Source organism: Sceloporus occidentalis, unplaced genomic scaffold (genome assembly GCF_023333645.1).
Source record: "Sceloporus occidentalis isolate IW3139 unplaced genomic scaffold, rSceOcc1.0.p SCAF_4, whole genome shotgun sequence".
Lineage (NCBI taxonomy): Eukaryota > Metazoa > Chordata > Lepidosauria > Squamata > Phrynosomatidae > Sceloporus > Sceloporus occidentalis.
In genome coordinates, this window is record NW_028316984.1 from 82,159,039 (window position 1) to 82,303,217 (window position 144,179).

The 144,179-nt window shown below is 42.7% G+C and overlaps 3 protein-coding genes across 3 annotated transcripts; 1 reads left to right on the forward strand and 2 right to left on the reverse strand.

Annotated features, from left to right (window-relative positions):
- Window positions 1-42,675: 42,675 nt before the first annotated feature.
- On the reverse strand, window positions 42,676-69,410 carry TBC1D10C (TBC1 domain family member 10C). The gene is made up of 9 exons (XM_089523375.1): window positions 69,187-69,410; window positions 62,336-62,435; window positions 60,935-61,042; window positions 60,053-60,159; window positions 52,093-52,207; window positions 51,554-51,619; window positions 51,210-51,399; window positions 48,301-48,455; window positions 42,676-44,045 (listed from the first exon to the last, which is right to left on the reverse strand). Exons 1-9 carry the CDS (start codon window positions 69,381-69,383, stop codon window positions 43,626-43,628), a joined length of 1,458 nt encoding a protein of 485 aa, XP_089379501.1. The 5' UTR covers window positions 69,384-69,410; the 3' UTR covers window positions 42,676-43,625.
- Window positions 69,411-73,170: 3,760 nt separating this feature from the next.
- On the forward strand, window positions 73,171-84,173 carry PPP1CA (protein phosphatase 1 catalytic subunit alpha). The gene is made up of 7 exons (XM_089520578.1): window positions 73,171-73,401; window positions 78,662-78,793; window positions 79,123-79,353; window positions 80,124-80,228; window positions 81,162-81,385; window positions 81,798-81,932; window positions 83,772-84,173. The coding sequence occupies exons 1-7, from the start codon at window positions 73,347-73,349 to the stop codon at window positions 83,880-83,882; spliced, it is 993 nt and encodes a 330-aa protein (XP_089376704.1). The 5' UTR covers window positions 73,171-73,346; the 3' UTR covers window positions 83,883-84,173.
- A 3,105-nt stretch (window positions 84,174-87,278) lies between these two features.
- RAD9A (RAD9 checkpoint clamp component A) lies at window positions 87,279-100,572 on the reverse strand. Its single transcript, XM_089520579.1, has 12 exons — window positions 100,498-100,572; window positions 97,783-97,942; window positions 97,054-97,124; window positions 96,067-96,207; window positions 94,426-94,540; window positions 92,211-92,310; window positions 91,659-91,768; window positions 91,326-91,432; window positions 91,155-91,219; window positions 90,663-90,761; window positions 89,984-90,191; window positions 87,279-88,114 (listed from the first exon to the last, which is right to left on the reverse strand). Exons 2-12 carry the CDS (start codon window positions 97,814-97,816, stop codon window positions 88,010-88,012), a joined length of 1,155 nt encoding a protein of 384 aa, XP_089376705.1. The 5' UTR covers window positions 97,817-97,942; window positions 100,498-100,572; the 3' UTR covers window positions 87,279-88,009.
- Window positions 100,573-144,179: the final 43,607 nt, after the last annotated feature.

The window sequence follows — 144,179 nt, forward strand, 5'->3', positions numbered from 1 at the left end:
ATTCTGCAGTGTAGATGTAGCTTATGGGACAGAGAAACTAGTTCAAGTGAATTTTATGGCTCATTGGGGATGTGTAATCTCCCAAGTTCAGTTTAAACACTCAAAACTCCCTACAATATCAAGCTAGGGATGTTCGTTAACTTTGGACTATCAGAATGAGGGAATTAATGACGAAGGCAAAAATGATCATGGTCCCTTCATCTAATAGCTACTGTTCCTAACGGGATGGACAATTAATTTGAACACATATGAATGTATATTACATTCTGGATCAAGTTCCTTACTGGAACATATTGAGTCAACTTACTAAGGGTTCCTCTCTGCTGGGAATTTGCCTTGATATGTTCCATAGCTTTGCAAGTTGTTTTCTTGTGGGTTTACTTTTTCAGGCTATGTGACTATGTTCTAGAAGAGTTTCTTCCTGATGTTTTGCCAGCATCTGTGGCTGGCATCTTAGATGCCAGCCACAGATGCTGGCGAAATGTCAGAAAGAAACTCTTCTAGAACATGGCCACATAGCCTGAAAACCCCCCCAAAAATAAGGATGCTGGCCATGAAAGCCTTCGACTTCACTTTGCAAGTTGCTTCTTGACACTTCCTCATTCTCTTTCAGCGTTGCCAATTTCCAGGAATTCCCCAGAATCTGGGGGATTTCATTAATTTCTTTCCAGGGATTTTGACTGAATATTCCAGTAAATATTGGGGAATTCTGGGGATTTTGGATTTTGGTAAAACATTTCGGGGAATATTTTTGAGGCTTATTGGCAACACTGTTCCCTTTTCTTCTTTTTTGCAAGAATTAAAGGGGTAATGGTGGGGCAGGGGGTGGATGGAGAGAAATAAACAAATACCATCCCCATTCCAACCACTCCACCTCACCCCATTCTTCCCTACTCTCACCACCCTATTTCTCCTTTTTAATGTTTTTGCCAGTGTGGCATAATGGTATGAGCATTGGACTACAACTCTGGAGATCAGGGTTTGACTCCCAGCTCCATCATGAAATTGAGGAATTGAGCAAACACACACACACACACACACACACACACACACACTTGTCCATATTTACTAGGGTTAGGGGCACAAGACTGCCATGAATATGGGAAATCTGCAAATAACAAAAACACCATGATTTTATCTGAGAGGACACCTCTCTAGGAATCTCTAGGTCCTCCAGTGCAACTCTGTGGTCAACGTCCGACAGACACTGACCATAAAACTGCCCTGGAGGAGATACAAATGTCTAGCAGAGTATTGTCTCTAGGAATCTCTAGGTCTTTCAGTGCAACTTTTAGTTAAAGTTGGCCATAGAGTTGCACTGGAGGACCTAGAAATTCCTAGAAAGAACATATTAATCAAATCCGGAAATATGGAGGGATGAGTGTGTGTGTGTGTGTGTGTGTGTGTGTGTGTGTGTATCAAGGGGGAGGAGGAAAGGAGGACGAGAGGACAGGGACACCACATGACTGCCAATAGTGCAAGAGCCCCAGGAATGACTTTTTGCACCCATTTCACACATTTATATCCTGCCTTGCTAATAATAATAATAATAATAATAATAATAATAATAATAATATATAATAATAATAAAGATTTATTTATAGCCCGCCCAATCATGAAGAATCTGGGTGGGTTACAACAATAAAATACATCACATTACAATGAAGTTAAAAAATAAAATAAAATCAAACCCTAGACCTACCGTCCTCCCCCCCCATTCCCAGTACTAAAACAGAATTAAACAGTAATAGTATAAAAACATTAAAAACATTAAAGACATTAAAAAAGAGGCAGAAACATAGGCGGGGAAGAATAGACAGATGAGGGGATAAATATCTCTATATCTGGGGAGGGTAACTAAGTTGGAAAGGCCTGCCGGAAGAGATCTGCCTTCAGTGCTTTCTTAAAAGCTGTCAGAGTGGGAATGTGACAGATCTCCTCCGGCAGGTCGTTCCATAGTTTTGGAGCAGTAGTACAAAAGGCCCTCCGGGAGACTGATGTTAGCCTAGATCTTTTTGGCTGTAGTAGATTTCTTCCCAAGGACCTTAACGTGCGGGACGGACAATAGGGAAGAAGGCGTTCCCTCAAGTACTCTGGGCCCAAGCCATGTAGGGCTTTAAAGCTAATCACCAACATCTTGTACTTTGCCCGGAAACTAATAGGCAGCCAGTGCAGGGACTTCAAGACCGGTGTTATATGGTAATTCCTAGAAGTTCCCGTGATCAATCTGGCTGCCATATTTTGTACCAACTGAAGTTTCCAAACTTGGCACAAGGGTAGCCCCAAGTAGAGCACATTACAGAAGTCCAATCGAGAGGTTACCAGTGCATGTACTACTGTTTCCAGGTCCCTCGGCTCCAAGAAGGGACGCAGTTGGCGTATCAGACGAAGCTGATAGCAGGCACTCTTGACTGTCACATCCACCTGAGCTGTCAGTTGGAGCGATGAGTCAAGGAGGACCCCCCAAGCTGCGAACAGAATCCTTCAGGGGAAGTGTGACCCCATCCAGAACTGGCTGACATAACTCCATTCTTGGATTCGGGGTTCCTATAGCAAGTACCTCCGTCTTACCTGGATTCAGCTTGAGTCGGTTTTCCCTCATCCAGTCCATTACCGCCCCAAGATAGGCATTCAGAGGAGATATGCCATCCTTAGTCACTGCTTCAGTCCGAGACATAGAGAAGTATATTTGGGTGTCATCAGCATACTGATAACACCCCGCCCCGTGTCTCCAGATGATCTCATCCAGTGGCTTCATGTAAATGTTAAACAGCATTGGGGACAGAATCGCACCTTGAGGGACACCCGATTTGAGCTCTCTCTTAGCCGAACAACTGTCCCCAAGCAACACCATCTGGAACCTGCCTGAGAGGTAGGACCGGAACCACTGCAATGCAGTGCTTCCAATAACCAACTCTCTCAGGCATTCCAGAAGGATACCATGGTCGATGGTATCGAAGGCCACTGAGAGGTCCAAGAACACCAGCAGGGTCACACTTCCCCTGTTGATGCCCAGACGGAGATCATCGACTAAGGCGACCATGGCAGTCTCAACTCCATATCCCATCCTGAATCCGTTTTGAAATGGATCCAGAAAATCCGTTTCCTCCAAGACTGCTTGTAGTTGATTGGCGACCACTCTCTTGATCACCTTGCTCAGAAATGGTAATAACGAGACTGGTCTATACAGTAGTTATTTCTATCCAGGGGGTCCAGGAAAGGCTTTTTTAAGTGTGGTCTAACTACTGCCTCTTTGAGACAGGGAGGCAGGGAGCCTTCTCTGAGGGATCCATTAATTATGTTTTTCAGCATCACCAGGACTTTTTCTCCCCCCTGGATAGCCAGCCAGGTTAGGCAAGGGTCGAGAGGGCAAGTCGTCTTTTTCAAACTACCAAGAAGCTTGTCCACATCCTCAGTACTTACCAACTCAAATTGATCCAGTCTGATAGTAATGGCGGAGGCACTGGATGCCTCTCTAGTTGTCTCTGTCCTCAAATTGGCATCCAAATCAGCTCTTATCCGAGATATTTTATCTGCAAAATAATCATTAAAAGCATCACAGCAGGCTTCAGAAGAATCTAAGAAAGGGTTCTGGGTAGGAGGTAGTTGGGTTAAGTTATGAATTATGAAGGAGGGGGATAAAGTAGGTGTACTTTCTTAAATACTGTAGTTGAATTATGGAATTCACTACCACATTTTTGTACAATATCTTTATTCCACAATTATTGATCAAAAACAAGCATACATTACTACACTGAAACAAACACCTACATGTACATCCTGTTATCCTAAATCTTATGCTATCTTAATTATACTTTAAAATAGTTCTTACCTACTATATGTTTCTATTCAATTTTTACTCTATGTTTATGTCAGTCTATGTACCTTTCCTTACTCACCTTCTCCTCTCTCCCTTCCATTCTTTATTTCGGAGTATATCACACGGAGCTTTTGTGTGGTTTTCTGGCCCAGTTCTGGCTCATTTCCGACATGACTGCACTTCCAACGATGCGGTTTCATGTTGGAAAGTGAATGTGTTATCAGACGCCATTGATTTCTATGAGAGCGCCATGTGAGGCGCTTCAGCAGTGTTTCCGAAGTGACCCCTCATTTTGGTAAAACCGGTAAAAAAGTGACTTCACAGAATTCGCATTGAAGCTCACTTCGATTGCACTGCAAATTGGTCTGATGTGGAAAAGCACTCTGATGCCACCCCCCTTGGCCCCTATGTCCTGCTCCGTCATTCCCCTCCTCCTCCTTCATGCCATCTCGCCCCCTCTGCCACCCTGCAACCCATCCCATCATTCCCATCATCCCCTACTTTCCCCTGCCTCTCGATCCTGGCCCCAGTGACCTATCCCATCATCCTCTGACTGCCTCTGCCTCCCGATCCTGGCCCCATAGACCTATCCCATCATCCTCTGACTGCCCCTGCCTCCCGATCCTGGCCCCAGCGACCTATCCCATCTTCCCCTGACTGGTTCTTCACCCCATGAAGGATGACAGCTAAGGAGGTGGCAGGGAAGGAGGGCAGCGTCCAGAGCCCCACTGAGCATGTGCAAAGGTGCCGATTCGAATAGTTGAACCCTCAAAGTATGCTCTGGTGTGGTAATACAATGTGCACTCATTCCCCTTTGCTTGAATCCGCATCACGTGATTGGCTTGGAATCGAACTGACTTCTCTTCCCCCTCACTTCAGAAGGATAACAGAAAGGCAACCAGGTGTGGTAAAACATCACGTTTTAACCTTAATTCGCATTGCTAGACAAGAGTGACTCTGGATCTGGTGTGAAAAAACATCACGCTTTGCATTGCTAGAACAGGAGTGACTGCGGATCTGAGCTGCAAAAACCCCCACGTGTGATAAGGTCCTTCTTCTTCCCTCTCCTTTCCCTTCTATTTCTCTTTTAACTTCTCTTACTCTTCTACATAACATCTCCCTTAATCCTTCACTTTCCTTCTTCTTTCTCTCTCTCTGTGCCATCCTTACTGCCTCTCGCCTTCTCACTTACTCCATACATTCTTACACATTCTTCCCCCTTCATCTTAACTTCCATTCTCATCTATATCTTTTCTTCTCTCACACACACCTCTATAAATACCTAATCTTAACTTGAGTGATCCTGATCTTTTTCGTTAAGGGTGTGTTTCATATATCTGTTCCCCCTTTTCTGATATCTAATTGTATTACCTGCCCTTTTTTCTTACACAATTTCTTATTTATTTATTATATTACTGTGTATCATTTCTTTTTATTTATTTATGTATTTTTATCATTTATTTAATATTTATTACTCTTTAAAAATTATTGTTGCTGTTTTCCTTCATTTATTTTTCCCATAACAGAGTTATATATGTATATCCTATCATTCTTCAATTGACTTTTTGTTTTGTTATCTAATGAAAGTGTTAATTTGGCCATATTGGCCATTTCAAATAATTTCAGTAACCAATCATCTTCTGAGGGGACTTCTGTCCTTTTCCTTTTCCTTTTTTTTTTTATATACTGTATATTTGTTAGGTCATTCCCACTATGAAAACTCTGAATCCTGATTTGAGCTATATGCCCCTAGTTCCCACTGGAAATCAATCCCGATCCTCATTGGATTGATTCCAGTGGGCATAATGCGGAGCAAACACAAAAAGCCTGGGCTATTTTGACAGCTCTTTTTTAGAACTTCTTTTGGGAAGAATCGGTTCTGATGTGATTCCTAACAGTGGGAATGCCAGATCAGAATAAATTCGTTCAGAGGGGAGGGACAAATGGCAGAGGGGTGTGTGCCATTCATCCCCAGAGATGTCACATACGCACACAATGCCGCCTTTTTGGGTCCTTCTTAAAAACTAATAATAATTGCAAAATTGATAGATTGGCAAAGCAACTACTTGCAAAGGTAAGTAGCTGCTAAGCCATTCTACCAATTTTGCGATTAATTTTGATTTAAATCTCCCCCTTCCTCCTCCTCCTCCCCCCCAGCTCCCTCCCCCAGCCTCAGAGCTCCATTCCCCAACCTGACTTTGGCCCCTTCCCCGATCTCCGCATTTCGTTCCCCCTGGCCTTGCCTTTGTCCTCCTCCTCCTCCTCTCTGCTCGGCATTCCCCTCAGCTCTCCTCTCTACTCAGCATTGAATTTATTTATTTTATTTACTTATACCCCACTCTTCAGCCAAAAGGCTATCATTGTGGGCCCAGGCACCTGCACGGGGGGAGGGATGGACGGAGAGATGGAGAGAGTCAATTCCGGGTGCCATCTCGGCCCTCTGGGGTGCCTTCTCCTTCTTTGACCTACCGGGCCACCTACCTCCAGCCTGACACCCACGGAGCAACACACCCATTGGCATGCCACTGGAGCACATCCAGGGCTGAGAGGTCCTCCCAGAATAGCTGGCACCATACGCTCCGGAGCGGTGAGAGGGGCCTGGCCTGGCAGAGATGGAGGAATGGCTCCCCACCTGCTCCCCGCCCAAGCCAGGTCCCCCACCGCCTCCGCGTGCAGCAGTGTTTTCAGTGCTGCCTGCTAGGGCCACTGCCAGCCTCCCTCCCCCAGCTTGAGTAGCTGATCTATGCTGGGTGACAGGTTGGGGGGAGGGAGCATAGAGGCCAGGGGAGGGGCCAAGGCATGGTCGGGGAGCAGGAGCCAACAAATGGGGATGAGAATCATGCCAAAGAACAGTGATACCAAAAAGTTCCAATCCATAGTGTGGATGAGGGACTTTTTGGAATCCATTAGCATTGCAGAGCAGAGCTGGATCGGGACTCGGATTTTTCAGTAAGTGGGAATGACCCCAATGTAATTTTTTTTTTTTACTTTTTACATTGCCATCATGCATGATAGAAGGTACATCTTTGTCTATTGCATTTCCAACATGCCTCTTTCATATTGGTTTGCATTTTTTCTAATTTAACTGGGGCTGAGCACCACCTGTGAAATATCTTTCTCCTAAGTTTTGACTTTTTGTGAATGCTGGGTTCTTGCCCCATGTCTTTTCCCAGTATTGTAAATGAGTTGTATGCCCTATATTTTGCACCCAGACAGTCATATTATCTTTGATCCTTTCTTGTTCTAAATTTGTAAAATGTTGTAATAATTTTTATTGGTCCAGACTTGATTATTACATCTAATTCTGTCTTTTCAATCTCAATATTTTCTAATTTTATATCTTTCTTAAATCTCACAGAGTTGTTGATCCAGGAACCAATGGCATTCAGTATTTTCCTTCTTTTAACCCCTCTCTTGTTTTAAATTGGTAAACACTTTCCTGTTTTCTCAGTATATCTTCATATTTTAACCATTTTCCAATATGTAAACTCTCTCTTCTATGGAATGCTTTGTGGGTTGACACCCATAATGGAATTTTAGGACGTAACTTGCCTTTATATTTTAAACAAACTGTTAGTAGTGATCTTCTCACAAAATGATTCTTACATTCCTTATTCATGAATGTTTTCCCATACCCTAGGTATGCATGCCAACCAAAAAGTAAGTCAAAGCCTTCCAGTTGCAATGTCCTTTTGCTTTTTAATGTTAATCAGTCATTAGTCAATGCAAACAGTTTGCCTTAAATTGGTAAAGCCAGACCACCCTCATCTCCATTCCACCCACTTTCCCTCCTTGTCCTCTAAGTAAAGTTTTATATCAACATGGCACTGGGAATATGGTGAAGGAGGGCTGCAAACATCATCATCATCATCAGCAGCAGCAACAACAACAACAACAAAAAAGGGGAGGTAGATTAGCCCGCCTCCCCAACTACCCCTAGGATATTTAAAAAAGCATATATCTGGACACCAAAATAGAAATTATAAGAAAAGTGGTGGCTAGTGAAAGAAAAAATATATTATTGGATGTATTTTTGGAAAAAGTTTTCAAGTCGTCTCTAGATGGTTTAGAATATTTTTGTTTTCTTGGTTGATTCATTTCTCATGTGCTCTTTGCAAGTTTTGAATAAAAAGTTGGCTAAAACATGTTGAATGGTCTTCTTTCTTCTGTGCAGATAGTCTCTATTATTTCCATGTTATTTCTGGCAAAGCTCAGGAACACATCTACTCCATTAATTGAGGTATATCTGTATATCTCTGAATACTGGCTGTTGGCTCATGAACAGGCAAGTGTTATCACATTTTTGTCTTACTTGTGGCTTTTCCTCACTGGCCACTGGGCAAACAAAATGCTGGATGAGATGGGCCTCTGGTATGATCCAGCATGGCTCTTATATAACAGATGTTCTTATATAATAGAACTTAATAGAAGTGGCAGACAGTATAAATGGTTGTTTTAACTACTGGTATGTATGTGAATCCATGACTTCTTTTGTTTAGTATATGCAGTTGCCAACAAGAAGAACAGGTAATGAGCAGAGAACTTTGTTGTGTGTTCTTTTAATACAGTGTTTATATGACCTCAGATGATTCCGCTTTTTGTTTTAAGAAAGTAAAAGTCTATCTCTTTATATATTTTTGCAAAATATTATAAAAATATTTTGAACTTCCTTAACCATTACATCCTTTAAAAATGAGGCATTGTCATTGCCCATCTACACAGTGGACTGCATAGGTGCCTTCAAGGAACCTGTTGACTTATGGTGGTCCCATGAATTTCATAGGTTTTTCTTGAGCAAGGAATACACAGAGGTGGTTTGCCATTGTCTTCCACCAAGAGCAGACAGAATGTGTTGCGTTCTGGATATTTAGGCTTTACAATTACACCAGAACAGATTCTTAACTCATTGGTGCTTACTACCTTTCTATCCTTATTTATTTATTTGGATCTTGTGAAATATTTTTAGATGGAAGACTGTTAACCACTGCTGCAAACAACTAAACCCCTTTGCTGAGTTCAGCATCTTCCCCTCAAACTGCAGAACATCTAAAATTCCTATATTTCTCCACTTTTGCCAGAAAATAAGCAAGAAATGCATATGTTACAGAGCTACCTTGTCTTCTTACTCAGTTGAGTATACCAGAGTACCAAAGGTTTATCATGTGATTTTAGCTTGCCAGATTGGTCTGAGAGGTTCTCAGGCAGAAAACTGATGGAAGAAGCTGTCCTCTGTGATTTCTCCTCCAAACCAGGTAGCTGATAGTATCCTTAATCTGAAAGCAGGATCTCAGGGAGACAGACTGACACCAAAGGATTTTGAAACTCAAGTTAGTATTAATCTGACCCATTTTTGCCTCTCTCTGCAGGTAGTTTTTCATCCCTGAGGCCAGGAATTTACTAGTTAGTACAATGTAAAATTATCTGTGTAGCCAAAGGAACAGGAGACTTTCCTAACCACAGTGAGAAGGCAGCCCAGTCACTCTTAAATTTGAGCAGACTGCCTTTATAATGTGTACAGATTTGCAGTTTTATTTGACACTGACAGAATCCAGCTCTGGTTATAGCAGCAGAAAAATCCTAGCATAGCTTTCCTCTTCTTATTTGATTCCCAATGTTACCAGTCTGACCTCCTCTTTGTTTTTTACACAACTAGGTTGTGGGTCAATACTAAAGTTGAAGACATTTGTCCAGAGATTTTGGTATGTGTGCCTTGAGTGGGATTATATCCTGCTTTGGGAAGACTTTGGCCTCAAAATTTTCCATTTCCTCACAAGGAGTTTCTTGTGATCATTGTGTATTAGTGTGTGTTCAGACTCTTTTGTTGTAAATGAGTCGCAAAGCAAGTGCGGACAAATGGGCTGGCTGAACTGGAGAAAGTTCAGCTATGCACAGAAGCAGAATGCCGTTTGCAAATCCCTAAACCTTATTCCCATGGTCAAAGTGCCCAGGAGGTTACATAATGGTCATTTCTGGCAATCTTCAGTCAACATTTTAAAATTCAGAGAGCTGCCTTACTGGTCTATGTAAGTCAGTATCCTGTTTCTGACTAGGCCAGTATCACTAATTCAGCAGACGTGACATGTGCAAAATCACAATAAAAACTTTTGATATCTTTTGAAATCTATTTCTGTTACAGTTTCTATATAGATAGTTAAAGTAAAGGTCTCCAATAGTGCCCATACATAACTCCTCCCATGTGTGTGTGTGTGTGCCTGACTGTTAAGTGCCCCTCTGGCTGCTATTTTTAATTTGAGCTACATCTGCACTGCAGAAATAAACTAGGTTGACACCACTTTAACCGCCATGGTTCAATGCTATGGAATTTTGGGAACTGCAGTCTTGAGAGACATTTAAGAACTCTGGTGCCAAACAAACTACAGTTCCCAAGCAAGGAGAAGCTGCAGCAGTTTGCTTTTGCCTGAGCCTACTGGGAAAGAAAAGATCCTACCTTCTCCTCCCCTTTTCCTCCCACCAAGTTAATTGAGCCTGAATTGGTTTTGGAGTCTGAACTCCAAAGTTTGCAGCAAGTAAGCTGAAGAAAAGAGCAGGAAGAGTGAAGAAGAGGGACCTTTAAAAAAAACCTGAACAAGTTGGATGGCAGAGGGTCACCCCTGCCAAAGCAGGACAGTTGGAAGGTATGTGAATGTGGGAGGAGTTTGGTGTGTGAGTGTAGGTGATGGTGATGGGAGGTGTTTGGCAGTAGTTTTGTTGGAGAGCCCACTCCAGCTCTGCTTTGAACTCTGAGGTTCAAGCAATTTACTTGTCTTTTAGACACAGCACTTTGCCTTCTGTGAAAAAGGAGTTTTATAATTGGCCATGCCCACTATAGCAGCAATTCTGTGAACATCCAGGTCCCCTGCAGCAGCCATTTTGTGACTGCAGCAACAATATGTTTTCAGTATTCCAAATGTGCTCACAGGCTCATAAAGGTTGGGGACGCCTGAGACAGAGTATCCTTAGAACTGTGTACACAGTCTGTCCTCAGTCTGGTATGTACATTGTCAATCATTTTGGCTTAGCATATAACCAAGTACTTTGGGGACTGGTGGTTCACATTTGGATTTATTTTTTCGCTAGTTCATTTTTTGAGCACATCCACATGTTTTTGTACTGAAGAGATCTGAATCTCCATAGCAGTGCAATACCAAACCGAAGTTCCCACTACATCTCTCCGTGGCATTTTAACCCTATTGCTGTTCACACTCCTTTCATATCAATTTAAAATTGAGTCTCCATTTCGAATACATTTGATCATTCTTGATTTTTTTAAAAATGTCAATCATGTGATGGGCATCTTCATCATTCCATTTCTGCTTTCACTGTTAGTGACATATCTCTTCTCTCGTTGTCATGGGTGGTTCAAATTAGAACACAAATAGTTTATAAATGTATAAATAAGCCTTCCAATGCAAAGCCGAGGGAAATGGAGGCAGTTGTGGAAATACTGGCTGAATTTATAGAGTCTGTGTCTTCATTGGCAAGACCAGGTGGGATGTGTATGTTAAACCTCCTCTGGACGTAACTCCTCCTTTCCTCTTTTGGAAGAATTAGTTCAGAATGCCTTGAATCAAATCAACAGCACATTCTCATTTGTGGCAATCCACATTTTTTCAAAAGACGTGAAAAAAAACTGGTATCAAATATAACGGGGTAAGTGGGTTTTGACGCAGCCCCCCTCCCCCCTCGAGTGCACTTGGTGCAAGTATGAACTCCAAGGAAATAACCTGGCTTCCACACCAGGTTATTTCGTAGTATGAATGAGCTCTTTGAAAGGCACATGTTCTGAGTTACAGAAAAAGATGGCATGACCAGCTTTGCAAGAAAATACTACTTCCTTATGGGAGGATTCCAGCCTTAAATGTTCTTTCACACATACAGTACAGATGTAGTAACACCAGCCACCACTCAACCTATTCCACTTTATGTTGTGGGCCTCTCATAGAATCATAGAATAACAGAGTTGGAAGAGACCACAAGGGCCATCCAGTCCAACCCCCTGCCATGCAGGAAATCCAAATCAAAGCATCCCCAACAGATGACCATCCAGCCTCTGTTTAAAGACCTCCAAGGAAGGAGATTCCACTACACTCCAAGGGAGTGTGTTCCACTGTAGGACAGCCCTTACTGTCAGGAAGTTCTTTTTGTGATTTTGAGTTCAAGAGAGAAGTATGGACTGGGGTTGTCAGGCACTGTGTGCCTTCAAGTCATTTCTGATTTGTGGCAACCGTATGACAAGCCTATCACATTTTTTTTTTGCAAGATTCTTCAGAGGGGATTTACCGTTACCATTCTCTGAGTTTGGGAGAGTATGACTTGCCTAAGGTCATCCAATGGATTTCCATGGCCAAGCCAGGATTCAAACCCTGGTCTCCAGAGTCATAGTCCAATGCTCAAACCACTATACCAGGCTGGCTCCACAAGAACTGGGAAGGTCATGTGATTTTTAAACCAAGAGCACTATCAAGAGCACATGTCTTTAAATGTCTGCAAATTAGTTTTATAGCTCTCAAGTGCTTCATTTTATAAACATCCTAATTAATTAGCTATGAAGTTCTCATAGGAACCCTTGAGCCATTTACCATGACCTTATGGCAGGATACTTATGCGAATAAAATGGGATAAACCTCCATATAAGCCAGAGGAAGGCTGAGTTTAAAATTTTAATGAATAATTTGGAACTAAGGAACACTTGTCCCTCCAAATGTTTTAGACTACAGTTCCCATCATTCATTACTACTGGCCATGCTGGCTGGGCTTCTGGGAGTTAAAGTCAAAAAGGAGAGATGAGTTCCCAACTCTAAATTGGAAAGCAATCATATTTAGCTCAAATAAGAAAAGCTTCAGCTGATTTTTTTTAAAATAAAACTTCTATTTAAAACATAGAAGGTCCACATAATTTTTCTTTTCTGGTCAGCTGATAAACCTAAATCACCCTCAGTGTCCCAGTAGGTCCAGACCCAGGTTCTATTCACAATACATAGAGCGCAATATTGCACCTTAACTGGCATGGCAACAGGTTTTTAAAAAGGATTTTTTATATGTATTATATAATTTAATAAAATTTCTAAAAAGGAATTTTAGAAGAGTGCTGTACTGTTTTTATTGTTTTAACTGCTTTGTTCTTTTAAACTGCTTTTTATCAATTTAAATTGTATGTTTTAATTTTCTAAAAAGTTGTTGGCATTTTAATTCCATCTTAACATGGTCTTTTGTATGTTTTAACTGTATCGTAAGCCACCTTGAGTCCCAGTTCTGGGGAAGAGACGGGATATAAATAAATTCGTTGTTGTTGTATGGTCACAACTCTTTGCAGTGGCTGGAATACAAGGAACTGGTAATATCATTCTTTGATATGGCAGCGTTAGCAAAGATGGTTGATAAAGGGGTGGAAATTTCTCTCTCCAGCCCTAAAATAAATGGTAAGTACAAAAGGTTAACCCCCCCACCCCCCGAGCTGCAGTGAATGCTTTCACATCTCAGACTATATGCTCATCTGCCTCCCAAGTGCACACAACTGTCTAGCATTGTGCCCAACAGCTGCCCTTGTTTCCATCCCTATTCCAGCAGGTACTAGTCATTCTTGTCAGGTCACAGAGGAGCAGGGGATTGGAATTCTGGAGGAGTGTAGTAGCCAAAGCCATGCAAAGAACAAAAATCCCCAAATATACTGCAAAACTGGCCTTCCTTCCTCAGCTCCATGTGCAGCAGCACATTTTGCATAAACAATGAATCATTTGATTGCCACAAATTGATTGCACAATTGCTTCTTGAGAAAATTTCCAGTATCCACATAGGTCAATCTGGACTGGGAGGGCAGAGAGGAAGGGCACAGAGTGCTGCTTGCAGGTTCATAGCATCAGAGGAATTACAAACTAAGCCTCCTTAACTCTATTCTGGGTGTAGTGGAGGTTGGCCCAAGTAGTCAGCAATGGTCTGAAAGGAATTCAGATCTCAGTTTCATTATCTGGCTCAGGAGACCAGACTCTTTCTTGGTCTCCATGGGCAGCAACCTTGAACAAGTCCTTGCTCAGTTTCTGAACAGAAAATATATTTGCATACCACATTTTACAACACTGTATGCCAGCTGAATCATTATGACCCAGTGAATATATGATTGAGCTGAAAATCTAAGTCACAACACAGTATTCGACCCTGTAAAACTAAAATGATGAACTACATCATAGGATTGTTGTTGCAAAATAAGGCAAGGATTAGGTGGCAAGTTAATGGGCTATGATCCTTCATATCAAAAGGGCCAGACAGGCACATTCTATTGCTGTTCACTGGGTATAATCAAATAAGTCATTTGTCAAACCAGAACCATAAAAGACTTAAAGGGCATCTGAAAACTGTCCCCCCGCCCCAGCATTTCAGCTGGCCCTAACATGCAGAGGAAAGCAGATTCCTTTTACCATTTCCCAGAGGTATAAGGGATGGGGCTGAGCAAGGATATGACTGTGATAACTCCAGGTTTCCATCTTCCCTTCCCTTCAAGTTTCCTGTGGTTTTAATAGATGCATAGTAGGCAGAAACAGCACGTGTAGATTATCTTCCACTTGGAGAGCTATTTATTTATTTACAGTATTTGAGCTGCTGCACTGTACACTAGCTACAACATCTGAACCATCTTCAAAGGCAGCTCCTCATAAAGTACCTTGCAATCGTTTAACTGGGAAATTACCAGTGCATGTACTGGACAGTTTTTTCCTGTCCAGGAAAGGCCAAAGCTGGTGAACTGGTGAAAGCACATCCTAAAGACTCAGAAGATATACTGTCGGTCCTTCCCTTATGCAGAGATCTGTTCTGGACCACCACCACCCCAGCATAATGGAAATACCATGTATGCTCAAGCCCCATTGAAAATAATGGTGCTCGTGTATGTGCCATTGCTGCTTCAGTTACGCGGCTTCAGCATAAAATAAATAAAAAATAAAATTTTTATTTCTATCCCGCTTTTTGCCAGGCAATCAAAGCGGCGTACAACAGGTTAAAATACATCCATATATACACAATACCCCCCCCCTTAAAACAAGATTTAACAATGTAAGATTAAAAACTGCATATTAAAACCGACTAAGCTAAATAAAAATCATCATGGGCAGAGTTCACTGGATGGGAAGTCTTATTTGTGGCCGAGCATTTTATTCCGGGAAGGCCTGCCGGAAGAGATCTGTCTTAATGGCCTTTTTAAAGCTCTCTAGATTGGTAATTTGACGGATCTCGTCCGGCAGGCCATTCCATAAGTTGGGAGTGGCTGCAGAGAATGTCCTCTGGGAGGTCGCAATCAACCTGGTCTTTAAGGGCTGTAATAAATTCCTCCCAGAGGACCTGAGTGTACGGGGCGGATTATATGGAAGCAGGCGATCCCTTAGACAGGTTGGGCCCAAGCCATGTAGGGCTTTAAAGGTGATAACCAACACCTTGTATTGTGCCCGGAAACTGATAGGCAGCCAGTGGAGTGACTTCAGTATTGGTGTTATGTGGTCACTCCTTGCTGTTCCTGTGACCAACCTGGCTGCCATCCTGGCGTGCCCGCATATGGCATGGGTGCACTGTATGACATATGATGTTCTGGTCAGCAGTTTAATTGCTGCATTTAGCATTACCTGGAGTTTCTATTTGTCTTCAAGGGCAACTCCACATAAAGTGCATTGAAGTAGTCTAACTGGGAGGTAACGTATGCATGAACAGGACAGATTATTCCTATTCAGAAAAGGCCAAAGTCAGTGAACCAGTCAAAACAATCCCCAAAGACTCTGAGACATGTAGTCCATTTAGGCCTTGAGTGTTAGATAGATCTTGGAATACTCCCAAGTTATGCATCTGCTCTTTTGGGGAGTGCAACCCCATCCAGGGCAGGTTGGCTACCAATTCCTAGACCTGTGCATCACTAGTCCACAGAGTCTCCATTCAACTTTGGTCTGTTGGCCTTCATCCAACTCATAACAGCATCCAGCACATGCAAAGTTGACTCTGGAAACACAGCTGAGTGTCGTTAGCACCTAGCCCCAAATCCCCTAAAGTTTCTCACCCAATGGATTCATATACATATTGAAGAACATGGGGGATAGATTGGAACCCTGTGGCACCCCAAAGAGCCAGGAATTCCCCAGTGCTACACTCTAACCACCCTCTTGATAAGAACAAAACCATTATAACAGTGCCTTTTATTTCCAGCCTGCAGAAACAGTACAGTAAGAAACCATGATCAATTATATCAAAAGCCATTAAGAGATTCAGAGGAATCAATAGATGGCATCCTCCCCCTCCCATCTTTCTCCTGGAGTAGTATTGTTTGGATGGGTTTGTGGAGTAGGAAGTCAATTACGGCAATTAAGGTTGTTTCTGTTCTGTACCACACCCTTAAATGAATATAAAATGGGCCTGGACAATAATTTTTTCAGTTATTTGTAGAATGGGATAGAGGCATTCAGGAACCATTATTGCAATACACTTTCCTGTTTTTGTTGCTGCTTAACTCACTGTCACAACAAAGCAAAAAAGAAAATTTTAACATGGCTGTATCAAAACTACAGTGTCGTGGTGCCATCTCTCTCTAATTGGGGAGACATGATTATTAAGCACAATTAGCACAGCACAACTTTCTGAACTGTGCACAAACATCATGCTAATGAGTCATCACACCAGTCCACAGGGCATCAAAGTTTTCATTCTTGTTTTCTGAAAGGGTTTGCATATATGGTGAAATAATTTACAGTAACTCAATCGAGACCAACCTTTACCTAGGCTCTTGCAATCCAAAGTAGGTCTGCTCTTGTCATAAGCATCAGCTATTTGCCTGTGTGTACTTGTTGTTGTTATGTACCTTCAGACCATTTCCAACTTATGGAAATCCTAAAGCAAATGTATCATGGGGTTTTCTTGACAAGATTTGTTCAGAGGGGGTTTACCATTGCCTTCCTCTGAGAGGATGTGACTTGTCCAAGGTCACTCAGTGGATTTCCATGGCCAAGCAGAGATTCAAACCTTGGTCTTAAAAGTTATTCCAACACTCAGACCACTACACCACACTGTCTCTCCTTTGTACACACTTATCTGGAGGTAAATATGACTGAATATTTTATGTGCACTGGATTGGGCTTTCAAGGATTTCATTTGTAGGGTTGCCCCGTTTTTCTGCCTAGGCCCCTCAGCCTTTAAGGAGGTAGCCTGCAGGGACACAAATAAATGCATAAATAAATCATGCTAGAAGCTCCATGCATCTCTTCCATGTATACAACTCTCTTAAACTGCTGTCTGTCTTAAAACTGTTAAAAAACAGCCTTCCAGAAAAATGGCAACTCCAGAAATGTTGCAGCCTTAGAAACAGTGTCATGGCAAGCAACGACAGCAGCTAGCAACCTCATCACCACTGCTTGCCAACAAGTGTAATGAGATCCCATAGGCACTGAGGAAAAATATTTGTCAGAAGGAAAGTGAGAGCTGTATGTACACTCAGGCTTTTCTCATCCCCAGAAAATTTTAGACTAATCAGTCCAGGAAGGACTAAGTGCCTGGGAAAGAACTACCGATAGGTGATTGACCTAAAGTTGGGAAGTCTTAACTCTCAGCAGTTGAAAAGATAAGATAGCAGTGTTGGCTCATAAGGAAAGACTGAAACATCAGAGCACTGTATAATCTTTATGAGGACCAGCCTCATGAGCAAATGTTTTACTTCTTCAGAAGCTTTTGTCTAGAAAGATACTGTACTTAAGGGGAAAAAGAGGAGATGGCGACAGAAATTATAGAGGATACTGTTTCCACTCTCAAGATGGAGTGTAAGAATAATAATATAAATATAAATGTTTTAACTCTACTGGGTACAAAATAGATTTAATGATGTATCTAGGGCTACTAAAACAAACCCACAAATGATTGTTTCTCCAGTATAATAAGAGACTGTTGTTGGACTGCAGCTCTGATCAGTTGTAATCAACATAACCAGTAATGCAGAATGCAATCCAATAACATCTGGGGTGTGGTGGTTTGCCCTCCTAGTGCAAATTTAATTGCTAATTCCAACTAGAGTAGACCCATTGACTCAATGAGATTTACATATAAATTAGCAATTAAATGAGTCTACTTTAGTTGGAGTAGGAATCACATGGCCCTACAGATGTTGGGCCACAGCTCCTAGTATTGGCAATGGGGATAGAGTGTCTGGAAATTACAGGTCAACTTCATCTGAAGGGCCACATGATCCTCATCACTGCTTTAGACCCTTGTCTTCTGAATTTAAATCCACTAATTAATCTTCTGTGGCCCGATGCAGGTAGATGGCAGAATTTCAGGCATAAAGATTTGTTGTTGTTCTGTGCCTTGAAGTTAACTCCAAATTGTGGAAATCCTATCCTAGGTTTTTCATGGCAAGGTTTACTCACAGGTTTTCTATTATTTTCCTGTAAGGCTAAGAGAGTGAGGTTTCCAGCCATGGAAACTAGGGGGGTTTCATGGCCGAGCAGGGATTCTAACCCTGGTCCTCTGAGTTCCTACTCTAGCATTCAGACCAATACTACATACTGGTTTATTAACAAATTATAACAGATACCTTGATTCAAGCTTAGAATCCGGTTATGAGAATTAAAGGGAGAAATCCTGGGTATGTTGCTCCAACATTAAAGGAATTATCATAAATAAAGTAAGATCATGAACATGAACTCACTGCTGAGCCATGGCATGTCCATCTGTCCCTGGTTCTTACCCCTCTTGGAGTCCAGTACTAGAATGAATTGTTAATATGAGTCTCACAGTTAGGTCTATAAATCTGGAACCTACAGGTCTCAGGTGGTAAATCTAAGGATGCATTTGTTATCAACTGTGACCTGGCATCCTTACTCTTCTATAAACAGTCAGATGAGGCCTTCATTCTTCACTGAAGTAAACTCATCCATCTAAAGTTGTCCCCTGCCTTTTGTTAACAGTACTGGGCTTAAGTAGTGTGATTTATCAATTCAATATAAGTGGTCCTGGTGAGATCTCCTTGGGTCAAGTGATTGTGTTCCTAATGAATAATAATCTACCATCTGGGGATGGATGGGGTTACTTCAGTGCAGAATAGGGACCTCATGTGACTGTTCTAGAAGAGTAAACATGAAGTCAATCCCATCTCCCTGTATTAAATTGTCTCACAAAATCACTGGCCAGAAGTGAATGGCCTTGCTCCCAGGTTGTTGCTGAGAAGGTGAAAGGATCATTCTGGTCTGACTGTCTCCTGCATAGAATTTCCATGTGTGTAAAGCTGGATGAGGGAAAACAAACTCAGTGTGAATCCAGGGAAAACAGAAGTACTGGTGATAGGTTCCCTGGATCTGGGTGGTGAGATTTGCCATCCTGTCCTGAACGGGGTCACGCTCCCCTTGAAGGACTCGGTCCGCAGCTTGGGAGTGCTCTTGGACTCTTCGCTCCAGTTGTCATCTCAGGTGGATGTGGTCGTCAGGAGCGCTTGTTATCAGCTTCAGCTGATAGGCCAGCTGCGTCCCTACCTGGACCGGGGGGACCTTGAAACTGTAGTACATGCTCTGTTAACCTCTCGATTGGATTTCTGTAATGCACTCTACATGGGGCAACCCTTGTACCAAACTCGGAAGCTACAGTTGGTGCAGAACATGGCAGCGAGATTGGTCGCTGGTTGTTCCAGATCTGACCATATAACTCCCATCTTGAAAGATCTTCATTGGCTGCCTATTCGCTTCCGAACTCAATACAAGGTGTTGGTAATGACCTATAAAGCCTTAAATGGCTTGGGCCCAGGGTACTTGGAGGACCGCCTCTTCCCATATAATCCGCCCTGCACACTCCGGTCAACAGGGATGAAATTGTTAGAGGTCCCAGCGACACGTTACGTGAGGACCTGACAGAGGGCATTTTCTGTCATGGCCCCAAAATTCTGGAATAGTCTCCCAGACGAGCTCCGCTCCACCACATTTTTAGGTCTTTTTAAAAAGAACTTGAAGACATATTTCTTTTCCCAAGCCTTCCCACCATGAAAAATCATTCTTTCCCTTACCCCTTTTCATTGACGACCCTGGACTGTATATATTGACTTCCCCCTTTTCTCTGGCCCTTTGCTGTTAGTGTTGTTGTATTGTTTTTAATACTGTTTTTAACTGATTTTATTGGAATGTTTTTATATGCTGTTGTTCGCCGCTTTGATCAGGTTTTGGAAAAGCGGGATACAAATAAACTATATTATTATTATTATTATTATTATTATTATTATTATTATTGGGATTATTTCTCCTTCCAGATGTTATGGATTTCCTCTCAGTCAGAGGGACCAACAGCCATGAATGATGGGAGCTGGAGTCCAAACATGTTTGAAAAACTTTGATTTCATCATTATGATGTAAAGAATGTCAGGCCATTTCACCTGAAGCAGTTCTGAACATCGAAGATTATCACATTGGGATAAGAAACAGGAGAAAAGTGCTATGCTCTCGTCATGTTTGAGCAATCACATGAAGATTTTCACATGACGTCGTGCACATACTATACTTGTCCCATCATTGAAGTGTCATGCTAGTGCAACTTCTAATTAATGACAAAAAAGCATTAATGGCTTGCCAATAACGCTTCATTTGTGCTATCACGAACATGTGAAAGGCAATCATGTTTCAATAGCGCCACTGAGAATCTGTCATTAAACCTTCTGGAAATAAATTGAATCCCCCAGTCCCCCAGTGTGCTGTTCAGCAGAATCACTTTCTGTGTCACCCTTGTGAATCACAGAGTTCCTTAGTGGTGAGAGATTGCTCAGTTTTTTGCTCTCCCATCACAACCCCTTCTTTCAATGTGCGGAATGTAAAAGCGCTATTTTACCTATCGTGAATTGTTAATGCTGTTGTTGTGACACTGTGTGAAAGCAAGTGTTGCAATTTTGCCATTGTATCGTTCTTGCTAAATGTGTTAGTAAAGTGTAAATAGCCCTTGTGTGATAATCTTCAAAAGGACTTTCACAGTTATCCCTGCCCTTGTCAGAGGCTTCAATAACTTCCACAGTTAACCATGATCCCAATTGCTACACTCAGAACAGTGTAGAGGATTGCTACACTCAGAGCAACTGTGGAGAGGCAAAGCACAGTACATGGGTCCTCCATATTTGTTGGGGTTAGGTATGCAGAACCCCCGTGAAAATGGGGAAAAGGCAAATAACAAATACTGTTTTTTTTACTTGGGATAACATTGCTCTAGGAATCTCTAGGTCCTCCAGCACAAGTCTGTGGTCAACATCTGCCAGAAGTTTATCACAGAATTGCACTGGAGGACTTACAAATGCTTAGAAAAGTGTTCTCTTTAGGAATCTCTAGGTCCTTCAACACGACTTCAGGAGGACATTGAGCACAGAGTTGCGCTGGAAGACCTAGAGATTTCTAGAGATAACACATTAATCAAATCCATGAATAATCAAAGCCGCAAAAGTCAAAGCCGCAAATATGGAGGGCCAATTGTACAGGATCTTTAAGCCAGGGAAATGTTCTACATATGACCTGTTCATTCTTTTTACTTCATGCCAGTTTCCCTAAGACGCTGGCCACATGTCATCCAACATTTCACAGTTGAAACCCAAGTCACACATGTGGCCAAGGAACATCAGAATGTAGTCAAGATGGCAAAAGTTAGTAAAAACAGGAAGAACACATAAGCTAGGAGAGGTTGCAGCTGTTTGTTTTTGCCTGACCATACAGGGAAGGGCAAAACTCTGTCCCCATCTCTTTTCTACCTGTGGCAGAGTTAACTGAGGGCAAACTACTTTTGCCCTTTTGACTAGATTAGAGTAATTGAAGTAAGCTGAGTATAAAGGAGGAAAGTGGGAAGAGGAGAGAAACACCCAGACATTTTTAAAGCAGCTGGAAAAAGTGGGATGGCAGAGAATTAATCAGGATTTTTCTGCAAAGTGGGATGGTTAGAGCATCAGGGGGACCATGGGCCAAAGAGGAGGCAGCAGAAAGGCATCAGAGAACTTGCTCCCCATGGCACCTTACCATCAGAAAGAACTCGACTGAAATGTTTGCTCTTCTCTTCTTTTCTTTCATATTTTTATCCCTTAGACTGTGAGCCTGGCACCAGGAACTGTCGTAGCTACATTTGTACAGAGCTTAGGAAAAGTTAAGTGCTTTAGAATTGATAAACCCCACTGTTGTGTTTATAATACAGTATCACAGGCTTTTATATACTAGTCTATTGTAGAAAGTGTTTTCTGATAAATTTGTGGCTCATACATTTGTAAAACACAAGTAATCATTTCCATTAAGTGTCACATAATTCAACCTGATTCAATCACAGTTGTTGTCCCTGCAGCGTCTTCACTGTGTCGAATGGCTTACCCAAAGATTCCCCAGCCTGGGGCCTAATCCGAGCTCTTTCTGGGCCACCCCTCCTGCCTCTAGACCTCGGGAAGCATGTGCTGCCCCCACTTGTTGCAGCCGGCTGTGTGTGGTGCGGGGGCACCTGAGGCCCAGTGTACAAAGGCAGCTCTGTGGGCCCCATTGGCTGGGAACTGCCTTTATCCTTTGTTTGGAAGAACACTTGTCATTTGTTTCTTTACACACCAGGCCCCTGCTCTGACAGCCTGTGATCCTTTCTTGCTTTTGTATGCTCTCGCCCTGTCTCACTTTGTAAACAAGCAAATGGATTAAAGGAAACCCTTACTAGGGATGGCCCCATCGTCTTGCCTAGACATGTATCCAATGAAAACAGAACCACACCACCACTCCACCCTGTACACATGACAACAGGCACAAGTAGGGTTTCCAGGTTTTCAAAATAGTAATAAAGGACAGTCATAACTGGCCAGGACATAGTCTATCTGAGGTTGGCCTCAGGTCTTGTGAGAGTTCAGGGTTTTGTGATAAATTACCTGAGATTTTCACAAACAACTGGAAATATCATCATTGCAGGCCAACACCCATCACAATGGGAGGCATTTTACCATCACCAGGCAAAGCATATTACCAAGCCTGCAAAGGAAGTATCAGGCATGGGCTGCACTCACAACATACACCCCTCCCATGTTTATTGTGTTATTTGGGGACATTGCTTTTCATCACTAGCCAAAATAGGAGATTTCTGGCATTCCATTTAATGCTCATGCAGGACAAGCTTTGCAGCCCTCAAATAATGGACATCCTATACAATATATGACACCTGGAAACCCTAGGCACAATCCCAACTCCTCAAATAACAACATGACTGCATAGCATTTACACAGAGCATTCGCATGTATAACATGTTTTAAAATATGTGCTCTGGAGCGGAAATCTTGGCAACAGCTATATAAAGGTCAATCATAATAATTATGTCCAGGGGGGTCACGGACAGGGTTGTGGGAAGGAGGCACTGGGTCACAGAGAATGGTGCCGGCAGGAGGATTATGCTATTATGTTGTTAGGCATGTCTCAGCCTGATCACATGTTGCAGCAGGCAAAACTGTATATGGCAAGGTCATTGGCTAGTTATTACCGGTAGACAATTAGGGATAGCAGATGTACATTAACATTCCTCCATTAATTTGTCTGCCAGGCATCTAAAATGATCTTAAGTCTTCTATACAGAACAACTAGCGATAGGCTTGGTCTCTTGTTTGTTTATCCCTCATTGATTTGGATTAAACGCCCCAGCCTTTTGAAAGCAAATAAAAGCCTAAAGAAAGTAGCATTGTCTATAAGCCACAATCTGATTCTTCTGATCCGATTTCAATGGGGTTAAAGAAAACCAAACTGGTTGTGTAACTTGCAATCCACCCCCATTTCTGCCTCAGCAAATACAGTATAAAAGGTTTAACAACACAGGACTTGATTAAGGGAAGCCTTAAATTACAGTGTGGCTGTATCCACTGTAACAGAAGGGGGAGAAAAGAAAGCCAGCAACACACATCCCAGGCCATGTGTTGATTAACCACGTTTCAAGTGGATTTGGTTTGTGAGGGAAAGGACTATGATCTCAGCCTACCCATCCTGACTGCTGTACAAACTTGGGAGGAAGGTCAGGTGTAGCTTGATGCAGGTGGGTCCCCATGCCATTGACTAACCCTCTAGGAATGCAAGTGAACCCTAATCCAACTGCCAGACTGTTTTAAGAAGCTCCAAGTCCCTGGGATGTTTCGGGAGTCCTCTACAGTAGTTTATTTGATCCCTGTGGCCTAGACATTGCCAGAACCAAGACTAGTCTTGTTGAACAAGCCAACTGGTATAGAGGAGGTCTTGGCCCTTGACTGTAGAGCGCTGCTGCCAACCAGAATATACAATATGGGACACAAAAGTCAAACTGTCTGACCAGTTTCACACGTTACTCACTCATACTCTACAACTATTTCACATTTTCTACAGTGAATGAATACAGAGATCTAGGCACAAGATCTCTGCAACCAACCATAGCTACCAATTCATAGTCAAAACTAACTAGCTTCTGGAAGGAATAGCCCCCTTCTTTTTTAAAAAGAAGACCTAGAGGAAGAGAAGGCATAACAATAGAGCTGCTTCACTCTACAGAGACAGAATCTATTCTAGTTCTAACTAAAATCTGTCAACAAATATGGAAAACAAAACAATGGTCCACAGACTGGAAATGCTCAATATACAGTGGTCCCTTCTCTTACGCGGGGGATCCATTCTAGACCCCCCTGGCATAAAAGAAATTCTGCGTATGTGCTCGTGGCAGCATGGTGGTACGGTGGTGCGCACGCGCCATGAGCATGCGCGCCATTATTCTTTCCAGCGTGTGGTGGCGCTTCTTCTGTTGCAGCTTTCAGTGTATGCTGAAAGCCACATATAATGTGCCCACGTATGACGCGGGCACACTGTACAATACATATCAATTCCCAAGAATGGAACACCAGAGATTGCAGTAACCACAGGACCATTGTATTAATTTCCCATGCAAGCAAAATGAAGCTCAAAATTCTACAACAAATATTTTTACCATATAAGGAGTGAGAAATGCAAGTTATCTAAGCTGGGTTAAGGAAGGGAAGAAGAAGCAGGGATCATAATGAAAACATATGTCGGAAAATGGAGCACACCAAAGAATTTAAAAAGAAAATCAACCTGTGCAGTATAGATTATATTAAAACCTTTGATTGTATATAGATAGTAAAAAGACAACTATTAAAGAAATTTGATTGTACTAATATGTAACTTGTACTGAAGACAAGCATCACGACAGAATACAGAGAAATGAAATGGTTTCCAATTAGCAAAGGTGTTAGCTAGTCTGCATTCTATCACTATGTTTAACTTGTGTGCAGTGGTGTCCTTAGGCTTGGTGTCACCTGGTGCGGTAACTCATGGTGTCACCCAACGCATTGACCTCCTCCCATACCATACAGAATCGTTAGTATTTTATTTTTTTTTGCACTAATTTACTTATAAATCTTAATTCCCATATATCACTGAATGTAATGGTAATAGCTGTGACATAAACAACTAGCAAAATTAAATATATACCTTTAAATTACAATATTATAAACACAGAATAAATATGTGTACATATACAGTGGAACCTTGCCTTATGCGGGGGATCTGTTCCGCCCCCCCACCCACCCACGTAAGGCAAATGCGAATCCCATTGAATATAATGGGGCTCGGGTGTTGCGGCGTGGCGGCAAGTATGTGCCACAGGCATGCACCCCCATTCATTGTATTGCAGCACGACTTCAGCATAAGCTGAAAGCCGCGTATAGTGCACCTGTGTATCGTGCGGGCGCACTGTACATATATTTTCATGTGGTTAAAGTGAAAATTTGGTAAAATGTGATGCTTTTAAATAATTAAAAATATTTTTTTACAAAATTTAAAACTTAAAATTTTAATTTTTAATTAAAAACAACAACCCTGGGGTCTCTCTTTTCTCCTCCCACCGAGCTTCACCCCACCCAAACCATCTCTTCGGCATTTTAAAGAGATGCAGGCAAATGCCACAGCCCATTTCTGCCAAACTGCAGATATCTGAGGAGCAATGGTATCACCCCCACTTAGGGTGTCACCTGGTGTGGTCTGCACCCCACACATCCCTAGTGATGCCACCATCAAGGAAGCCAGGGCTCTGAATCTGCACGACCTGAGCAGGACTGGTTATGACAAGGGTGACTTGGAAGTCTCTCATTCATGGGGTCATCATAAGCCAAAGTGCATTTGACAGCAATTAACAACAATAAATGTGGTTTCAAGCTGTCTGTTGGCTTTTGGTGACTGCATTAACTCTGTAGTGTTTTCTTGGGCAAAGTATCCTCAGAAGTGCTTTGCCATTGCCCACAACACTTGTTATTCCTTGGCAGTCTCCCATCCAAGTATTATCCAGACCTGACACTGCTAAGCTTCCAAGATCAGATGGGATCTGGTGCCTTCAGGGTATTATGTTCACATGGAAATAAATGCCACTGGATTGAATGTGATTTACTACCAAATGCATGAGAGTACAGTTTTTATGGAAGGCTGTGCTTAGATATTGCTCTAGCAAGAGCAGTTGATCACTTATATGTTGGAAAAGGTCAGGCAGAGGTGAAATTCTAATTTTGCTTCTCTTGTTTTTCATGGGATTCATTTTGCATGATATTTGTTTTAAAATCCTGCCGGGCTTGCCTTTTGAAGTCGTATGCTTCCCATCTCTTTCCCTTTTCTACTATTTAAGGGCAATTATTGAGTACCAAATAGTAAAATACTTTTTTGAACTCAGTGAAGCAAGGAATTATTTTGCCCTGGAGTCATGCAAGTATTTTAAAACTTTTTAAAAGAATGGTTCAGATGTGGTCTTGCCTTGTTTTCAAGTATGAGAGTCAATGTAGCTTTCATATATTATACTGTATACAGATGCATCTAGTATCACAGATAATATGGAAGTAGTCCCACCTCAACAAACAATTAAATCAAGAGGTACTTGTTGCACGAATTTTGAGTAAGGCCTCCAATTATAAATATAGCTTTAAATCCACATCCCTTGCCTGTTTGCAGGCTGCAAATGGAGGGGGACAAAATGGGGTGTGCACCCGTGGCGTGTACCTGTGGGTGCCTGTAGGCACGCACCACCATTCAAGCCAATGGGGCTTGAATACCGTTGATTTTCTGTTTTTTATTTTTTTGAGGGGGTCCAGAACTGATCCCCCATGAAAACGGAGGGGCTACTGTATATGCTTCCTGTTTCCAAATGAAGATATTGGGCTGTGACTAATGGAGGATAAATTGATAGAACTTCCTGTCACAAGAATACCCACACACATACACATACATTTATACACACACTCTCTCTGTGTTTGTGCACATTCACTTATAATTCCATACTGTATAAATACACTGTACATCTCTCTCTCTCTCTCTCTCTCTCTCTCTCTCTCTGTGTATGTATGTATGTATATGCATATTAGAATGTTATATTCTGCTGTTCAGTCAAATTCCCAAGATGATTCACAAAGCTTCAGAGCACATTAGAGCTAATTAAAACAATCCAAACTTACACTAAAACCATCAAAATCAATACAAGCAGGAGCAGCATAAAATGAACCTACTCAGCCAAGACAAAGAGATCAAAATAGAACTGAAAGAACCTATGAAAATAAAAACAGATCCTTACCTGATGCCAATGTCAGGTGCCCTTGCCTGATGAGTGTTAGGTGATTTTCCTGTGGGGTAGCTCCAACATCTGAAGCACTACCACAGAGAAGGCCTTCCCACATAGCGTCAGTTGAAGCCAGATGGTGAAGCAAACATGGTCAAATGTATAGTGTAGTGGTTCCCAAATGTTGGTCTTCCAGATGTGGTGAACTTCAGCTCCCAGAATTCCTGAATGTTGGCCAAACTGGTTGGGGCATCTGGGAGCTGAAGTCCAAAATACCTTGAGGACTAAAAGTTGAGAATTGAGTCTATAGGCAATACACATGGAGGCAATAGGCAATACGTATGGAGAAGTGATATTCCATGTGTCTGACTCCTGTGAAGGGCTTTAAGAGTCATTTTCAGCCCTTAGATTGGTTGAAAAGTCTAACAGGGTTATCTCTTTGAAAACTGTTTTAACTTTGGTAAGCCACGCCTTGAGTTCCAGGGCTGGGGGAAAACAGAGGAGGATTTAAATGAATATAACACCACCACTATCACAGAGAGGTCCTGTGGCTGGATGCTCTTTTGGAATTCCTGGTGGGCATGTACCTATAGACTCCTGTGGTATGCTACTTATAAAATTTCTGAGCAGACAGGTGATATTTATTCAGCTTTTCCAGATGATTTTGTTTCATCTGGCTGTTGCTGGAAGTTGGTGTTAATATTGTAAATGCTAGACTGACCCATCACCATATTTTTCACATGCCTAGTTTTCTTGTCTGCTCAGAAATGTTACAAGCAGCATGCCTCTAGGTCCTCTAGGTATGAAGCTAGAGTGAAATTCTGAGACACAGGTGATGTGGAGTGATAAGATTATTATTATTATTATTATTATTATTATTACATTTATTTATATAGCGCCATAGGCTTTACATAGCGCTTTACAAAGGAGAAAAACAATCCAAAATAAAAACAAAAGCCTGCCAATGGCGCACAATCTAAAACCACATACAAGATTATAAAATTAATAAAATATTACTATAACAAGGTTAAAACAATACTATAAAATTACAAATTAATACAAATAATATGGACAAAAATCAAAATGAAAGTTGGAACGCTTCTCTGAATAGCATAGTCTTTAATTTAGACTTAAAGTAGTTTAGAGAGGTGGAGGGGGCAGTGTGGGAGAATGGGCATGTCCGAGAAGGGGCAGAGGAAATCCTTGGCTGAATCAGCAGCCCCAAATCACTAGAGCACAGAGAGTGAACGGGAAGATAGGGGGAACCAAGTGCTGACAAGTAGGTGGGGGCCAAACCGTGAAGGGCTTTGAAAGTTAGTAATAACAACTTATAACGGATTCTGAACGGGATCGGGAGCCAGTGAAGGGACGACAATAATGGAGTGACATGATCATAACGGTGGGCGAAAAAAATTATCCTAGCTGCAGTATGTTGTACTGAAATCAAGGCAGCAAGATGGGAAAGAGGAAGCCCTGTTATCAAAGAATTACAGTAATCCGGGCGAGAAATGGCCAGTGCAGTGCAGTCTTAGCAGTAAAAAATGAAAGAAAAGGCCTGATTCTCGCAATGGGATGAAATCCCATCCTCCTCTGTGGTTTGGCGGTAGAGGAAGGGAATTCTAATAGTCTTTTAACTTATACCACTTGTTTTCAAGTGTAGCATGTACAGTATTGTCAGCAGGAGAAAAGCAGCAAGAATGATTCTGCAAATAACCATTCCAGTGCTGGATGTCCTTTCCCCTATCACATCTTCAACTTCACCTGGGTCCCTCCCTTGTGCTGGTAGAAACCCAGAGTTGGAAACCTATTGGCATGAGGAGTTTGCCTTTTGCAGGTTCTTTTACACCAGTGGCTTACTGGTGCAAGTGTATTTAGGAGTAATGATATCCTGTACAGGGGATATAATCAAAGCATACAATTTCTCTGTACGTTAAACACACAAACTTCAATTAGTTGTCAAAGAATTTCAAAAATAATATCAAGTCTCCCCCTAGCCCCACCATTTCATTCCTATATCTATTTTTGTTAGAACCCTACACTTCACTGAAGTGGAGTCCAGTTTGCTGGATGCATAAGGAGGTTAAGCATGGCAGCCAAGTGATGTAAAAGGACCTCCTGGAACTGCACAGGGCTGTCCTGTTCCTCTGCAGTTGCCATGTTCTTTCCACAGAGTCAAAATGGTTTCCTCCAAGTTCTTTTCTTCTTTAGTGAAATGATTTATCTTGGGGAAGTACAAAAGAGAGCAGCGCAGATAAAAAAATAGACTCCATGCATGCAACACAGTGCTGTACTTTTAAAAGAAATAAATCCACACAGACAGAAGCTGTGCTTTATGCTGTGCTCTTATCAGCTTCCCTAGCATTTTTCTCAGGTTATAACCTCACCAGTAGGACAGATAAAGTGACATTTTAATGACTTTGCCTCCCATCCAGTGGCCTTCCCTTGACTTCTTCCCTTTTCAAAATCTGGCTCGGTTTAGCCTCCCTGGAATTAGAACAGCCCTCCTCACACCCTGACATCCTTCACCATGCAGTTGTCTTTACCTATCACAACTGACTCCAAAAGCACTCCCAAGTTTGGACTAGTAAATGTCATTTCTAAATATCAATTGAGAAGATTTCCAAAGGGGATGCTAGTTTGGGGTGGGTGGTGGTGGTAGAAAGATCCTCATGGCTGCTACCTCAACCTCTTTTTAACACTTGCAAGGACATTTGGGCCTGTGCAGACTGGCCTTTAAGGCTGGCCTGGGGGCGGAGTCGAGGCATTGCATCCACATGACGCATGCCCTGACTCTGCCTCACGGTGCAACGATGCTGCGTGCCGCTCCACATGGCGCGTGGCGTCACAGCACTCCTTTGCCACTGCGTCCTCCTCTGGTGCTGCTCTTCTGGCGCTGCGGCTATCACACCATTTCTAGGGCCCAAAAAGAAGCTGCTTTTTGTGGCTCCTTTTTGTGCCTTGGAAAGACCAGATTAGGGCCATGGTGTGCTGTTGCCATGGCCTCGATCCAGTGTACCTGAAGACAGTGGCAGGCAATCCCTTAGGGGCAGTCTGCACAGCACCTCGATGTCATATGAAAACTCCCTTGAGTTGCTACCCTATCTTCATATGGCAATGTGGGCTCTGCATTCATCATAGATGGCAATTTTAAAATTATTTTCACACTGAATTCAATGGGAGGGAATTCTCTTGTGCTCATTCCATGTTAGGCTTAAAACTGTGACATCAGAAGGGGAGTGGTTTTGATATGGCACAGTTATGCATCTTCCCTACACTACTGCCCCATCTCACCTCTGACTACTGCATTTTAGCTGTTCCACTGATATAGCCAAGGAGATTTTCAGGTGTACTTGGAAAGACACCCGCATAGTGATTTTAAAAAATCTATAATCTAGGAGCCAGCATATTGTAATGATTTGAGTGTTGGACAAGAACACTGGGAGACCAGGATTTAAATTCCCACTCAGCCATGGAAATTTACTGGGTAACTTGGACAAATCACACTCTCTCAGCCTCAGAGGAAGGCAAAGGCAAACTCCCTCTGAACAAATTCTGCCAAGAACCCTCCCATTATAAGTTTGCCTTAGGATCACCATAAGTCAGAAATAACTTGGAGGCACACAACAACATTTCTATAACCACACACTCCCCAGGAGCTTATCCTCAGCACAGGTTTGCACCGTATGACATTTCCATTCAAATAATTTCCAATAAAAATTTGCTTTTGCTTTTATATAACATCTTAATCACATGAAGTATAGTTTGTTGATTCTGCCATCAAATATTTCATTTTTTAAAATTCTGCCTGTTAGAAACATAGCTGAAATATATGTATAGCATATACAACTGACATGGTGTATTAAAAATATTGTTGAGGATGATTCAAATAAATAACCTAAATCAGATCCTAACTGATTTAAAGCACTGGAAGATGTCCTATTTTTCCCCAGTTCACAGTTGCCCAGAATACTTGCTTCATTGCTGAGGCGTATCATTTCTGATTAGAACTACACTTTGCCTGTCAAGTTGTTTGCACAAGAGATTATCCCCACCCAGCAGATGAAGATCTAACCTGAAGCCCATTGACATGAATGTGACCTTTCCAAGGTTGCACAGAGAATTCGTGACTAGTCAGAAAGGCTTGCTGAGTTACCAGAGTTGCAGCCCTCTCTGAGGCCATCTCTCTTTGACACTTGCAAGCTAGAAACATACAAAAGGAACATCTAACATGTTTCAAAAGTTCCCACACCCATCCAGCTGTCCCAGTTTGGCGAGGACAGTCCCAATTAATCCTCTGTTGCTCCTCTTTTTCATCTGCCTTTAAAATGTCCCAGTTTGTCTCTCCTCCCTATTTCACCTTTTGTCCTCAGTTTACTTCAGTTGCAGAAATCTGAGTTCAAAGTGCCTGAGTTTCCATCCCTTCCTCTCCTTCCCACCCTGCTAACTACTTTTGCACTTTTAACGCCATTTGCACCAACTGAAGTAAGCTGAGGGAAAAAAGGAAGAGGAGAGAAAACTGGGACATTTTTCAACAGTCAAAAAAGTGGTATGTCAGATAATCAATTGGGGCTGTCCCCTGACAAATCAGGACAGTTGGAGGGTATGGCAATAGACTGCTTGTTTCTAGATGATTTAGTGGAGGAGAACTCCAGAATCCTGTCTGGTGTGAGATGATGGTACCTGCTATTATTACAGGTCTTGTAAACAGGCAGTTCACTGCATACACACAGAGTGTGTGTAATTCCTGGGTGAAATGAGTTTGCAGTATATCAGAATGTGAGTAGGTAGCTGGGATTTTAATTATTCAATTTTCTGTTTTGGCAGCACAGTATCTACACAATAGAGCATGGAGAAAACAAGGTGAGAGATATAGAAAGTTGAAATCCTTATAAGGGAAAAAGCTACAGACTAGACAAGAACAAATGTCCCCACCTAAATCAAAACCACAACATGGTTCATTTCTGTGCAGTACAGACACCTTGTGGTTGATTTGTGTATGTACTGAAATATCAACAAATCTGTGCCTGGGTGGCAGTCGGTTTTGTTACATTGCTGTGCCTCTTGCTTTGCTGTTACAGACCAACAAGACCACTACTCTGGAATTTGCCACCTTTGGGTTGGGATGTTGTCTAGACATCTCTTCCCCACACCTCTTGAGCCTACCCACCGCACAGTGGCTACTTTCTCCTACTCCCGACCCCATCATATTTTATTTATTTATTTAATTTTTATCCCACCTTTCTCCCAAGTTGGGACTTAGGGCGGCTCACAACATATACAAAGTTGTACCTAGACGAATTTAACAAAATTGCAATGGTTGTGAGAAGGGTTTGTTAGTACAGTCTGGGGATAGTAGTTAAAGGAGGGGTGGGCAACTTCTTGGGGTCCAGGGGACATTTTCCCCCTTTGCTGAACCTTTACACACTACAGTGGCCCTCCAATCCCCCAAGCAGCGAATTTGCCCTCTCCTTTGCTCTAGAATTTGCCCTCTCCTTGGGCCTTCTTTGGCCTAATTCTGTGCCAGTGTATTCAGTCAGGACTGGGAAGATGTGGCTCACTGAGTACCCTTAATCTATTCATATTCTCTTAGTCTGATCTATATCACAGGTTGGTTGTGAGGACAAAACTTAAGTATGTTTGTAAAACTTAAATATGTTATGTTGAAGATAGCAGTAAATAAATAGACAATTATATATCTGTTTCTGACAAGCTTATACTGTGGTTGTGGGGTTATTACGCAGCTTTCTTCATGGGCATGGACAGGGGTAGTGTGTCCCTGTTAGTGCTCTTGGACATGTCGGCGGCCTTCGATACCATTGACCATGGTATCCTTCTGGAACGCCTGGGAGAGTTGGGTATCGGGGGCACTGCGCTCCAGTGGTTCCATTCCTACCTCTCGGGTAGATTCCAGATGGTGCAGCTGGGGGACTGTCACTCCGATAAGAGGGCCCTTACATCTGGTGTCCCTCAGGGAGCGATTCTGTCCCCCATGCTATTTAACATTTACATGAAGCCGCTGGGAGAGATCATCTGGAGACACGGGGCGTGGTGTTATCAGTACGCTGATGACACCCAAATATGTTTCTCTGTGTCTCCGACTGATGCAGTGTCCAGGGATGGCATCTCTCCTCTTAATTCCTGTCTGGAGTCGGTAATGGGCTGGATGAGGGAAAACAGACTCAGCTTGAATCCAGAGAAAACGGAAGTACTCGTGATAGGTTCCCTGGGCCCGGGGAAGTATATTTGTCCACCTGTCCTGAATGGGGTCACGCTCCCCTTGAAGGACTCTGTTCGCAGTCTGGGGGCGCTCCTGGACTCGTCGCTCCACCTTACATCTCAGGTGGATGCGACGGTCAGGAGCACCTGTTATCAGCTTCGGCCGATACGCCAGCTGCGACCCTACCTGGGCCGGGGGGACCTGGAAACGGTGGTACATGCTCTGGTAACCTCTCAGTTGGATTTCTGTAATGCGCTCTACATGGGGCAACCCTTGTACCAAACTCGGAAGCTACAATTGGTTCAGAATATGGCAGCAAGGCTGGTCACTGGATGTTCCAGGACCAGCCATATAACACCTATACTGCGAGATCTTCACTGGCTGCCTATTCGCTTCCGGGCGCAATACAAGGTGTTGGCAATGACCTATAAAGCCCTAAATGGCTTGGGCCCAGGGTACTTGGAGGACCGCCTCTCCCCATACAGTCCTCCCCGCACTCTCAGATCGGGCAGAAAACATCTATTAAGAGTTCCCAAGGCAAGATTTGTGTCTTCTTCACAAAGGGCATTCTCCATCGTGGCCCCGCAGACCTGGAACTCTTTGCCCGACGAGCTCCGCTCAGCAACCTCTCTAGATCTGTTTAGGAAGAATTTGAAGACCTTTTTCTTCCGTCAAGCCTTCCCCCATGAGCCTTGATGTTATCCCTTTCTCTCTATGCATTTTATTCGATCCAGCTAATTTGTTATATGTGTTTTAATGGGTTTTAATTGGTTTTTATATTGAATGATTTTTTAGAATGTTTTTAGAATTGTTGTACAGTGGTACCCCGGGTTACGAAATTAATTCGTTCCGCCGCCGCTTTCGTAACCCGGAAACTTTCGCTAGCCGAAAAGCCCATAGGCGCTAATAGCGAAAGCCGCGATTCCGTGTGAAATCGCGCCGAAAAGCACCAAATTTTTCTTCGTAACCCGAAATAACCTTCGTAACCCGGAAATGTTTTTTTCAATGGATTTTTTTCGTAACCCGGAAATTTCGTAAGGCGGCGCATTCGTATCCCGGGGTACCACTGTATTGTTTTTAAGCGGTACGTGTGGGGTTTTTATTGTCGGGTTATGGGCTTTCACTTTGTATTGTCTTTTGATGTTAAATTTTGTAAACCGCTATGATCTCTAAGGAATAGCGGTCTAGAAATAAACATTCATTCATTCATTCATTCATTCATTGTGACACCTTGAGTTATTGGCATGAAAGTGTTGATACCTAAACTAAACTATTAATCCCATCAAGAGTACACCCACTGAACCAATATAACATAAGCACTGTTATCCAAGTTCTCATTGATTGAGTTGGCCATTCTAGTGGGAGCTGAGAAATGAGTTTAGGTTAATATGACTGGGTAAGACTAGGCCTTAAATAAGTATATCTGTTGCTGGCATGAATAATTTGTGATTCAGGGAAAGAACTAGTCCTTTCTTCTGGCTAAACTTTAGATTACTATTTCAGACCTTCTGTCTTTTCTCTCTTTTAGCTACAATTCTCCCATTTTCAGAGGTCTTCCTCTTTAAAATTGTAGAAGAAGCATTCCAAACATTCCTCTTACTTAAGTCTATTTCCTTCTAATCTCTTCTTCTTTCCTTCTGTCCTTCAAATCATCTTCATATACCCTCTAATATTTCACAGATGAAAACTGGGACACATGTGGCCAAGACAGCAGACATAATTAATGAGGAAGAAATACAAACTAGGAAATGTTGCAACAGTTTGCTTTTGCCTGACCCTGCTGAGAAGGGTAAGATTCCACCCTCTTCTCTCCTTTTTGCCTGAATTAACTGACTGCAAACTACTTCTGCAATTTGAATTCAGTTTGCACCAACAACATTAATGGAGGATGAAGGCTCAAAGTGGAAGGAGAGAGAAACTGGGGCACTTTTAAAGGTTGACAGAGGAGTAACTAGGACTGTCATTGCTAAACTGGAACAGTTGGGGAGTATGTCCTCATTGCCATGGGACCTTACCACACAGGGCACAGAAGTAGGGTCAGTTCGCATTGGTTGATGCATATTCGTGTTATAACGCATCGTTCATTCACACCCGTGCTCTCTGAATACGCTTTGCCGATTCGTATTCGCGTCATATCGCATCGTTCATTCACACCTGAGCGGCCTTCCAAATCGAGGTTTTGCGAATCGGCCAATGCGTATTCAGACAAAGTGATGCAAGTTTAGATTGGATAAACACACTAGCCCAATACAATGTGTATTGGCCGATGCGCATCGGCAGCCTTGCACATGCTCTGTGGGGCTCTGAACGGGGCGCAACATTTTTAACTTCCGGGGTGATGAATGAGGTCACTGTTTAGCACGTAATATCGCGAGAATTGCTGCCTCTAGCCACTTACGAAAGGGGCATGCACCATCTGTATGTGTGTGTGTGTGTGTGTGTGTGTGTGTGTATGCACACACATAAATACATACATATATGTACATACATACTTATATATATATACACATAGTGGTACAGCCAAAAGTGAGATGCCTTTTTTTTGTGTACACACACATTTGTCTGTATGAGTGTTTATATATCTATATATATATAGATATATAGATATAGATATGTATACACACACACACACGCACAAACACACACATATATATACAAAAACACACTGTGCCACAGCCAAAAGTGTGAAGCTGTATTTATATGTGTATACATATACAGATATACACACATATACATACATACATACATACACACACACACACACACACACACACACACACACACACACAAACTGTGGAGCAGCCGAAAGTGTAATGCTGCTTGTATATGCTTACACACACATCTGTGTGTGTGTGTGTGTGTGTGTGTGTGTGTGTGTATATATATATATACACACATACATATACAGATATATACACACACACACACACACACAAACACACAAACTGTGGAGCAGCTGAAAGTGTAATGCTGCGTGTATATGCTTACACACAGATCTGTGTGTGTGTGTGTGTGTGTGTATGGAAAGCCTTAAAATTATCCATAACTCACAAGGCAGAGATTATTATTATTATTATTATTACTGCTGTTTTGAAGAATTTACTCTCAGCTGGGACAGGGAGCTTTAATGTCAATTTCCCCGCATTATGGAACGTTGCTGCCATCACTTCTTTTCCTTAAATTATGCCATAAGGAAAAAAGTGCCAATCTCATTCTATCATCAGCAAATGACTAAAGTGGCATAATAATTATTAGCAAATTTGAAACATACTACAGCCTTCACCTTTAACCAGATCAGTTGCTGTACTGAAGTCTAATTTTATCACTGAGTAGGGAGGTGACCGGGAGAACATGCAAAAGTTAAATAATGAAAGGACTAGGGTCAAGCCTCCACCTTGGGTGCAAGCCCCAGAACATGGAGGGCATAAAGAATCCCCATAAACAGGGAGCAAGAGAGTATATTAAAACACACACAGACACACCAATTTGCAGAAGTCCAGAAACACTTGTTTATAAGCTAAATTATTTACACTTTCTATATATACTGATATATAAGTCTAGAAATTTTAGTAAAGAAATTGTGCCAAAAAAACTGGGTTGACTTATCCATGGGTCAATGTAAATACTGCACTTTAACTCATATATATATATTTTGTCAGACATCATTCTTTTTGCTCACTCTAAAGGCTGAATAGATGAGGAGGAACTATGGTAAATAGAAGCTGTGTGTGGAGACGGTGATCCTGTGTAGGTGAAAACACACAAAAAGGATGAAGGATAAAAAGGCAAATCAAAGCAAATGGTGACTATGTGATTATTGCCTTTAACTTTAATGTGCTAACTTTGCCTGATTTTAACCTGGAGAAGCTAACAAACATACACAAATGTCTTATTTGAATCTTTCAAAGGCTGATTTTTCTTGGTGCTCATTTGAAGGGAAGCTCCTAAGAGCTATTATCTCCACCATTTGCCCACCTAGGCATTCAGAAAGGCTAGAAGCTGTGCTGTGGCAATGAAATGGCGGTGTGTGTGTGTGGGGGTAATCAGTGATTCTTTTAGGTGCTCCCAGGATGGACTGAGCTCTTACCTTTCTTCACTCTACTCAGAGGAGGGGGTGGCTCCTTTTATTTATACATAGGATGCAGTGGCTTAGTGGTCAAGATGTCATTTCTGACTATTGGAAGATCAAAAGGTTGGCAGTTCAAGGCCCGCGTCTGCATGATGGGATGATCTCCTGTCACTAGTCCCAGATTCTGACAGCCTAGCAGTTCAGAAGTGTACAAATGCAAGTAGATAAATAGGTACCACTTTGGTGGGAAGGTAACAGTGTTTGGGGAAGTCATGCTGGCCACATGACCACAGGAGTCTCTCTGAGGAAGCTAGAAGCTGGGAAATGGGCTCTGGGGGGCAGGAGCCACAGGTGTGTGCCTCTTCTCCTCCCCCCTGGTGTTTCCCAGCCTCAGACTGTCTCTCCGAGGTAGCTGGAGTCTGGGGAAAGGGGTGAGTGCAAGTCCCGCTCCCTGGAGGGCAGAAGTCCCACCCCCAGAGACCAGAAGTCCTGCCTCCTGGAGGGTGGAAACCCCTCCCCCAGAGGCCCTCAGCACCTGGTGCCAGAAATAAATTCATTTGGGACATGCAGCCCCAAAAAGGTTTGCCACACTGGACTAGATCAATGCTACTCAAAAGTGGTGATCCATGGATCACAGCCAATCCGTGAGCTGTCAGCTGCCAGTCCATGGAGAGTTTCCAAAAAAGAAAGAAACAAATGTAGCCAGTGTGTACAAATATAGTACTGTTCCCTTGCACATTGACAGAAAAATTGCTGGTCCCACTCATCAGATATCTTAAGATACACTGGATTAGATGATTTCTAGCATCCCTTCCAAGGCTATAATTCTATGTACTTTATCACATGGGGAAAACAGCAAAAATTGCATGAAAATCACGCAATTGCAATTAACATTTTCACATGACATTGCAATTAAAGTACCATTATCCTGGGAATAAACAGGTAATAAACAATAACAAATCATTCACAGGGAAATCCAGTGAATGATTTGTTGCTGTTTATTGCCTGTTTATTCCCAGAATAATGGCTTTTTAATCACAATGTGTATGAAAATGTTAAACAGAATTGCATGATTTCCATGCAATGTTCACTGTGTAAGCCCCCCCCCCCCATTTTCCCCAAGTGATAAAATCCTATGACTCAATCATTTGTATATTAGTTTAACCAGATTGAGATAGGCTATATTGTTCATTGTGTATACACATATTTCTTTTGACATGGTGCCACTTCATTAAAATAGATGGTCAAACCTCTGCAAAAAGTGACATATACACACACTGGCAACAGTGATTTCATATTCAAGTTGCCTGAACTCAGGATGGGGTGGGGAAAATCTAGGTTGTCTCTAGATCAGCTCTGCAGTGGAGATAGCTCTGCAGAGCCTTGTTCATTTTCTTGTTATCATCACAAATTGTTCTGCGATCAAGACAAGCCATTTTGTTGTTTCCTGGAGAGTAGAGGAAAGGCTGAGAGGAGCTTGCTTCCAAGGCAAGAGTAGCTGGGGCAGTCATGGGAACCAGATTGCTCAGTGTGACCATTTACTTGCACTGGTTTTGGGAAACAGGAACATCTGGGCTCTGTAAGCACAGGTTGTGTGGTTTCACTTCATACTGGAACAACATGAGGCCTAGTCTGCCATGTGTGCCTCTCGTTTATCCACGTAGTTCTATATGTACTACTACTCAAACTGTCTTGGGCCTTGACACTTCTGTCCAAACCTCATGCAATTTGCAGGCTGGATTTAATCCTGTTTGAACACTAATGCCATTGGGAAATTGAACAGGTGCAGGTGTCAGGCCAGGCTGAGGAGTGGATTAGCAGAGGGGACATCCTTGCAGGCGCTCTGTAGTCTCTCCCCTCCCCTCTATAATCTGATGAAGGGCTAAACCAGTTACTGCTGGCAAGGATATTAAGAGGTCTCCAGAGAGAGAGAGAGAGAGAGAGAGAGAGAGAGAGAGAGAGAGAGAGAGAGAACCGTGGTATCACAATAATCATCCTTCTAGTGTCATTATTGGGGAAGGAGGAAGAGATTATTACAGGTTGCAGGTGGAAATAAATAATCCTGTTTGCCATGCCTTTGCAGATTATGATTTATTTTTTAAAAAAGCTATTAGGAAATAGTTCCAACAAGGGGCGCTAGAAAAGTAATGTTTCAGATGTAGGACACTTAGATGAACTTTACACTGGCTTCCAGACCCTTTCCTCCCATAATTCTTATGTCTGATGGATAATTGTACATTATTCTAGCTGTAGCGCTCCCTTTTAATTTCCTTATGACAAAAAGGCCTATCTGGCCACATTGGCCACTCAGATGCAGAAATCCCTTCCTACCGAGAGGCAGACACTCAGCTGTCTCTCTTGGTGACCCAGGCTCCTCCTGGACCAGAAATTCTGGCAGTTCTGGGTTTGGTTTGTCATACCTGACTGAGAGCTCTGGATCCTCTTTTGAATGGACTTCTCAAGTTGGGGCATGAAAATTCTCTTTTTCTTTTTCTTTTGATTGTATCTTTAACAATTTAAACTCTGTTTACCAGAAGGGTGAGTATAAAAATAAATAAACAGACATATAAATGGCTTGCTTATCTTTCTAGCAGCTTAACTTTCATCCTCAGTCACCATTACCTATTTGGCTATCTCTGCCGTTATTTAAGCTTAATTTAAAAAGATACATTTCATATAAATGCTTTTTAATTTTGTTCTTCTTGTTGTTGTGTGGTTTCAAGTTGTTTCCAACTTAACATAAAGATATATGCACATTGAATCAGTTAACAGCCTGAGCAATCAGCTTAGACTCACAACAAATCAACCAAGCTGAGGTATACAGAAAGGCAGTTAACTTTCACTTAACAAAAAGAAAAGAATAGCAAGACTTGGATGTGAGATGGGCAATAAAACAACCTGTGCTTATTCTCAGTTCTGAATAATTGCATTTTGGGGGGACTGAAAGGATTTTTTTTTCCAGAGCAGAGTGTGTTAAGAGAGGGAAAGAGGTCTGTTTCCTCCTGGAAAATGTTGATAGCAACTTCTCTTGCAAGTTGCCTGGACTTCTTTCTTTTCTAAGCAGGGCTTCAAATTAACTAGCTACAAATAACTAGTTATAATTTGTTTTTCACCCTAATTACAAAGATATAAGCAAGTTACATTAGTATTTAAAGAAACTAAGTAAGCATTCTAGTTACTTTTGAGAAATGAAAAATAATGGCTGATTTTTAAAGTTCTACTTTGGGGGCCTGGAGATATATTACTGTTAATGATTACATTTCAAAGAGTGATTTCCCAAGCTTTACCTCTAAACCAGCATGTACCTTTCCACATATTCTCTGTGGGTTGGACACTATGATAATCTGGATTTTGCTGGAAAGGCTTGTTGTCTTGTACTGCAGCAATGTATTAGACAAGACAGCTATTTTGTACGTTCCAGCTGTACTAGAATCATAAAATGATAGAGATGGAAGAGACTATAAGGGCCATGCAGTCCAACCTCCTGCCTTCATACTATTATATGTAGGTGTGAAGATGCCACCTAGACTCAGGATTCTAAATTTCATGGTCAAAACTGAGTTAAGCAAGTACATTTGAGTCATCATTGCCTCTGGCTGCTGGTTTGGTAAGTAGATTGCTACATGAACATGACACTGATGTTACCCATACCCTCCAACTGTCCCAGTTTGGCAGGAAAAGTCCTGCATAATCCCCCTACTTTTTCAGATGCGTTTAAATAATAAGCATCTTTCTCCTCCTTCCACTTCCCCTGTTTGTCCTCAGCTTAATTCCATTGGTGCAAAATGAGTTCAGTGTGCAAAAATAGAGCCTTATCACACGTGAAACTGGAGCTCCAATCCGAAGCCCTTTCGTAGCAAGGGGGAAGCAGAGTCACTTCGAATCCAAGGCAATTCACGTGATGAATTATCACACGTGAAGAACGAAATTGTGCTCATTCCTCAGTCAAAGGGAAATGAGTGTACGTTAAATTATCACACCAGTACATACCATGCTGATGCAATGATTCGAATTGGCACCCTTGCGCATGCTCAGTGGGGCTCTGAACGCATCGTGAACCTATGCACTTCCGGGGTGAAGAAGGGGGCTACTTCCTGGTTCTTGTTTGCAACCCTAACGTGAATTGTTCCTGTCTTCTGTCCTTCCAGCCTCAAACCGCCCCCTCCGTTACTGTCACCTCTTCCTGTTTAATGTTTCACGTGAATGCAACCCTCATGTGAATTGTTCCTGTCATCTCTCCCTGCCCCCTCCATTCCTGTCACCTCTCCCCCCAGCCTCCGATCGCCCCCTCCGTTGCTCCCTCAATTCCCTGTCAGCTACATTCAAACTTGCCCTCCGTTCTTGAAGAAGCACCGGAAGCAAATGGAGCAAAATTGCAGCGCCTTGGAGGTGGTTTTTTTTTTTTTTTTGGGGGGGGGGAGGTACTAGGGCCGAAGCAAAGTTGCATTCCATACCAGAACAATTTGGATTGAAAGCAAAGTGAGCTTGGAAACAATTTTTGTGAATTCGCTTGTTTCTAAATTCACCAAAATCAGGAGTCACTTTGGATTGACTTTGGATCTGGCTCGGAATGACCCCCCCCCCCATAGAAAGCAATCAAGTGTGATAATACATCACGTTTTAACGTGAATTCTCATGGTTGGACCAGGAGTGACTTCGTATCTGAGCTGCAAAACCTGTTGTGTGATAAGGGCCGTCGTTTCATTCAATTAACCCAAGCAAACAAACAAAACAAATAGTTAATATTCAGGGAGCAGACCAAGCATAAGAGAAGCCCTGATTTTCAAGTTCAGTGATTTACAGAGGTCTCTCATTCCTTCTGTCCTGCCCACTTTCCCCACCTTGTTCAAATATTAAATAGATTGCCTTACCTTAAGCACACATCTGCTCTAGACACAAAACACTCCCAGACAAATGACTTTCAAAGTACTCAACCCAGAATATTTCTATTCCAGTTTCTGTTTCTTAAATTAAAAAACAAACAAACCACTAATGAAAAGTTGTTTTATTGTTTTAATTGGGTGCCTCAGCTCTCTTACCACTCAATACAGATTTTGGAGTTTGCTTATTCCTCATGTCCACCTATAAATAAGTGAAATAAAATTGTATGCATTTCTGTTTCACCTGGTCAGAACTCAAATAAACATTTGACAGTGGGTTTCATTTGGATAGACTCAGCCGCAAGGTTGTTAAGTATAGATGAAGATAGCCTGGAAGAAGCCCAGAGTGCATTTTCCCCATTACAGAGAATTCTCACATGTCAGTGACTGAATTACACTGTGAAATATGGACCGTCTGATAATAAAATCCACATATTCCACCCCTTGACCATCATCAATTGTATTCAAATCATATGCAGCCTAAAGCAGTAGGTAAAAGAACTACAACTGTAGAACTAGTCCTACAACTAAGCAGAGTGAGGTAGCAGACTCACACAGTAGATTTTGGATGCTGGGAAAAGACAGCAAATGGCTATTTGCTCTGTTATTGTTGGGTTGTTTTCCTGCCAGCAATCAAGAGAGGTGCTTTTGGAAAATTATGTCTCATAGTTTTGAGTTCTGTGCATCTTGAGCTGGGATGGAGGTTTGCTGGCTCTAGAAAATGCCCTTCACATTCCCTACAGAGTGTTTTGTGGGCATTTTATTTTTACTACTGGGACCTGGGGGAGGGGGTTACATGTGCTCCATGGGCTGCACTTTGCCCAACCTTTCCCTAGCATGGAGTCACAAAAGACACAGAGGATGGGATTCTCCTTCTCTACACTCCACCCTCCAATAGTTCGAGCACTGCCACACATGAGACATTAGGGAGAAGGAAGGCTTCCAAAGTGAAAAGTGTTGAACTTCACCATCTCTTTTTTGTGAAATGAATGCTAAGGTCAAGCAGTTCATTCTACCTATGATCAGGTTCTTCCACATGTTAAAAGGCCCAGTGCTTTTCTTCTCAGAGTCCCTGCTCTGCTGCTGTTCCCCTGTTCAGAACCAGGTCTCCAGGTAGAAGGAAGACTTTCCCTTTGGGTCCAGCCTTTCTGCTTTTCTGCCAGCAGGCTGCCCTGTTACATGGAAAGTCTTCCCATGTGTGTCTGGCTTCTTCCTAGTCTGCCATTTGTTCTGGCCCTGCAGTTCAGAGGCCTTCTCCAACTTCTTATGTTCCTTGGGGGATAAAGGAGGTGGGTCCACTTTGATCTGTGGGATGTGGAAAGCATGTGCCTGGCTTCTGTGATCCTCTGTATTCTTCCTTGCCTCCTCCAGCTGCTGGGCATCAAAAATGGCTTTTGCACCAAGGAGTCGACGTTCTGGGTTGTACTGACATTCAGGCCGTGTTTTACATAGCTTTGCCAGCTGGATTTTACATTCACGTTCCAAATCACGGTCTGAGACAGGCACATCATGGACCTGCCGGATAGGAGGAAAGCAGAAAAAGGGGTCAAAACTGTAACTCTGGAAAATTAGGAACTGGAGGGCTTGGTCGAAGATAAGAAGAGCTTCCAGTAGAACATTCTGGAAAGCTTCAATACTAATGAGAGGACTCAATTACCAGAATGGAGGTGGGATTGCAATGAAGGAAGAGGGGTCAGCAGTAAGGTGAAGGCTGGCTTTACAGACGGAGAAAGCAGAAGGTGTATCTCAATCTATTGGCAGATGTCCAGTTGATTTGCAGTAGATCAGTAAGACTTCTCAGATTCCCAGTGGCAATTAATTCAACTTACTTGCTGCAGTGTTTGAAAAATGACCCACTGCTATTACTCATTGCAGTGCAGTAAAAGTATCTTTGTTGTGTTACTGGTTGCATTGTTCATTACTTGTTACATCAAATGTGTGTGTGTGTGTGTGTGTTGCCTGTAAAATGTGACCCCTTTACACCTTCCTTACCTGAAACAGTAGCTACTTGCTGGTAACAGCATTGCTTATTATGGATAGGCAGGCCTAGTCAGATGATTTTTGAACTGTAAATATGAAAAATGAATTTTTAAATGTGGATTGTTTTATATGTATGGGTCTTATTTATTCTTTTAAACTGCTGTGTGTTTTTAACCAATGTTTGTGTTTTTCACTGATGTGGTGTATTGGTTGCTCTGTTGTTTCCCGCCTCAATCCATGGGGAGAGGCACATAAGAAATACTACTACTACTACTAATGATGATGATGATGCAAAGGGAACTTGCTGAACCTTTGAGACTAACTGCAAGATAGACATTGGTAGCATGAGCTTTTGTAGATTTGAGAGCATACTTCCTCAGATGCACTTGGAAGTAGGCTCAAGTCTACAAAAGCTCATGCTACCAACTTCTATCTTTCAGTTAGTCTCAAAGGTGCTGCAAGATCCCTTGGCATACTGGTTTTCCACACTAACATGGTATGTGAAGTTGAAGGCTTTCACAGCCAGCATCCATTGTATTTTTGTGAGTTTTTCAGACTACGTGGCCATGTTCTGGAAGAGTTTATTCCTGATGTTTCAGCAGTAGCATCATGACAACATAGCCCGAAAAACCCACAAAAAACTAACATGTTTATGTCTTTGAATTATGTTGTTGTTGTTGTTGTTATCTCCAAACTCTGTCAGTGGTCTAGCACAAATATTATTATTATTATTATTATTAGCCTTTATTTATAAAGCGCTGTAAATTTACACAGCGCTGTACAAACAGTCTTTTTAATTAGATGGTTCCCTGCCCTCAGGCTTACAATCTAAAAAGACACCACACAAAAGAAGGGAGTAGTGGTGGGGAAGGGGATGAGGTCCAGCAGTTCCTCTCTACCTCCAAGGCCTGGACCAAGGCAGGTAGACTGGAGGGAGGTCTTGGCTTCATAATGGATGGTTAATCTTCATCTAAGGAGGCAAGCGATAATTATGCAAGGCCTGGGAACGCTTCTCTGAACAGGATGGTCTTCAACTCCGTTTTGAAGCTGGTTAAAGAAGTGATGGCTCTTGTTTGCGGGGGAAGAAGGTTCCAGGAGTGAGGGGCAGCGAGTGAAAAGGGGCGAATCCGAGATGGGGCAGAGGAAATCCTGGGCTGGGACAGCAGACCTTGACTACCAGAACAGAGGGCCCTGGTGGGAAGGTGAGGAGAAATAAGGTGTGATAAGTAAGGAGGGGCCAGTCCATGGAGGGCTTTAAATGTCGACAGCAGGAGCTTATACAGTACTGAATGTGGAAAGGGAGAGGGAGCCAGTGAAGGGAAGCCAGCAAAGGAGAGATATGGTCAGAGCAGTGGGCGGATGTGATAATGCGTGCAGCTGAATGCTGGACAGAAATTAAAGGACGGAGGTGAGAAAGAGGAAGCCCTGCCAGAAGGATGTTACAGTAATCAAGTCATGAGATGACTAAGGCATGGACCAGGATCTTGGCAGTAGAGGAGGAGAGAAATGGTCGGATTTTGGCAATATTGTACAAAAGGAATCTACAAGCCTTGGCTGTGGTCTGGATCTGAGGGATACACGACAGAGAAGAATCAAAGATAAAACCAAGACTGTGGGCTTGCTGGACTGGTTGAATAGAAATGTTGTCCATGGAGACAGAAAAGGAGTGTTGAAGGGTGGACTTAGGAGGAAAGACAAGAAGTTCTGTCTTGGACATGTTGAGCTTCAAATGCCGATGGCACATCCACTGCGAGACAGCTGTGAGACAAGACAAAACTTGTTGTTCAAGCCTTAGAGAAAGGTCAGGGGTGGAAAGATACAACTGGGTGTCATCGGCATACAGATGGTAGGAAAAACCAAAAGAGCTAATAAGTTTACCTAAGGGCAGTGTGTAGAGAGAAAACAGAAGGGGACCCAGAACAGAGCCCTGGGGAACTCCAACAGATAAGGGAACAGGAGAAGAAGTCTGACCACCTGCAACTACTGCAAAAGATCTGCCAGACAAATAAGATCGAAACCAGTCAAGAACAGAGTCTGAGAACCCAAGGTCAGAGAGTATGTCAATTAGGAGACAGTGATCAACGGTGTCAAAGGCTGCAGACAGATCAAGAAGGATGAGAACAGAGTAAAGGCCATTAGCCTTGGCCCATAAAAGGTCATTCGAGATCTTAGTGAGAGCTGTCTCTGTGGAATGCCTTGGGCGGAAACCAGACTGAAAGGGATCAAGAATGGAGTTGGCTTCAAGAAACTCGAGAGAGCGAGAATAAACAACCCAAAACCTTAGAAAGAAAGGGAAGAAGAGAAATCGGACGATAGCTAGACAAAGAGGAGGGGTCAAGAGAAGGTTTTTTCAGAATTGGGGAAATGAGAGCATGTTTGAAGTCCAACGGGAAGGAGCCTGTAGAGAAAGAGAGACTGAAGATATGGAGAAGCGAGGGCAGAAAAGAAGGAGTGATAGAGATTAGAAGAGGAGTAGGAATTGGGTCCCGAGACCAAGTTGCAGGTTTGGAAGAGTTCAGAAGTGAAGAGAGTTCATCCAAAGAGGCGGGAGGAAACACAGAATTTTTTTTAGGTGAGGGCGATAGAAGATTATGAGCAGAAGAAGGATCAGGGGGGACTATCTCAGAGCGAATAGTGGTAATCTTAGAGATGAAATAATTAGCAAAGTCATTAGGAGAGAATGATGAAGAGACAGGAGGAGAGGGAGGTTTAAGCAAAGTGTTGAAGGTGGAGAACAAGCGCTGCAGGTGCCTCTCATTGGCAGAGATCAATTATTTGTAGTAATTTTGTTTTGCCATAGACAGGGCACGTGAGAAGGAGGAAAGAACAAATTTGTAGTGGATAAAGTCAGCCCACTGTTTGGACTTTCTCCAAAGATGTTCAGCCGCTCTAGAGCAGGACCGGAGAAACTTAATGATGGGGGTAAGCCAGGGCTGAGGCCTAGTCTTAGAGGAAGAAGTGCGTACAGAGACAGGGGCAAAATGGTCAAGAGTCAAGGAACGAGTGGAGTTAAATAAAGACTTTGCTGAATCAGCAGAATCCCCAAGATTTAGAGAAGAGAGAGATGAATCCAGGGTCTGACCAAGATGGTTAGAGTCAACAGATTGAATAAATAAAAAGCTCCCTCCACCACCTCAGAGCAGGCTGCTGAAATCAAGAAAGAAATTTTGTGCATAAAATGGTCTTGCCTGTGAACTCTAGTTCTGCCTGGAGACAAATTCCAGATACCTCTTGTTCTTCCATTCTATGTTGACCTTCCCGAGCCACTATTTTCAGCCAACTCACTGTTGTTTTTGTGGAAAATTAAGGAGGCCCAACAAGCCACAAACATTCCCAGGCCTGCTTTACACAGGCTGCCCTGTCCACAAATACTTTTGGAGGTGGCAAATGACTGGTGTGTGTACAAACTAATGGTTGCTGTCAGAATTGCTTGAGGTAATGCATTCAGCTGAGAAGGGGATCAAAATGTTTGGCTGGTGCAGGGTTGATCTTTGAAGGCTTCTTTACACAGAATATACCCTCCAACTGTCCAGATCTGGCAGGGACAGTTGTGATTAATCCTCTCTTATCCTGCTCTTTCATCTGCTTTTAACATGTTCTGATTCTCTCTTCCTCCCACTTTCCCTCTTTATCTTCAGCTTCCCTCAATTGCTGGAAAATGAGTTCAAAGTGTAAAAGTAGTTTGTACTCAAATAAGGTGCATTATAGGGAGGCAGAAGGGGGGAAGAGGAGCTGCTGCCAGTGCCAATGTGTGTAGTGATGGAAGCAGGTCTGCTTCAGTCGCTCCTACCTCAGCCATGAATGCATCTTCTTGCAAAAGGTGAGCTGGGATGCTGCGCAGCTTCTCCAGGGTCTCTACCACTCCTGCACATCCACGCAGTTTTTCTGATGACCCCAGCGCCAAGCGAATTAACAGCAGCCCCACACGAAATAGCACCTTGACCCCTGCAGAAGATACATGGGGTAGAGGTTAATGCACAAAAAGATCATAGGAAGCTGCCTTAAACCAGGCATCAGACTGTTTTTCCATCTAGCACAATGCTGTTGACCTCTGTCTAGTAAAAGCAGCTCTCCAGGGTTTCAGGCAAATAGTCATTACCAGTTTACAAAGTCTTTTAGATTGAGATGACAAGTAGTGAACCTGAGATCTACTGTACATAATCTGTGCTTTATTTCTTCCTGATCTTTTCCCATTGAACCCCTGTGGATCAAAGCTTGGAAATATTTACTTTTTAAAAGGAACCTGTTACCTTACTCTGACCACCCAACAGGTTGTCACTTGTTATTGTAGTCAGAAAGAAAACTTGAGGAATTACTCATCACTCTGAAGCAGTATGGCATTCCATCTGATTATTTCAAAAAGTACCTTGTTACCTATGTAAATGGTTAGAGCGTGTAGTAAGTTGGGCTTCTGTCACTAGGCAGATACCTTGTTGACCAAATGTGAATAGTTGTCCAGTACTATAAAAAGCAATAACTTATATCAGTGATTTTGTCAGGTATTTTTTGCATTAGGTTGTCACCTTCAGGTTAGGAAAAGATATGAAGGCTGAGAATGGACTGGGGGAGTGACTTTTCCTCTGTGACTAACCTGTTTCCACTATACTCATAGGTACTGTATGGGGCAGAAAGATGGGTCACACCTGTACATTTTTAGTTTTTTTGCTTGTTTCTGAACTATATGTACATTGGGAGTCCATTAGTTTTGTGCTAGAGGAGGTCCACCTCACTACAGGGCTGGCTTAAACACATGCATCTTAAATGTGTGCTTTAATGGTTCACTGCTGAGCTGCAAGAAGCTTAATGGAAGCCCCCGGAAAATGTTTTGTTCTGTTCTGTTCTCAACTGGTTTAGATCTTATTTGTCAAACAGATCTTTTGCAGTGGTTGCAGGTGGTCAGACTTCTTCTCCTGTTCCCTTATCTGTTGGAGTTCCCCAGGGCTCTGTTCTGGGTCCCCTTCTGTTTTCTCTCTACACACTATCCTTAGGTAAACTCATCAGCTCTTTTGGTTTTTCCTACCATCTGTATGCCGATGACACCCAGTTGTATCTTTCCGCCCCTGACCTTTCTCCAAGGCTTGAACAGCAAGTCTTGTCTTGCCTCACAGCTGTCTCGCAGTGCATGCGCCATCGGCGTTTGAAGCTCAACATGTCCAAGACGGAGCTTCTTGTCTTTCCTCCTAAGTCCGCCCTTCAACACTCCTTTTCTGTCTCTGTGGACAACATTTCTATTCAACCAGTCCAGCAAGCCCACAGTCTTGGTTTTATCTTTGATTCTTCTCTGTCGTGTATCCCTCAGATCCAGACCACAGCCAAGGCTTGTAGATTCTTTTTGTACAATATTGCTAAAATCTGACCTTATCTTTCCGCCTCTACTGCCAAGATCCTGGTCCATGCCCTAGTGATCTCACGACTTGATTACTGTAACATCCTTCTGGCAGGGCTTCCTCTTTCTCACCTCCATCCTTTAATTTCTGTCCTTCATTCAGCTGCACGCATTATCACTTCCGCCCACCGCTCTGACCACATCTCTCCTGTGTTGGCATCCCTTCACTGGCTCCCCCTCCCTTTCCGCATTCAGTATAAGCTCCTGCTGTCGACATTTAAAGCCCTCCATGGACTGGCCCCTCCTTACTTATCACACCTTATTTCTCCTCACCTTCCCACCAGGGCCCTCCGTTCTGGTAGTCAAGGTCTGCTGCCCCAGCCCAGGATTTCTGCCCCATCTCGAATTCGCCCCTTTTCACTCGCTGCCCCTCACTCCTGGAACCTTCTTCCCCCGCAAACAAGAGCCATCACTTCTTTAACCAACTTCAAAATGGAGTTGAAGACCATCCTGTTCAGAGAAGCCTTCCCAGGCATTGCATAATTGTCGCTTACTATTTGATGTTCTTTTGGTGCCTGTTTTATTGAATCATTTCCTATATTGCTATGTATTTTATATGTATTATCCTACTAGAAAGGCCCCTTCCCCACCACCACTCCCTTTGTGTTGGGTCTTTTTAGATTGTAAGCCTGAGGGCAGGGAACTGTCCAATTAAAAAGATTGTATGTACAGCGCTGTGTAAATTTACAGCGCTTTATAAATAACGGTTAATAATAATAATAATAATAATAATAATTATATATAACTAAAGTATCTCTTTATTTATTTCAAGTTGTATACCAGTCTAATCCATATACCTGTTATTGTTGTGTGTCTTCAAGTTGTTTCCAACTTATGGCAACCCTAAGGCAAACCTATCATGGATTTTCTTAGCAAACTTCAAAGGAAGTTTGTCACTGCTTTCCCCTGAGGCTAAGAGATATGACTTGCCCAAGGTCATATAAGTAGGTGTCAATAAAGAGGGGCTAAAGCAGAGATAGGGAACATGTGCCCTCTGGGTGCTGTTGGACTGAAACTCTCATCATCCCTCACCATTGGCTATGTTGGGTGGGGTATCTGCAGTCCAACAGCATCTGGCAGGCCACATGTTCCCCCCACCCTCAGTGTGATTATCTTTACATATAATTCAATCCCCATTCCAGTTCTTATTTCTTCCTAATCTTTTTTCCAATAGAGGAGTCAAATAATCCCATATCTCCAAAACCATTGTTGTGTTTTCAGTCCTCCACCAAATAATTTCTGCTGCAGTTGTTTACTCGCAATTATTTGTTTTTAGCTCTTGGTCTTCTGCCTTAATGCAGGCTATAACTCACCCTCACTGAGGAAGGCATCCCAGACCCTGAGTACAGTGGGGAAGGGCAGAGTGCGAGTGAAGAGGCAGAGAAACCATTCTGGTAGGTAGAGCAAAGGGCCCACTCCATGCTTCTGCAAGTGTTTAAGGGCCTTGGGGCAGACACGGCGAAGGAGGGCCACAAACACCTCACTGTCTAGCAGCAGAGCCTCCTGAAGAAGAAAAGAAGACAGCACACTAAATTACATGGTAGTTCATATATCTTCAGATATAGTCCATTATTTTTCCACAGCCTACAGGGGCCACCTGTAGTTCCTGGGTCCCTGTGCCCAAGGGAGAATTTCCTTTCTCCTCGGAATCTCTTACCATTTGGGGGCTGTAATAACCAGGCAGGTAGTGTTCGCAGATCTGCACCAGGCACCAGAAGGCTTGCTGGAAAGGATAAAGTAGACACTACCAGTTAAACTTGTAGGCAAAAAGAGAGGAACTCAAACTATAACAAGGGATGTGGAGTAATAATGGAGGCTACAGTACAACTAAAAGCAATGTTGGGCGAAGTGTTCCATGGACTGCACTTTTTCTAACAAAAAGAAGGTAATTCATCTTTTAAATAGGACACAGGTGCTCCTCTGTAGTGTTTAATGTAGAATAATACTTCCCCCCCCCAAAAAAAAAATAAAAGTGTACTTACAAACAAATTTGTTTTTTAAGTTAATTTTTTAGCAGTCTATGTGGCTGAAAATGAGTCTGAAGATCCACTGAAGTTGTTCTGCCCCTTGATTTAGAGTTAGAGTGAATTGACTTTGACTAATAAGAAAATGAAAGATGGGATACTATTTTTGAAGCAGAAGGAACAGCAATACCTGCAGAGTTGTAGAGTATTAGGAGCATTGCATGAAACTCACCTCTGGTGGCATGTGCATGAGTAGAAGGGCACCCAGTGGTCCTTGGGCCTGGCAGTAGCCTTCCTGGGGCCGATAGACAGTGTAGGCCTTCAGCACTTGCAGCAGCCCTTGTTGCCTATAAATAAATAAGGGAACAGAATAGGCACATCTTTACCTTAAGTTCCACCATATCAGAGCCAACTAACAAGAGCAGCCCTACTATGTTTTAAAACGTTGTTAGTCAAATTGAGTCCTATTATTGAGAGAAAAGCAGGATATAGCAACAACAACAATAACAACATAATAATAATAATAACAACAACAATGACAACAATCCTCTCTCCTTGTCATCTACTGGATCCAAACACAGTGCGGCCATTGCACCTGGCCTTATCAGCAGGCCTTACTAGCAGGCCTTACTAGCAGGCCTCAGCTTCTGCCTCAGTCTCCCAAAACATTCCAGTTGGTCTTCTCATTTTCTGCTTCCCCTCCTTATGTGCTTTTGTTTGTTTGTTTGTTTAACTAGAATGACACTCCTGGTTGTATGCATTTTGTATGTTTATGGTTCACTATACAAACTTGCAACCAGCTGCTTGGAAACTGGGCATACTAAAGATGTCATTTTGAAAACAGAAATCTCTCAAGTGTTAGCTCTTGAATGATGTTTCAAGATTTATTGTCTGTTTGGTGTTGTTCTTGTGTGCCTTCAAAGTCATTTCTAACTTATGGTGACCCTCAGGCAAACCTGTCATGGGGTTTTCTGGGGCTGAGAGTGTTTGACTTGTCCAAGGCCACCCAGTGGGTTTCCATGGCTGAGCGAGGAATTGAACTGTGGTCTGCAGAGTCATAGTCCAACACTCCAACCACTTCACCATACTGGCTCTGAACATTTAAAAACAAATACAGCTTTAAGCAGCTTTTCAAACTGAGGATGAAGGGTGTGTGATCCTCCTCATGCTTGTACTTACTTGCCATGGATACTGCTCTTTTGTTCCTGCTGTTTTCTCCTCCCTATTCCCATTCTTTAAAATATTTTTCAACCGAATCCTTGCTGGATCATTTCAAAACATTTTAAAAGATTGAAACAGAATTATTTGTACAAATGGACTAAGTATGTGTGTATGTGCTTGCAAGTCACCTCTCAACTTACGGTGACCCCATGAATTCCATAGGGTTATTTTTAGACAAAGGAATACTCAGAGGTAGTTTTGCCATTTTCTTCCTCTGAAATGTAGCCTACAGCAACTGGTAAACCCATATATAATTTACTTAAGGCATTCAGCAGGCAGAATTTGGAGAGTGATTTGTTTATTGTGCCAGGGTATCCATTGCACTATTCTGAATAGGACTCCATGAGTTGTGGTCCTCCATATCTTCCAAAGTTTTACAAATAAAATGTAGGCTAAGCAACTTCAGACTGTGGCCAAGCTGTCTAAAGTTATTAATGAGGAAGAACACACAAACTAGAAGAAATTGCAGCAGGTTGCTTTTGCACAATACAAGGCGAGACAGACAAACAGGCTGATCTTCTGGTCATTCTATGGTGTAAATCCAGTTGCTAACCACAACTAGGGGTTGACTTATTATTCAGCAATTAATTCAATAGACCTATTTTAGTTGGCACTAGCAACTGGATCTAGGTCACAGGAGGGAATTATGTGGTCCTCCAGATATTGTTGGACTGTAGCTCCCAGCAGCACTAGCCAGCATAGCCAATGGTGAAGAATGCTAGAATGTGCAGTCCAATAACATTGGTGAAGAATGCTGGAATGTGCAGTCCACATGATTTCCATCCTAATTTATGCTTCTTTCCCCATTCCATTGACATGCAGCTGAGTCCTAGGCATGCCTACTCAGGAATGAGACCTATGGTGTTCAAATCATTTTACTCCTAGATAAGTTGGTATCAGATTGCATTCTCAATCAAACGGCAATATTTCAAGGCAGCCAAATAGACAGTCTCAGAACAAAGCAACAAAACATGTTTATATGTATCAAATAATGTATATATTATGTATCAGTTTACTGTATTATTTATACCAGTGGGAATAAAATTATTATAAGAGGTGTAAGAATGAAAGTGTCTTGGCTCCCTCTAGAGGAAAGGAAACAAAAAAGAGAATAAACATTGTTTATTAGATTGGATCTGCTGTGTTGCTTGGTGTACTTGACAGACAGAACTTGACTTAAAGTTGATTGCGCATCTGAAGAAGTAAAAATGCAATCCTTGGCACTTTACATGTGTGACCTTCTCTTGCCTTTCTTCAAATGCCAGTATATCCAAGGGAAAGCAAGTTAAGAGCCCCTGGGAGGAGAGGAAGAGATATTTACCCTGTCTGGTAAACAAAACTGCAGCAGATTTGGGACTCTGTACTTGGTAGCATTGGCTGAAGGACTATTTATTTTGTTTGTAGCTGTTTGAAGGAAAACAAAACGTTTTCTACTGCAGTCATTTCCTCCCTTGAAGTTCTAAAGAGAAAGCACAAGCTAGTAACATCTTTAATTTAGCACATGACACCATTAACTAGTATTTGTTTGATGTGTTTCAGCTTCCAAGATTTCTGTGAGGTGCCATGTGGCATGCAGCCCTGGTGACTTTTGAGGGCAATCTACCTCCACTTCCACTTACATAAAGGATGGGCAACTTCCAGAGGCACATTTACCTCCACAGGATTTCAAAGACTCCCCCTCCATGTCTCACATCCCCAAGATATTTGGAGCAGAGGCTCAAAGCAGCTGATCATGCCCACAGCCTACTCATTCCTAGGTATAAATGTCTGTCTCTAGGCATTTCACTCCATGCATCTGATGATGTAGACTTGTCAAGGTACATCTGCACTGCAGAAATAATCCAGTTTGATACCACTTGAACTACCATGGCTCAGTGCTATGGAATTCTGGGAACTGTAGTTTGTTGTGGCACCAAAGCTTTCTGACAAAACTACACATCACAGCATTCCACAAAATTCCACAGCATTGAGCCATGGCAGGCAAAGTGGTGTCAAACAGGAATATTTCCGCAGTGCAGAGCCACCTTAGTCTATGAAAGCTTATGCTACCAACTTCTTTCTTTCAGTTAGAGGTTGTACAGACCGGCATAAAGAGCCGGCATGAAGGCAGAGTGGGGGTGTGGTGACCACACACTTGCTGCCCCAATTCCACCCCCATGCCTGCATGATGCTGCCCAAGCAACCACATGGTGGGTGGCGTCACGCTGTGTCTTCGGCACAGCGTTTACACATGTTGCACCAAAGAAGTGGAGAAAAACCATGGTGGTGGTGGCTAGGATGAGCTTTCCGCACTGTAAAAAGGAGCTGCTTTTTGCAGTTTCTTTTTGCGCAGTGGAAAGGCCAGATCAGGGCTGTGGCATGCAGTTGCTGTGGCACAAATCTGGTGCTTCCAGGGGCAGCATGGAGCTGCCCCTTAGGGGCCATCTGTTGAGTCTCATAGGGGGTGTTCTCATTTGTGATTTACAACTATTTTAAATACAGCGGTTCATTATAAAGCAACTCAAAATACAGCGAGTTTTATCCCACTTTTCAAATCGCTTTATCTTCATCGTTCCCATTTACTTAACATTTTATTTTGATTCGCTGTAATTGTCCTGGTTTCGTTCCCATTCATGGATGAATCGGTGTATATTTAAACCAGTTCTGTTACTTTTTCGTTCACATTCACTTGTTTCGGCTGTCAATCAAAGCAACGTCATCATGACGCTGAGTCCTGTAATTTCCGGTCTCTCATACTTTTGTTATTCGTGGGGAAGGATGGTTGAGGGAGAGAGAAAACTGCCTGCCTTCCCAAAGCACTTCGGCTTGGCTGCCTTGGAAGAAAGAGGGGAAGTTCCTCCAGCAAAGCAGTCATCCTTCTGGCTTGGAGATTTGGGGAGTGATTTTTTTGGAGGGGCGGCAGCCAATTAAAATCGTCTGCATCCGAGGCTCTTCTGTTGCGTCTCTGCAGACAGGAAGGAGCCTTATTCATCCTCTTCTGTGTCTCCCCATATTAACTGCCATAACTCAGTGCTAGGGAATCCTGGGAATGGTAGTTTATTATGGCACCAGCACTCTCTGGCAGAGGAGGAGAAATGTCTCACAAACACAACAGTTCCCATAATTCCTTAGTACTGAGCCAGGGCAGGTTAAGGGGTCTCAAACTGTATTATTTCTACAGTGGGTTTTGAACTACAGATGAGGTTTTTTTCATAAATTAAAAAAGTTGTTACTTTATAATTTACCTTAAAATACACACACACACACACACACACACACACACATTCATATGCGTATATATACATGCGTGCAAACACACACACACAAGCTGCCTTGCTGTCCCTGGGAGAGACGTCTTAAAGGGATACACACACACCTCCCTGGCCCAACCTCTCTCCTCCTCTTTGCAGCCTGGCTTATGGACTCTGAGTGAATGAGTGTGTGGTTTTGGACTGTGCAAAGGGAGAGAGAGGGCATTTTGGAAGTCCTCCTGGACAGGGGGGAGCAATGGAGGACATGCCTTGGGAAAGGAGGGCATGGGATCAGGCTGGCTTATGGACCCAGCCTCCTCCTTTCTCTCTCTCTCTCTTTGTAGTAGTAGGCTCGACCCTTCTATTTTTTTACTCCGGGTTATAAGCCTCTAACCCGGATTTTTTTTAAAAAAACTCAATTCAGATTTGAATCGTAGTAAAAATGATTGTGGGTTACTCTAGAACAGTTCTAGAGTTAATTCGGGTTCAAATAGGAACGCTATACCTTGAATTCGATTTGTAACCCGAAGTATAAGCCAGTGAGAATACCCCCTTAGTCTCAAAGGTGCTGTCTTTTGCTGTAAAAGTGTATGTGTGTATGTTTCTGTTAGATTACAAAAGATGTTTAGCATGACAGCAACAATACTATTATTGCTATTGTCATGTTTTAAAATAATTTTGCATGATTTTAAAGTGTTGATGTTTTCATGTGGTAGATTATTTAATTGCCTTTTAACTTTTTAATGTTTTGTAGATGTATTGTGTTTTATGTTGAGCTCCATGTTTAGAGAAAGGAGGGATATAAATAAAATAAAATAAAAATATATAAAATAAAATGAAGTAAAGATAATAAAAATAGGACGGGGGAGACACAAGTTCAAATGTCTATTCTGACATGTAGTTCAGTGGATGACAGTGGGCCAATCTCTCAGTTGAACCTACCTTGAAAGATTATTAGAAGGATAAAATAGATGGGAAATTTTATGCATTGCCTTGAGATCCTTGGAAGAAAGGAAATTTTTTTTTAGAAAAAAGAGAGAGAGCGCTGGACAGACAGCTATCACTGTCTTATCTTTCATAGGACTTGTGTCCCTAAAGTCTGTCAATTTGCAACCTAATTTAGATAAGCTTCATTCAGATAATTAGGTACTGTATAAAACCTGGCACAGCAACATTTTTCTTGCCTTAACTACAACTATGGACTTTATCACATGGGGAAAATTGGGGGGAAATGTAGCATGACAATTTTTTAGGACTTTATCACACAGTGAAAACTGGAGCTTTAAACAGTGAGTGTCCTGTGAAAATCATGCAATCCTATAGGAACTTGGGACATAATACTGGTTCATCTAAAATTGCCCAATAGAACCCCAGACAGAGCGTTTTGCATCACCTGCTACCTCGTCCTTTTAACTGGCAATGCCAGCAGTTGAACCCAGGTCCTTCTTCAGGCAAAGTATGCACTCTCTCACTGAGTCTTGGTCCTTGCTTCAAAAACGGAACTTACTTCTGAAATGTTACTTAATTCCACCATCATTACTCTGCATCCCACATATACACAACTAAATCATATAAGAGGTGTCTGTGTGACATATCTGGTTTCTGGGGGGGGGGGGTGCTACAGAGGGCTAAGCTCAAGTAGAATACAAAATCCACTGAAATTAATGGAATTTATATAATGGGGGTGGGTGGGATTTGAACTAAAATGGGTGCAATGACATTGGATTTGGGCCAGAAAGTACACAGTGCCAAGGGCCTGTGATGCATCACTCCTGATTATTTATGTCGCAGGCACTATCCACTAGGTAGTTCTGACACTTGTATGGTCACAATGATCCCTTGAACATAAACTGGGGTGAGCGGCATTATTTCCTAAGAAAACAAAGCTTTGGCAATATGAGTCAGGAAAATATGATGTCACTTTAAATATTAAAATGAAAGAATGGCCTACAACAGCTGGGTGATAAATATGGTACTTTAAAGAAAGATGTTTCATTCCCCAGGAACAGACAAGTAACAGCTATCCATATTTACTTTGCTTCTCTAAAATAGTTTACAGTCAGTGTCTATGCTTCTTGTTATGAAGGGCAGCAGGCATGGCCTAGATTAAAAAAGCAGTTTAGTAGTTCAACGTGATTTTATATTCTCTGAGCAGCTATGGCTGAAGAAAGGTTTTGTGTAGCTCAAAAGCTTGCTCCCAGCTTTTAAAAAAGTAGCTGGTGCAATCAAAAGACTTACTTCACCTGAGCTAGGAAAGTAAATAGAAAAACAACACAAAAGAGATAATTCAAATAAGACATGGTTCTTCTTCCATAGGATGGTGGAATAATAGCCCAGTTATTAAATCAGAAATGTTATACATCCTTACCTGGTAATAAATCCACCAATGAATTGCTAGGACTTCTCTTTGGCAAGTAAAAAATACAATCAGACCTGAATTTATTTTAGGACTTGCTTCTGAAGGTTTCTGGTTGTTTGTAGGTGAGCTTGATTCCACCAGTCAACTAGCCTGTCTGCCTCTCAATAGCTACTAGTCATGATGGATGCACACTCCCTCCAGTACCAGTAGGTGCATGCCGAGCTGCTGGGAAGCATGTGCAGGAGAGTACCATTGAGCTTATGTTCTACTTGTAGGCTTCCCATGAACATCTGATTAGCCTCTTTGAAAACAGAATGCTGGATGTTGGATTGATCCAGCCCAGTGGTATTACTAGGGGGTGCAGGGGGTGCGGCCTGCACTTAGTGACACCCCAGAAGGCCTTCTTCTGTACTCCTCGCTGCCTCTGTGAGTCAAGGGGCAGCACTTGCCTGGCGTTCTCCCTCAGTGCTGCCACATCATCCTACATATGAGCAGGGTGATGCTGAGGCACTGAGGGAGATGGCCAACCCTCCATCTCACTGCTGCTGCATCATCCTACTCATGAGTAGAGTGACAGAAAAGCACTGAGGGATAGGGCTGGGTCCCGCTCCACCTCACTGCCAACACATCACCTTATGAGTAGGATGATTCAGCAGCAGTGAGTTGGGGTGGCCAGCCCTCTTTCTCGGTGCCTCAGTGTCACCCTACTCATGAGTAGGATGATCCAGCTGCACTGGGATTGCCACCCCCTGAAGCTCCACCCCTAGGAATCCCACCCTCACCTTCATACTGGGTGACACCTGAGGCAGGGATGGCTGATCCAGGCCAGGTATCATGTTCTTAATGTGACTAACTCTTATCCACTCTAAAAACACAACCACACCAAACAATGATGTATGGCTGTCCCAACCTTCCCCTTTCATAAATTCCAAGATAATGAAACTGAGGCTGTCATACTTTGAACAAATCATGAGAAGGCATGACTCACTAGAAAAGATGATGATGTTAGGGAAGGTAGAAAGTGGTAGAAAGAGAGGAAGACCACATACCAGGTGGCTAGATTCAATCAGGGAGGCCATGGGCCTGAATCTACAAGGCCTAAGCAGAGCATTGGAGGATACAGGTTTTTGGAGATGTGTCACCACAGGGTCACCTTAAGTTGAGGTCAACCTGAGAGCAGTTAACAGCAGCAGCAGCAGCAGCAACAGCAGCAGTGGCAAAGATAAATAATTTTATGTTAAATGTAATTTCTTTCTTCCCCATCCAGAAAACATGATCTGCTTGAAGGACCTCTACCCAGCTCTCATGCCTTCTAAACTCTATAGGAGTCTTTTCAGAAACCAACCTACCTCTTCCCCCTGAGCCCACTAGTCCTTACTTACCCAGGTCCCTCAGGTGACAGGAACATCTCATGGAAAGGAAACTGTCGGTGTATGTCCTTTGTGATTGTCTCCACCCACTGAGGATCACTAGGTCCCTCATACAGTTCCTATAAGAACAACAACAAAATATATGAGGTTGACCTACATAGAAAAGCTGCTGACTCAAGAGCGATCATACACAGCCCATCTCCCCTTTGTACCTGCCTCAATGATTGTGCCTTTTCATTGGTGTCTGCATAGCTTAAGAACTCTGTCCTGTGGCAGAGACCTTAAAAATTATTTCAAGCTAGATTTTACCAAAAGTATTAAGCTGGCCTTTTCACTTGCTGCTACTTTTAATTTACTAGTTAAATTGTTTTGAACATATTTTAATATGTGTCTTATATTTTATTTGCATTTTAAGTCATCTTGGAATAACTTTTCCTGAAATAATGTTACTTAAATGAATACACACAGGAATAAATAAAAGCAAAGCTAAGATTTTCTTCTAGCCAATATAGTACACAAGTTTAAGGATCTCTTCCTATGGATATTAACTTAAGTAAGTCTTTCTGTGTTAAATTAGGGTTACACATACCCAAGTAACAAGTATCAATAGAATTTTACTACACAGTACTCTTCAGTAAAATAGAAGAGCTGTTGACATATTCTGGTGTGAGTGACCGAGTTTTCAGAGAGCAGCCATCCAAAAATAATGTGGAATGTTAAAATAATCAGCTATAAGAAGATTCTAGGATGACCAAGCCGATGGACTGTGAAATAAACATTTAAAAAGAACAAAGCTTTGCTGGGAAAGAGCAGGGATAAAGAGAAGAGAGCCAGAAGCAGAAGCAAGGAAACAGCAAGAATGGATGTGTAAAAATGAAAGGGATGTAACCTCACCTGGTACTTTCCAGGATTCCTCTCCATTTTGGCCTGTCCTCCACATAATAAAGGCCAACAGCGGGCACGAATAGATGAAGGGATCCCCTTCCGACACTGCAGCTTTACCTGAACCAACAAACCTTATCAACAAAACAGTGATGCTGCACAAATCCCCACCACAAAAAGTCCCCCAATTAATATAGAGGCAGCCAAAATTTGGGCTACAGACAACTGAGAGGGCTCCATCTTGTCTTCTATGTTTTGTAAAGTCCACATTAAACTATTGGGTGAGGTCATTTGGAGATTTTAGAATAAGATGTTATCTCTGTGCGTATGACACACAGTTCTGTTTCTCCATTACATCATTTGCAACTGTAGGAATGCTAAAGTGGTTTATGGGAACAGTAATAGGCAGGGTTCGGCCAGTAAACTGAAGCTCAATCCTGACCAGATAGAGCGGGTGCTATGTGGTTTCAATCCAGGAAGGTCACATTCAACTTGTTTTGGTTAACATTGCCCTTTTTCTAAAGCAGGGGCAGGAATTATTTTCCATGTCACTTGACGGCAAATCCTAGCAGTCTTACCCAGCACTGTTGTAGTGCTGGTATTGTAGTACAACAGCATCTGTAGGGCCTCATGCTTCCCAACCCTGGTCTAACTGATCAGATTTACAGAGTGCAGGTGCTATATATTCCCAGTGTTGCTACTGAATGTCCATGTGCCATCTATGACAAGGCCTACTTTCTCCCAGCGGAGGTAGCTATGCTAGATGCACAGCATTCTTGACATTTGGACATGATTATATTTATACTCAGGTAAGTTTAACATGTTATACATGAGGCTACCTTGTACACTTATTACAAACAGCAGTTTATGTCAAAATACAACTGCTAGTTTAATGATGGGAACAAGTTGCCAGGAATATATTACTGGAAAGGAGATGGAGGGTTCATGGGTCACTTCCATGTCACTGGAGTTGTGAATCTGCTTGAGGTTTCAGTGTGGACTTTAAAAGAGCTGCCCAAGGTGCTACATCCTGCAACCAAAATTGGTTCAGCACCTTGGCTTGTTCCTTTGAAATTCAGATGAAAACCCAGAGCTAATTCACTGCCACCCTAACATGGAAGCCATCTGCAGAGGAAGGGACGAAGGGAGGGAGGGAGAATGCAGTTAAACCACTCAAACCATAAACTAGTAGCCATGTATTACACAGTTGAGCTGCTGAGGTTCTCTCTGTGTGTGTGTGTGTGCGCATATGTATGTATGAGAGAGGGAGATGGATGGAGAGACAGATATATACATATATAGGAAGCAGCTCTTTGTGAAAGCTATTTTAGGATCATAATGGGCTTCATGTTTTAAGGCTCTAGAGGTCAGCAAATTGACCAGTTACAGAAGTAATCTCTGAGCCCCACTTACCTTTCTGTAGCGCCGGGCCATGGTTTTCTCCCAGTGAGCAGTCATGTCTAGCCACTTGGTTTCCCGGCGTCGAACGATCTCAACAGAGATTTGACCCAGGCTGCACATGGGAGAGATAAAAGCAAGGTTGAAGACTTCTCCTTGAGCTATCCTGGGAGACCATTTTTGTCTATTCTCTCTCTTCTAGGCTAATTTCTTCTAATACTTCACCAAGTAGGACTCTTGGTGCCTATAATGATATATATTTCAGTTAATCACCCTGCTGGTACTGTTACTTTTAAACTGGAAGTTGATGGGGTGGCTATGGAACAGACACAGATTTTTAGTATTTGGGAGTGGTGTTCTCCAAAACATGACAACTGTTGAATTTATCAGGGAGGAACAGGAGAAGTGGTATTGGGCATCCTGATTTTCTACAAACGTAGGAGCTTATATGTCCATTATTTCTGAATGGGCATGTATAAGATTGCAAAGTAGATAAGCAAAGCATGGGCACTCAGTAACAACAACAACAGCAGCAACAACAATAATATTAATAATCCCATGAGGGTTAATAAGAATACTAGTTGACTAAAGGTAGCAGTTTTGCAGAAACAAGTAAATAACACAAAATTTGAGTGACACTGATGGAGACAGTTGTGCATGAGTAAATCAGAAAAAATATCACTTTTGTGACAATTAGAGTTAATATTTAACTTGAAATTATTCTGGTAATAAATTTAATTAGTAAGCAAATACAAACCAAGACCTAAACAAATTATGTAAACAGCATTAAAGAGAGTCAGAATGGTGCAGTGGTTTGAGTGCTGGATTAAGATTCTGGGAGATTCTGAATTCCTGCTCTCCACAGAAACCTACTAAGTGACCTTGGGCAAGTCACACTCTCTCAGCCTTAGAGAAGACAGTGGCAAATCCTCTCTGAAGCAATCGTGCCAAGAAAACCTCGTGACAGATCTTAGGGTCACCATAAATTGGAAACAACTTGAAGGCAAACCTCATCATCATCTATAAGGAAGTAAGTATTTACTATACTTAAAAGATGGTCAAGGTTGTTGTGCCTAGATAAGCATTGCTCTATTAAAGAGGTGGCCCTGCCTAACTTGCTTGCATCTCGGGACCATACCTACCTGGTACACCTGATTCTGTGATTCTAGAGCTCTAGCTGTTATATGTCTTTACAATGAGCAAATACTCTACAGCAAAGATGGGAAACCTCTTTCAGCCAAAGGGCCAAATTCAATTTCAGAGAAGTTTTTGGATTAAACATTTCAGTGAGCTTATGGCAAAAGGATAGAACCCCAAATAACAGCATATTATTTATTCAAAGCTCTTTCTCCTAGTATCTAAATTTAAGGAGACATTTAAATCTGAGGGGGTGGGGATGGGATGGGGAGGGGAGGGAACTGGTAAACTACCAAATGACGGTGTCATCAGAAAGGAAGCATGGTCATCTCAAGAACCCCAGAGAGCCTGATTCAGACCTTGGGCCTGGTATTTTCTAGCCCTGCTTTGCAGTTAGTGAAGGAGCAGCAGAGAAGGTTGTGGGGATGACAGGAAAAGGAAAGGTCAAAGACCCAGCCATGATGAAGTTACCAGATTGTCTACCAGCAGAGTTCTAGGACTTTAATGTCCTGAGAGTTCAGTAAACCAAAACAGCAATTTCCCCAAGTTCTGGTCTAAAATTAATATCATATTTGAAGATGAAGAAATCTAATTTCTAATTTTTGAACCACAAGTAGATGTATTCCCCAAACTGTTTCTTTGCCTTTATTTGAGGACAAGAGAGAACCAAATCTGACCAGAACTCCTCCAAAGATAATTATTTCTTTAACAGCTATGATCTTGGCCTTTTTTAGAATGGAATTTTTTACCTTGCAGATTTGTGGCTATTGGCCACAGTAAAAGCTGAACTCATTTCAATATCTTGTGAACAGCCACCACTAAAACCATGTTACTGTGAGGATGAAGTAAGAGAAATTCAGCCCTGACCTCTTTGGAAGCAGGGCAGGATACAAATTTGATAAAGAATGCATGCACAATTTAGGAAACATCATTACATTATTTATGCACATGGATGTTGTTGCTATATAAATAACATTTCTCTCTCATGCAGATTCAAGAGTGTGATGTCTACCAGAGTCCAATACTTTATTTCTCCTACCCATCATACAATTGGTTCCATTTTGGCTCTTGGTTTTGTGGCACAGATCTGTTTTATGTTCTTGTTACTCTTCCACAGGACAGTTTTATCTAGATGTGGATCCCCAAGGTTAAGACTTGTTGTTAACTACTGTTAAGCTTATTTCAACTTATGGCAACCCTATGAACAATAGATCTTCAAGTAACCCTATCCTAAACAGTCCTGCTCAGGTCTTGCAGACTTGGCCTGCGGCTTCCTTGATTGAGTTTATCTGCAATGTGGTCTTCTTTTTTTTCCTATTGTCTTCTACCTTACAAAGCACTTTTCTAGTGAGCCATGTCTTCTCATGGTATGATCAAAGTATGACAGTCTCAGTGTTCAGGTATGTTGTTGTTGTTGTTGTTGTTGTTGTTGTTGTTGTCGTTAGGGTTTTGAATCTTGAGATATGCTGTGGGGGTCCACAGCAACAAAAGATATTTAAAGGGGATCCTTTAAATGTTTAAGAAACACTGCTCTAAACGGCTTCTCAGATTGGCTTATCTGATTTACTGATGACAATAAATGCCCTTCCCTTTGGGTGGTATTCTCTTAATGGTTCTGTTAGCTGTAGTGCGCCCATTTATGGAATATGTTTGAGGAGTGCCAGATGACACTACTGTTGCTTTCTTTTAGAGTAAATAAAAAGCTATTCTTATGTTTTTAACACATTATCTTTTGATCTTTTATCTACTGGTCAAATGTCTTCATTTCAGGCTTTAATTTATGTGTTCCTGTCTTGGTTTAAAACTTGTAATCTGCCTGGAAATCAATTCTGATTAAAGGTAGTATACAAGTAATTAAAATAAATAGGACAGTTGCAATCTAAAATATGTTTCTCTGTGTCTCCGACTGATGCAGTGACCAGGGATGGCATCTCTCCTCAAAATGCCTGTCTGGAGTCGGTAATGGGCTGGATGAGGGAAAACAGACTCAGCTTGAATCCAGAGAAAACGGAAGTACTCGTGATAGGTTCTCCTGGCCCGGGAAAGGAGATTCCTCCACCTGTCCTGAATGGGGTCACGCTCCCCCTGAAGGATTCAGTTCGCAGTCTGGGGGTGCTTCTGGACTCGTCGCTCCACCTTACATCTCAGGTGGATGCGACAGTCAGGAGCACCTGTTATCAGCTTCGGCTGATACGCCAGCTGCGACCCTACCTGGGCCGGGGGGACCTTGAAACGGTGGTGCATGCTCTGGTAACTTCTCGGTTGGATTTCTGTAATGCACTCTACATGGGGCAACCCTTGTACCAAACCCGGAAGCTTCAATTAGTACAGAACATGGCAGCAAGGTTAGTCACTGGATGTCCCAGGACTAGCCACATAACACCTATTTTGCAAGATCTTCATTGGCTGCCTATTCACTTCCGGGCACAATACAAGGTGTTGGTTATTACCTATAAAGCCCTAAATGGCTTGGGCCCAGGGTACTTGGAGGACCGCCTCTCCCCATATAATCCACCCCGCACTCTCAGATCGGCCGGGAAGCAATTGTTGAGGGTTCCTAAGTCGAAGTACAACTTGACTGCACAGAGGGCATTTTTTAACTTGGCCCCGCAGCTCTGGAACTCCCTTCCATTACGGCGAGCTCTGCTCTGTCGCCTCCCTTGACCTGTTTAGGAAGAAGCTCAAGACCTACCTCTTCCAACAGGCTTTCCCCTATGTGTCGTGATATCTGCTCTCTCCCTATCATATAAGTTGTCTTCCAGCTAGTTTTGCTTTGGTTTTTATTCTCTGTAATCTTATGGTGTTTTTAACTCTAGAGTGTTTTTATGATGTGTATATACTGTTTGTTCAAATTGTATTATGTTTTATACCCTTGTTGTAACCCGCTTTGATCTCCTTTGGAAAAGCGGGCTATAAATAAACATTATTATTATTATTATTATTATTATTATTATTATTATTATTATTAAAACTTTGCATTCCCAATCGAGTACTACTATATCAAGCCTGTAGCCTTCACTGTGAAGATATCTCTTCCTAGTTCACAAATAATTCCAGACTATACCTTGGAAATGTTACATTTACAGCATGGAAAGTGGCCATGCATGCTGTGAGTACTGTAATCCAAAACAGCAACTTCCCAAGTTCTGGTCTAGATCTTAGACCAGTGGTTCCCAAACTTTTCTATGCCCCATGCACCCTTAGGAAGTGTTTGATTAATGTTTGCACCCCCTACAAAAGTAATATCACATTTGAAGATGAAGAAATCTAATTTCTAATTTTTGAACCACAAACTGAACCACATACAATACTGCAGGTGAACAAACTGAACGTCAAAAAAAAACAAAAACAGTTTTTGACTCAGTGCATAAAATGCAGATCCACATTGAGCAATTAAATTCTAATTTATTCAGAAAAAAATGAGTGATGGCTTGTGACTCATCACTCAAGGACACAAGCTACTCTTTGTTGCACCCCCTGAAATTCAATGCCACACCTGCTGGGGATGTGGGCACCCCAGATTGGGAAGTCCTGCTCCAGACCATGCTAAGTTGCTTGCAACTTCTTTTTCTCTCTCTCTATCTTGGTGTACCCACACATCACAGGCATTACTGGCTCAGCCCACATGCCTTTTCCCTAAGAAATCTTGGGACTATACTTCTGCAGGAAGCAGGGGCCAGGGCACCAGGGAATCCTGATGAGAGGTAGCTCTCAGCATTGTTGTAAATTCCAGTTTCCACATTGCTTCTGGGGAAGCCTCAAGAGCCACAGTGCAAAACTGAATTGTAGATGTAAAAGTGATGCAGATCTGCAGGGCTTCATTCAGTCTCCTGGGTGTGTGCCATGCTATGTAGGCAGAAGAGTCAAGGAAACTTTGTCACTAACCACTGTAACCACCATCCCTGTTGCTATGGTGCATATGTAACCATGGACACTGTGAGAGGATGTGGTGCGTAGGATTGCTGAAACAGGAAGTGTTAGTTAGTAGGTAGGCTAAGGCATGTTCTGTGAGCCTTTTGCCTTCTGTCTTACACAGCTGAATTTTTCATCTTGGGTCCCATGCTCATCCCAGCCCACCTGGTTTTTGCATCTCTGTTAAGAGCTACTGTAGGTTATGAGAGAACTATGGGAGTGATCTAGCCTTTGAATACGTATACCAGTGTGGTGTAGGGGTTTGAATATTATACTGCAACTCTGGAGATCAGGGTTTGATTCCTTGTTCAGCCATGGAAACCAATTGAGTGTCCTTGGGCAAGTCACACTCTGTCAGACTCAGAGGAAGACAAATCCACTCTGAACAAAGCTTTGCAAGAAAGCACCATGATAGGCTCGCCTTAGGGGCACCATAAGCTGAAAATGACTGGAAGGCACACTACTGCCACAACACACCACCATATGGGTAATGATGCTGCAAGAGCTTTTCCATTGCATTGTATCAAAGGGTGCAAAAACCTACATGAGATAGATAGAAGTAAGGAAGGCAGGCCAGCTTTTCACAAAAAACAAATGTTTATTTCTATAGTTACCTGAACTGTTAAATGCAATTGTGGCAATGATACGAGTAAATTTATCTGAGTTCTGCCAAGAAATAAATCTTCATCTCTTTTCTGATTTTTAAGCCCATATGTGAAAATGTTTGGCTTATGAGTTTTCTCTTATTTATTTTACAAACACTAGGATTATGAAGGAACTAGATAAGAGCTTCAAGTGTAAAGATATATCACTGAATACCAAGGTCAGAATTGTACATGTCATGATATTTCAAATGAACAGGTCTGAAAGCAAATGAAGCCTCCAAACCAAAATGACCAAACTGAGGCTCTTGTGCTTTGGCCTTATCATGAGGCAAAATGATTCCTTAGAAAAGACAATGATGCTTAGTAAAGTGGGAAGTAGCAGGAAAAGAGAAAGACCACACTGCAGGGGGATAGACTCAGTCAGGTAAGCCACAACCCTAAGTTTGCAGGACTTCAGCAGTGCTGATGATGACAGAATGTCTTGGAGGATTCTCATTTATAGGACTGCCAAAGCTATTGCAAACTTGATGGCAATTAACAAAAAAAAAACCTATGAACAATATTTATACCACCTGGAAAAGCAACACCCTTCTTAAGCAATACCTAGAGTTTGATTACATGAAACTTATGGGCTGTATCCCTTCTACCTCTTTCCTTCTATCCTGTATCCCTTCTACCTGCTCATCAACCCACATTTATCCTAACAGTTGGAAAGAGGCTGTTAGAGAAGCTGGCAACTTTGTTAGGACCAGATACCTTTGATACCTCACCCTCTTTATATCTTGCAATTGTTTTGGCTTACAGTTCCATAGATGTTGTAGTTTAAAACATTTGGATGATACCAGGTTGGGGATAGGTGTAGAAGAACTCTTCCTGAAAAACTGATAACAGTACTTGCCTAAAACACTGCTATTTTCAAAAGCAGACAAGTGGATGCTACTGTGCAACCAACCTCATGGTGTATGTGCATGCGTGTGTACGTGTGTGTGTGTGTTTACTGCTCTCTTCCTCTAAAGTGTCACACCTTGTGCACCGCATAGCCACACACTCAACCGATCGCAATAGTTTTTGCACTAGAAGCCACTAGAACTTGGAAAAAAGCAACAGAAGCCCTCAGCTATTGGACTACACCTTCCCAAACGTCCATGTTGGCTAGGAAATTCTGCAAGATGTAGTCCCCTAAAATTAATTTCCCCCAAGTACCACTCTTACCCATTTTTGAGGCTACTGCCCCCAATAAAGCCATAACGATCTGTCTGGCGATAGGGAGGCATCCCATTCAGCTCAGAATCAGAGCCTAGGGAGCTGGCATCATCACGCAGGGATAAATCAAAAGCATCTGGTAGTTCAGCCACAGCTTCAGTTACGTCGTGTTCAGGGAGCTCTGCTGAAACAGAGGGGTCTGACATCTTCTCCTTCCAAATCCTATTTGTATATCCTACAGCTGGCAGGCTCTTTACTTCATGCCAGCTGCCAAGCCCTTGGCTGCACCTCTGAGCAGAGCAACACCTTGCATCTGTGAATGTGCCCCTTGTCACTCCTGTTGGGATTGAGTTCCCCACAGGCTCTGCAAGCTACTTCCTCCCACAACCATTTCCTGATGCAAGAGACCATACTAGGGCTTTGCACAGTAAATAAAGCACTGGGGGTGGGGAGCAAGGTAAGGTGGAAGAGAGCAGAAAACATCTAACTGGAAGGAAAACACAGTACTTTTGTTTGTTGTTAACCGCCTTCGAGTCCATCCTGACTCATGGCGACCCTGAAGATGAGACATCTCCAATACTTCCTATGCTCCACTGCTCTGCTTAGATCCTGCAAATTCATACTCCTTAATAGAGTCCATCCATCTAGCATGTGGTCTTCCTCTCTATCTGCATCCCTCCACCTACCCTAGCATTATTGTCTTTTCCAATGAGTTGTGCCTTCTGTGACATATAGAACTATCATAGTTCTTTGCCAGCAATCCATGGTTCTCTCTGCAACAATGACATGTCCTTTCCATAGCTTGGAAAAGTGACCTTTTATGAACTCCCAGAAACTTCCAGCCATAACGACCACTGGTCATGCTGGCTGAAGGACTCCAGAAACAGTAGTCCCAGAAAGTAACTTTTGCAAATGCAGCTAGAATCTCTTGGCTTCCCAGTCCACAAATTTCCAGATTGGGTGATGTGTTTTACCACAACCCTCATAGCCATAACATCTGGCATAATTTGGCTCCTTTCCTCCTCCTTCCTCCTCCCTTTATTTTTGGGGGCCGCCTAGCCCGAGCTAAAGACTGAAAGAGTTTCCACACACGCTCCCTCAACCAGGTTGACCAAGTGTCTTCAACATCACAAAGGAGGACAAGGGACTGTAAAATGGAGGACAGTCAAAGAAAATGGTACACAGAATCATAGAGTTGTAAGAGACTGCAAGGGCTATCCAGTCCAACGCCTGCCATGCAGGAACACAGAATCAAAGTACCCTTGACAGATGACCATCCAGACTCTGTTTAAAGACCTCCAAAGAAGGAGACTCCACCACTCTCCAAGAGAGTGTGTTCCACTGTTGAACAGCTCTTACTGCCAGGAAGTTCCTCCTAATGTTGAGGTGAAATTTCTTTTCCCGTAGCTTGCATTCAATCTTCCAGGCCCTATTATCTGGAGCAGCAGAAAACAAGCTTGCTCCATCCTCAATATGACACCCTTCAAATACTTAAACAGGGCTATCGTGTCACCTCTTAACCATCTCTTCTCCAAGCTAAACATGCCCAGCTTCCTCTCATCATAAGACTTCATGGTTTCCAGACCCTTTACCATTTTGGTCACCTTCCTCTGGGCACGCTCCAGCTTGTCAATATCCTTTTTGAATAGAACAGAACAAGACACAGTATTCCAGGTGAGGCCTGACCAAAACCAAATAGAGTGGCATTATTACTTCCCTTGATCTAGACACTATATCACATTGGCTTTTTTAGTTGCTGCATCATACTGTTGAACATGACTCATGTTCAACTTGTGGTCTACTAAAGCCCCATTTAGACTGAGCTATTTGTCGTGGATGGAAATGGGCAGAATTGGGGGCCCTCCCCCCAAATCTCTCTGGAAGCAAGTGCTCACTACGAAATACCTTAATTGGGGTTATTTACCCCTGAACACCATTGCAGCTCTTAGCAAAGAATTCACATTTGCAGTAACTGGTTTTAAAAAATCCTCCTTTGCTGTTAATCCAATTCTCTTCTGCTTGCATCAAAGTGACATTTTTTACAGCGCTTGGCCAACGGATGGGTGATTTTCCCTCCTCCTTAAAAAAAAGGCGCCCAGTATGCGCACATTTTGTCAAACCTAAAAACCTCCTGTTTGTGTTGTGGGGATTTGGGTCACTGCAGGTTATGGCTTTTCCCTTGGCCCCGTTTTTAACCCCAAAATGCAATCAATTTAAAAACCTCCTGTGTGTGTGCGTGTGTTTGTGTGTTATGGATGTTCCCTTGGCCCTGTTTGCCCCAAAATGCATTCTAATGCCATCTCTACATCCTGCATCCTCCCTCCTTGCCACCCCAGTGTGCCTCATACACATGTAATATTAATAGTAATACTACTACTACTAATAGTAATAATCAATTCCTCACCTCGGAATGCCAGAAAAGGATGCCATGCATCCTTTGCTTTCCCTCAGCTACCCCTGAATTCCTTACATACAGTAGCAAAAGCATTCTGTATCAATTTGCCAAATTGGAAAGAGAAACGTTTGTAACATTCGCATTGTAGCATTTGCAAAGAAAAAAAGCCTCCTGTAAAGTGCCTTGCTGCTGGAAGCAAGGAAATGAAAGGAAAAGTGAACAGGCAGGCAGCCACATTCTGTCTATATATCTATTTACCTGTAGCAAAAACCATGCACATTTTTGTCAAAAATAATTTAAAAAGATAAATAAAAGGGGAAAGCTCCCTGGTGCAAGAGGGAGGCTTGCTCCATCCTGTGCCCTCCCTCTGACCTGCCCTGAATTGGCCCTTCGTCCTGCTTACGTTCTATCTATATATCTACCTATTGCAAGAAACATGTGAGAGCCTTTGTGGCTGAAGAGTGGGGTATAAATACAATACAATGCAATGCAATAAATAGTTTTTTGTGAGTTTTTTGAGCTATGTAGCCATGTTCTAGAAGAGTTTCCTGATATTTCGCCAACAGCTGTGACTGGTATTTTCAGAGAATGCTCTCTCCCATGCCAGCATTCTCTGAAGATGCCAGCCACGGCTGCTGGTGAAACGCCAGGAACAAACTCCTCCAGAACACAGCCTCACAGCCCAAAAAACCCACAAAAAACTATGGACGCCGGCCGTGAAACCCTTTGACTTCACAATAAAATAAACATTTTTTCTGTCAGAGATAGCTCTGGTGCCATCGCAAAGTACAATCCCCAGGATTCCCCTAGCACTGAGCCAGGGCAGCCAAAGTGGTCTCAAGATGGATTATTTCCACAGTGTGTGTGGCACAGGCTCCAAACAGAGGTTGCTTTAGGAATTTTTAAAACATTTAATCAATTCATATTGTAATGTGATGATTGTTTTTAGCTAGGGGGTATGGGATGCAATTTTAGTTTGTACATGTTAGGTATTTTTCACGTATTTTATGTATTAACTTATGCAAATTGTTTATGTATTTTATGTATTTATCTAATTTGTAAACTGCCTTGATCCTTGGAAAGGCGGTCTATAAATAAAATTTATTAGTATTATGAGAAGTTGAAGGCTTTCATGGCTGGCATCCATAGTTTTTTGTGGGTTTTTTGGGCTATGTGGCCATGTTCTAGAAGAGTGTGATGTTTCACCAGCGTCTGTGGCTGGCATCTTTGGAGTTTGTTGTGGGCCCAGAGCTCTCCAAAGATGCCAGCCACAGACGCTGGCAAAACATCAGGAATAAACTCTTCTACAACATGGCAACATAGTCCAAAAACCCACAAAAAACTATTATTATTATTATTATTATTATTCCTCCTGGAGAGAAGGCTACATTTATAAGACTGGGAAAAGGAGGAGGCCTGGCCACTCTGCCTATGGGGCCACAACCAGCCACTGCCCCCAGAGTCAGGGCAGTTAAAGCAGTGTGAAAGTATGGCCTTCCCCCCTCAGGAGAGGGAGAGAGCAGGGAGCCCATTTTGTTGGCGCAGGCGCAGTGGAGGCTGGGCTGCTGGCGCTGCTTGGCCGCCAATTGATCCCTCCGGCCTCCAGAGGGCGATGTAGAGGCCTGGGCCTGCCCTCCACTTCCTGGCTGCCTTTGGAGGAGGGAGGCGGCTGCTCCTGGGACTAGAGAAGGCAAAGCAGAAGAAGCGCCGGCTGCTGCCCTCCTCCTCCTCCTCCTCCGCTTCTCCCGAGGCTCCCTCTCCGCCCAGAGCCGCCATGTCGGACGGCGAGAAGCTCAACTTAGACTCCATCATCGGGCGCCTCTTGGAAGGTGAGCCCAGGCGTCCTCCTTTCCCAGGACGCGTCCTCCATAGACAGCCTTCTCTCCCAGGGTTTGTTTTTTGCCCCCCCCCCCAAAAAAAAGCGTCCTCCATTTTGTAATCCTGACTAGGAAACATGGGTTTTATCTCTATAGGAGTGGTTTAAGGCTTTTAATGATAATAATACCAAAATGTATTTATAGCCCGCCTCTCCCAGAAGGATCGAGGCGGGTTACAACAACCATACAATGCATCATAATGGGATGCAGGCTTCTCTCTCTCTCTCTCTCTCTCTCCAGGGGAAGATGATTCTGAAACGTCCTCCATTTTGGGCAGGACTAAGAAGCATGGGCTTGTAACGCTGTTAGTGGTTTTTAGCTTTTATTTTATAATGCCCTCCCTTTTCCCTCTCTTGGATATCCTACATTTTGTCCTCCTTTGTGGAGAGGACCTCTGGCCACCCTCGCCAGGCCTTGTCCTACATTCCCACCTTCTCTTCCAAATCGTCCTCCATTTTGAGCCTGGCAAAGAGCCACGGATTTACATTTCTAGGAGTGCTTTTAAAGCTTCCTTTCCTCGGATCCTGCCCTTCCTCCTTTGATTGTCCTGCATTTTATGGCCCTCTTTTGTGGAGGATCTTCTTGGGCCAGGTCCTCCTTTTTTGCTTGGATATCCTACATTTTGTGGTGCCTGCCCTCCTTTCTGGCAGGACCTCTGGGCAGCCTCGCCAGGCCTTGTCCTACATTTCAGGCTTCTTTCCAGGAAGGATTCCAAAACGTCCTCCATTTTGAGCCTGAGCTAGGCAGCATGTTTTAAGGCTTTTGGTTTGGTCGTGTCCTCCATTTTACCCCCGGGATGCCCTCCCTTTTTTGCTTGGCTATCCCCCCACTTTGCGGTGCCTTGTCCTCCTTTGTGGCGAGGCCTCTGGCCACCCTGTCCTCCATTTCCACCTTCTGCCCCGGAGGGGATTCCACAGCCTCCTCCATTTCGAGGCTAACTCGGGAGCAGGGAGGGTTCGGGGGCTTCTCTTGGGGGGCGTCCTCCATTTCGTGGCGCCTGGCCCTCCCTGGGGGCCCTTCGTGAGCCTTGGGGCGCTTCCTTTGGGGCTGATGCCCGGCTGCCTCCTTCCCTCCCTGGCCTGGCATGCGACGCAGCTTCCTCCTCCTCCTGAGTCCCCTCTTCATCATCAGACCCCAATTGGCGCCCCCTCGGCTGCCAAGTGCGGGGGATGTGTGTCTGTGTCTGTGTGTGGTGTGGCCACCCTCTCATGGGGTTTTCTTGCCACGTTTTGTCCAGAGGGATTTGCTGCTGAGAGGCTGAGAGAGTGTGACTCGGCCATATATATATACATATGCAGACATACGCATACTGCACCCCCCCCCCCCCCAAGGAGAGTGGCGGGGGCGTTGAGTTGCGAGGTTCTCACCCACTGCGGGAATATTAGGGCTAAACAGACCCCCCCCCTTCGGAGTTGGAGGAGAGGAACTGCCTTAAAGGGGGTGCTTGAAGGGGTGGGGGAATTGACCTAAAGGGGGTGCCTGAATCTGGGGTGGGGGGATTGCATTAAAGAAGGTGGGGTGCCCTAAAGGGGGGGACTGCCTTGAAGGGAGTGCCTTAAAGGGGTGGGGTAACTGCCTTAAAGGGGGATTATTGTTATTATTATTATTATTCCACTTAATCACTCGGAATCCCAGTGGATTACAATAATAAAACAAGATACAGTTAAACATTCTAAAACCCCCGGATCCCTCCCCTTTAAATGCCTGAAAGTGGATGGGGAACTGCCTCAAAGGGGGTGGGGTGGAGCAATCTTCAACTGCCTTGGGGGTCTGCCTAGAGCCCTTAGCTAGTCTTCCCCCCTTTCCCAATCTCTCTCTCTCTCTCTCTCTGCTCCAGCCCAGTCCTTTCCTTGTGGGAGGCCTGGGTGAGAACTGGGAGTGCTGGTCAGTCAGTAAGACTGAGGGATGGGGGGGAGAGGGCCCCTTGGAAAGGCTGTGTTGGGCTGAGTTGTGGTGCCACAGCAAACCACAGTCCCCAGAATTCCATAGCACTGAGCCATGCCAGTTAAAGTGATGTCAAACCAGATTATTTTTGCAGTGTGGATGCAGCCTACATACCTGGTTCCTGCCAGCAGCTTGAGGCCCCTTTGAAGGGACTGGCCTGAGCCAAAGCTCTTATTTGCCCTGAAGTGGGTTTCCCTCCTTTCTTGGGATTTCCTCATGCACCAAACAGAACTCTTGGCATTTCGTTCAAAGATGTTTGATGATGACAACAACAATAATAATAACAGTAAAGATCTGCAGTACAAGTCAACTCCCTTGAAGAGGCTAAGCCAACTGGTGAGGCAGCTGTATCTAGAGGGAATTGGACTGTACTTGGGCAGTTCTCCCTGTACTTGTAACCCCAACAAGTATAAAGGGGCAGGGTCTCACAGATACAGAAAGAAGAAGAAGAAACCATCACAAGTGTGTGTGCATGTATGTGTGTGTCTGTGAGCGCGGCATCATCCCCTGTTGACTTATGGCCATGCCATTAATTTCATAAGGTTTTATTAGGCAAGGTATATTCAAGAGATGGTTTTGCCAGTTAGGCAGTGGAAACCCATTGGCTGGCCATGGGCAAGGCACACTCACTCAGCCTCAGAGGAGGGCAGTGGCAAACCCCCTCTGAAGAAACTTGCCAAGAAAACCACATGATAAGTCGGAAACAACTTGAAGGCTCATATCATCAGCATCATCTTCTGAAATATAGCCTACAGCACCTGGTACAAATTGTTGTTGTTGTGCACCTTCAAGTAATTTCCAATTTATGGTAAACCTATCACAGGATAAGGAATTTGCCTTTGCCTCCCTCTGAGGCTGAAAGAGTGTGCCTTGCCCAAGGTCACCTAGTGGGTTTCCATGTAAAAACCCTGTTCTCCAGAGTCATAGCTCAAGCCACTACACTGCTCTGGCTCTCCTGGTACAAATATACCTTGCTATGACTGTCCTTAACACCTCAATGGGAGCTGGTTCTTTGCTTTCCCTATTGCAGATAGGAGAATGGAGAGTACCAGAGGACTGTGGGTTTAGGGTTGTGCTGCCAGAGTTGTCATTGCCAAAGACCCTTTGTTTTCTCTGGCTTAGGTTTACCCAAGTTTGCAGAGGCTGTAATGCTTTTAATCTGCCCAAGGGCCCTGCTAGATACACAAGTCTTGGGCTGTATCAGTGTTGCAGAAATAATCCAGATTGGGACACCACTTTAACTGCCATGGCTCTGTGCTCTGGAATCCTGGGTCTGTGAGCTATTTACCTTCCTCTGTCACAACAGGTTACAAATCCAACAGTTCCATATCATTGAGCCATTTCAATTAAAGTGGTGTCAATTATTTCTGCAATGTGGATGCAGCCTTGGTTAGAGCTGGGTCAGCCTTGGTTTTTTCAGTATGGCTAGCCATGGGGGGAAACCCCTGGGTATGGTTTTGCCAAGAGTGCTGAGTTAGTTGGTTTGAAATTATGGTATAAAGCTGACTTATTTATAGCAGTCAGAACTTGGAAAAGTTACTTTTGGTGGACTGCAACTCCCAGAAAACCTCAGCTGCTTTCTTTACCATTTCCTCGTCCCAATGGAGGAAGGCATATGTTTTTTGTAAAAAATCATATTTTCCTTCTGCCGCCACTGCACATCTCTAGTTATTGGTGTCAGGCTGTTCCAGATACTGAAGAAAGACTTCCTGGGGGCACTCAGCCATCCCTGAAAGCGTTAGTTCCCCCCCCCCCCCGCCTCAATTGCTGGTTCTGCATATTGATTCAGCTTATGTGAACAAGCTGCTCTTGACCCATGAACGTGGCCGAAGGCGGGGAATGCTGTAGCAAAGGAGGCCACATGCTTTTGCTTTTCTCCACTCTTCATTTTTTGATGCCCATTGAAGAACCCTGCTGTATGGGGTGTGTCGAGGGCGTGAGCTTTCTAACCAGACCCCTGGAGAGTGCTGGGCTGGCCAATTTTAGCAAGCATCCTCCAGATACTGCTTCTTCTCTCATTCCTCCTAGTCAGCCATGGTCATGGTGGCTGGGGATAATGAGAGCTGTTATTGATTTGTGTTTCTCTTCTGCCTTTCTCTCAGACTGGCTCACAGCAAAATGATAAATCAGTTCAGTTGAAATCACAAAATTTTACTAAGTCATGACAGAATGAAACAAGTTAAAATATTAAAACACACAGAAATTTAAAGTAATTTTTAAGCAAACTGCCTTTTTTAATTTTAAAAACATGCAGCAGCACCCTTCAAATGTTCTCCCCCCCCCCACCCCCAAGCAGCTGGTCAGTGGCTGAAAGTCTGGCAGCAGGACAACAGAAAGGACTGGCCTAACCTCCTTGACAAGGAGTTTCCATAGGGGCAGTCATAGTGTGGCTCTTCAGATGTTGGACTATAACTCTCATCATCCATCATTATGAATGATGGTTAGGGCTGATGGGAGATGCAGTCCAGCAACTATAGAATTGTAGAGTTTGAAGAGATCACAAGGTCCAACCAGTTCAACCCCCTGACATGCAGGAATACACAACAAAGTACTCCCAACAGATGGCCGTCCAGCCTCAGTTTAAAAACATCCAAAGAAGGAGACTCCTCCACAGTCAAACAGCTCTTACTGTCAGGAAATTCTTCCTCATGTTGAGGTGGAATCTCTTTTCCTGTAGTTTGGATCCATTGCTCCAGGTCTTGTTCTCGGAAGCTGTAGAAAACAAACTTGTTCCATCTTCCGTATGACATCCTTTCAAATGTTTAAACAAGGCTATCAGGTCAACCTCCTGTTCTCCAGGCTAAACATACCCAACTCCCTAAGCCACCTATAGGAGCATCTGGATCCCAGCTCTAGAGAATATCTTAATATATTGAACTAGCTGGGACTAATGGGGGCTGCAGTGCACTCTAAAGTAAGCAGTGCATAGATGTGGTGTAGCTTTAGTGCCTTTTGTGTGATGAGCATTCCCAATGGTTTCCCCTCTTGTGGGAGGTGATCATGGGTGGGGGACCTTTGAGGAGCAGGATTTGCATGTCTTTGAAAGAGGGTAGCTGTTCTTATTGTACCTGTGGTGTTCTTATTGTATCCCTGATCAAGTATGCCATTCTGCTTTTGGGGATGTGATAACGTCTGTGAAGTATAAAGGTGGAAAAAGAACTTTGCATGGGGTGCTATTTGCCAAGGGATAAGCATTGTGGAGGACCAGGTATCAGGAGAGATGTGGTATTTGGGATGTTAGCAAGCATGTGTGTGTTTTGCTTTGCAGTGCAAGGCTCGCGTCCAGGCAAGAATGTACAGCTGACAGAAAACGAGATCCGGGGTCTGTGCCTGAAGTCACGGGAGATCTTCTTGAGCCAACCCATCTTGCTGGAGTTGGAAGCTCCACTCAAGATATGTGGTAAGTGAATGTCATCATGTGTTTTGCCCACTCGACTCCTGGAATAACATGATAATATGACAGGGAAGGGAGACTGCCATTGGCACCTTTACTTTCCTCTGGGACTTGAAAAAGTGAATTTTAAAAAGAGTGCAAAATCTCCTAGCTAAAATAACCAGTGACTGGAGAAGTCTTGGAATTTTAGTCCAAAAGGAGTCACTTTTCCAAGCTTCTACTCACCTTACCTTAGAAAAAAGAGAGTGGTGTGTTACTGAATGTTGCAGACTGCTGACCCTTTTATCATCTTACCTCTGCTTCTCATGTTTTTTCTACCACCATCATCTCCACAGGTGATATCCATGGGCAATATTATGACCTACTCCGACTCTTCGAATATGGTGGCTTCCCCCCAGAGAGCAACTACCTCTTCCTGGGTGACTATGTGGACCGGGGGAAGCAGTCACTGGAGACCATCTGCCTGCTCCTGGCCTACAAGATTAAATACCCCGAGAACTTCTTCTTGCTGCGTGGAAACCATGAGTGTGCCAGCATCAACCGCATCTATGGCTTCTATGATGAATGTAAGCACAAGGCTAGCTCCTAGTCAGAACATGTTGTGGCCAGGCATGGCTGGGGAAGTTGGAGAGACAGAGCTCTTTGAATAGGAGAGGTGCAAACAAATGTACACAGCCACGTCCAGTTCTCTGGGTGGTTTGCACATGTAAACACTTCTCCTTATAGGTTGCCCTTCAAGAGAACACAGTAGTCTTGGGTTGGAAATGGTCTGTGTCCCTCTTGTATCTTTCAATTTTGGCTGACGAAGCTTCTCTCATATTCCTCTGGGCTGCCATTCTGTTAGTGGCATACGCAGGCATAAATTAACCCAACATTTGCATATGCCTATTTTTGTTCACTGTGGAGGTTGGTATTCCTTTCTTCCCTCTGCAGCAACCAAAGCCGTTCCATAATGTACTGCAGAATAGCTGAAGTTCTCTTCCCATGGTCAGTGTGTGCCTGCCTGATGGAAAGTGGGAGGAAATCACAGAAGTGTTTGGCTATGTTCCTGTAGCCAGATGCAAAATGATTACCTCAGCTGCTGAGGTCTCTGGAAGACCCCATTGGCTTGAATTACTGTGGGTGTTGGCCTTCAGTGACTCTGTCATGTCCATTCCAGTCAGTGGTTAAAAGGCTCAGCATGGTGTAGTTGCATGCAGAACTACTATATTACACTTTTGTGTAATTATGGCCTCTTTCTCATAGAAAAGTGGTTACTTGGGATTTGTGGCTTCTTATAGGAATATTGTTACTCAAACAGTTCTCTTCTTGTTAATGCTTGATTCCCTTTTCACAGGTAAAAGGCGCTATAACATCAAGCTCTGGAAAACCTTCACAGACTGTTTCAATTGTCTGCCTATTGCTGCCATTGTTGATGAGAAGATTTTTTGCTGCCATGGAGGTGGGCCAGCCCAAGAAAAGATGAGGGTTAGGGGGAATGAGTGGGTGGGTCGGTTGGAGGGCAAGATGGGCAGAACTACTACTGTCTGGGTGCCAAGCATGCCAAAAAACCTGACGTATCCTAGAGCTTATCCAGATGATTTGTAGTCTGTATAAACAGGAAAAGAAATGTTGCAGGCAACATTGGTTGGACATTGAGAGAGTGTGATTTGTCCAAGGTCACCCATTGTGTTTCTATGACTGAGTGAGGATTTAAGCCCTGAATTTCCAGACTCCTAGAGCCAGTGTGATGTAGTGGTTTGAGTGTTGGACTATGACTCTGGAGAACAGTGTTCGAATCCCCGCTCAGTCATGGAAACAAGTCACACTCCCTTAGCCTCAGAAGAAGGTAAAAGTGAAACCCCCTGTGAACAAAACCTGCCAAGAAAACCCTGTGATAAACCCTGAAGTTCACCATAGGAAACAACTTGAAGCCATGCAACATACATACCTTTCCAGAGTCTTAGGCCAGCACTCAGATTACTACATCATGCTGGTTTATGTTGTTTCATAGTCACTCATATCTTGCCTTTTCTCCACTGAGTTCAATGTGGTCTGCATTGCTGTCCTCCTTTCCATTTTTCCTCACAACAAACAAAACTGTGAGGTAGATTAGACTATCAGTGAGTGGCCCAAAATCACCCAGTGAGTTTAATGAGTGAGTTGATATTTGAACCTGGATCTCCCAAATCCAAGACCATTACACCACACTGACTTTCAGTGCTTTTTACAAATGGACCAGAGATATACGAATGGGGCAGAGGGCTAAAATTCTGCATGATCAACGTGTGGAGGTGCTGAGAAGCTCATGGCATAAGGCAAGGAATACATGGGAATGGACTATTTAGCACTACCATCTTGCTTGGCAGTTTGATGACATCCATCTTTCCTCCAGGGCTCTCTCCTGACCTCCAATCCATGGAACAGATCCGGCGGATCATGAGACCCACAGATGTGCCTGACCAGGGTCTGCTCTGTGATCTACTTTGGTCTGATCCTGATAAAGATGTGCAGGGCTGGGGCGAGAATGACCGTGGTGTCTCCTTCACATTTGGCTCGGAAGTTGTCGCCAAATTTCTCCACAAACATGATCTGGATCTGATCTGCCGAGCACATCAGGTTAGACCAATGAGGCAGGCTGTGGGAAGTAAGAGGGTGACAAAACCACATCCATGGAGGGCAGGTAGTTTCTACATACAGTGTGTGAGCTGGGGAATCCATGACTGCAATAGGTAGCCAGCTAAAAAGGTGTGGATACTCTTTGGAGAGTATTGTCATTTTTGTAAAAAAAAAAAAAAAAAAAAAAAATCGCAATGTTTTCTCTATATTGAAATCGATGGTGGTTGTGGGGAGGGTAGTTGCAAAGACAGATTAGGAAAGTTTAGAGCTTGAAAAAATTACACAATGGTAAGGGGATTGAACAAAGTAGGGAAACAGAACATCAGTGGAGGGTGGGAGTGTGAGCGAGTTGTATAGTGACTTCACTAATTATATCTTTTGACACCTCTTTCTCCCTTGGTGTCCATCATAGGTGGTAGAAGATGGCTATGAGTTTTTTGCCAAGAGGCAACTGGTGACGCTCTTTTCTGCTCCAAACTACTGTGGCGAGTTTGACAATGCCGGTGCAATGATGAGTGTGGATGAGACTCTTATGTGTTCCTTCCAGGTAAAGACTGTTGTGCGTGGGGTCTTGTTCAGCTGTCCTCTCTATTAGAATTGCTGTTCACTTTGGGAACTTGGAAGCCTAGGGTGGGTAGAGGTTGGGCTTTCAGGGTAGGTTTTGTTTTACTAGCATCCAGAGATCCAGTGTTTGACTTAAAATGTTTTGAAGTGGCATAATCATCAGTTTTCTTTTCAGAATATTTTATGATGAATCTCTGCAATGGCTTCTGTAACAAGATTGTGTTTCTGTACAAAGTAACTAGGGATACCTAAGTGGCCAAGCACTCTGTGTATCTATGTGTATGTGTCTGTGTTACAGTAACTAGTTTGCCAAGTGCTTGTTAATGTTCTTGCATGGGGAAACCTCTCTTGTCTTACTTTTTAATTAGTTTTTGTCTTCTGGATTCCATACCATTGCAGGAGGGATTGGAAGTAGAATCCAAAATTCAAAGAAAGATAATTACTTTTTTTTTTTAAAAGACCAACCAGAATTTCAAAAGCATGATCACACTTTTGAGTTCCCCAGAACTCTTCATCAGACTGAAGGTTGGGCAAAAGGAAACAAAAAAACATTGGTACTTCAAAATGTTACACCTTTTGGTCTTTGTGGAAAGCTCTTACAATAATAGTTGGCCCTCCCCATAGGTGGGTATGCCTTCTGTGGCTTTGAGCTTACGTGGAAGGCAATCCCCATTAGAAGTAATGAGGCACGTACCTGCCCCGTGCACCACCACAAGCACACACCATTATTTCCAATGGGACTTGAGCATACACTCATTTCCCCATACGCAGGGGAGTCCGGAATGGATCCCCCCATGTATAGGGAGGGAGCACTGTACACTGAAATGTCAAATGCATGTTAGTAGAGAGCACCCCATTAAATAGCCTTTTACCAAAATGAAGGTGGGGGTGGTGGGGTTGGAAATGGAGGGGAGCCAGGGACATGTCTTCCTCAACTCTAACCACCCCATGTTGCTAGGCAAGATATGAAGACAACTGGAGCTGCATCTGACCAAAGGTCATTACAGTATTCTGCACAATTGCGTTCACTTGGTGTTAGTTACTGTTTTCCCTTCAGATTTTCCCTGTCTGTCTGGAGAAATCTGGATGAAGCAGGAAGACACCTGCCTATCTTGGATTTTCCAGATGCCCAAATTTCCAGATGCTCTATAATAAGGCCCCCTTACTGTTTTATGTATTTCTTTCTTTATTTTTAAATCAGTACTGTTTGATGAGGTGCTCTCTCTTTTTTCTTTTCTCCCCCCCCCCCCCCTTTATCTTCAGGGGAAAAAAGCATCTGTACAGTGCTACCTCGGGTTACGAATTTAATTCGTTCCGCGGCGCCGTTCGTAACCCGATAAATTTCGCAACCCGAAAAGGCGCTGGAAAGCCGCTGGAAAGCCGCTAGCCGCGCTTCGGATTTGAATTTCGCGCCGAAACGCGCCGAAATGATTTTTCGTAACCCGAAAAATCTTTCGTTACCCGGAACAGTTTTTTTAAATCTAACTTTTTTGTACCCCGGAAATTTCGTAACGCGGTCAATTCGTATCCCGGGGTACCACTGTATATAGAAATTGCAGCTCATCTCCATCCAGTTCATCTCCATCTAGCATAACAGAAATCCTCAAATTAAATTATTGGGGGATGTGTGCTTTGAAGTACTGGAATCTTGGCAAAGGAATGACTCAGTCATCACTTTGAAAGTTTTATTAACATGATGCTCAGATGGAATTATTTTTTCCTCAGTGTCAGGTTGCAAGAGGAGGTGCTTAAACTCTCTCTAGCATCTAAACTTCCCTTTCTTCTTCTCTCCTTCCCCTCCCCACTTCCTTTGCATCTACAGATTTTGAAACCAGCTGACAAGAACAAGGGCAAATATGGCCAGTTCAGTGGCCTGAACCCTGGAGGGCGCCCAGTCACTCCACCACGCAACTCGGCAAAAGCCAAGAAGTAACTAGCCTTGCCTGTCTCCCCTTCCTAGCTGTAGGTGTGGGGCCCAGGCTGTCTTGTGTAGCGGTGACACTGTACAGCGGCTGCCTACCTCCCCAGGGCCCAGCCATGTAATTTTTTTTAAATGTCTGAATAAGAATTCAATACCAAAAATTCTGCTCCCCTGGGAATAGGGGATGTCTGTATTTTTGGGGGTATTTTTGATTGACTTTTTTGCCAACTTTGTCCTGATGTCTGCTCCCCTCTCCCCCATGGGGGGTACTACATCTTTTTGAATAAACGTGTAAGATTCTTATGTAGCTCCTCCTGTTTATTGTTTTGGGAAAATAAAGGGAGGGAAGATTGGGGGAGTGTGTTCCATTTTGGCAGAGGAAGCATTTCTTTTTCCTTTAAGCTTTAATTTGTGCAAGCTGAGGACTAACTTTCCCTTGGTGTCCCATGCAGTGTGGGAACATATTGATTTGGGGATGTGTGTGAGTGAAAGTGGGGAGGTGTCCTAGAGAAGTAATGGTATGTTTGCAGCATTCCATAGGAGAAACTGTATTGTTCCTGAGATTTTTAACTTGACTTGGTGATAAAAATGTTCAGGAGACTGGCCTTATTCTATAGGAGCTGAGAAAATTAGGGATGGGGTTGAGGAAGAGGTCAGGCTCATTCTATACTCAATCCTGTGTTTGCCCACATAAGGCCTTCTGTTGATATGGAACTGTGCACCGTATCTCTTTTATGTGATCTTTAGAGTAACTTGGCTGCTTTGGCCTGCTGTTTCAGTAGTCAGTTTTTCCTAAAGATGAGCTTGCAGGGGGGTGGAAAAACAATATTTTTGTCTGTTGAATATGAAAACTGCTTTCGCTTCAGCAGTGAGACTAGTACTAGGCAAGACATAAGTCTAGCTTTGGCTTTTGGTATAACACAACCCTTAGGTGGAATATACTGCACATGTCTTAACCAACAAAGCATTCAGTTCTGATCAGGGGATTAATTGTGAGTAGTAAGCAACTTAAAAGTTCACTGTGCCATCTATCAGCAACATACTGCCCTTCCCCATCCAGTTGTCTAACATCCCTTAATCAGGACCAGTGCTGACTCCTTAGAAGCAGCTCTGAGCATGCTCTACAGTGGGGATGGTGAACATTCATATTTCAGCTTCTAGCCAGCCTGGCCACTGGTAAAGGACTGTGGGAGCTGTAGTCTAAAATTAATATGGAGGGCCAGAGGTTGCTCTACTCTCACCCCACAGACTGTCCCTCTTTGCCATGTAAGGTCCCTTTTCAGGTGTTAGTATTCATCCACAGTATTCTTGCAGGCTGAAATAGTTGACCTCTCTCATTCGTTTCTTTTGTTGAATTCTTCTTTACCATTGAGTATCATCTGTCTTTTAATTCCCCTCTTCCCTTTGGTTAGAAGCTTTAAATTGAATAGAGGAAATACTGTTGCCGAGGCATGCAGTAACTGGCTGTTGTAAATCAGCCCCACTTCTCTCTTGGAGGTATCACTTACTAGTTCTGATAATCACAAATGTATGTTGCACATGTTCCTTAAGTTATTAGGAAACCTGAAGATATTTCCAGATGATAGAGTACCACACTACCTCCCCTTACCATTAGCCATATTGACTGGGGCTAAAGGGAGTTGGCATTCCAAGAGCATCTGAGTAGTCATAGGTTCCCCATCCCTGTGGCAGGTTGGTCTTCCATTGAGACCAAGGGATCAATGTAAAGGGCCATGGGGGAAGGGGGAGTGCTAACATGCTGCGTACCCTCCATATCATAATGGGGTCATTCAGGTGCAGCAGGCCTAAAAGCTACCTTTGTCTTAGCACAGAGTATTCCTAGCAGAGTTACCTAACACCTCCCCCATGTTCTATAAGCTGTTTAAAAGATCTCCTGCCCTTACCTTCTTTATGTGAATCAGTCTGTTGTTGCTTGCTTAAGCTCTAGTTAAATCCCAAGCCACAGCACAGTATCAGCTGCTAATGCTTTTTGTAGGAATTAGTTCTAGCATGGAGCTAAGTCAATTCACAGCAATTTGGGGTTTTTAAACCAAAAAAGAGGCACGACACAACACGCAAAGAAGACACACTTTCCCAACCTCCACTCGTGGACTGTACCTCCAACCTGTGCCTAACTGGGTAATGGGAATTACAGCCCAGCACAGCAAGAGAGTGCTGAGCTGGGAAAGCTGCAGTAGGATAAAACTAAACACCTCCCAAGTACAGGTATTTTGCTGAGGGCAGCTGATACCTCTTGTAGAATAGGTGGACAGGCCCCAGGAGGCCAGTTGCCACACCCCCTCTAGAAATGGAGTTTCCCCATATTTTTGCAAAAGTAGAGGTGAGTGCAAGTTCACTTCCGCTTTTAAAAAGGCTATGTACCCCCTCCCAACACTGAAACAAGGCCCCTCCCTGCACCTTGCTTTAAAGGAGAACATCTCAATTTTTGCTGGAAAGCACCCACAGTAACAATCTGAGCAAGCTGTGGTTCCCATCTTTGCCCATGTGCCTTTTGAAAATAAAAAGCCTTTTTAAGGCAGGATGTCAGGTGGTAATGCTTTTGAACCCTGCATAGAGCTGGTGTGGTTTGAGCACTAGGCTACGGTTCTGGAGGCCAGGGTTTGTTTCCCCGTTTAGCCATGGAAACCCATGGACCACCATCTTGAGGGGAGAGAAGCAGGCAAGAAACAACAGGCCTCTGCCTGCCAAGAAGAAGAGCCCCCCTCCCGACCACCATCTTGAGGGCAGAGAAGCAGAGTCATGATGTGTTATGTATTGTTAATCTGATATTGGAAACCGCTTTGATCGTCCACGGAAAAGCGGTATACAAATAAAGCTTATTATTATTATTAATGGTGACTTTGAGCAAGTCACACATTCTTAAGCCCCAAGAACAAAGAGAACATCAACGCTCTGGTGCATAGTTCCCATAATCCCTTACATAGCTGGTTGGGGCTTGTGGAAGCTGATGATACCCTCTACTTTACAAAGGGGTGTTTGCTTTTTGATTTCTGTCTTAAAAGGACTTTTAGCCTGTAACTGCACTGTAGGCAGACACTACTATATAGCTAGAATGAACAATCTAAAGTATCCACACAGTTAATAAAGTATTTCTAAAGCATCTCCATGCTCATTATTTAAAAGTGGAATAAAAACAGGTGTCCTAAGGATAAAGAGAAATAGTTGTGCTTTACATTAGTTCTTGCTCATCTTCCATACTTCTAATTTACAGGTAGCTTACAACTATTATTGTATTCAACAATTAAGATGAATTGCATGAGAAGACAAAAGAGCTGGCTCAGAAGGTGTGGAAATCAGTCAAGTTTAAATGTGGATCTTTGTCATAGTTGACATAGGAAAAGAAAAGAAAGGAACATGTTTATTACAAAATAAGTCAAAAACTCAGTATGCTAACCTACTCTATTTATTCCTCCTTTGAAAAGTAAGTGAAATTCCCTGGACAAAAAAAATCCTGTGAGGCTTAATGCAGCATAGTAGTTCCACATGTGGAACTATGTTACACTACACCATTTACTATCTCCCCAGACATACTATAGAGCTGTTGAGCCCCCTAGTCACTCCCATCCCATGCTTGCAGTAGAGCAATGGGATTGTAGAAGAGTCTCTATCCCTGTAGCCAGGCATGAGCTGATTACATCATCCACTGACGTCCTCCAGGGTTTCTGGCAGTCTCAGAGACTGATGTAATCATTTTGTATCTGGTTATGGGCACATAGCCACATTTCTGTGATCCCTCCTGCTCCCTTCAAGGCAGAAATGACTCTCTACATTAAGTTGGGTGTGCTTTGGTCACTCTGGAGAGAGGAAAGGAATATCAACTTCTGCAGACCAACAACAGACATATAGAGGTGTGGGTTGATTTTTACCTGCATATGCCACTAACTGGATGGCAACTACTATGTGTACATACATACTTGAATATATTCTCTGTACTACTCCATCAGGGTTTTCCTCCATGATACACAAGGTAGTCATTCAGTTTAATAAAATGCATTATAAGAGGGAGAACTTTGATTGGGCAGTGAGCCAGAAGAGAATCCATCCAGACAGAAACACCTCTCCTTCCTAGCGGGAACAGTTCAGTTACATCTCACAGGAAAGGGAGTGGGGGCAGTTTCTCATGATTCTTCCTCGCTATCTTCTGCCAGCACATCTTGGCTGGAGCGTGAGTTGGCCAAGGACTGTGACTGGCTCAGGACTGACCCAAAGAACAGGGACCGGAACTGCAAAAGAAATGAGTCAAAGGCAAAACTGTGTCTTGGACCAGAGGTGCAAAAAGGTCTAGAAATCTGTAGGGCTTTCAAAGTATTTTAAAAATGTGCTCCTACACTAGAATCTGATGAGAGTCACTGAAATTCTAGGCTGAGACAAAGCTAAAGAAACAAAAATACAGAAATGCAATTGGTAATCAGTATAGGCACAACTCGAGCCTTTTCTCCCTGTTCCTCCCAACCACTCCAAAGCTAACAGTTTCCCAGATGTATAGTTTCTACCACACCCTTCCAATTTTGAAAGCCCAGATTTTGCAACAGTAAGGCGAACAAAGCCCAAGTGCTGCTGCTGGAATATTCGGGTGTAATTAATGGCTACACTCCAGCTACATGTAGTAATTAGTGACTTCAGATTCAGTGGAGCCAGGGAACAACACAGCTGTAAGTTACTGAAGTCCTATTTCTTTCATTAGAAGGGACAATCAGCTCATAACTACATCAGAGCAACCAAGAAAGTTTCACTACTAATAGGTACCTATGAAAACTTACATTTTTTACCATCTTATGAGATCTGCAGATCAAAATCACATTGTGAAAGTTATATCTTCTCAAACAAATGAATGCCCATCTTTGCTTGATGTATTACAGGTAGCTTTTAAATCACTTTACATGTAGCCACCAGAACTCTGGCGGGATACAGACGGGCAAAAAGGGGTGTGTTCATGACATCATGAAGGTAGAGCCTTCAGACGGCCCTTACCTGAATGCCGCCATGAACACGCCGCCCGCACGCCCCAAGCGGGAAGAAGCAGCATTAAAAAGGTGCTGCTTTTCCCCGCTTCTTTTCTGTATGATGCGCAGCTGCGCAGCTCCGTCTGTAAGCTGCTGCACCGGTACGCCAGAATTGTTACGCTGCTAATTTAAGTTGCCCATTTAAAAGCTCCGTGTCTCCTGCGTCACATAATAAGTCGGGGTCCTGGAACATGCGCAGTTTGCAGTCAGGCTTTAATTGCAGCGTCAGCTGCCATGCAGGTGTGGAAGCTGCAGCACAGCTGCAGCACATTTTAAGACTCGTAACCCTAACCCTAACCCTAACCCTAGAGCAACATGTACGCATGCGCTGCTAGAATCGGGGAAAGTTTGGAATTTAAAGTGAACCCCTACACACATTCCTGTGCCATTTTCATCTAACAATAAAAACCCCATAAACTTTAAATATTTACATATGTACAAGGGAGGTGATGGGGAATGGCAGGGGGACAGCGGTGGCAGCGGCGACAGCTGTGGCTGTGCATTGCAGATTCAGCAAGAGCGCGGGAACCAAAGGAGAGGAGGCATCCATGATGCTGGTGACATTGGCAACGTGCAAGCGGACAAGGATGCCAACACCAGCTGATCACCAGCTGGCAGGAGACCACTATTGTTCTTGGGCAGGGCGAGGGAAAAAGTTTTAAAGGGGCTTGGGCGCTTTAAATGTGCACATAAGCTTTCTGCTGCCGCTGCTGAGCGCCACAGCTGCGCAGCTGCGCATCCGCCAGCCGGCAAAAGAAAAAAAAAAAGCCCTGTTTTTGGCCGCCCGTGCAGAAGCTGCCTCTCTCTTTGCAGCGTCCTCCAAGGTGGCGGTTTGGAAACTGCGGGTCAGAAACGGCCCCAGGTGAGGCGTCTTCACTACCCCCCATGTGGAAGCCCCATCACCTGAGCCACGCCCCCGGGGCGGGCGGTCTGGAGGCTCCGTATTCAGCAGAATACACCTCCAAGACGTCTTCCCCTGCCCGTCTGTATCTCGCCTATGAAATAGCAAATTTGCAGGGCCACATTCTTCACCCTGCATCTGTGCTCTAACCATTGTAGAGTTGCTGTGGCTGGCCCTTTAGTACATACCCTTTTTTGCGGTGGTGTGCCAGGAACAGTCTCCTCGTGATCACAGGCTGACTCTTCTGCCTCTGAATTGGTGTGCCTCATGGGGAAGGTGGGGCTGCAGGGTGGTTCTGTCCCCGCTGGGCCACCACATGTCGTTTCCATGGCTATCATGTAGTCATCAATGTCATCATTAGTGAAGTCATACGCAGGGGCAAGGGGCTTGGGAGTGCTGGCAGGAAAGAAATAGTAGAACTGTGAAGAAATGTGAAGTGACACCTGTTTCGAAGAATCACTCTTAATTACAGGAAAGGTTTGCCTTGAGACAGACCTTACTGTTTTCTATTAAGTCCTGGTCTCTAACAGAAATATTTGACACACTCTTCCTCTCACCCATTTAAACTGCAGTGGCGGAAAAATGGGGCTAACTATAGCAGAAAATGCTTCATTATAACACAGATACTGAGCAATTTGAAGAGTAACCAAGGTAACCATGTATTATTTGCTAAAATGGCTGTTTGGGACTTGGGAATGAGGGAGATCTACTTAATGGGAAACAAAAATTCTTATTGCAAATTGACACCAGCAACACAGCTTTAATCCTTTTGACTGGTCAGAGACAGCTCTTATGTTACTGTCACCTGAACTCTACCCCACTCCACGTTTGCCTCTGTGCAGGGCAGAAGCTAGAAATCATACTTACCAGGAGCTGATTTCGGAACTGGAGCTCTCTGGCTCTTCAAGTGTGGCCAAGACTAGGTGCACTTCGAGCACAGCATCTTCCACAGTAAAGATAGCTGGCCTGCAAGGAGATATTTGATGAGGGCCTGACTCAAAATACACAGGTTTGTGGATAGAGGGAATCCAAAGAAAAATCAGCAGTGACATGGTACCATTAGAAAATCTAGCCAAGAATCACCCTTGGCAACAAAGTGACAAATAGCTCACAACCTATTTGTTGGACAGAAAAACAAACCACGATGGGTCTTCCTAAGAACCTATGAGCAACATGCTAGGTCAGGCCAAAAGACCATTTAGTCTAGCATCCTGTTTTCTACTGTGGCCAGCAAGATGCCTCTACTTAACACAAGCAGTGCATGAAGGCGATACATCCCAGCAGACTGTCACTGTATGTGGAAGCTCCATTTAGACACTGGCAGCTTCCTACTTTGTAACTTCTCTAGTGAAGACCTACCTGCCTGGTGAGTCAAAGTGGATGTTAAGGGGAAGATTTGATGATTCAGCAAAACTCAGAAGACCCTGAAAGAGGGAAAAAAAAGAGAGAAGGAAAAAAAATCCCACAGAGGTCATGAATAGTGAAGATACCTTTTCTCAAATTAGGGCAAGGAACAGGGAGAATACATACTCGGAATTCCTTGAGGCAGAAAGTGATTTGTGCCTCTTGCTTAATGTGGAAAGCCTGGAACTCGTCCTCATTCAGGCACAGCTCTGTCACCATCGCCCGGCTCACCTCTGAGGGAGAGACCATGGTTAGAAAATGCTCTCCTCCTGTGGGTTCTTCTATGTTTGCTTCATAGTACTGCCCAACAGGGGAAAGAGGGAATTCTCAAGGCCATTATAACCTGTGGCCTGTTAAGCAAAAACATCCATGCCAGGCTCTTAACAAAGGCTAAGAAAGTCTCAGCTATCATGACAGGCTGTAGGGATAAACTAAAAACTGGGAAGGTAAGAAACTCACCCATCTCTTCTTCCAGGTAACTGCGCAAGCTCACTTTCCCAGCAGGGCTGGCAGCCAGAGTCACCTCAGCCAAAGTCAGTGGGAAATGCACCACAGCATCAGCTAACAGCCTGAAGTGGAGGAGGAAGTGGTGGAGTGAACAGGGAGGCAAATTTCATGGTTGAAATCCCAAGCTCTCATCTGCCCTTACTACTCATTGTCCCTTTTCAATTACTAAAGACAGCCTCTACAAAGCATCCATTGCTCACCCCCATCCCAGCTTTCACCATCATTATGCCCACGCAGCAGCTTCCCATGTTCACCATTTGGCATCAGGAAACCTCTCTGGGGGAAAGCAGGGAGAAAGGAAACATATTTTCTCCTCCCCCACATATCCATGCTTGTGCCATGGCAGCTAAACTGTAAGATCTGGTCTGTTAGTGAGCAAGAGGAATTTCTGTGCATGTGGACTGCAAGAATCCGTCTATGTGCCTTAAAGTCCTTTATCCAGTCAGTTCAATTCCTCCTGCCTCCAGTGCAATGACCCACCCGCCAGCCACATCAAGGTTTCACCTGGGAGAGGCACGCAGGGCATGGGTGCACTGGCCTGTGTCAAAGTCAGCCTGCAGGGATTCACACTCCTGGAATGGCAAGTCATGGGTCTTGACAACACCTGTGGGGGGAAGGGAATTGCAGTGAGAGAGACAGAGAGCCAATGTGTCCTTGTGTCTTTGTGGGAAATACCTGGGGTATTTTCACCACACAGTGGTCACCAGAGATGTGAACAGCTGGAAAGGAAGAAAACAATGTTTTTTTCCCCTCTCCTGAAGCTCAAATTGGCTTCAGGGTGGGGTAGGGATTGGCCATGGCCATATGTGAGTGAATTAAAACTCTCATATGAAACATTATTTTACCAAGCATTGTTTTAAAATAATTTTGTTACAGCTAACTCATACTGGCTGCATATATTTGATCTAATATTTGCACTTAGTAACATGAATGATTATTGCTATTGCACTTCTCTGTATTGCTGAAGACACAATGCTCTTAGGATTCAACTTTAGAAAAGCCCTTTCAGATGTTGAAGAATAACAATATCTTGAGGTAACATGACACAAACTGGAAGTCTCTGTCATGTTAACTCAAGACCTTCAAGTAGCACTATTTTGGCTGCTTCTGTGTCTGAGATTCTTCCATCTTCTCAATCAAGTACAGTAAACAGAGGCCTGTTTCAGCTGCTTACATGTAGTCACATGTGAACAAACCGAGAATCCTACAGTAATTCATACTATCTACTGTAGTTTGAAATGACAGTTCAGAATAAATGGCCTATCAGACACTGATTATGATTAGAGAAATAAAGTTTTCTACATTTTGTCCAGCAAGACAGAATGAAATACAAACAAATGCAATAATCACAATAAATATGGGCTCTAATCTGAAATGGACTTATCTGTGGCAGGTTGTTATCATTTGTAAAGGGTACTGCCTGGGGACAGACTTGTAAACACAACAGCTATATATCCTAAGCCCTTCTACTCCACATGGCTAACAACTGCATGAAAAAATAACAGGGCCATGCACATTCGCTCCACTCCATCACCTTCATGTTGTCCATGGACTGGAGGAAAGGCTAGAGGGAAGAAGCCTGCTGAATGCATAAACCCTATGTAGGGGTTCAGCAAATGGTGTGTGTGTGGGGGGGGCAGTCTATGAGCATGCAGCAAGCTTCCTCTACTTCAGATATTTCTCCAATCATCAAAATATAGGGACTGGGCCAAGAGAACAATGGAAGGCCAGGGTTAATGCGCAGCCCCACTATCCCTTCACATGATGTACAGCTGGCCATAACAGGCAACTGATGAAGTGGAACCACAAAAACTTATGCTAGAAATCTCTTTTTTCTCACTTAGTCTTGAAAATGCTACAGGATTCCAATATATCTTAGATAGACTAATGTGGAAACAGTTATTAATTTGTTATTATTTCAGTCTTACTGTAAGGGCAACAAGAGAAATACTTGTTGGATTTTTCTGCTTTAGGCACCAACATGCTGTGGATACTATGTAACATGATGGGTAAGGTGGACAGTTCCACCTCAGACTTCAAAATGCCCCAGGACAGACCCAATGCAATGTTATTCACAAGGAGAGAAACACTACCTCCCATGGGGCTTTAGAGAAAGTCAACGGATGCATCCTCTAAATCACAAGGCCCCAAGTGAGGTTAGAATTTTGGCCAGATGTGTAAAGTTTTACCATGGCCATTTTATAGATACCAGCCACTGCTCATTTCCCCCTTAGCCTTCAATGGGTAAGAAGTAATGCAATCTGTATTTGGACCTCCTGGCAAGCATCACCAGGAGACTTACTTCAACACTGCTACGAATTTTCTGTGGCTCTTTACTCAAGAAGGTAGGATTGACAGAACCTTTGTCTTTCCAGGCGTGTGTTGGGCTAAAAGTGCCATCATTCCTTACTGTTGGACATGCTGAGTCGGGCTGACGAGAACTGTAGGCTGAAGCCATATAGTCCACACTCTAACCTCAGGGCACAGTGAAGAAAAGGCATTGTGACTCTGACAACTGACCATCAATAAGTTCCCTTTTGTCCGTTTTCACCAAATGCATATGAAGCCACTCACGGGTGCCCCCTTCTTTGCTTGGATCTCTGGTGACAATTTCTATATTCAGATTTCCAGTGCACCAAAACTGTGCCCTCAGCTAAGCAGTCTTCCAGGATTAATCTGTTGCATATTCAGGCTGGAACACTCCTTCCCAGAGCCTCACCATATTTACAGTGGAGCTGCACTCGGAACCGGCTAGCACGGGAACTCAGTGAGATAAGGCATTTCTCCACAGTCTTCTCCAGGGCGGGGAGTGAACGGAACACAGCCAGGAAAGACTGAAAGGCATGAGGAAAGGTTAATGTGTACCTGTTCCTTCCTTCCCCACCCACAATTCACACTGCCTCCAAAACAAGGAAAAGCCACCATGAAAGCCAGTGGAAGGCAAGTGTTGGGAACTATAGGGCTTTATTGGCCCCCCAGGGTAAAAAAAAATCTCACTGAAAAAAATTCAGTCTCCCAAATTTGCTATAATTTGTCCACAGGGATCATGTGACTCATCAACTGAAACAGCTGCACTGGCTACCAGTCTGTTTCCAGGTATTCAAAGTGCTGGTTTTGACCTTTAAAGCCCTGAATGGCTTGAGTTCAGACTATCTAAAGCACCACATCATCTTCTAAAAGCCAGCCAGAGTGCTAAGATTGGTAGGGGAGGGCTTTCTCTCAGTCTGACCACCTTCCTAGGTGCAGCCGGTGAGGACCCAGGAGAGCGCCTTTTCTGTGGCTGCTCCCAGACTGTGGAAAGCCCTTCCATAGGAGGTCAGGTTGGCCCCTTCCTTACTCTCTGAGGACAATCTTATTTAGGCAGGTGTTGGAAGTGTGAATTTTACTTATATAGTGTGCATATGTAACTGGTGTGCTGTTTTTAATGCTTTCATTTTCTTAATTTTTTTACTGAAATGGTTTTAACTATGTTCTGTTTTTAACAATAATGTTTTAATAATAGTATTATGTATTTCTTTTTAACTTCTGTAATTAATGCTTTAGCTGTATCCTTTAAAAATTATAATATGCCACCTTGAATGCCATTTTGGGAGAACAGTGGAATATAACTTCAATGAATGAATATGGCCCTCTCTGACTCAGTGTGGGCCATTTCCTCTTTACAAAAAGACTCCTGTTGGGCCTAAAGCATGGAAAAGTTTCCCTCTACAGTTCTAGGAGGTGTTCTGGTAAGAGAAGCTTTTGAAAAAAATTTTGGGTGGCCCTGAGGGCTACATGTACCCCACAAACTACAGATTCATATCATAGTTAGAGAGTCAAGTTAATTATACATTTACATCCCTTTCCTTTTATATCATCATATCATAGCCAAAGTTAGGGAGGGGGAAGGACTTGGGCCTGTAAAACCTATGTACACAACCAATGTATTATCAAATGACATCTGCAATACAAAGCCCCTACCACAGAAGGTTCCATGTACACTGCAAAAATTATAGTAGTTTATATTGTAGACTAGCCGACTGCCATCTTGGCAAAGCTGTTGCTGGACTGTATCATTACAGACTGCAGTTGGGAGAAATCACATGAATGAGTTCTAGCCCATATTTTTTAAAAACATACATATCAGAATGACTTGCCTTACCTTAGCCTCTCCCTCGACATATTGGTTTCTTATATGTACAATTTCTCTCCTAAAAAGGGAGCATTCAGACATGCTATTACCACTAACATCTGTAGTCTGAAGTGAAATATTCCTCCTGCTTGTACAGACTAGCCCACTGCCTGGAAAGGCAACAAGTACCTGTTTACCTGTGGTTCAACTGCCTACTGGGAAGGGCCCACAGCTCTGTGGGTACCTCACCTTTATAAGCACTTTGAATCGGAAAGCATCTGTATCTGGATCAGATCCTGATTCCTTTGGCTGGTAGTGCTGGAAGAAGAGTGGGGCAAACAGGAAGCAGGCATAAGCTGAGCGAGAAGCATTCACTGTGCGCAGGGACAGCTGGGAAAAAGAGGACAGGGAGCATCACTAACTTAAGCAGTACTACAGAACAAAAAAGAGCACCCCACACCACCGCTCAGCATCCTTGCAACTTTCTCTTCCCAGACAGTTCAAACCCTGCTTGGCCAAGACAAAGTATCACTGGCCCAAACACAGGACAACTGTTCTTCACCAGGCAGGTTAATAACTGAGACATACACTGTCTTTGGATAAATAACCTGCACATTCACCCCAGCCAGGTAGACTGATCATAAAGCCAGAACTGAATCACTGTTTCAAATATAAGTCTTCAATCACAGCGACAGAAATAATGCATAACTTATACACTGTCTAGATTTCCATCTTCTGTACAAAACCCTTCTTATTACAGCTTGTTAGATTTTCTTACAAGATATTACAATGCATTTATACAATGTTTCTGCTTCATAATGGACAGAACTCCTTGGCCCATATTTACTCATAACCATTTCCAGTCAAATTGATATATCATAATTTACATTTACAGAGGGAGCGATCAGGCAGACCCAGCAACATCAGGGACTGCCTGAAGGAAGAGGCCCCTCCCTCCTCAACTGTCATCTTGGCCTCAGAGGGAGCGATCAGGCAGACCCAGCAACATCAGGGACTGCCTGAAGGACGAGACTTCTCCCTCGTTTGTCACCTTGTATTTTGTATTGCATTATGATTTTTACTGTACACCGCTATGATCATTGCGGAATAGCGGTCTATAAATAAAACATATTATTATTATTTATTATTATTAATATTACCATGGAATAACCTCACTTATTCATACGCCACATTCCTCTTTCCAAAGCTCTCCTATACTTCCTAGGCCCGTCTTACCCCTTTCTGTAGAGGTTCGACATAGATTTCATCTCCAATACGGGCGAGTGAATGTATCGCTTTCCCCAGGGCTGCAAAAAGAACATTAAGTTGGTATGAAAAAAGTCAAGTAACTTGTTGTGTTTCACATTTCATTCCCCCACAGTCAGTGTTTTCTACAGGCTCAGACCATCAACCACAGCTTCTAGGCAAAACCATTCTTTTCAAGTCCCTCCCTGGCATAAAGCAATCACATTCCACGGGGTATACACAAATGCACAGAGGTCATTCTTATTCCTTTCCCATCACAATCGTCTCTTTAGCAAAGGCAGTCAGTCAAGTCATTCTAGAAACGGGTACAGTCAGAAAGAAGCATTCACTCACTTTTTCTCATTGACTATGCCTTTTCTCTCTTTCTACACAGTGCCTGGAAAGGGAGGGAGAGAGCACTCTTGCCAGAGATCTAAATCAAATTTGAGGGCTTTTAAAACTAACACAGGGCCACAGATTGTCCAACCTGCTCTACTGAACAGGAAGACCATTTCAGCACATTCTCTGAAGATGCCAGCAACAGATGCTGGCGAAACGTCAGAAAGAAACTCTGCTAGAACATGGCCACATAGCCTGAAAAACCCACAAAAAACCATTTCAGCACACTTCCCTTGCACATGTAACCACATGAAAGACCCCTTCCCTGTCAAAGCCCCAGCGGTGAAATGGTCTGTACAGCAATCATCATGCCTGCCTTACCTTTTACATTGCCCCCAGTAATTATGCACTTCATGCCACAGAACAGAAGCCAGGTAGTTCCTCCACACCATGCACAAAGTGGGGGCAACTAAACTTCTGAGTGATTACTCTTCACCTGATACCATGTGGCCAGTTCCATTCTGTGATTCCAAAGTGGGTGCTATGAGAAAAACAATATATACATATTATCACATTATATGTATACATCACATATTCATTGTTGTGAAGTGAGCAGGGTGTTGGACTCAATAGCCCATAAGGTCCTCTCCAACTTTATGATTCTGTCATTGTTACAACTGAAGCCGTTTCTCAGATTACTTGAATAAATCAATGATAAACTACTAGTGCTGCATTTTCTAGGGCACTTTGAAAATCAGGTATATGCTAAGAGATTGACAATCCAGCAGACCTGAAGTTTCGCATTTGCTCCATACCCTTCCATCCTGGTAGGAGGCAAAAACTGGTCACATTGTGTTGTGTAAATAATGTGAATACTTTATATGTAGAGAATTTTTTAAACCATGTATGGGCCAAAATGTTTTTTTTCTAAGGATTACTACCAACTAACTAATTTACACATTGATTGCACACTGCAGTGTTAATCTTAGTGAGTTTTGTTTACAAATGGAAATTCCCCTGCCTCATTTGCTTCATAGTAGGGAATACAGATGCTCTTAAGCAGAGATTATAAAACAATAGGACCAGATTTATGTATAGAATTCTGGGCAGTTTGCAACAGATCACAATGGAGATCCTCGCTCCAAATTAATTAACAAGAATGCCTACTCCATCCATTTGGCTGCTTTGCTTTGACAAAGAAAGCTCAGTAAGAGAGACTAGGGATGGGCTTTTGGACGAAAGGTCTGGTTCTGCAAATTCCTGGAGTGCAATGCATTCAGACATGCCCAGTTCCTTAACTCTAAATGCAGGGTGCATTTTGGTCCCCCCTATATATTTGTAAATTTTGCCAAAAACTGATAGTTGGGCAACATACCAATACAGTATTTAAAATAAACAAATCAGCGCATGCTACTGTTATAATTGTCTGTGGAGTTGGTTACTATATTGATAACTGTATGTTGTTGTTTATGGCTTTGACTTTTGCAGACTTTATTATTTGCGGATTTGATTAATACGTTCTGTCTAGGAATCTCTAGGCCCTCCAGCGCAACTCCGCTGGAAATCGACCATAGAGTTGCGCTCCAGGACTTTGACATTACTAGAAGAAACACTTCTCTAGGCATTTTGTAGGTCTTTGAACGTGATTCTATGGCCAATTTCGGGCAAATGTTGAGCACAGAGTTGCCTTGGAGGACCTAGGATTTCTAGAGAGGCGTTCTCTCGGGTGAAAGCATAAGTGTTTTTGTTATTTGCAGGTTTTCTACTTTCATGGGGGTCCTGTGTCCCTAACCCCATCGAATGTGGAGAGACCACTGTACAGTGGGCTGGGGTTTGGCTCCAGGACCCTCTGTGGATAACAAAATCTGTGGATGCTCAATCCCATTAAATACGATGGCCTAGTAAAATGGTGTCTCTTATATAAAATGGCAAAATCAAGGCTTACTGTTTGGAATTTATACTTTTTTCAAGCTGTGGATAACAAAACCCGTGGATAAGGAGGGCCAGCTGTGTATTATTTTTTAATTCAGCAGTTCTCAACCTGTGGATCCCGACCCCTTTGGGGGTCAAATGACCCCTTCACAGGGGCTGCCTAGGGCTATTGGGAAAAACACATATTTCCAATGGTTTTAGGAACCGAGACGAAAATAATTTTATGGTTGGGGATCACCACAACATGAGGAACTGTATTAAACGGTTGTAGTATTATGAAGGTTGAGAACCACTGTTTTAAAGGGCGCGAGGCAAATCTGAACTTCCTCCCACTGGGTCCAGTGGGCCTCAGTCTCAGGTAAGCAAATAGAGGACTGCAGCAGCCGCCCAGCCTCTGAAGGAAGGGCCCACTTTGGTGGAGGGTGGCCAGGCATCCTCCTTTTCCAGGACATGTCCTCCATTTCAGCCTCCTGTCCAGAAGGAATTCCAAAACGTCCTCCATTTGGAGCCTGACTAAGAGGCCTGGATTTATATTTCTGTGAGGGCTTTTGGTTTTTTATTTGGTCACATCCTCCATTTTTATTGAAGGTCCTACATTTTGCGGTGCCTTGTCCTCCTTTGAGGTCTTAGGACACATCTGGTCACCCTGAAACTGGTATGTGTGTGTGTATCTACACCAGTGGTCCCCAAACTCTTGTCCTCCAGGTGTTTTGGACTTCAGCTCCCAGAAGCCTCAGCCACCTTGGCTAATGGTCTGGGATTCTGGGAGCTGAGGTCCAAAACATCCTGCGAAGGCCAAAGTTTGGGAATCACTGGAATGTCTGCGCTGCAGAAACAATGCAAGTCTGGCACCGCTATAAGTGCTGTAAGCTCCATCCTATGGAATCCTGGGATTTGTAGTTTTACAAGGTCTTTAGGCTTCTCTGCCAAAGAGTGCTGGGGGCTCACAAAAACCACACATCCCAGGATTCTGTAGGATGGAGCCACGGGAGCCAAAATGGTGTCAAACTGCATGAATGGCCAACAGACTTGTCCATTCCAGAAAAGCCCCTGAAGATGCAGCCGCCGCCGCCGCCGCCGCCGCCACCGCTCTAGGAGCCTCTAGCCACAGGCAACCTGCCCCCTCCGACAGAAATGGGGCTGCGCAGTTACTCTTTCTCTTACCTCCCCGCCGGAATCTAACAAATGGTCCAAACCGCTCCGTTCCTGGATGTCCCGCCCCCTTACTCCCATGCTGCCTCCTCATTGGACAATGGGGCACTCCCGAACGGGAGAATCGATTTGATTGGAGGACGTCTGTCCACGTGGTCCAACAGGGGTTGAATTCTCGAGCGCTTAAAGCCGCGCTCCGTGAAGACAGAGGGGGAGGTCTAGTTCGAGAAGCTCCGCCCCTCGCCTTCATCTCGCTGCTGCTTCGGGAGGAAGGGAAAGGAAGCGACTGCGCAGGCGCAAAGGACGGGATGAAGTGGGCGGGGCTTAATAGTAACCAACCGTTAGGAAAAAGGGGAGACACAGTCGCTTTCCTGTTGCGCAGGAACAGCTGTCTGGCCACACCTGTTATTCTTGTGTGCCTCCAAGTCGTTTCTGAGTTGTGGCGACCCTATTGCTGGGTTTTCCTGGCAAGCTTCTTCAGAAGAGGCCTTCCACGGTCACCCTCTGAGGCTGAGAGAGTGTGACCCAGTAGGTCTTTATGCTCTGGGGGAATCAAACTCTGATCTCCAGAGACGTCGTGGTTTGAGTGTTGGACTCTGTCTCGAGACCAGGGTTCAATTCCTCCAGGAGCATAAAGATCCACTGGGTGCCCTTGGCCCAGTCACACTCTCTCAGCCTCAGAGGGTGGCCATGCCAAACCCTCTCTGAAGAAACTTGCTCAGCCACAGGTCACACTCTCTCAGCCTCAGGGGAAGGCAATGGCAGCCCCCCTCCCTCTGAACATATCTTGCCAAGAAAACCCTATGATAGGGTCGCCATGAGTCAGAAATGACTTGAAGGCACACAACAATAACAAATATACACTCATCCCTCTATATTTGCGGATTTGATTAATATGTTCTCTCTAGGAATAACTAGGTCCTCCAGTGCAACTGCGCTCTACATGGGGCAACCCTTGTACCAAGCCCAGAAGCTTCAGCTAGTACAAAACATGGCAGCCAGATTGGTCACCGGTGTTTCCAGGTTTGACCATATAACACCTATTCTGAAAGATCTGCACTGGCTGCCTATTAGCTTCTGGGCACAATACAAGGTGTTGGTTATTACCTATAAAGCCCTACATGGCTTGGGCCCGAGTTACTTGAGGGACTGCATCTCCCCATATAATCCGCCCCACACACTCAGAACAACTGGGAAGAACTTGCTGGAAATCCCACCTTCTAAATATGTTACTACATCCCAGAGGGCCTTCTCAGTAGCGGCCCCACAAATCTGGAACAGTCTTCCCAAGGAGCACTGCCTGATCACTCCCTGGAAACATTTAAAAAGAGGCTTAAAACCTTCCTCTTCTGTCAAGCCTTCCCCTCTGGAAAATGAACTAGTGTACTTTGATCCCATCAACTTTCTGCCTCACCCTTTCGAATGATTGTTTTAGATTGTATATTGGATTGTGTTACTGGTTTTATCTGTTTTATGATGTGTTTGTAACTGGTTTTAAATTTTGTGTACACCGCTTTGATCTTCTGGAAAAGAGGTATATAAATATATTATTATTATTATTATTATTATTATTATTATTATTACAGCTGAGAACAAAAATATTCTAGATTGGGTCTAGAAAATAATTGAAAAGGGCTGTTACAACCCTCAGTGCATTTTGAGTTGTATTAGTTCTTGTACAGGATATTTCCTGCTAAATGTAATTTACTGTAACCATTCCAAAGGGCATTCCTGGATCATGGGCATTCATACCACAAGTGAAATGCGGTTTCCCCCTGACATTCCAGTAAACTTTTCCTGTGCCTAGTGAAACACTTTTCTATTGCATTTGGAGTTAGAATGTGGCCCAATTGTTCAGGCCCTTCTTGTACAACAGGTTTACAATGACCAGATTATATGGAGAATTCAGAAGGCATATCTGATAAAGAAGTATGTTATCTTACCCACTGGTATCATACATTCCCCCCCCCCCCCCGAAAGATGGCTGAATTATTCAGTACAAAGCTAATAAACAGAGTGGTTTGAAGTATGCACATTACATGTTAGCCTTCTCTGGATGGGAATGGTGTGAGTTGAAGTTTAACACAAGCACCAGCTTGAGGAAGACTTTTGAGAAATTGTGAGAATCGTCTTGCTAGGTCAGACCACAATCCATTTAGCCCAGGACTTCTGTCAAGCACTACCCCAGAGTGGCCAGCCAGATGTCTCTGTGTATCTAGAAAGAAAACGTTATGCCTTCATACCAGCCTGCTCAAATTGATAAAAATATCTCATGCCAATCTTGAACCTTCTCCTCATTTGTGTTATATTTTTAGAATATACATGGCACATGGTTCCTACAGTAGAGTTTACAGGTGTGCATCTGGTGACTTTTCTATGGAACCTTACTGTCTGGGCTGCTTAGGGTTTATTGACTATTTGTTTAAGCAAAAATAGTAATTTTCTGAAACTATCAACATGACAATTTTGCGTAATAGTGATTCCACAGAATGGTTGAAGGACTGCCTGCACCAATGAAACCACAGACCTTTAAAGTATTAATGAATGCAAAAGAGGTACCAGTTGAATGGCATTCACAAACCTTAGAGGGAGTGAAAGGACAGGCCCAATGCCATCGGGCCTGAAGAGGAAGAGCCCTCCCCTCCCAACTGTCATCTGGCCTGGGAAGGAGTGAAAGGACAGGCCTCGATTAAGAAAAAGAGGCCCCCCCTCCAGTCCATCTGCCTTGGTTCAGGCCTCAGAGGGAGAGAAGAATGCTGGACCTGATCCCCTCCCCCCTCACCATTCCCTTCTCCTTTTGTGTCATGTCTTTTTAGATTGTAAGCCTGAGAGCAGGGGACTGTCTATTATCCCCTCTGTTGTAAGCCGCCTGGATTCCCAGTGATTGGGTGGCATATAAATAAATCATATTATTATTATTATTATTATTATTATTATTATTATTGGTATAGGCAGATGACTGAAAAGTCCTGTGGTTCCTTAAAGACTAACATATTTTATTTAGAAAATATATCCAGAGGTAGCTATGTTGGCAATACAGCAAAGTATCTGGCTTTGCTTTGCGAACGAAGAGTCAGGAAGGACTCATCCCGCGTTTTGTACAAGCGCGGTGGTGACTAAAAAGGCCAATCCAGGACAAACAGGTCCGGTTGCAGGAAGCACAGCGGAAAGTCTCCTTGGGTGATGTTTCCGGGTTGTGGTTCTTTATGCGTTGTTGTTTCTCTTCGAGACTTGTTCGCCGTGAGCTTTCAAAGAAGGCTGCAGCATCGTGGATAGTGCGTCTCCATGCCTCCCGATGTGAGGCCAGGGCAGACCATTGTTGGTGATCAAATTGGCCAAGCCTGAGATGTTGTTTCAGGGAGTCCTTGTATCTCTTCTTTGGGGCGTCCCTCTTACGCTGACCCGTGACGAGTTCACCGTAGAATACTATTTTTGAGAGGCGATGGTCCTCCATCCTAGAAATGTGTCCTGCCCAGCGCAGCTGCGTCCTCAATAGCATGGCCTCAATGCTGATGATCCCTGCTTGCTCAAGGACAGCAACATTTGTCACATAGTCAGTCCAGTGTATATTTAGAATTGTGCGTAAACAGCGCTGATGAAAGCGTTCAAGGAGTCGTAGGTGTTGGCGATAGGTGACCCATGTTTCAGACCCGTAGAGGAGAATAGACAGTACAATGGCTCTATACACACTGATTTTTGTGCTACGCCTCAAGTGTTTGTTACTCCAGACTCTTTTGTGAAGCCTTCCGAATGCACTATATGCCTTTGCCAGTCTGTGATCGATCTCTTTATCAATCTTGGTGTCTGAGGAGATGATGCTTCCCAGATAGGTGAACTGCTGGATGGACTTAAGCACAGATGTGCCTACAGTGATGTGAGGATGGTAGTGTTCTTCCTGAGGTGCCGGCTGGTAGAGAACTTCCATTTTCTTCAGGCTGACTTCCAGTCCAAAGAGCTCTGCAGTTGTTGCAAAACAAGATGTTAGGCGCTGCAGAGCTGCTTCTGTATGGGCAACGAGGGCAGCATCGTCAGCAAAAAGCAGCTCGTGGACTAGATAGTCTTAGTACGATCCCTCAGGCAGCTTAAGTTTAACAGGCTACCATCAGTATGGTAGCATATATAAATGCTGTCTTCTGCTTTGAGATCTGCGGTAGCCCTTTGGAGCATCATGCTGAAGAAGACTGTAAATAGAGTTGGAGCAAGAATACAACCTTGTTTCACACCATTAGTTATTAGAAAGGGCTCAGAGAGAGCGTCGCCATATCTGACTTGGCCTTGCTGGCCTTCATGTAGCAGGATGATCATTTTGAGGAATTTGGGGGGGGGCATCCTAGTCGTTCCAGGATCTGCCACAGACCTTTTCTACTCACAGTGTCAAAGGCTTTGGTGAGGTCGACAAATGTTACCTAGAGTCCTTTGTTCTGCTCTCTACATTTCTCTTGCAGTTGTCTAAGGGCAAATACCATGTCTGTAGTGCTCCTATTAGCTCTAAAGCCGCATTGGCATTCAGGAAGAAGTTCTTCTGCAATAGCAGGAACTAATCTGTTCAGCAGTAGAGCAAATAATACATATATTTTGTGCATTTTAGTTGGTCTAATAAAGTTATTGCTGTTTTGTGAAGTATTATGCAGTACAGGTAGGGTGACCAGATGGCATTAACTGCAAAGGAGGATAAGGTACTGCAAAAATGTAGGACATTCATGAAAAATGTAAGACATCACCAAACAAAAGTTTAAAACACTAATATAAATGTAAATCCATGCTTCTTAGACCCAAAGCAGATGGGCCAAAAGGACTGCACTGGGACCACAGCAAACACACGTGCCCAGTCCTGATCCAGGCCACCAATGTGGACTGGGCTGCTGGAAGGAGCAGGTTGGCTTGGTTTGTTCCAAATGACACGGCCTCAGTGTGGCTTCAGGCTGCATTCGGGGCATGCGTCATGTAAACGGCACATCCCCAACACAGCCTGAAGCCGGGTCATATTGCCTGTGTGTTTTGAGTTTATGTCATGCTGAAATTGGAAGACATTTTGAAATTCCTCCTGGACAGAAGGCTGAAATGTAGGACATGTCCTGGAAAAATAGGATTCAGGTCTGAGTACAGGCTTTCATGGACTGCATCCTACTTGATCAGATGCACAGAGTGTGGTCTCACTTGGCACATGAGGATACATTTACTTGGGTAGGTGAATAGGTTCAGAATTGTAATCAAGTGGAAACATTTTATATCCCCTCACACACTGATTACAATCCCCCATCTATTTAAACAACTGCATAACTGGCTAGCAACCGAAACAACACCATGCATCTGGTTAAGTGGGCTGCAGTGCACAAAATTTTATACACCATCCCTCGAAATTTAGCCATGAAGATGCCACAAGACTTTCCATTGTTTCCCCACAAAGTTACATTGCTGAATAGTAAATGTGTTTCACTTATCAAAGTGCAGCCAAGTAAAACCTGGAACGAATAACAAACTGACTCCTACTGTTGCGTAAACATAATCCATAGATCAGGTTGCATAAATCATCTCTACTTACTGTGATTGTTGGCAACTGTTGCTCAATATTCCTAGCTTGTACTACTCTTATTTATTTATTTATTTCCCACCCTTATTATATTTTTAAATATTTATTTATGTTATTTAATACTCTATCCTTCTGCCAAAAAAGCGTGCAGGATTAAATGATGGAGTGAAAACATATTTGCAACTCAATGTTATTACCTACAGGTTGGATCCAGAATCAGTCTTTAGCCAGCCCAACTGCGGTGCTGATGAAAGATGTCTTGAAGGGGAATTTTTAAACACCTTTTAAGGTTCTCAAACTGAGTCTGACATTAGATTGAACTCAACAGTTTATTTAAGACCTCAGTGCTGAGTGGACTTAATAATATAATATAATAAATCTTTATTTTTATACCACTTTTCCTAGGAGATCAAAGCGGTTCACAGGCGAATACAGATGTACAACGCATTGTATTACAGCATAATATACAATAAAAAACATTCCACTAAAAACCTCATATAAAAACATCCTATAAAACATATTGAAAACTCACAATCTCACATCTTACAGTCTCATAATTACAAATTAACATCACAGATACTTATAACATTGGAGGATGGTGGGGTTGGAGGATAATTATCTCTATGAAGGATCAGGGGGATATGCCAAGCGGAATAGGTGAGTCTTCAACGCTTTCTTAAAGGCTTCCAAGGAAGAACTGAGACGAATCTCCTAAGGGAGTCCATTCCAACATGCAGGAGCAGTAGATGTAAATGCTCGTTGGTGAGTTGCAGACAATCTCACCCTAGGATATTCCAACAGGTATTTGCCTGTTGTTCTGAGTGTGCGGGGCGGATTATGTAGAGAGAGGCCCTCCCTCAAGTAACTCGGGCCCAAGCCATGTAGGGCTTTATAGGTGATAACCAACACTTTGTATTGAGCCCAGAAGCTAACTGGCAGCCAGTGAAGAGCTTTTAATACTGGGGTTATATGATCTGCTCTTGGGGTCCCAGTGACTAATCTGGCTGCAGCATTTTGAACTAATTGAAGCTTCCGAACCTGGTACAAAGGTAGCCCCATGTACAGCGCATTACAGAAATCCAAGCGAGAGGTTACCAGTGCATGTACTACTGTTTCAAGGTCCTTTCGGTCCAGACAGGGACACAGCTGGCGTATCAGCCGAAGCCGGTACCAAGCACTCCTGGCCATCGCATCCACTTGGGATATAAGGATGTAAGGATGAATCCAGGAGTACTCCCAAACTGCAAACTTTGTCCTTTAGGGGAAGTGTGACCCCTTCCAGGACTGGATGACAAATTCCTCTGTCTGGATTTGGGGTACCTATCACGAGTACCTCTGTTTTCTCGTGCTTGGTAGCCCAGGGTTCCACACTGAATAAACACTTAAACCAATTTATATAGAATTCTTAGAAAAAGCATGCAGTGGCAGCAACTGAGAGCCTTATCACACGTGAAACTGGAACTTCAATCTGGGGCCCTTCTGCAGTGAGGGAGAAGCAGCGTCACTTCGAATTCAAGGCAATTCAAATTGCTCCCATAAGGAGCAAGCTCTATTTCCAAACTATGTACATCACATTAATAATTTGTATCTTATTCTGGTGTTATGGGTGCTATCCTCTCAGCAGAAGATGTCAAAATGTTTTGGAACATGGCTCACAATATTTAACATAATGGCAAATTTAACTTGAAATCACTAGGAAGTTAGAATAATAGCACCATAGAGCCAGCAAAATTATGCTCAAAATTCATCAACAAAGACTCCAGTCACACACAGAGAAAAAAATCCCAGAGGTGCAAGCAGAGTTTAGGAAAGGAAGAGACATTAGGGACCACATTGCACACATACGACGGCCAAAGGAATTATAGGAAAAAGTCAGCATGTGCTTTATAGACTATAACAAGGCATTTGACTACATAGATCAGGAAAAGCTATGGTTATCATGGTGCCAATACATCTGATAGTCCTCATGAGAAATCTGTGCTCAGGACAAGAGGCTCCTGTTAGAACAGAATATGGAGAAAGAGAATAGTTTCCAATTGCCAAAGGAGTAAGATATGGTTGGATTCTATCACCCTATTTGTTCAACTTGAATGTCCAAGAATGTCCACCTTCCCTTTTTTCTTCTATCACATAGCATGTTTATCCTGAAAGGTGTGTGTGTCTGCGTCTGTGTCTGCGTAATATTTATAATATATTTGTCCAAAAAAGTATATAAGTATGTGTATATGTAATATATGATGCACAGACGCACACACTTTTTTGGGTTCTGAATTATTTTGTCTGGCTCTATCCATGGCTAGGGCTGCATGGTAAACATGAATATGTGTTTTGCTTCAGAGATTGTCTGTTTTTTGTTAGCTTTCCTCTAATTAACATGAGCCATGGAACATAGGAAGAAAGAGGGGGGACTCCTAAAACAAACACATCTTACATTTAAACAATCTCAAGAGCTGTACTTTGAGACTTTGCTCAAAATTACCCTCTTTCTGCCTCTTCCTTTTTTCACCCCCTCCCTCAAGAAATAGCACTCCTGAGACCAGTACCTTAAAAACCATTAAAAATCAAATAGATTTCCTCTCTGGAAATAAAACGTCTTGCCAATACAAGCAGGCATATTTTTCTGAAAACCAGAAGAGGGTATTACTTGCCTGTTCTAAATGAGCACTGGGGATTAAACTTGGCACCTGGGTGCTACAAAACATAATTGAAAGGTAAACTTCTGACCTCATTGCATGCATGCACAATTTAATCAACTGCAGGATATACCTCAGCAAAACGAAAGTTGTCAATAAAACCAGTTGCAAAAAATTCTGATCTCACACTGCGTTCAACATGTACATTAGTGGTCTGGTGAAGGAATGATTAAGGCCAGGGAAGCATTTGGAAATGTTGCCTACTAATCCAAACAATAGTCAGTCCCATCCACAGCCTGGCAAGCCCAAATTACTAGTGTTTCACTAGGTTACATAATAGGGTTTAAAATTCCAAGGGTTTCCCCTTAAATCCTTACCATGGCTCAAGCTTTTAAACTAAACTGACAACAGTCCAGAGCAGAGTTTGTACTTCAGTGCCCACTAGGCATATGAAAGTTGAACTTTAAAAAAAAATGTTTCCTGCCTCATAAATCGATGAACTTTTGCTGAAAAACAAATAAAAAAGTGTTAATCCCCCTAAGTTTTTAAAAAAGGTCACCCCCAAATCAAAAATTCATATTATAGTCTTAGTGCAAACGAGGTATATTATGTAGTGTAGTATATATTGTATAACTGGCTATACAAGTATACAATATACACAATTATGTTCAATTATTCATAATTTTACAATTTATAGATTTATACAACTCCTATTTTGAGCTTTATAAACATGATTTAAATGGTTTAGAATAGGTTTCATTTCTAAAATTTCTTTAACAGTGTAAAGCAGTGTCGCACATGATGAGTTACAATACCATACAGAAGAAGAAACATGCTTGGACCAAAAATCTAGTTCAATTTCAGCACTCAATAAAAAAGAAGTAATGTGCCTTTAGAAGACTTTTCTCTAGAAAATAAAAGCAGAATATCACTGCAAACACAAATTATTGGGAGATACCAATTTCTTGGAGCAGAAATTAAAGACAGAAAGGAGCTAGTAGCGGAAATTTCTAAGGAATTTACTAAATTAAAGTAAATTAAATTTCCCACATGTGTCGGATCAGGTGATACAATCAAAGCTTGACAAGGTGCTAAAGATTTATGATGAATGTGTTAAGAGGGGAAAATATGATGCCCTGGATAAAGTTTTTGATATTACAAAAATAGAAGGGGAATGGTTATCATTGAAGACAAAAAAATGTACCTTCTACAAGTGAAAAGCAAGTGAGTAGCTGAGTATTCAACAGGTAAAATTGCAAGCAAAGATACAAACCACCCATCAAAAAGATGAAAACCTCAAGATCTGTCACTACTATCAACATCTTATCATCTTGAACTTATTGCTAGTGCATCTGAAACTGAGTCTGAAGAATCTGAATATGGAACCGGCGATGAGAATATTTCAGAAGTGCCTAGGAAATACAGCAAAAGTAAAATTACAACCAATCAATACCAAGAAATAATCAGTGCGCAGAAAGAGCTATTAAAGTGATGCAAGAACTGTATGAAGTTTGCAAAGACAAGGACAAACTGCAACGACAGTTCATTTTAAGTAAGAAGAAATGAAAAAAAATGTTGGTTTTTGTAAAGGTATCGTGTTTAAATGTTTATAGTACAGCAGTATGTTTGTTATGTGATAAATAAATAGGCTGCTATGTTGTTTCCATGGAAAAATCATGTATTCTTTTTAATTTGGGGTGACTATTTTTAAAGATGGGTAGAAATAATGGGTTTTTAATTTTTTTTAGACAGAAGTTCAACAAAAAATGATACAGGAGTATGAGGTTGTGAAACTTTCATACTCCTAGTGCCCACGGTCTCCTAGCCAGCATGTGAATAATCATACAGGTTGAGTCTCCCTTGTCTGAGATGTTTGGGCCCAGAGGTGTTCTGGATTTCAGATTTTTTTCTTTTTTTAAAAAATGGATTTTGGAATACTTGTATTTGTATATATGTACATAATGGGATATCTTGAAGTTCATTTATGTTTCATATATACCTTATACACATAGCCTGAAGGTAATTTTATAAAATGTTTTAGAATAATTTTCAAAGACATAGCCATGTTCGCATGGAAAATCAATATGCCAAGGGATCTTGCAGCACCTTTGAGACTAACATGAGCTTTCGTAGACCAAATGCATGTGAGCAAGTAGACTTAAATCTACAAAAGCTCATGCTGCCAACTTCTTTCTTCCAGTTAGTCTCAAAGGTGCTACAAGATCTCTCTATATTCTTAAAATAAATTTGTGCATGAGTAAGGCAATTACTACACATGGCTTTTAAACTGTAATTATATCAGGAAAAAAGCAGCTTTGGTGATACTTATCTGACCTATAGTTGCTGTTTTCCCAAAGCATGGTTAGGGTGTCCCTTTTCATTAACAGAGTAAACTCATTTATGATTTCCCGACTGCACTAGTCCCCAAGAGTAAAATTTCGCTGCTGGGGCAGTTGCGATGTTGGCAGGCACATGGTGTTAGCATCTCCTCCTCTCCCCTGTCCCCCCTTGCTATTCCCAAACAGCCTGGTTGTCTTTTTCATTTAAACTTAAATCACAGTAGCAGAGCTCAAAATTCCATGCAAATGTGTAAATAAAGATAAAAATAAAATGCCCTGAAAGGCATGCTAGGTAAGGCATAGGGCAGGGAGACAGGGTGAAGGAGGAATCCAGAAGAGAGTGCAATGACAGCATCAGCCCATTGCGCATTTCATTGCAATTGTGCAATGGGCTGAAGCTGCCATTTCACAGTTGTGAAGAAATGTGACAATGGCTGCTCTGAAACTGGTATGTTTCATTAAAAACAATAACAACAACAACAACAACAACAACTGATACAATTGTGAGAATGGAGCTCATGAGGTAATGTCTAAAATTTGTGTACAGAAAGCAAAGGTGTCACTATCCCAGCCACCCATGAAAAATGTTTTAGTTTTTTGAATATTTTGAATTTCAGAATTCTGGATAATTTAGACTCAACTTATATACTTCAGTTAATAAAGTAGATGCGTTCTGGAAATTATGGCTGGTATTTGCAATTCACTAGCAGGGTTCCTTAGTGCCTTTGCTACCTAGCTAAGTATGTATAAAGCTATGCCGCACAAACTGTGATATAGAATTGTAACCTACTTCTTGAACAGAAAATTTGGCACAAGAGGCAGAGGTAACAGGAAAACAATAAGCATAGGTTCATATACCACAAAGAAGAGGAATTCAACATGTTTCAACATTTTTTTTTGTTCACGACTAAACAATATCCACGTGAAGTAAAAGAACCAGGTCAGGTAATCCTGGCATAAGTAAACAAAACACTTTGAAACTTTTAGACACCACTAAAAGCCTTCTTCCAAACTCCAAAGATGTCTGCCTTGCCTTTCTTCGTCTATGACACAGCTTCTGGCTGTAGCAATCCAAAGAAGCCTGTTCTTGGATGCTTCTGCTGAAGCACTCAAGTTGTGAAAACCTGAACACAAAGGGCTGATCTGCACCCTACTGAGTTGGAAGAGGTTTTTGGGAATCCTTTCCAGCCACCCTCAGTTTTCACTAGCAGAGTTAATCTAAGCTGTTCATAGGAATGTTTCACTAGAGGAAAAAGGGTGGATTTATGCATCTCTTCCACCTGCTGACAGCCCCCTGAATCACCTCACATGCTATTTTGCAAAATCCCCAACTCTCCAAGCAGATGTGACCACATAGGCCAGGAATTGAACAGACAAAAATAGACTCCTAGACTTGTAGAATTGTCTGTTTATAGTCATTTTAGATGCTGTTAAAGAGCTCCATGGCTGCTTTTATTTTTCTTCCAGCATGGAACTACCTCGAGGATTGCTTGCTTCCACCTGGACTTTAAAATTAGCTCAGATTCCATGCTTTTGGTGCTATTCACATGAGATCTGGATAGCAAGCAGGAAGGTCAGGGCTTTTTTGATATTGGTTCCTTCATGCCAGAAAACCATTCCAGAGTTCTGCCATGCCTCTTCTTTCTATACTCATTTCAAAAGAAAGAGAAATTATGGCTGTTTCAGTAGGCTTTCAAATTTTGACTTCTTGAAAATCACTGATTTTGCTTTCTCTCTAGGGCATGTTGGTTTTCAATTTTTGCTTGTGTTTTAAAAGCCGATTTTCTGTTACTGTGTTTTATATGATTTTAAATAAGCCAGTCGGAATACTGAACTAGATCTAAATTACTTATTCTTTGGGTTCAGGAACAATTTGTTTGTGGTTTCTTAACCTGCAGGGTTTCAGGGTCTGGACCAATTTTTATGGTTGTTTTCTTTCCCTGGCCAGTAGGGGGCAGTCTGCACCCATTGCTTTGAAGCTTGGTGTATCCTAAGTATAGAATAGTTTGAATAGGACCAGGAGACATAGAAATGTGGGATGGATAACTGAAGAAGTGGAGAGAGTGGAGAAGAGTGAAGCTCCTCTATTTAGTGTGCCAAGTTCTTGTTTCTTTTTTGGAGTAATTCTATAAGTATTTCACTATATTGTAAATTTATATAATTTGTATAATAAGAAACAAATAAGCACATGAAGTGGAGATCACTTTTCCCCAATTTATATGCACTTTAATGAGAGATCTCATTGACTACCCCTTCATTTGTTACTGATCAAACATTTCAGGGGTGGAATTCTAAATCAAGAAGATGGGAAGCTCCCCCAAAATTTTTTGTGGGGTTTTCGGGCTATGCGGCCATGTTCTAGAAGAGTTTCTTCCTGATGTTTCACCAGCATCTGTGGCTGGCATCTTCAGAGATGCAGCCACCTCTTTACTGGCTGGGTTGGGGCTGCAACAACCTTATGCTGCCACCCCAATCCAGCCTCTTTTTGCACCCTCCAAACTGTGGCGGTGAGACTTTATGATGCCCCTTTGGTGCTGCATCATGTGGATGCAGTGCCAGAGGTGCGTCATCATGGTGCACGTTGTGTGGACTGGCACATGTCAAAATGGTGCCCTGGGACAGGGTTAGGGTGTCCAGCATGAGGATGCTGAGCCCTGACTCCATCCACAGGCCATTGTTTTGTGCCGGTCTGTATAGGGCCTCAGCTGTCCATCCTTTTATAGGTCAGTAAAATGAGCCCCCAGATTGTTGTGGGCAATTGGCTTACAGGTTGTAAACCACTTAGAGAGTGGTGAATTCGCTGATAAGCTGTATAGAAATATAAATGCTATTGCTATTGCAACAACCCAATTTTAAAGGTAGAATGAATGTGACTTTTTATCTTTTTATCTGTAATATTTACAAACAAATAACTATAATTAAACTTAAATGGTTTACATATACAGTGCGCCTGCTCCATACGCAGGCTCACCATACGTGGCTTCCGGTTTATGCAGAAGCCATGTGGCAATTAAATGAGTGCCCCACCCTGCCACAAGCCCGAGCTCCATTGTACTGAATGGAGCTTGAACATACGCATTACTTGCCTTATGCGGGGGGTGGGGGTCCAGAACGGATCCTCCGCATAAGATAAGGCTCCACTGTAATATATTAGAAAATCAGAACTAAAATTCATATATAATATAATGAACAGTTTTCTGTAAGAACAATAAGTAGTACAATAGCTATGCTATAGTCAGGAGCCAAAGAACAAGCAAGCTTTTCTAACTTACTAATGTCTGCTTCTTGAAGAGCAAATGGAGGGTGTACCAGGCATTAGATGTACCTATATTGGGAATGCCTGCTTTCATGATCCTACAGTGGCAATTTTTTCTTTTGCCACTCCTTTGCCTAAGCTGAGTGTCATAGTGGTCTATGCATCTTTCCTGATTTGTTCTATATTTCTACTTTTGATATTTTGAAATCTACCTGAAAAAGCTTTTGTTGTCAAAATGGATACAATAATCCCAGGGTCTTCCATTGTGCCACCAGTCTTTGCCTAGGATGTTCTTTATTCTTGAATATCCAGCAGCTGTCAGTTTCTACCGTGGAGGTTCTTTATCCATAATTATCTATCAGGAGCAGATTTGAAATGTGCCAGCACATCTCATTAATGTTTAGAAGTTATTTATGAACTCTGTCTTTTAGCTAGTACTGTTCTTTGCACTTCCAATTGTACTTGTGTATATTAACTTGAATTATGTAATAATTTGAAAGATTGTTCTTAAATGTAATGTATCTTTTACACTTTAGATGTCTGTGTCATCAGTAATTGTGCGTTTGTATATATGTATACAACCTCTGATTAATTCTTTATTATTACTAAGACACTGTTACTGGAAAGGATCCTTGATCAGCTTACACCTGTTTTTTGTTTAGTTCATATTTAATAAGTACCAGAACTTTCCAAAACAAAAGAATCATAGGTCCCTAGGAAAGCAGTTTTTTCTTCATATAAAGGAAAGTGAGTATTTATGCTGTTTGGTTGACAAAAATAAATATTAATAATTTAATGATTTCATGACTTACTAGTTCCTGGCCCACAATAACAAGCCATCATCTTTGCTTCTCCTACAGTTTCCTCTTTATAGACTTTAGTGAATTCCTAAGACACTCATTCATTCAGTTTTAGGAAATAATGGTAAGAACAGGTTATTCTTTAAAAGAGAAACCTGAAGCTGCTTTTTTTTTTTACAAGAATACACTTCAAATATTTAAATACATAAATTAAAATATTATTTAGAAAACATCCATTTTTATTCATTGTAAGAATTATTTTAATCTTTAAAAGAGATTTCTGTTGCCCTAACATGTAACAGAGAATATTAGAATAACTTGCCTTTCAGCAACTAGTGGTAGCTTGTGTCTACTATTTAAATTCTAAATTAGGACATTCATTTCCTTCATTGTACAACCCTTATCTTTACTGAAGGTTTAATTTAAATGTATGCTTAACCAATTTTCCCTACTCTTAACTTTACAGGGTTTGAAGAACAGGTCCTTGTTGTATCCTTGCTTCAACTACATGGTATTTTGGCTTTAAATGGGGTTTCATATGTAAAAATACAGCCCTTAAAGAAACGTGTGTGTGTGTGTGTGTGCATGTCAGACAAGGCTACAGCTTATCAACCTACTGTTGAACTTATATGCAGAACATATTGTAAGAAAAGCAGGCTTGGACATAGGAAGAGTAAAAATAGGAGGAAGGAATATCAACAATCTAAGATACGCAATTGACACCATAATACCAGCAGAAAACTTGACTGACCTGCAACAACTACTATGGATTGCGATTAAAGATGATTTATCCTGGGAATAATAAGGGAATAACCAGCAACAAATTATTCACGGGATTTCCCCATGAATCATTTGTTGCTGGTTATTCCCTGGTTATTCCCAGGATAAGTCATTTTTAATCATGTGTGTGAAAATCTTCACTGCAATCACACAAATATTGCTGGATAATGCCCATTTAAACCCGATTTTCCCCACGTGTGATAAACTCCTTAGCAGAGCAGTGGAGGACAGAGTGTCTTGTAGATGTCTTATCCACAGGGTTGCTATGGGTCGAGATCGGCTCAAGGTTGGTTAAGAACAACAATAGTGATTGTTTGTACATGTGCGCCACTGCCTTCAAGCTGCCTGTTGAATTTCATTGGGTTTTCTCAGGCAAGAAATAATCAGAGGTGGCTTGCCATTACCTTCCTCTGAATGATAACCTACAGCATCTGATATTCTTTGTAACTCCCCAATCCAAATTCTAACCCTGCTTAATTTTCCAGACAGTCCAGAGCTTCTCTGTTGAAAGCACTAGATGATTCCACATGAATAAAAAACACTGATGGAGCAAGAAGTGATATACAGAGGGGAAAGTTGCTCACCATTCCACACTTCAAGCAGTTAGGAAATCTGAAATTATGCCTCAAGCAATGGAGCAGGTGAGGAAGAACATGGAATGTGGTCCTTAAGGTACTCTGGACCAAATCCATTTAGGACTTTAAAGATCCATATGACTACCTTGAATTGACATTGAAATAAAAGCAGGATGTGATTATGAACACTAACTTTTGTGATAGCATTAAAAGGGTGGCAAGACTGTACACTTACCTGGGACTAAAACCCACTCAGTAGGACTTACTTACATGACATCTGGCATGCTGCCAGATTTTTAGTGCTGGGATGGGCCACTTGGTGGGCCAGGTTTCTCTCTGGAAACCCCCCAAACTTGCTAGTGTGTTGAATTTGCTATGGTGGTGGCAGAAATGAACTTTTTAAAACATTGATACTAGAACTGTGTACAACCATGCATGTTTTGTCTCAGCTGAAAATAAGTGAATCCAGAGACATTATTTTAATCACAAGCATGACATATGGGGTGCCCACCTTGTGTTTACAAAGACAGTAGTGCCTCATAGGCTTTCAGCACTGTTTTTTAGCTTTTAAAATATAAGTCAAGTTTTGTTTTGTGACCCTTTGAGGCTGCAAAAGTGGCTAGGCTGTGAGGGGACACTAGACCCTATCAGCAAAAGGGATATATTTATACTTTATGTTTTTTTATTTTAACATGTTGGAGGGCAGCTGGAGAGAAAGGCTCATATGGCCTCTCTTCTTGTCTGTTTTTCTGTTCACAAAGGCTCAACAAGGGATTCTGGAGGTGACAGCTGTTGACAATGCCTGTTGTATGCAGGCACACAGCTAAGAGTCAAATCTTGCTCTTTCCAGGCCCAGGATTGATTTATTGCTTTGTTTACTGCAGACACACCTCTACAACTTGACATCAACAGCCCTCCTTCTGATGCTGGTGTTGCTAAAAATGTTCAACTAAACAGAGAATGAGGAGGAAAGGGAGCTGGACAGGTGTAAAAAGCCTTTGTGAAAAGAAGTTTCACTGGCAGAGGCTTTGTTAACTGAGAAGTGCCTGTAATTTAAAACTGATCAATAAAAGTGGAGGAACAAGACACTGCGTTTTTACAATTTATGAACTCAGTAATAGGAGGAATCTTTGGCCCTCTGGAAGTTTTGGACTTCCAACTCCTAGAGATGTCTTTAAACATGGTCAATTGTAGCATTATAGCAGGTGGAAATGCAGGGTTCTCCCATCTCTGCTATTACAGCAGCTTTCCATTCTGTTAAATAGGGATTTAAACAATATTCACAAATCTTATGTTTGTTTGTTTTAATGAGAAAGGATGTTGCAACAGACCAAGCCACCTCCTTGAGAAAATGGTCAAATGCTGCAGAATTTAGATTTCTGGACTTTTGTGTGGGGGGAAATGTGCAAACACCTTGAGGTCTGGGACAAAAAAAATGTTTTGTGCAAAACACTTTTTGTGCAAATGAACTTTTTACACACAAAAAAAAAATCCTGAAGTGTAGTTAAACATAGGGGTTTTTTTTGTGGGTTTTTCAGGCTATGTGGCCATGTTCTAGAACAGTTTCTTCCTGATATTTTGCCAGCATCTGTGGCTGGCATCATGGCCACATAGCCTGAAAAACCCACAAAAAACTATGGATGCTGGCCATGAAAGCCTTCGACTTCACATTGTAATTAAACAAAGATTCCTATGCAAAAAGCTCACAGTGAGGTTTAAACCCTGGAAATTATTTGTTCCTTCATATGGGAAAGAAGTAAACAATTTAGTATGAAATGCTTTTGTTGCTTTTCTTCACCTTATAATGCCTCTTCTGATGATGGTATTTGGACTGAGAGCCACCCATTGGGCTTTGTAGCCAAACAGGAAGATTATGATGGATGCCCCATCTTCAAAACCTAACTCAGTAGCATGGTACCATACTGCCATTTCTCTTACTGTTTCTGGTAACATCGTGGAAACACAGAAGATGAAAAACTTGCTGGAAAAGATTCGAGTTAACACAGCGAATGTGATCAACAAGGATAGTTTAACTAATCTGCACAGTATGCACATTATATTTCAAAGAAATACAGACACTTTATACACCAGGCATAGAAATAATGGGCAACCATTTTTTACTTTTAAAAAGGAGGCCACTTGGCAGTCTTTACTGTGGATCCCATTAAAAATCTGGGAAACCATAACATCAGAAATTCCAACTTGGCTTTTGTTCAAAATCAATGCTGCCAATGACGTCTGTTAAGGTTGCTTAACTTTTCCATTATAGCATTGCTTTCAGTTGTTCACATTGTTGCCCAGTTATAATTGTTAGTGCATGACACCAAAGATTTCCTCTGACTGATTTTTAAAGATGTTTCAACCATACTTGTGAGAACGATGGGCATGAGGCATGAAATGCATGTTCTGGATCAAAACCAAACCAAACCAGGCCTTCCAGTGCTTTCATTGAGAAATTCCAGTTCCTCTGTGGCTTTGGGTGAAGGACTTGCAATTTGGCTGCAGATAGGTTTAATTTTGGTGTTAGGCAAGAACCTCACTTTTGTCGGCCTCAGGAAAACCTGCCCACATTTGGCTGGATTGGAAGCCTCCAAAACATTGCAGCTTATGCATGCTTAGCAGAGACTTTTAAGAACTTGGCAAGAGATGTTGCCAAGTTGTCTGTGCTGAAAGTGCGCCAGCAAATTGGATGGAGAAGTCTGCCGTGAATCAACAGAGCTATGCTCTCTGGCCACCAGGAGGCACTGTAATGCTGATGAGGAGAAAGTAGCTGCTGATTTGCAAGATTCTTCCTCCTAGGTACAAAAAGTAGAAACAGAACACAACTGGGCTGGAGAGAGCAACAGGGAACTGTTTTGACAGCCATTATGACATGCCATCTAAAAACTGGGAAGCTAGTTTCCTTCGGAATAGCATGTGTCTTTTCTGCATCCCTGGTTCCCATGCTGTTCCAATGGTGTGTTATGGAATTGCTGGTTGGCCATAATATTAAAATACTAGTCTAGTTTACATTACAGTTGTAAGAATAGAAATGTTAAGTACTCTGCATACTGGAAATGCACTTAATCAGAGTTTGCAAAATTACTTTTTTAAAAAATGATAACTCCCTGTAGTCTCAGCTAACATGCTAGTTGGGGATTCTGGGAAGTGTAGACCCTAAGAGATCAAATTTTCGAAGCTCTGCCCTAAATTCCTGATGTTAGAAGACCAGACTGAAATACTTAGAAAATTTGTGTCACTACAGCCAGTATCAGTCATATTTGAAATTGTTCAGAAGGATCTCATCACCATGCAATTTGTCCTGCAGGTATTTATTTTTTATGCTATGGAACTATTTTATGGCCTTAATACTTCTCCATAACAATCCAAGGATGGTTTTGTTGCAAATTACATGCAGCAATTCCAGCTGCCCCCAATTCAGCTCATCCTGTAGATATGCTGGGTCTATGAGTTCCACTATCAGCATCCATCATACGCAATTGCCCACACTGCCTTGGATGGTAGGGTTTGTAGTCTTACACATGAGAAGGGTGCCAAGTTGGGGAAGACTGCATTATACTATACAGTCCACCCTCCATATCCACGGATTCTTTATCCACGCATTCAAGCATCCACAGCTTGAAAATATTTTTTTAAATATATAAATTCCAAAAAGCAAACCTTGATTATACCATTTTATATAAGGGACACCGTTTTACTATCCACTGTATTTAATGGGACTTGAATATCTACAGATTTTGATATCCATGGGTGGTCCTAGAACCAAACCCCAGTGGATATCAAGGGCCCACTGTACTTACTTGCATCAGTTTCATCATACTGATGCTGTCCAGTTGCCTTTGGGCTTCAGCTGCACCAACTCCTTTTGGACAATAGTTCTGAGGTGATCAGCAGTGTATTTTGCACTTTGGTTCCAAACTACAAAATACTTTGAGAATGAGATGGCTCCATTCTGCAATTTGCCATTTTGGGAGAATTGCACTAGAACTCTCTAGCAGACAATTCTAAGTAACTACCAGTGCCACGATTCCCTAGGATGGAGCCATGATAATTAAAAAGGTACTGAAGTACTAGGAATGAGTGTGCCTTAGTGGTTTCAGCTTTGGACAAGGACCTTAGGAGACCAGTGTTCACTGGGAAATCCACTGGATAATCTTGGCAGATCACACACACTCATCCTCAGAGGAAGGCAATGGTAAACTTCCTCTGAACAAATCTTGTCAAGATAGATTCATCACAATTCAGTAACAACTTGAAGGCATACAAGTAGTGAACTGCTAGACCTGTAGTGTAGACTGACTCTTGAGCATGTCATAGCTGGAGATCATCTCTAGTGTGGTGAAGAAAGAAAATAAAGAAGAAAATTAATTCACGAGGACTGAAAATCATGTGTGCAAAGATGAGAGAAATTATATTAATACATTATTTGTTTCTTATAAAGTGTGCATGATGAATACCAGATAGCAACATACATTTCTGTAAAGTATGTGAGGCACAGATGAGCCATTAAAACTAGAAGCTGCAACCTTCAGCATTTCCCCATCTTTAAATCTGGATACACTGAAAGTAAAGAGAGCAAAAGATTGCAGCAAAATTAATACACATTAAAAGTATAATTAAAGAAGGTTCTAAAACAACCAGAGAGCTATTGCCGACTAAATTTCGTTTCTAGAATTGCCATTTTCTTCTTCGTACAGTTATGGAGAATCAGGACAGCATTATCAGATCATTGCATTTTAGTGTCTCTTGTGTTATCCTCCCATATTTTTTTCAGACATGACTTGTGACAATATAAAAAAGAATTCCAGGCCATCTGTACTTTTAATGAAGGTTCCTTTTCCATTTCATGGTTTCCTTTTAATTGTAGCTGTGGATTATTTATTTATCCATTTATGTATTTTATTTTATTTATTTTATGACATCCTCTGAATTGTAGCTGTGGATTATTTATCTATTCATTTATTTTATTTGGAAACTGTCCCAAATTTCTTTTTTACATACATACAGTATAGCATCAGAAGATGGTAATGGAAATAACATGCATTTTCAAAGTTAAATTTTGTTCATTTGTAGTAGTGAAACAGAGCCAACATGGTGCAGTGGTTTGAGTGTTGGACTACAACTCTGGAGACCAGGATTCAAAGCTTAGCCATGGAAACTCACCGTGTGATCTTAAACAAGTCATGCTCTCTCAGCTTCAGAGGAAGACAAAAGCAAATCCCCTCTGAACAAATCTTTCCAAAAAAGCCCCATGACAGGTTTGCCTCAGGGTCACCATACGTCAGAAAAAATTTGAAGGAACACAACGAAGTAGTGAAATAACATCTTCACTATAAAAGTAAAAATTTAAAAAGAGAGATAAGAAATTGGTAAGTAAAGCTTCCCATTCTGTACAGATGCAAAATTGATATTGGGGCAATTAAGGGACAGTATTTTAAGTGCAATTCATCTCTAATTCCACAGCAAGCATTAAAAGATGCTGGACTTGAAAGTGGGAAACTTGCATAACTCTCCCCATATTTACTGTGCTGCAGTTCAAACCACTTTGCATTTGCAGTGCAACAGAACTTGGAAAGAGATTAAAATATAAAAAGAGATAGATATGTAGATAGATAGACAGACAGACAGACAATCGATCGATGATAGATTCCTAGTTCCCCAGCCAGCATAGCCATTGGCTGTATTAGCTGAGGAACCTGCAGAATTGCAATCTAAAAAGTAACTTTACAGAGTTCAGGACTCACAAACTACATGTTTTTGTGGGGTTTTTTTGCAGGGGTGGGTGAGGATCCTGTACCTACTTCATGATAACAAATTAGTTCTGTGAACTGACTTAGAGGTGACTGCATTGGTTCAACTAAACCAGCTACGGTTCTCCAAGTTTTTTCCGTTTGTGCAAGTTTCCCACTTGAAACCCTTTTAAACAGAAATTTCAGGGATTGACCTGGGACTTTTGGCATGTGTTCTGCTGCTGTATTATGGTCATCACAAGAATGAGCCTGCCTGCTTAGAATGGGATTAAACCCATGCCTTTCAATACAGTTTTGCATTCAGGAGATGACAGCTGTCAGTATCAATGTGATAATAATTAATAATTTAATATTTAAAAAAAACACTTCTTCTAAAAAAAATCTTACTCAGACGTTCAATGATTTGGCAATGCCAGAAGGTTCAGATAATTTTAACTCTGCCACTTTATCAATATGGGCACATAGGAACAGGAATGGAGCTACTAAAGTCATTTGTAAGTTTTCTTCTGAGCTCTATCCTAATGAAAATCTTATCTTTTCATGAATACTGAGCTCAGAAGAAAGTTTGTGCCAGTTTCCTTCCAAAGCCAGCTGACTGGCTGGGGATGGCTGGTTGTATCCATCATATCAAAAGAGAGCTATTCTCACCTGAGGATAGATTTTCATTTTCAAAACATTTCAAAAGAAGCACTGAATGAGCCTTTCATTACATAATTGCAGAAGCAACCTCCAAACAATTTTGAAAAGGGACAGTAGATAGGCATGGAACCTGAAGGCTGCATCACCTCTGGAACAGGAAGCAAGTACATCAATCATTTGCAGTGCAGTGATGGAAATAAATCTGGCAGGAGGAAAAAACAACCCGCAACTGACTTTGATTATCAGGTGTATCTGTATGTACTTGTTTTTCATTATGCAACCCATGCTAGTTTTTCCACAAGAAACCTAACACATCCTCTAGTGCCTTCCATATCCATGGCTTTTATAGCTACATAAGTTTATCTATTAAAGCAAAGTTGAAAGTTTGGAGCAAGTATGAGCCAGGGTATTTTAAAAAGATGCTACTTAGCGCAAACATCTCACTCCAAAATGCATTCTGACCTTCCCTTTGCCACATAATTAATGTGAAAGATTAACTAGATGACTTGCTCACATTTCTTGCCCATTCCAATTCAGAATGTGTAACTCAAGGTTTGCAGCAGTGCCTTGTGTTCAGATGCAAACTGATGTTTCCTGAACTTCTGCTGCCACCACTCTAAGCCAACCAGCATCCAAAACTCTTCAGATGTGTTTGGAGATCATTGTGTTCAGCAATATGTATGCAGTAGGATCTCATCTGCAGGACAGGATTGAGGGATGTGATCAATTGTGTGTATGAGCATGCGCCTTAAAAAAAAATTAAGACCATTTTATCCCTCCGCCCCCCTTCTGCTCAGTCATCTACCAAGTGAGGAAATGAGACTAGCCTGGGTAGGAATGTGGTTTGTTGCTGTTAACTCTCCTTGAGTGGACCCTGACTCATGTCAACCTTGTGGATTAGACATCTCTAAGACCCCTATCCTCTACTGCTCTGCTTAGGTCCTATAATTTTAGGCCCATGGTCTTCCCGACTGAGTCTATCCCTCTGGTACTGGGTATTCCTCTCTTTCTACTAGCCTTTACTATTCTTAGCATTATTGTCTCTTTGAATGAGTCATGTCTTCTTTTGATGTCGCCAAAGAACAACAGCCTCAATTTGATCATCTTGGCTTCCAGGGAGATGTCAGGCTTGATCTGTTCAAGGGTCCATTTGTTTGTCTTTTTGACTGTCCATATACTCAGTACTCTTCTCCAGCACCACATCTCAAATGAGTTAATATTCTTCTTATCTGCTTTCTTCACTGTCCAGCTCTCACATCTTCTGTACATGGTGATAGGGAATACAATGGCTTGGGTGATTCTAACTTTAGTGCTCAGTTGCATACTGTATCTTTACACTTTAGGATTTTGTCTACTTCTTTCATATCTGCCCTTCCCATTCCTAGTCTTATTTCTTGACTGCAGTCTCCATTCTGATCAATGTTTGATCTTAGGGGTGGGAACTCTTTCACTATTCCAATTTCCTCATTGTCTAGGCTGAATTTATGTCTATCCTCCATGGTCATTATTTTTGTTTTATATTAAGCAGTAAGCCTGCCTTTGCACTTTCTTCTTTGATGTTCCTTAGTAATTTTTCCAAGTCTGTAATGTTTTTTGTTAGCAGTATGATGTCATCCACATTTCTTAGATCGTTAATGTTCCTTCCTTCTATCTTCACTCCTCCTTCTCCAGAGTCAAAAGTTGCTTTTTGTTTGATGTTTTCTGTGTACAAGTTGAACAAATAGGGTGACAGAATCCAGTCTTGGCTTACCCCAATCCCAATTGAAAACTATTCTGTTTCTCCATATTCTGTTCTACCAATAGCCTCTTGTCCTAACTACAGATTTCTCATCAAGACTATCAGATGTGGTGGCACTCCCATGTTCTTAAGAGCTATCCATAGCTTTTCATGATCTATGCAGTCAAAAGCTTTGCTATAGTCTATAAAGCAGATGCTGATCTTTTTTCTGGAATTGCTTGATATGCTCCATGAGCCATCGTATGTTTGCAATGTGGTCCCTAGTACATCTTCCTTTCCTGAACGGGATTTCTCTCTCCATGTATGGTTGGAGTCTGTGTAGCAGAATTTTGAGCTAATGCTATAATCCTATAGTTGCTGCAGTCTTTTGTATCTCTTTTCTTTGTTGATGGGGATGTATAGTGATCATTTCTGGTCTGTTGGCCATCATTTTGTTTTCCATATTTGTTGACATATAGTAGTTAACACTAGAGTTGATTCTACCCATGTGGCTTGTTCGGTAGGAGTACCATCTGTTCCTAGTTATTTATTTTCCCCAATTTCTTTTATAACTGCTTCCACCTCACATATACGAACCAGTAAAAGGCTGGCATCCCTACTTGGAGTCTCTGTCACTCAGGTCTTCTTCTCCATAGATTTCTTACATATACCCAGAAGAGAAGTCATAGCAAAGAGTGATTGCTGGTGCTCACTGGAGATGGTGGCACAAAGGGTGAGGTCAGCAGACACACAGCCAGAGTACCTGGAGGTGAAACAAACTACATATAGTTTGGTGTTCACCCTCATTACTTGAATGGGTATTACTTTTATCTTATTGGGAAGGTGTTGAGGTTTAGTTGGGCAATTCTGTACACTGTCCAAATTGTAGGACCATGTCTGTTGAGGAACCTGGAGGTCTTAGCCTAATTTCAATAGCCTCCTGTGAGAAATTGGCTCAGAATTCCTATAAGAGCAGGATGTCTCTTCATTAGCAAACTGCTAAGTTAAAAATGAAATGGGAGGGGACTAAAAAACTGGCAAAACAAGAGCTCCTGTCTGCTATGAGTATGCAGCCCCTGACAGATCCTTCTCTCTTTAAAGAATATGGCCCTTGACAGAAAAGATTCCTCAGCCCTGGCTTGGGGCGTAGAAAAGGAATTCCCAGTTTTGAACACAGACAATACTCTGCAAGAACTGCTATTAATCAAGACATGAATCTTAAGTAGGGCAACCCAAATTAAATGGGTACTTTCATCATTATAAAGTATACCTCATCAAGATGTTGTGAAGATAAAAGACATGTGTTGATAAAGAAACTACAAGGGAGGAGTGACGCAGGACACCCTGGGGCCAGGGATGAGTAATTCTCTAGTCAGTTCAGCATTTAATGATTGCAGTAAACAAAGCCCAGGGCTATAAAATGAATGATGAGAATAACACAGAATAGGGAAGTTACCAGAACAAAATGAAATATTTCAGACAAAACCCCTTTCTCCTCAAATAGCCTTTGGTTAAAAATAAAACAAAACCCGTCTTGAGATAAAAAGACTTTCCTAAATCTGTTTGCTTTGGGTGGAATAAATAAACAGACAAATGAGCTGTAAATGTAACCACTTTTTGCATATCCCATAAAAATGATTCATCATGTCTTTATCAGTGTTTCCTCCATCTTCATCTTCAGTTGCCTTAACTTTTTACATTCTTCAAACAATCCAAATCTAATCAGTGCATGAGTGTTATATGCGTTCAAGTTGTCCATCCACTTGTGGTGACCTCACGAATCTCATAGGTGGTTTTGCCAGTTTCTTCCTCTGAAATATAGCCTACAGCACATGGTATTTCTTGGCAGTCTCCCATCCAAATACTTACCAGAACTGACCCTGCTTACCTTCCAAGATCAAATGGGATCTGGTGCCTTTAGTGTATCATTAGGGGAAAGGAAAAAATTACACAATCATATTTTTCAACTGATGAAATGGGCTAAAATCCACAAAAACACATGGTGTAATAAATGAATTATTTTTAAGATGTCAAGGCTCAAGACTCTTTGTTCTTAAACTGTTCTTAAACTTAGACATGAGCTGTCATGAGTCCCAGTCCTGGGAGAAAGGTGAAATATTGTATAAATTAAATAAATAATCCTATCTTTGATATTGGCATATGAATGATTTTCATCTTTGTGTTACTGGAGAAATGGAACTTTTAGCCATAAAAGGAAAACAAAATCAGCTCAATAAGCATTACTAAATGAATCAGAATCCCTAGTGAATAATATGCCTTTGGGGTGCATTTGTGTTGTGGTGGTGACAATGGAGGGGATGTTCATCCTATCTATACCTGCAATATACAGAATACTAGTATTCTGAACCTAGGTACGCTCCCCAGGAACTAGCTCAAAACGTTTTTCTGCTCAGTTATGATGTGTGATTGAAGACAAGGATTTAAACCAGGAACCTGAGAAGAAGCTATGTAGGTGCATCCTTTTCATTAAGTGTCATGTATTGTAAAGAACATCCTGTTATTATTGGATATCACTGATCCACATAACACAGAAGGGGCGGGTAGGCCTTATTTGGGAAAGTTGTTATTTGAGCTCATTTACAGCTTGAAGATAGCACCAGCATCAAATATGATCGCTACATAATGTCTCCTTTATCCTGGCAACCTTTCGGTTTTAGGCATATAAGGTTGGGCTTGCACAGCCATAGAAATCATGGCTTATTGAGGGCAAGCAGCATGCTGCTTAAAATTATATAATTATAATGCATAATATAGGGTGTGGCTATGCAAACCACAAACATTTTATGTTTCATCATGAACCCAGCAGAAGGTGACAATTTGTGTTCTTTACTAACAAACCAAAGACATGGTTTGTTGCAAGGTTATTTTTGTGGCTTGATGAGGGACAAACAAAAGTGGTGGCTTCTGCTGGGTCTTGGTGTCATGATGAACAAATCATGGATGGGAGGCTTATTCACAACCCATAATTCTTTAGAATTCCAACTTGTCATGATGTCTAAACAAACCCAAAAGTTGCACAAACACCTCTTGTTTCTGGCTTTTTTGGCCTTTGTAGCCTTAAAGAAAAGCCTCAAATGGGTTAAGGAACACTCTTGTGTTCTCACTTTACCACTAGCAAAGCTGGAGCAAACATTAGGCTACAACACTAATTAAAATAGGCCCAAATAAGTGATTTCTAATTTTTTCCTATTGTATTTACTTACTTTCTTTATCACAAGATTAGGGTAATTCTCCCAGTTTGGAAAAAGCTGATATTGCTAGCAAGACTGGAAGTGTGGACGTGCCAAGTAGAAACGAGAGAGGCAGAAAAATCTATCATAGGATATATCACTTAAGCGAAATCGAATGTATTGTATGCTATGCAATTTCTTTTTACTTCTCCCAGTATGGTCTACTTACAGGGGGGAAAAACTTATCATACTCCAAAAATATGTTAATGTGGTACCAGTCCCATTCATCATTTTGGAAAGTCAGCTTTAAAAGCTCGGTGACATGATTTCACTGTTCACCAGTTTTGTCAATCCTTTTGCTGGGTGGATGGGGACCAGGTAAAACGGGAACCCTGAGTGTGCAGGCTGTGCACTTGAAAAGAAAACTGTGGGAACAACAGCAGAAGACAGCACAAGCATGGGAGGGAGAGTAAGAGATGAGAGGGAAGATCTGAGAGGACAGAGAGCATTATCTTTCTGTGACAGCAGTACTGAGAACAGAGTAAACAGGCATCCCTGGGATTTACAGTAACTAATGGCTAGGATTTCATCTTGATGACTGTGGGATCTTCCTAGTGATATCACTACAGACTAAGGGAAGAGCCAGAACATTATGATTCTCATGTCCCACTGCCCTTATTTAAACCTCTGCCAAAGGAAGAAAAAGGAGAAAGCTACACAGAACAGCTATGGGGGTGGGGGGAAAAGATGCTGGGAGGGAGCCCAGTGAAAGGTCGACAGTGGGAGGCTTGGCTGGGGCTGGCGCCACTGGAGGGTGAGGGAACGATTCACCCTTCTCTGGTGAGCTCAGCCACCCACAGCACTTCCTGTGAGCATGAGGAGGGAGGGAGGAAGAAAGAGAGGCAGGGCTGAAGACTGGAGAGCTCTGCCAAGGTGGTGCCCTAAGCATCCATGTATGGAATGCCTCAGGCTTATGCCAGGGATGCTAGTAGAGTAAGAGTCAAGCTAGGACTTAGCAAGTTACTTATGAAAGGCCTACCCCACCTATGAGAAGACAATAGAAGCAGTTGCCTTAGGGAGAACATTTCAGCCTCCAGAAAACCCAGACATGTATCATTTACAAACTGCATTTACACCTCTATTTTCCTACAATATGTGGCTTTCCTCCACCCAACTTTATCCACACAACCTTGTGAAGCAAGGCCAGCCCAAGGTTACTCACTGTGAGTTTTATGGTTCAGTGGACACAAGAAACTCCTGCATTGCAACCTGTGGCTCTAGCCATTACAGTACACTGCATGATCTAGACCCTCTTGCCCAGGAGGTGTATTCAGAAGGTCAGCTGTCAGGTGCAGGATTGCTTGCTGGTGGTGTACTCTGCAAGAGCATTTCAAAGGCTGGCACAACTGTTTGCCACTTGGGAGATGTTGACACATATTTTCACAAAGTCATCTTCACACAATCCTGTCTGACTCTGAAATGGGAAGATAGCACAAGAGTCTTGAAAGGAGTGATCCATTAAGAAATACAGTAACAAAGTAAAATACATTCCACAGGCATGACATACCAACACAGTTCAGGAAAGTGGTTGAAGAGATTTAAAAAAGGAAGGGCAGCAGGAAGAAACACAAAGCCATTCAAGACTGTGCTACAGTTTCATTTGGAAGCCGATTTAGGACTGCTGTAAGGCAGCTGAGTAATTAGGATGAGCCTAGGGGCCAGTTTTCTGGCCTGTGACCCCCTAGGAGTAGGTGGGAGGGCACAAACTGCCCCAAACAGGGAAAAAAACAAAAGCAGAAGTGACAGGACTCTATTTCTTATTTTGTAACATGGATGTTTTTGATGTTATACAAATTATAGAGTTCTGGAGTTTGAAGAGACATCACGGGCCATCCATCTAACCCTATTCTGCCATGCAGGAACTCATAATCAAAGCACCCCTGACAGATGGCTATCCAGCTTCTGTTTAAAGACCTCTAAAGAAGGAAACTCCTCCGCACTCCGAAGGAGTGTGTTCCACTGTCAAACAGCTCTTACTGTCAGGAAGTTCCTCCTAAGGTTGAAGTGGAATCTCTTCCTGTAGCTTGCATCCAGTGTTCCGTGTCCTATTCTCTGGAGCAGCAGAAAACAATCTGTGTGTACACTCAGGTGCAGGAAAGGGTTCAACCTGTTTCAGGTGGGAAGTTTTGCTCCTGCACAGGGTGGGCAGTTTACTTTTTTATGACCCAAAATAAGGGTGCTTTCATGAAGATGGGTCAAAAAAGATCTTTGGGAGGGGGCACATGCAGGGTTTTACTTTGCCCACTCTACTGTAAGGTAGTAGGATGTTTGGTGGGTGATTTATAGAACCTGACAAGTGGACACAACCATTGCCTGCTCTCTGATCAAAAGTGTATCACAAGCGGTTTCAGGGTATGCTCATCATTATAAAGCAACTCGAAACTGTTTTTTTTCCTCCCTTATTCTTGATAGTATAGTGGACGCTTGTTATCCACTGGTGTTTGGTTCCAAGATCCCCCGTGGATAACAAAATACGTGGATGCTCAAGTTTCATTAAATATAATGACACAGCAAAATAGTGTCCCTTATAAAAAATGGAAAATCAAGGTTTCATATTTAAAATTTATACTTTTTTGAACATTTTCAAACCGTGGATGCTTGAATCCGTGTATAAAAATCTGTGTATGAGAAGGGCTGACTGTATTTGCATGAGGATCACTAAAACACTTCTAGGTACTTTTTATTCAAGCTGTGCCTTCTTATTATTTCTTCTCACACACATTTTACGAAAATGATGACATAAAGTCCCAGAGAGATCCTGTTTAGTGATGTCATGTGAAGGGATCCCAGAATTCCTCCTAGCTGTACTTTCATCGTGAGGGCTATTAAACCATAATTTCTGCAGTTATGAGGCACTCTGTGAAGGGGAAAAATGTAGGTTTTGCTTCTGGAGAACTCACACAAATGTATAAAAGAAGAATTATGGTATTAAGAGGAGTCTATACTCCTGATTCTTTTTCATACAACTTCTTTTGTCAGTGTGAAAAATAGAGGTATTAGGAAGCACAAACGTTTCAGTCACAAAGCCTGTTTTTAAAACTGACAAATGTTTGTATGAATATATCTTTTTTTAAAATGGGGAAATAGAACACTGCCTTAGGAAAAGGACAACTACAAGAGAAAAGAACTTGCAATTGGCTGTCTGAGCCAAGAAAACACTGTGCAATAGATTTAGAGACATTCATAAAATCGGTTACTGTAGACAGATCACACCTTAAAACACTTTAGCTGATTGAAACATGTCTTCCAAATCTGTCATAGGTTTCCAAACTAAATAATCCTCAAAACATTTTGTGACTGTGGTAACAAAAACAGGGGATGTTGTTTACTTGACATTAATTAGTCCGAAGGCACAACCCATGTAAAAGAATACTGTATGTTGTAGGATCAACTTTATCAAGGCATTTAGCAATTTGCAAAGCCAAGAATGGCATCTGGTGTTAGAGTATGTGGAAGAAATGGTCTATCTGTCTTTTCTCTTGGGCTTTTTCATGCCACCCAAAGCAGAATACATGCAACAGCTGCAGACGATCAAACAAACAGTCTACACCTTATAAGTGTTGCTTTCCATGAAGGCAAGATATTAAAGCCTATTTCAGATCATACAAAGAAATTCAGGGCCATGCTCTTGTACTTCTGATTTATCTGTTCCCTCCACTATTATGACCTATGAAGCCACTCAATGACAAATTACTCATTTTTGTGTAGAATACATGTCACAAAAAACCCTAAAAAACCATTCATGGATCTTACACTTGTATATATTAGTTTAAAAGTTGAAGGCAATATTTGTTAATTGCTGAAGAGCTAGGATGATTGGTGTGTGGTTCTCAGTAATTAGGAAGTAGAAATTAATTCCAGGTATCTTCTCAAGATCATATACTCTCCCATATTGCCATGGCCTATCAGTATCCCAGTCTAGAATAGTGTAGCAATTAGAATGCTAGATTTGTTCCAGTTGGTTGACCATGGGCCAGTCTGTTTTACTTACATCAGCAGAGTATTGCGAAGATAAACTGGGGTGAGCAGAGCCATGTACACCACTTCATGCTCACTGTAAGAGAATCAGGATATAAATATATTAAACAAATAAATATACTTTATAGCTCACCATTTTTCTTTGGCTCAAGGTGTTGTCACTAATTAGCCCACAAGATCTTAGAAAGTTTTCTCAAGGCAAGGTGTCCATACCCAGAAAGGATAAAAATATAAGCCTTTTGCTAGTAGACCTTTTCTTCAACAAGAAAATGCATACAAAAATAGAGACTCAAAAGTAGTGTTGCATGTAAGAAAACACTCTTGCAAATGATGCAGGATCTCATGAAGATATTTTGCAGCCCCCCTCCCCCCCCCCCCCCCCCAGAAAGGAGAAGGGGAAAAAAGAGAAACTCTTGGAGCTTCGTTTCTTCGCAAATTATGGAAACAATATGGCTAGAGTACTGCAAAAGCTACAGACTATTGATGCAGGTGCAAAAAAGTTTTTGGATGGCAATGGAGGAGAGGTTCCTATTATTTTAGGGTTCAAGGTAAGATGCTACTCATTAAAGAAGCAGTACGATTTAAGGGCAGGGAAGGGGGTCTCCTTGTTCTTTGGATTCTGGGGCTGGCCTCTGCAATAGGTGAACCTGGCACCTGAAGACAACTGAGTTAAATCTTTTAAGGCAAAACAACACATCACTTTCTGTCTGTTGCAGTTATGAAACAGGGATACACAACTCCTCTGGCATTTAAATCTCCTAAGGAACGCATGCCTTTTCCTCTGTTCTGAATGGCTGTGCCCCACGTTCTGACATTTTGAGATTATGATTCACAAAACCAATAATGACCCAAAGGAGGCACTCTGTCTGTATGAGGGTTGCATAAGATCCTGCTCTTTTACTTTGTACTTTCCAGTGACATCTACAGCATGTCCCTTGCCCACACTTCTGGGCCCAACTCCTTGTCCATGTTTGTTTTAAGGAAGGTATACTCTGTTTCCTCCACAGCCAATGCACATGAAAAGAGTGTACCCATATGTACTAAAGAACAATAATTTTTTTCAAATGGTCTTTCAACTTTTTGTGAATTTTCCTGTGTTCTAGCATATATACCACATCATCAAATCAATTGAAGCTAAGGTCGTATTTGTTTTATAGGATGCCCCTAACTACAAGAGCTGTCTTTTGCTTTATTGCATTTGCAATTGTACAGGATAAAGCAAACATCACATTTTCCACATGCCTATGCAACACAATGGATCTTTTTGATTCAGAGCTTCCCAAATGTCCTTTTATTTTTAAAAAGAAAAACCTGACAGCCCTAGCTTCAATGCTGTCTCTGCTGGCAAAGCAAAATATGGAAGTTTTCAAACAAAAGCATCTCCTCTTTAGGACAAGCATTAAAAACTCATAGCACATGGTATGCCTTCTGGACCCAACCCTGTGCCCTCCCCCAGTCCATTTCAGGTAAGTTTGCTTTTCCTTGCAGCAGACTGCAAAAAACAGCATGATAGAAGAACTGGAGAGCCTAGGGCCACAAAACATCTACATATTTTACGAACACAAAACGTTGTGCCTAAACAAAGAGAAATGCAAGACACCGTTTCTTGTAAATATATAAATGGAGCTCCTGGTACTTACCATAGCTTTATTTATTCTGTACATAAGTTAAACCTTAGCTCAGATGGGCCTAAGGTACATAAATCTTCATTCTCACTTATAAATAAAAAGAATGTGAAACAATTGAAAATAAATAGTTATTTTAAATTAAAAATGGAAAAGTTCATCTTATGGCCAATTCATAGTTTAAAAACATTTCATAAGATTTAAAATGCTGAATCCTTTGACCTCAGACTGCTTTGAGAAGAATTCAGAATTTTACCTTTTGGAGGCACAAGGCACTTTTTTGGGAAGAGAGAAAAGTGCTAAAATTAGTTGAGTCTGTGAGTGCCTTTGTTTTTATACAAGCATTACGCGAAAGCCTTCAAGGGGAAAAAAGGAATATGTTTCCCCCACTCCTTCCTCCCTAAAGTTCAAAGCCTTATAATAGTTTTTCCATGTAAATAACGAGTCAGGTTTTAACAATGAAAAAACATATATATCCACAAATGCAATTAATTTTGGATGAAGTGATTTGATTTCCTTATACAGTACATAACCCTTCTCTTCCTTGCTTTTCTCATTTGCAAAATATGTAAATATTTAGTAATATGAATAAACAGAGTTTGGAGGGTTTCCCCCCCACTTTAGACATATACCTGATATGCCAGCTTTAGTAACATTGGATAGTTTATTTTAAATTTGAAGTTTATTTCCAAAGTCCTCATCGAGTTAGAAAGACTCCCATCAGCAAAGTCAGTCCTAATCAAACGAGAATAATTGAAAACAAACAATTCCTTTGCTATTGAAAATCAGAGAAAGCATTTTCCCCAGATAACTTTTTTTAACAAAAATAGTAAAAAGAAAGAAAGAAAATGCTTTCAACAATCCTCAAACCCGCAGTAAAAAGGAACTTCTACACAGACCACAAAGCTCAACCATTCAAAAGTGATTTACTGGAACTGAAGTATAGAAGAAACACAAAACTAACCCAGTACCTAATGCAATGGGCATCTAATGGATCAGAACCACCTAGCTTGCTAATTAGAGAATGGAGATGTTTTCTGTGCAAGGATTGCAGCCTGTCCAAAAGCATGATTGTCTGCACAGTTATATGTGTGCAAATCCGGCTGAACTCAAGCAGCATTTACTTGGGCACAACTATATACACTAAGGAGACGTACATGTATGTCTGAACAATTACCCAGAATGTGGTGGTGCAGGAAAGTATACTAAAAGTATGCGAGTTGTATGAACAACACACTACCAGTTTTCAGTAAGTGGCACACATCTGATAACTTGATTCAGTATATTTGCAGGGCAGGGTGCTATTTTTCTTTTTAAAAAAAGAATTCTTCATCTGCATCAAATCTGATTTGTTCTTTCGTTCGGTCATACAACTGCCTGAGCATTTTCACAACCTCTCATGTTTTCCTTATCAGAGCCCCCTTTCAATGAATGCATCCAGCGCCAGGGATGTTGCCCCTCATGCTGGAGAGCAGACTGCTGAGTCACAAATGCCTGGTGTTGAAATAGGACTGGGAAGTCTTTTGCTGATTAATGAATTACAATCAGCACCCAGAGATATTATTACACACACACAAAGAAGAACACTGGGATGAATGAGCAAATTGTGAATGAATGAGGAGGAAGAGACAAATAATATCCCCCCCAATGCCCTTGACTGGCTGTTGAGCAAACTAGTGGCACTCACTCCCACATCAGCCTTTCATGACATCTGTCGCCTGGAGGGTTAGTCACCTGCCGATGACTAAAGGCCACTCCAATTGTGAGACTGGGACAAGCATCTGACAACAGCCCACCAGCAAGCCATTGTGGTCTGTTTCCTGTGAAAGGGCACTGCGGAAAGTAGCTGGGCCCTAAGTACCTGGCAAAAGCAGGCCAGAAGGCTGGGCCAAGGCATTCTTTCAGACAGGACAGTGAAAGAGACACTTAGGGCTGGAGGCATGGGAAAGGCGAAAGAAGGGGAGAAAGGGAATGGGTCAGCTTCTCCTTCCTGCTATCCCCACCCCTTTCCTTCCCACCCCCCTCTCCATCTCCCCTCCCCTCCCTTTTCCAAATCTGGCATTGCAGCCTGAGACAGGGTGGTTTCACACACTCACCTCGCCTTGTCTCTCTTTAGGAGGGGAGAGGAGCCAATCTGCAGGACCTCTCCTCCCCCATGCCCCCCACACAACCCCCCCCCACCCTTTGGGACTGGGCTTTGCTTTATGGTGGAAGCTTTACACGTCAGAAAGGAAAAGAGAGGGAGGGTTAGGAGAGAAGAAGGTTTCACAAATATCCTTCACCAAATTAAAACACACACACACACACACAAAACCAAACCCACAACCAAACCCTAATGAGTGGGATTGGCAAATGGGATTATTAATCCTGGCCCAGAATAAAGGAGGCAGCAGACTCCATGCAGACCCCTCGGAGAAAGGCAGCCTCCAGTCCCACACACCTACCTTCCTTGGAGGGCTGCAGCGCCTGGGGCTTTAAGCAGATGGAGCTCAGAGCAGGTAGGAGACCCTGCTGCTGCTGCTGGGACCTTTCGCCAGCCTGGCCTCCTCTGCAGGGAAAGAAGCCAGCCAGCCCACCTCTCCTCCTCTCCTCTCCTCTCCTCTCCTCTCTCAGGACCCCAAGCGAGCCCTCGCCACAGAGCAAAGGTTTCCTCCAACCTTGGCTGAAACAAGCCCCCCCCCCTTCCCCCCAAAGTGCCACTAGCAACTCTTGGCAGCATCCAGAGATCTAGGCAGTGGGGGGCATGGAGGAGGAGGGGGGAGTGGGATATGGTAGGCTGGCATTTCCCCTTTGACAAAAACAGCCCCCCCCCCCAAAAAAAAGTTTTCTTCCTTCTTTTAGTGTTCTTTCAAGGCAACCCTACTGCTAGTCCTTTTACCTTTCTCTTCCCCCCTCCCAGCCCCAAAATTGGAAGCCCTGAAGTGAGGTAGTGCTGGGGGGGCAGCTGGGGGGTTCTTGGGGGTGGGGGGTGTTAGAGGAATGAATGAGCCTGCCCTTGTATACAATTGTTTCAAATGCATTCTTGAAAGCAACCTGGTTCTGCTTAACACTTGGATATTTTTATTCTTCTTATTATTATTTTGGTACAACAAGGCAGTGGCTTGGAGAAGAGGGTGTATGCACTTTTCTCTTTTCCTTTTTTTTATATTCTTACATTCCTGGACACCAATCAAAAGAGCAAATCACGGGAGGTGGAAGAGAAGGGAGAGAAGGAGGGAGTGAAGGAGGAAGGAAGGAAGGAAGAAGAGAGCCAGGGAAAGCGGGGTGAAAACTTTGCGCACATACCAAAAAGAAAGGGGGGAAAAGAAGAAGCACAGACAGCTTTTCCCCACCTAACACCCAGCAAAACACAAACCAAAACAAATAGGCAAAGAGGGGAGGGGGGGAGAAGGGAAGGGATCCCGGGGCAGAGGCAGCGGGGGAGAGAAGCCCTTTCTCCTCCGCGCCGGGGATCTGCAGCCATCACTCCCAGCAAAACTTTTGCCTGCTCCCCCGCAGCGTCGCCCAGCCCCACACTCTGAGTCTACTATGCTATGTGTTGCTGGGGGGGTTCCAGGTAAGCAGGGCTCGCATCTCGTTCAGGGGCTGGGGGGGGGGGGGCTGGGGAAGGCTTATGGGCCGGGGGTCTTGCTGTGCGCCTTCTCTCTCTCTCTCTCCAAAACTCTGCTGATTCTAATTTGATTTGATTAAAACGTCTGTCTGGCTTTGGGACTGATTTAAGGCTTTCCCTCTGCAACCCCCCCCCCTTCCACTCTTTTTCATGCATGTTTGTGATTATGTGTCATGGGGGGGGGGGTCCTGCTTAGCAAGGGGATCGCATCCAAAACTGACACAGAGAGGGAAACCATGGTCCCCGCCAGCCTTTTAGACAAGGGCTTCAAAAGAGGGGTGTTTCCTCCTCTCCGGTTAAGTGCTGTCCCAATACAGAGAGAAAGCCTGCCTGGTCGTGAAAGTAAAAAGGGGGTAGAGGGTTTGTTTGTTTTTAAACAAAGAAGAGGAGAAGGGGAGGCGTGGGATGGAGGGGGATCCTGAGACCAGTTTCTGGCCAAAAGACGCAAAAGCCCTCCTGGAGGGTCAGGGTGGATGGAGGTGGTGGGAAGCAAGGCAGGGAAATTTAGGAAGTGACTCGGAGGAGCCCGCCTTAGTCATGTGTGTGTTAATCCTTGGAGTTTTAGCCTTTGCGTCCTGGTTCTGTTCGCAAAACCCTTTCTTCCTTGCTGCTACTTTGGGAAGGCTGGAGAGGAGGAGGAGGAGGAGGTGCGATGACTTGGAGCGAGAGGGTTTTTTCCTGCAGGGTGTAATTTTTATAAGCAATGGGGGGTTTTGTGTTCCGCAGACAACACCCCAGGCTTTCTGGGAGAGGGCTTGTATTTAAAATAATTTTTTTAAAAAAAGTAAAAACAAGCCTTAAAAGGTCAAAAGTGGTTTGTTTCCTGGACTGGAGATCTTTTGACAGTCAGGCCGTTGGGGAAGAGGGGAGTCTCTTGCTCCCACAGAGAGCCAGCTCTTTAAAAAGAAAGAATAAACCAAATCATCTTTTAAATTTGTCGTTCTGGATGCTGCGGAGGCAAAGCAAAGAAAGGGGCAGGCCAGGCAGATCAGTCCTATCCATCCCTCTAGGAATAGGCAGGCATAGCCAGGATTTGCTCTTCCCTATCTCAAGGGCCGAAATTCTCACTACTAGAGGTCTGCCAGGGAAAGTGAGCCAGTCCTCCTTGGCTGGGGCCTTAGGAGAAAGTGAGGCAAGAAGAGGAGAAGGGAGGCAGGAGAAAGGCAGGCAGTTCTACCATCCTCATCCCACAGTTGCAGCTAGTAGTGTGGGGCCAGGTATTTGTAGGGGCTGTTCATCAGTGCAGCCCAAACGCAAGAGACCAAGGGATGGCCAGGCCTCTAGTATGTCATCCATGGACTGCATTAACTTTAAACCGGAATGCCTTGCAGACTCAGGATGGAGTTTGGGCAGCAAATTAAAAAATGTTATGTAGAAGAGTAATCGCAGACTGACTACTGAAGTGGGTATACTGGAAAACGGCACATATTTCTATAAAGAACTACTTTTCTTTATCTGCACATATGCAGCAGTCCGCGGTCTTCTTTATTCTGGTCAGGATTAATAATCCCATATTGCCAGTTCCTGTGCTAGATTGTCACTAGTGGTTGCATGGAGGCGAGTACGGCATGCATACCAAGGACTATGACACCCTACAGCAGTAGTGTTTTCAGCCTTGGCAACCTATTCATTCTGGTGTGCTAGTTCCACAATTTGCCCAGCGCTCACTAAAGTGCAAGAGGTAACGTGCCTCTGTTAGGCACACAGGAGATGTGAGAGTCCTTCCTCCCAGAGCCAAGGGCTGTCATTATAAAACTCAAGGGCTGGAGGAAAAGAGGTTGAAAAAGTTACTTGTTGGACTAGAGTGCCCAGAATCCCCTAGCCATATCTGTAGCCAAATATGCAAAGTTGAGACATTAGGGCTAATATCCATGCAACAATAACAGATGCTTGTGGCTGCCAGCTCCCTGTTAGGACTGGTCCCCCCTCCCCTAAAAGAGGAATTAGGATTACTCCAGAATGCCTATTCAGGTATGCTACTGAGTTGCATATACTGAGATACATCCATGACAGAAGAATTTTGTCCCTCTGAGAATTTCCACAGTCCCTTACTGTTGGCCATATTGGATGGAGTCAATTCTTTTCCTTTTTTTCAAATCAGAACATCTGGAGAGCCAAAAGTTCTCTACTTTTGGCATATACCCTAATTCAGGAATATACATTCTTGTGTTCAGAGTATCCATTTATGTGTGCAGACAGATGTGGACATCGCCTTTCCTTATAAATATGTCTCATTAAGAAGAGGAGACAGAGTGGGGAGCCTTTACTCTAGGCTTATTTTCCACACTCAATTGTCCATTCCATGACTGATTTAGCAAAGAAGTATGAAGTCTCTGATGGGTTACATTTGGAATGGATATTGTTCCTGGGTAATCACTGTTCAGTGGCTTGGTGGGGCACTTTGATGTATGTGTGATATATGGCTCTGTGATATATGGCCCTTGCAGTGAAAGCAGAGTGAAGCTGTCACCTCAGTTAAGGAAGCTGAGAAGTAAGAAAAGGTGGACAGTTGCTGGATGATAAAACTGCATTCCCTATATAACCTGCCCTGTCCCATCTAGGCTAAACCTCTTTAGTTCAGCTTTTTGAAGGATTCTGCCCCATTGTCAATGCAAAAGTCAGTTATTACTGTCCCATTGTCACTGCAGAAGTCAACTGCCAGTTTGGTTTGCTTCTGTATACAGAATAAGAGTGGAGGATGCCATCTTGTCCTTTGCCTCAGGGCACAGAATGTCTTGGTTCAGCAGAGAATGGCAGAATCTAGGTCAAATATGACCCCCATTCCTACAGAACTGTAGAAAATATTATCCAGTATATAATGCATAAGTAGAACATAACTTTTACAGCCAGGCCTTGTGTCTCACTGCACTTTCACAGAGTTTGATGGTTTATACTCTGTCTCCTTTTTTATTATAGCATGTACAATCTCAGGAAGTAGGTATAGGACAGGATGGGCACTAATTCTCAGTGTCTGTCTTGTGCATTCATGCACACACCTCTGTGTGCATGTGTACACATACGTACACACACAGACACACACAGTCTTATATAGACATTGCTATACAATTCTGTTGAATTGTTGCTATACAATTCTGACATGCACTATTTCTAAATACCTATGATAAAGGATTTTGTGACTCTGGGTAGCTTGGAAATTGTAGCCTTGGCCCTTTGAGATGGCACACTTGAATATGCTCAGACACACACTCTCTACAGGTTGGATAGTGGAGCTGTAGTACTAGGAAGCACGTCTGAGACCTGGTTAGTCAGTCTAGTCCAGGGACTGCAATCATGCACATATGATTTGTTCACCTCCCATGTTACTAGCAAAGCCCTACATTTAACTTTCATCTAGACGAAACCTTGTTAGTGGACTCTGCATGGCAGCAATCTGCTTCGGTTTATTTTTGCTCCATGTCAGACCACATTACTGGTTTTAGTCTGACTCTGAACTGATGTTGCAAGCCACATGCATGTGTAAAACCAGCATAAGTAGGCATGCCAGCAGAGTCTGTGCAGGTCTCTCATTAGAATGAAATTAAGTACTGTCCAGGCCACCTGGACTGGGACGAATTTAAAACAATGAAAAAGAAAAATCTCTCACATGTGCACCTTTCCAGTAAATCAGAGAATCATAGAATCATAGAGTTGGAAGAGACCACTAGGGCCATCCAGTCCAACCCCCTGCCATGCAGGAAATCCAATTCAAAGCATCCCTGACAGATGGCCATCCAGCCTCTGTTTAAAGACCTCCAAGGAAGGAGACTCTATCACCCTCCGAGGGAGTGCATTCCACTGTCGAACAGCCCTTACTGTCAGGAAGTTCCTCCTAATGTTCAGGTGGAATCCCTTTTCCTGTAGCTTGCATCCATTGTTCAGGGTCCTGTTCTCTGGAGCAGCAGAAAACAAGCTTGCTCCCTCTTCAATATGACATCCTTTCAAATATTTAAACAGGGCTATCATATCACCTCTTAACCTTCTTTTCTCCAGGCTAAACATCCCCAGCTCCCTAAGTCGTTCCTCATAGGGCATGGTTTCCAGACCCTTCACCATTTTTGTCGCCCTCCTTTGGACACGCTCCAGTTTCTCAATGTCCTTTCTGAATTGTGGTGCCCAGAACTGGACACAATATTCTAGGTGGGGCCTTACCAAAGCAGAATACAGTGGCACTATTACTTCTCTTGATCTAGACACTATACTTCTATTGATGCAGCCTAAAATAGCATTGGCCTTTTTAGCTGCCGCATCACACTGTTCACTCATGTTCAACTTGTGGTCTACTTGGACTCCTAGATCCCTTTCATACGTAGTTTCATTCAGCCAGGTGTCACCCATCCTATATCTGTGCATTTTATTTTTCCGCCCTAAGTGCAATACCTTACATTTCTCTGTGTTGAATTTCATTTTGTTAGCTTTGGCCCAGCTTTCTAGTCTATTCAGGTCATTTTGAATCTTGATCCTGTCCTCTGGGGTATTAGCTATTCCTCCTAATTTGGTGTCATCTGCAAATTTGATAAGTATGCTCCCAATTCTGTCATCCAGGTCATTGATAAAGATGTTGAATAGCACTGGGCCCAGGACAGAGCCCTGTGGGACCCCACTGGTCACTTCTCTCCAGGATGAAAAGGAGCCATTGTTGAGCACCCTTTGGGTTCGGCCAGTCAACCAATTACAAATCCATGTAACAGTTCCTTTGTCTAGCCCACATTTTACAAGCTTGTTTGCAAGAATGTCATGGGAAACCTTGTCAAAGGCCTTACTGAAATCAATATATACTATATCCACAGCATTCCCTTCATCTACCAAGCTGGTAATTCTATCAAAGAAAGAGATTAGATTTGTCTGGCATGACTTGTTTCTCTGAAACCCATGTTGACTTTTTGTGATTATGGCATTGCCTTCTAGATGTTCACAGACTCTCTGTTTAATGATCTGCTCCAGAATCTTTCCTGGTATTGATGTCAGACTAACTGGACGATAATTGTTGGGATCCTCTTTTTTTCCCTTTTTGAAGATGGGGACAACGTTTGCCCTCCTCCAGTCTGCTGGGATCTCTCCTGTTCTCCAGGAGTTTTCAAAGATTATTGCCAATGGCTCCGATATTACATTTGCCAGTTCTTTTAATACCCTTGGATGGAGTTCATCTGGTCCCGGAGACTTACATTCATTTAGATTAATAAGGTGTTCCTCTACTATCTCTTTACTTATTCTGTGCTGAAATTCCCCTATTCTGTCCTCTGCTCCATTATCCTCAGGTTGAGCACCCTTTGCCTTTTCTGAGAAGACTGAGGCAAAGAAGGTGTTGAGTAATTCTGCCTTTTCTCTGTCTTCTGTTAGCATTTTGCCATCTTCTCCACGCAGTGACCCTACTGTTTCCTTCTTCTTCCTTTTGCTGCGGACATATCCAAAAAAGCCCTTTTTATTGTTCTTAACCTCTCTAGCAAGCCTGAGTTCATTCTGCGCTTTAGCTTTTCTGACTTTACCCCTACACATATCTATGTATGTGCTCATGCAAATTCAAAAGTCTTGTCAAATCCTTCATCTGTAATATTTGTATATTAAACACCACCTTATCTCTGCCTTATTTGTGTGTGCCCCTCTCCACAATCACTGCTTTACACAGTACAGTCCTATAAGTATACTCAGAAGTAAGCTCTGTTGACTTCATTGGGACTTATTCCAAGGTAAAGGCTGTCTCTAGCCCTCCTTTCGTTTTGGTGAGAAAAGGAGGGGGCGGATCTGTATTGTCTTCCAATGGCCAAATGGTGTGAGGAAGCCTGCTGAGATTCTCAAGCCTTCGCTCACTCCTCAAATACTAGATGTTGTATGTGATCACAGAGAAGACCTCTGGACCCTTGCAAAATGTTGCAATTGAAGGCTTGGGGGTCTGTCTTGCAGGAAGCATAAACAACAGCAAAGGATCTACCCAGTCAGCCAGCCCCTAGACCTACTAGATTACCCCAAAGCCTTTCTAACCTTCCCCCCTTTGTCCTTGTCCTTCATTTATCCACACACTCTTTGCCCTGCCCCACACCAGTATGAGCAAAACACTATGCTGTGCTGCATATGCACGCAGGCTTCAGAGCTAGAAAGGGGGAGAAAGGCATTTCCCACAAACAATAAGAAAAAACATTTAACTCACCCCTTGCCTGCTTCTTGATACAGGACCAAAGCTGAGACTAAACTGATGTGTAGGCCACATGTACAAAGGACAAACAAAGAAAACCTGGGTTTTGGTGGTGGTGGTGGGAATTGGAACAAAAGGTGATCCTTTCAATTCAAAGTTTAACCAATGAGAGGAGGAAAAAGTGGTTATTTGACTTGGTAGTCAGTGAATGTCATGGATAGAAATGGGGCAGAAATGCATTTTCAGCCCCATGTAGAGTGGCCCGTCTTTGAGAAAACTACTTCCAAATTGGGGCACACCACAACTCGTTCAGTAAATCTGTTCCTTGCCCTTATTGGTTTCCTTCCCACAAGAAGATGCAGTTCAAGTCAGCTTTTCACAACAGGTAGACAGACTGTTGTCCACTCTCTTGTGCTCCTACACATCTGTGCATGCATACACACTTTTCCATGTGTATGCCCTTTCTCTACAGATGCTCCTCATTAAACTTGCTGCTGGTTTAGGTTTGTTGATCCTAAGCCTGCAGCCAGGAAATTAAAGAGGGGAAAGGAAAAGTTACAGGAATGGTTTGAAGATTCTGTGTTACTGTGACAAGATAGTAATGTGCCTGTATAGAAAGAGAGTGGCACAATTGAGCCTGAAACAGCACAGTTTGAGAGAGACTTTTAATATTTAGTGGCACAACAATTAGCTGTTTCCCTTAGTTCTAGCATTGTAGCACAGGGGTGATTACATTCTGTATTCTTAAGAACTCCTCCATTCTTCAAGCAGTGGTTTACTTTGATGCACAACCTGACCACCACATAAATGACCAGGTTTAGAATACAGTGTCTGCATAGCAATCTGCTGGGTCATTGTCTGCAAAATTCAAAAAGAAAGAACTAACACTTAACGTATGGAATAACTCATTGTATCTCACAACTTTTGAAAACAAATTTCCTCTGCTTGCATATGAAACTCTGGGCAAAATGTTTACCACATGGTTTGAATTTATGTAGGGCTGCCAGGGGCCTGAGAGAATTGTTTCATGGACGAGGGTTGACACACAACTGGGAGTACCCTGGAAAGAGGAAAATGCCTTTCC

Excerpts from the sequence above, each read along its gene's own strand:
- PPP1CA (XM_089520578.1), top strand. The coding sequence starts at position 73,347 with ATGTCGGACGGCGAGAAGCTCAACTTAGACTCCATCATCGGGCGCCTC. Across the intron at positions 80,229-81,161 it reads GATTTTTTGCTGCCATGGAG|GGCTCTCTCCTGACCTCCAA; the intron begins GTGGGCCAGCCC and ends TCTTTCCTCCAG. Across the intron at positions 81,386-81,797 it reads TGATCTGCCGAGCACATCAG|GTGGTAGAAGATGGCTATGA; the intron begins GTTAGACCAATG and ends TGTCCATCATAG.
- TBC1D10C (XM_089523375.1), bottom strand. The coding sequence starts at position 69,383 with ATGTCAGACCCCTCTGTTTCAGCAGAGCTCCCTGAACACGACGTAACT. Across the intron at positions 61,043-62,335 it reads TGGCCCGGCGCTACAGAAAG|GTAAAGCTGCAGTGTCGGAA; the intron begins GTAAGTGGGGCT and ends TTGTTGGTTCAG. Across the intron at positions 48,456-51,209 it reads GGATGCCTTCCTCAGTGAGG|GGGTCAAGGTGCTATTTCGT; the intron begins GTGAGTTATAGC and ends TATCTTCTGCAG.
- RAD9A (XM_089520579.1), bottom strand. The coding sequence starts at position 97,816 with ATGAAGTGCATAATTACTGGGGGCAATGTAAAAG. Across the intron at positions 92,311-94,425 it reads GCAGCTCCACTGTAAATATG|GTGTTGTCAAGACCCATGAC; the intron begins GTGAGGCTCTGG and ends TTCCCCCCACAG. Across the intron at positions 90,192-90,662 it reads AGTTCCGAAATCAGCTCCTG|CACTCCCAAGCCCCTTGCCC; the intron begins GTAAGTATGATT and ends CTTTCCTGCCAG.